This window comes from Argopecten irradians, chromosome 15 (assembly GCF_041381155.1).
Source record: "Argopecten irradians isolate NY chromosome 15, Ai_NY, whole genome shotgun sequence".
NCBI lineage: Eukaryota > Metazoa > Mollusca > Bivalvia > Pectinida > Pectinidae > Argopecten > Argopecten irradians.
In genome coordinates, this window is record NC_091148.1 from 2,662,670 (window position 1) to 2,802,108 (window position 139,439).

Consider the following 139,439-nt stretch of genomic DNA (forward strand, 5'->3'; position numbering starts at 1 on the left):
CCGACGCCGGTGGAAAATGGCCACCGATTTATCTACAAACTTTGTTTTATTATGTGACACATACACACCGCATGGATTGTGTCTTGTAACATTAAACTGTCGGAAGTAGGAAAAAATACATTATCGATATTACTCCAGGGGTTACTATCACTGACATTACATCCACCCCTGGACTATATCTTAGTAAACTGGAGGCAATAGACGACACATGTAATTGTGTCCTATGATGTACATCAAAAGCAACTGCCCCCACGTTCCCCAGGACGGGGGGGGGGGGGGGGCAAACATGTCTTTTTGCCCCCCCCCCCCCATTTTCGCCGACTGAAATTTTGTAAAAATGCTTATATGAAAGAAAAAAGGGTCCTCCTGCACATTTTTTCGTACTTCATTCTAGAAAATTTTCCGCTGCGCGGCGCATTTCCTAAAACGTTCAAGCACATAATGTCAAACCTTAATAGTAAAAATTCAATACACACGAACTAGACTAAAAATGTCCATCAAGGGATTCTATGTATATTTTTTTTAAATGTCTCTTAAAAGATCAATTTGTTTATATGTCTTAGCGAGACAATGAATTCATTTTTCTATGTCACACAACAATGTGCCGATGGTGTGAAGCCGGTATATTCAGATCGAGTAGGGTTGCATAACGTTATGACGACACAATTATCATTTCTCAATGCAGGTAGCTTTAAATCGAAAAATTACCATGTTAAGAACGCTTTATAATTATTAAAATACATCGTAAAACTCATCTCAGCCATTCTAAATCGTAATTTTTTTTCTCGGGGGAGACCCCCAGACCCCCCTAGCACCAAATTCTCGCGCCTTTGGGTGCTCGCAAATTCATCAAAATGCATCGTAAAACTCATCTAAGCCATTCTAAATCGTGTTTTTTTTTTTCGGGGGAGACCCCCGGACCCCCCAAAACACCAAAATCTCGCGCTTTCGGGCGCTCGCAAAATCATCAAAATACATTGTAAAACTCATCTCAGCCATTCTAGAATACAATAGTTTCTCGGGGGTCATCCCCAGCCCCTTAAAACACCAAAATCTCGCGCCTTTGACGCTCACACGCTAATTTGGCCAATTTGCGTATTCGTTTATTTCCTTTTAGCGACCCCACTGTCTATAAATGTGTACAAGGATTAAATTTAATGATATATGAAAAATGTACATAAAGCATATATGGTTGGGAGTTGAATTAATCTCCTTCTGAAGGTGCGACGGCGGGAGGGTGGGGGGTTGGGGTGGGGGGTGTTTACAAAATATTGAGGACCTTTGCCCCCCATTACGTTTCATCTTCCTACGCCACTGAGCAATAGCGATGTGAATCATCGTTAAAAATAAAGCTATCCAGAATTTTTTACAACATATTTATCAGAATATAAAAGAATGAAATTCTCAATTTATCGATAGCCTGATAGGACATCGAGACTTTGGAGCCTTTATGAATGCATCAACGTCTTTTTCTAATACATGAGTTAGAGTTATCTCGCTTGAATCAGTAATAAAGGTCTATACAATGTACATGTACACTTATGCATGTATGATTACATGTAGATACCGCCATAAATTAAAATTTTGATTATTCTGACAGGTTTTATTTGCTTGTTGAACATTCTTTCAATCATAAACCGTTTATCCAGTCATCTCGTATGTATACAATGATTTCTCGATATTTCATCATCACACAGGTATTCCTGTTCCGGTCTAAAAATAAAATGACATCATCAGACAGGTTTTGATTGGTCTATTCACCTAACGAGCCTGCTAAATTTAGCTTTGACGTGATGGTATATCCCACGGTGTATATAAAGCGAGTAACAGTCATTCTAAACCTCAGTTATTTGACAGAAAGCAATGTGAGCGAATTAAACCCGGGCTGATCAACCCCGAGCCGAGCGAGCCACCCACCCCATATGACAGTCGAGCCAAAACACAGAAAACATCATACCCGGATAGCAAAAATGACGCACCATCACCAAAACCGTAACCATGACAGTCGAACGCAGGGGCCCTCGACGGGGGTTTCGACAAACTCAACGCGCCGGTGTAGACACCAAAAGCGTTTTTTCTCTTGGTCGCCTCGAGAAACCAGTGGCGAGAAATGTCGTCCGCGCCAGGAAGAATGGGACATTCACTACGGTTTCTCGGCAGGTTTCAAAGACCGAGCAGAAAACCTGCCCTACAAAGACACCATGTAATTTTTATGTAGGAGAGAGTTTCACCGTCTCACTACAGGGATATTTCGACTTCGTGAAGATAATGGGAGATAACTCCATGGGAGGTTTAATTCACAATAATTTCTACCCCCACAAGAAATTAAAAGAAATGACTCTCTCCATAGCTGCTATAAGAATCGCAACCACTCCAAACGCCGGCGGGAATTCTGTCGTGTCAGAAGTTCTATCGTTTGAATTGTTTCAGAGATGTTTCAACGCCAAACTTCTAAAGGTGAGATACACTTATACAATATTAATAAATTAATTAAACAAAGATTAACTTCTTTGCTACTGTAAACAAACTCATTTTCGAAGTGACATCATTTCTTTGTCATACCTTCGCAAGCGAAATGAGTTGTTTTTAACATTTTGTAGCCTAATTGTATTTCTTGTATTGCTGTATCTTTGATCTCTTAGGATCTTTTTTTTTGGTCTCAACACAAAACCATTTTCATGCACAAATGTATGATAAAATTGAAAAGGAAAACATTAAAGACAGTTATCAGCATTAAAGGCCCACTCCTTCACCTAAACAGAAAATAAAAATTTCTTAAAAACAAAAATATTTAAAGAAATTGAGTATCGATGGCCTAAGATCAGGTTACGACAAGAAACAAATGCAACAGCGGATATTCATTTCGCTGTTTTGCCGTTTAGCCTAGTGATAATCAACTAACTTACGGTATTTAGGACGACGGCGGGAGACATAATACGACCAGCGTTAACAATTAATTTATTTTAATTAAAGTGTTTAAGAGGTGATAATAATTGTAGTATTGTTCAGTTAATACATTTTGCCACTCTATATAATTATCAATCTCGTTTTACATTTCCATTTTAGAAATCAAAAGCCTTCTCGAAAATGTAGTGGGCCTTTAATCTTACTCGTTCGTTCAATTTTCGTAGTGTTTAAATTGATCGGTCGTTAATTTAATTGTTTATTTGATCACAAGAATTCTTTTCTTGATACTCTCCTTGCTTTTTGAAGACATATGTTATTTATATTTTTTTTTAAATTTAATCATTTATCTATTTAGTTTTGTGTGTGGGTGGAATGAGGGGGGGGATGGGTCCGACAATGCCCTTCAACTCTTGGTTGCGTGTTCAACGCAAGATTAAACTAAGCAATTCAATCTTTAAGGATATTTAAATTGGTTGATTTCAGACTGAGATGGAAGTGGATTATTTCCCCATGGGCGGGTCCATTACTGATTACGTGTGCGATATATTTGGCCACAAAGTGGGCGTGTCCGTTACCAGGGCGATGAGGTACCACGGCGAGTTCACGGAGGAGGACGCTTACAGGCTCCTGACCAAGAAACTAAGGGGTATGTATTTTATTCCAGGAACTTCGGACATAAGCGTAACAAAGCACGTCGAATTTTTTTTTATTTTTATCGGGTATAAGTCAGCACTGATTTTGATTTTCGTCTGAAGCAGATATTCTAAATACAATTCAATGATAATGGAAGAGGTACTGCCGCATCCTTTCTGTTTAGTTTAAACTATATATTCAATATTTATTCATACAAATAGAGACAATATCCAGACATTTACAAACAAGAATGAATGATAATGATATGTTTCTGTTTGAATATATATATATATATATATATATATAAGAATAGTTCAGTTTACGGTTTGGTTTTAAACAATGTGTTTATTCATATATCGATATTAGTGTCTTGATAAAGGGCAGATCGCCTCTAAAATTTGACATTTGTTTTGTCCACGTGGTTTGAATTACTTCTTTGTCCCATATATCGATATACATGTATGTACATACAAAACAGGGAAATCGGGAATGAAAACAATCACAGCTAATTAAACCTTATATAAAGTTTACAGTTGTTTTCATTCCTTGTCGGCTATAAAAGTCAAATTTGTTTCGCGGGATGTTGGTACCGACCATGTGAACTGTTTCCCTGAGGCCGTAAACAAATGGAAACAGTTGAAATGGCCGATACCAACACCTCGAGTTAACTCCTCATTGAAGACGTTTATGAGTTCTTCTTGAAGTCATACAATAAAATTAAGTATGACATACATTTTCAATTTATTTTTAAAACAGGTGTCGTACAGTCCACGAAGAACTCTATGGAGAAATGGGAGAAACAGATTCTGCACGTGTGGACCACGAGCAAGGACACGGCCAACACCTTGGCACGTGTCTACCACGCATTGGAGAGTGACGTCACGTCAAACACAGTCGTCATGGTAACTGTTTCAACGAACGCCGCTAAATACATATTCAGAAACAGCTGAAATTAGTCCCCACATTGCCATCTGATCATAATACTCAACTGGCTAAATAGTGACGTCACATTTAGTCGCCATGGAAACAGCTCCACCTTCATGACGCATATTGCATCCCCAGGACCAGCTTTTTTCTAGAATCTTCACTGATTTTAGTGTACTTCTGCAGGCTGGTTTACATTTAACGTCATGTCCCATATCGGACGCCATGGAAACCTATTCAACAAATGCAAAATCAAATATTCAGCTAATATTTAATCAAAGCTAATATTTAATCAAACGTGCCATCCGATTCTATATCCTGGTTGCATAAGATCAAACAGAAATTCTAAAACAAAAAGACAAATTAAAACAACATACAAATAAAACAACAGAACAAAAGATCTTATATTACCAATGCATTTATTCTTATTTGTTTGATCAATCAACTATGTCGTTATGTGCTTTTTGAATTGCATTGGGGAAAACAAATAAAAGGCCGCCTTGGTAATGGTGATTGAATTGAACATATTTGGTTTGTAACAAACTTTAACTAACAAAATCCAAGCTGACTTTTATCTATATATCCCTTCATTTTTTATATTATTTCTTTTCTTTCTCAGTTGAACCAAAAAAGAAAAACCGAGTTGAAATTTAATACTTTCGTAAGTTGAATCGTCTCAAAAAAAAAAAAAAGAAAAAAAAACACCGAATAATTCATGATGCACAAAAAATTGTAAAGTTCGCAATGATTTGTAAACAAACTGGAGAAATATTCAGAATTTAGAGAGTTACGTCAACATTTGTATATAATCTAGTCCACTATCGAATTCAAGTATTAACTTTGTAGTTTTTTGTACCGTTTTCAACCAACAATATTGTAAATCTCAAAAAATAACTACACATCCGAACAAGGTATACTTTATGAAAACTCGATCAAATTCATGGATATTTTATCATTGCTATATACACTCGATACTCTACTTTGTTTCGCTTTGTACTTTTTTGGAAATAAAATGAATCAAAATATACTTGTTGTTGACTTTAATATGTTTAGGATTTGTGCTTATAGAAGTGATACAACATATAAAAATATTGGAATACAGTAGTATGTTTTGGTTATTCTTCACAAATTGGATAACATAGTTTGCGGTATAGAAAAGAGAATGGACATCGATGTATAGCCCACAGGCTGCAATCTGCTGGTGCCGGTTACAAAATGCCTGATTTCGCTTCCCGCGGTCTATACACCGGTGCGGGTATTACACAGGAAATCACGGTACTTGCTTATTGTACAGCAGATAAGTCAATATCTCGGCAACAAACCCGAAGTACAAATATCGTTTTTCATATGATTAGCTAATCAACGTTTGAACGGCTGAGCGTTAACATCACAACAAATAAAGGCATTCCTTTGTAATTTGTTCATTATTTTACCAATATATTTTCTGTTGTGATTATATAACATGTATTTAAGGATCATTCTCAATGACGTCATAGACAAAAAACGGAAGGACATTCTTCATAGACGGAGCGTTTATGAAAAAGAATGTTCGTCCGTTTTTGTCTATGACTTCATAAACCCAAAACATATTGAGAACAATGCTTATAATTGAATATTATTAACTAACTCAGGTACTAATTAGACAGATTCCAGTGATTTCATTTACTTTTACAATAAAACAAAATGAGTTGTGGCGCATTGATATCTTATCCGATATTTCAGTTTGGCCAATATATGCTTTTTAAATATCCCGCGAAAAAGTACTTTATGTATGACGTCATGATACTTGACGTGCAATTGTTTCAGTCTATGGAAATATAACCTGAAAGATCTAGCCAATAGAAATGAGTGTAACAACTGAAATCTAATTATTTCAAAATATCTGCCATTGAAGTTGTACTGTGAGTTTACCATACGAAATGATAAGTCATCGTCTGTACAGTCAGTGGTTCTAATACAGTACGCAAGCGACTTTTTAGTAATTTTACATCTTTTAAAACTCCTCTCCAGAAATCAATTGCAAACGTAACAATTTCAAAGTCGACAACACATAAGCTTGTTTTCCTAGCGCCTATCTCCTTTGCATCCAAACAACGTTTGATGACGCTGCCATTTCCTTCATTGTCTATAGTAAAATGGCGTTTTAAAAATTGCTTGGGTATAATCAAGATAGATTTTTCGATAAATATGACACAGAAAATATTTTAGATATTAATATAGGATGCAAAAATAGTTCTAAGTCAGTACATACAATCTTATTACTATTGAAGTCAGTACATAAAATCTTGTTACGATTGAAGTCAGTACATAAAAATCTTGTTACGAATGAACGCAAAATGACTTTAGGAATAACAATCAAAAATATTTAAAATTACTAATAATATACAGCAAAATTCTTACTTGCATACTGTATTATGACCACTGACTATAGATAAAACGTATTCAGCATTTTTTTTTTTTTTTACAAAATCTGAAAACGCTAATACTTTGCTCCTACGGAATCACGTGACAATACGTCTGATAACAGCAAGAAATTTTCATTCCCATCTTCACATATCGTTCGAGTCTTTTACAAGATGGAGGCCTATGTCCTTTGCGCCCTGGTTGTGTTAACCGTACGGTGCGATGCATTGTTTGTAGACGATGGTAAGACGATTGGTGATGGAAACGAAGAGAAAAGTTTAACAAGCGAACTGGTTGATCTTCTGAATGGAACTTATTTCCATCTGAACGAGAAGGTCTGTAACCTACAGCGGAGAGTGGACGTCATTGAAAAAGCGCCCGACTCGGGAAGTCAGTGTACTTGTAACAATACCGAAATTCTCGACTTCATGCGTTCAGTGTCCACCGAAATTGATAACTTATCAAAAGCTCTTCATTCATTTGAGAATGAAGTTCGTATTCTGAAAAATGGACAAGCCTCGTTATGGGAGATACTGGGAAAAGGAAGCGATGACGGTAAGGCCATAGGTTACAAGATTGTGTATTTCCGATGGAAATTTTTGTCTTGTGAAGACTATATTTCCTAGTATACATTGAAGATGTCCAACCGCTGACAAATGGTATATGTTCTCTATTAATAACAAGAACAGGCGAATTAGTATTTTTCTTCAGTTACAAATGTTAATTAATTTACATCATAACCACCATTGAAATGCTTGAGCTTCATATTTTAATTCAAGATAAAAATATTGAAAATAAGCAATTAATGCCAATATGGAATTAAGTACTGATTGTGCATGCACTAAAAGCAAAATAAATTATATGTACATTTTTGTGTTTGTTAGACACATATAAACACGATTATGCATCAATTATTTTTAACGGACGAGTATCGTCTATGCTCTGTCTGCAATGGGACATCTTTAACAAACATCAGCTTTTTGTTGAAATCAGAACAAATAATATCGGCTCACATCATAATATCTATCTTAATATAGGTAACGATAAAAAAACTTAAATTGTGATTTCCGAAAAAAGTTATATGCATAAATACTTTTATAAAAGTAACTACTACTGTTATCTAAATATGTAAATGAAAATTATGTATCTTATGTGGAAATTTATTCAAGGTTTAATACATTTCACCGTGAAATCTCGACCCATTCACCCCTGTAGACATTTGGGCTCTTCTAATTGCAAAGAATGGAACAGTTCACTATGAACTTTCAGGGGTGAATGAGTTAGCTATTAATACAATCATCGAAATGAAAAAAATGAAAGTTATCTGAAATGATAGGAAGATGAGTGTATATAGTTGTGATTAGCTTTCGAGGTATTCAGATAAAAAACGGATCGTCGGAAAAATAAACAAGATAACCCCGCCTGCCATATTGCGGAAGACTTGTTGTGTGACGCAGTGTAATTAAATAAAACCGACTTAACAGAAACTGAATGAATGAAAAAAAATCTACCATTATACTACACAGCAGGTATACTGAAATATGGTGACACCATTCGCAAATAATCCATCTTGACGAATCGGTGTACCGCGAAATTAAAACCCCGCGAATATGTTCTGTTAATGAAGCATCGAAATATGTGTCCCGCGAATATAAAGCATGATAAATAGTACTAAATGGTCAAAGGAAAAATATCGACCACACATATTTCATTCGTGTTAACTGAAAAGTATAATGATAACAAAGCCAACAATACATAAACATTTTCATTTGATAAGAATGAAGACATAAAAATGATGCAAAAAGACAAACGGCACTCAACAGCTGTTTCGTTCCTATATACTCAGTATGTCAAAAGTGTTGATTTGGCAAAGTTTTGGGAGTAACCGAAAACGAAAGGAAGATAAGGAAGCATCCATACACCTGAACAAAGTCACGTCTTCTCCTAGTAGATTCTGAAATTTCTTCCTTATCTCATAAAGCTTACTGTACAGTATATAACATCTTCAACTTGACACGGCAGATGTCCACATCAAAAACAAAAATACCTTTAAATTCCTTTGTTTACACTGCAAGCATTTGAAACAATATTCTAGAGTCAAATTTGCCCGGAACAAAACTAAGTTTAGTAAAAAAATAATCTTTTTTTGATTTGTATTTTTTTTTTTTTTTTTTTTTTTTTGTTAAATATGTTTCGCCCGACCTTTTGGCTTATTTTTTTTTATTTAATGAATATTTTGCGCCAATACTGCAGAACAGTAAATGATTCAATTTTGCATTTCAATTGATTTTATGTATATATATATATATATATATTTTTATGTACATGTATATTTATTTCCTTCTTTCTTTTTATGCACTCTTACCAAATCAGCTGGCGAGATTCCCAACATTTTATTTATCGTGTAGAACTGTTCTTCTGTTTGATAGCCGCCAAAAAGAGACTTCTGCGTGTTGATTGATCGAGAACTGCGCTCTAATGGTTAAAGAATGTTGTGGTATTTTCTTGATGTGGCAAATTCAAATTCAACGTGAAACACGAAACTGGTCATATTCTTCATTGAAATCCACATAACCTTTACGCTTGTAGCATATCAAATTATATAACGAGTTTGATAAATTTGATATTACTTAGTCGCAAGATTCGATTTAACACATAACTTTCATCAATAGAAATATAAGTGAAACTTTTAATTCTGTCTGTATATAAAACAGAAGAAATCCGACTCGGTCACAACGTTTCCGTCTAACGAGACAATCATGCGACTTCACAGATTATGACGTCAAATCTATATCTGACGTCATAATAGTGTTATTTCATAAATAATTGTTATCTTTTGCAGTTCACTGGTGTATGAACGGCATTTTTGACAGAAATGTTGAAATATCTGGCGAAAAATGCCGTTCAAACACCAAAGAAAAGCAACAAAAAATAACAATTATTTCTTATATTTACACTTTTTTTTCTCCATAATTGTACATTTAATGTTCAAATTATATACCTTTGTATTAATTAAATTTCGATCTTTGAGAATGAATTTTTCAAAAGTTGAAATTAAAACATAAAATTTGTGTATTTGCGAATTAGTGCCTCGATCTCATTCACCGTCAATGTATTTGTACGCGTCAAAGTGACGTTCATACAAAAATGAACGCCGAATTTGTTGTTAACGTTATATAGCCAACACGCGACGGAAATGTAAATATTACACATGTGCCTTACAATATTTATGACACGGCCGTATGACAAGGCTGGACGGGCCAGTTAAATGATAAACATATACATGTAAACGATTAACAGTTGCAGTTATTGTTCAAATGAATGTTATCGTTATGCTCAGTCAGCGGTGGAGCATCTTTAATCAGAGAATTTAGCAAAGGTTCTAACGGAAGAATATAACATGAGAAACACGCCTAGCTAAGGGATAAAAATATTTTCCTTTAAAGGATGCAATGAAACCATGACAACCGCTGCACCAGTAGCATGTGATGATGGTTGGGTGACGTCACCGACGGGGAAGTGCTACTATGTCTCCCTAACATCTGAGAAAACGACGTGGTCTACAGCCATTGTAAGTTTTATCGATTTAAACATTCATTGTGATAAAATCAATTTTTATTTGTTTTCACACTAAATCCGACTTTCTGATAGGCAGATTCTTTTCCTTTATACTACTATGAAGAAAAAATCCGAGAATGGCCCGAAAAGTCGACGTTATCATGACGTCACAATAAACGTCGACGTTGCGTGTTGATTTAGAAAAAAAAATCTATTGGAAAATCAATGGAATCGTAAGTTTAAACGTATCTTGCGTTATCAAGTAGTCTGAAAAATGAACTTTAAGCATTGATGTAACTATTTTTTTAACTTCATCGGATTATGTTAATAATTAGGTCACTTAAAAAATCTGGTGCTAAGCCATTTACAATTTTAAAGACCTCTGAAGCCATAGACTTTATTCTGATGACATGTAAAAATGTAAGTTTGTTTCTGCGTAAAATATCTATCACAGGTGAGGTAAAATCATTTTCAATAAAACGCAGAGCTCTTTCTTGTATCTTTTCCATTTTTCTTGTGTTGCTGAGGCTACAAAAATGCCATGCTAAGAGACAATAATTAAAATTTGAAGCAATAAAAGATTTGTAAATAGTCATTTTTCCAATTTTGGTAAGGTTTCCTCCTATTCTTTTCAAAATGGCTAATTGTTTGGAGGCCTTTTTGCATAGTTTGGAAATGTGTTTGTCGAACTCCAAAAATGAATCAATTTCGACACCTAATAAGGTTACAGAGTCATCGCATTCAATGTTCTGGTCTCCAAAACAAAATGGGACAAAATCTTAAATGGGTGTTTCATTTCATGGAGGATTTTATGAAACGAGAGTCATGGAAATTTTATATTGATATTAAAGTCCCATTATGTTTTTATGAATGCTCTACAAACTGAACATCGATGATCCTTATTTATCTTTACTTTATTTTGTCCAAATATGTGCAGTTTCGACAAAAATGCCTCTTAAAAATATATATAAATAGAACACTAAATGTGTATGTCTGAAAATAGACTTTGTGCCTGTACGTACCCGGATGATCACCAGGTAAATCCCAACGACACTACGGGAAATTTAGAACACGTTTAGCTTTATTCAAAGTTTTACAATGTTAATCCTTATAAAATTGGTTCTTCTTTCCAAAATCAAAACACAATACTTCAGTAGAACTATATACTCTATTCTGGCGACTTTAAACCCGCACTTGTACGCCAAAACTACAAGAGAGCGCAGTATTACTAAGTAGAGATTGCCCCTCAGTTGCCTCTTAATCGAGCGCGTGTATCCTCTTCGCTATTACCTGTGTATTACCTGTGACCATCGTATGGTCTCGTGCAAAACTGTTTGTTCGCTTATATTTACTTATTCCCAAGTAATTGACTTTCCATTGTTAACTCCCTAATTGTTTTCATATGATCAATGTCTGATAAAAGTTTTTTTTAAATGATTTAAGATTTTAAGTAGGATTTTACTTAATGTTTAAAGAGATTCATTTATAAAAACGACGAAAAAAAGATGACAATGAATTAGCATCGTCTGTCAATATCTATCAGTTGACAAACATACCTTGAGTCAAAGGTTATACAAAGTGGTTCTCATATGTGATGTTTACCTACGTGTGGACTGTGGTACCAACAGAGCGTAACTAAATCCCCCATCATTGCTACGATCCTGATCAACATTTATATTTAAAAATATCGCCCAATAAGGATATTGCTCATAGAGAAATTTGCAGATGTTCTTTGTTGTTATATAATTTGTATATTTTTACTATAGATGTGTTGAATCAGTGTTAAAATCTACCCTAAGGCCTTGTGGTCTTCTTTCTTGTGGAGTGTCCACCAATTACATATAGTATTCACATGTCAAAGTGTTTCTAAATCTTCCTTGAGGCAATGGTGTCATTGCTACGATTAAGTAGATATATTTTATCTCAAACTTGTCCGTATATTGTCAAGTCGTGTAATTGTGATCATATCTTTTTGCTATGAATCTTGATTACATCCGGGTATACCTATTGGACAATGGCCATTTTTATTATAATAACCTTGCCTGATTTATTAACATCAGTTGGATTTCCAACCTTCAAGGCGGGTCACTTCGGACATTTCTTGGATTACCAGATAGGTGAACTGTGTGTGTGAACATTATTCAAAATCTGAACTTTTATTAAGGTGGAAATCGCCTACGGACAACTATCATTTGAACTTTTATTTTAATTCTATGTAATCGTGCCACATATTTTGAATATATGGATAAAGAGAAACAATGACAAGAGAAAAACAAATTCTGCTTGAAAAATTTGGTGATTTTTTTTCGAACTGAACCTAAAAAAACACAAATTTTCTTTATTAAAAATATCAACTCTAATCATTTAAAATTTTTTTTCGATATATATTACGAAAACATAATGGGACTTTAAGCGAATTTAAAAAAATTATGTTGGTTTATTTGAAAAAATAATATGCTGAATCCATTTTTTTAAATGCGTTATTGTAAGGTAACCAAAGCATACAACAAGAAGGAAGCAATAGAGCGCAATAGTTTAAACTAAAATTAGTGATTTACCGCCACATATTGCATCATTATATCTTTCTGCCAAAAAATAGTCCCCAAAAAGAGATTCAATATTCTATCGTTTATACTTTAAATAAGTAATTAATCCTGCTGTAAATGCAATTTTAAAGAAAATGTTTATCACATTATTTTTTCCATTGTTAATCATGCATATTAATGGTAAAACACAATAAAACTAATTAACAATACATGTATGTTCATTAATAGAACAAATTATTTTTCTGTTTACAGCAACGGTGCTCTGATATGGGGGCGACGTTAGCGGAGTTCAAAACAGATGAAGAAGCTCAGTTTGTGATGAACAATCTACCGCCGACAATTCGTATGTAATTTCTATTGTTTGTATAAAACCATTTTACTAAGTGAGGTACATGTACATTATATTTTTCCTGTGCCTCGGGCACCATGGTTCAGTGAGATAATGCTATAAAAAGAACAAGAGTTCAAATATTACGTTGATGCACACAATACGAACATACCACGGTCTCTCACACACCGCATACTCGAGAAAGTCCAGTAAAAATACGAAAAATAGACCATAACCTCCAAATAATTGCGATTTTTTTTCGTTTATGCTTTTTGGGTTGGAGGATCTCTTAGTATTTCTATAGTACCATGTACAAACGCTGATTCTGAGCGCCAAAGAAAAAATGTCGCCAAAAATCGGTTATCAATGTTTGGAATAGTCAGTTTTTTCAACACCCCACAAAATAAGAAAATATAAAGAAATTACAACATTTTGACCACTTTCAAAGTACAATATCAGCCATTTTTGAAATATGAAATCGTGTTAATAGTAAGACAAACTTTAGGATAGTAAAAATAAGTTGAAATGATACAATAATATCAGTCAATCCAAGAAATACTGAAGGATGAAAACGGCTTTAAAACCTTTTGAATTTAGCCAGCATTACCAATTTTGCTCTTTTTAGATGCAAACATTTATATACATCTTTTACTGAACATTATCAGTTAATGTTTTATGTTTTAAACATTACTTTTTTCTTTGATTTTTATAATGAACCAATCAATCAGATTAATGTTTTACTGTTTTAAGCGGATAACTTTTTTCTTTGCTATTAATTGCATAACCAGATATTTATATTAGCCACAAAAAACTAGATATTAACCTGTCTTTATTCATACATTTTGTGGGCTTTGTTGGATATCACCTTTCTAAGCCATTAAAAGCATAACAGGGTGCTAATATTAATCCGCCGTACAATTAACATCCATAGTCTTAAAGGGACAATTCAGTGAGGTTAATTCTGTTACATAACCAAGAAGCAAAATATGACAAAAATGTATTGTTCTACATTCCTTATGAAACATATAACAAGAAATATTGACTAATCCCACGACATTGTTAAGTATTTTTATTGATACCATTGAAATCCGAAATCGTTGATCAATACGATAAAGCAGGTACAACATGTACGCTGTACCCATACCCAAGCCAAAGTCATGCATGTTAAATAAATGCAATACATAACCACTGAGGAGTTGGGGAAAGTATTTTTTAGACAAGAACATGCATCTGATAAAGTAAACACACTACTGTAAGAGCGATTTGATTAGTTCTACACAGAAATGTCTTTACTATACTGGCAAGGGCCAGGGTTCGGTGTACAAGACATCCGACCACTATGTAATGGCGGACAGTAAGCGAGTTTGAACATTTCACATACATTTCACTACAGTTGGGCTTTTCTGGCATATCACAGTAAAAACCAACTAAATTAATTTCTATTAGAACTGGTTTGTTTCCAAAATATAGTTGCAAATTTTAATGTACTCTTGGGACTGAATTGTCCCTTTAAATTGTTAATGCCTAAAATCTAACTACGTTAAGGGAAGAAGCTAGCTTATATGGAAATAATGGCATTGAAATATGATTCGATATTTCATTTTAACTTTCCTTATTAAAACACGTGATGTTTGCCTTACAGAGGATAATGACTACTTATATACTGGACGGGAGAGAAATGATGAAGGTGTCTGGGTGTACCTCAGTAACAAGGAGAAAGTCGACACAGCGGTGAGGACGTGGGGGGACGGGGAACCGGACAGTAGCCCTCAGGACTGTGGCTGTACGAAACTCGGGGACAACTTTCTCATGTGTGGACTGCTTTTGTACTGGATATAACCTCTAGCTTATATGCCAGACTTCGCAGAGTAAGTTTAGGTTGGTTTGAAAAGATAAATTGCGATATGCATTTGTGTGAATTCAAGTGTTTAATTATATGTTCGTATTTTAAATATGAAGATATGGCGATGTGTCGTATTCTGGAATTGCTAATTTCGATATTGCGATATAGCATTAGTATTATGGTATTGCTAAGATATTGCGATAAGAATAGTGTGTTTATAACCAACATCGTGATATTCGTGCAATCACTCTCGTATTTGGTGTGTCGAATTACGAACATGTAAAATTAAAAAAATAGATCGTTTCAGCTTTCAACACTGCTTTTATTTCGCGATAGGATGAATCTTCGTTTACAGTAATATCACCTCAGCGATTCTATGAATTTCAAAAGAAAAAGCATCTACATCGAGAATGATTCCACTTCGACATATTTTTTTAACGCACTAATCATCTGTGGTTAAACCTTAACAGTTAATCTTTAATGCGTAACATATGATGATTGATTGTATGTGATGTTCTATTTATAGCACAGACTCAGCTGTCACAGCTGCATCCACGTGACTGTGACGAAGGCTGGATACACGTCATCAGAAAAAGTGTTACTACGTCGCATCTCACTCTGAGCAAAACAGGAGACTGGCCAACGGCAGTGGTGAGGAGTAAGAAATTGGGCGGCAATGAATTTTTCGTGGAACGTAACTTAAACTGGGGCATTCTGGAACCCGACATAGATCTTATCGTCTGATTTCGGGGTCGCATTCATTGGAAGTCCCAGAGGGCGACATACTGGTGTGGTTATTATATAACTTGGATCGGTCGGTTGGATTTTTCGATTACGAAACAAGTTAAAACTTTGCTTGTCGTCAATTTAATAAAAAAAAGTGCCGGTGTAAAACTTAGTGTGGGAGGAAACCGGAGAGAGCCCTGGAGAAAACCCACGTGACATAGGGGGGGGGGGATGGGCGCCAGGTGACCCTAACCTGTTTCACGTCCTTCGCCGGGAATCGAACCCCGGCCGCTAGGTGAAAGGTCGTGGCTTAAACCACCTACAATCCTCCTCGATTATTGTGTGGTTTATTTTAGTAATTCTGTAATAATTTAGTAATTAGTGTATTTCAAAAATCACAAAGGACAAATTGATCCCAAGATTTTGTTTAATTTTTGAATCCCAACCATACAATGATGCTTATTGATACCATACGAAAATACATGACTTATCCAGATGCATAGTTTCAGAGAGGAAGTAATTTATATGAAAATCGTAGCCGAAGATTTATCCTTTTGCCCCGTGCCTAAAGGCCCTGGTAGGTCTCAGCCCTATCATTTTTACAATTTTGAATTCCCACCAGTATAATGATGCTCACATTCGCATTATGAGTGCTATATCCATGCTTAGTTGCAGTAGAGTTGTTAATATGTAATATCAAGCCAATAATTGATCCCATTTTGGTCACCCACACTCTGCCCTACGGGGGGTCAGCCCAATCTTTTGTACAATTTTGTATCCCTACACTATTAAGGATGCACTCTCATTGTCTTTTTGGTGCTGCTTTACCCTAGGTTGTGAGTCACTCGTGATTAATAAGTTTTTTTTAGGGATAACAGTCAAATTGTCACCTTGTGGACTCTGGCCCCGTATAATTAGGCCTAGGGTGATCAAGTCCCATCATTTGTACCTATTTTGTGTCCCACCTACTGGATGCTATCTTTGCTGTTGTGGCTAATCATGCGTAGTTTCAGAGAAGATGTTGTTTATATGGAAATAGCCAAATTGACCGCTGTTGGTCCCGCCCTCTAGGTGTCCTGGGTGGTCATGCCCCTTCAATTTTTACAATTATTCAGTCAGTAACCCATATGGATGCATACCTCAGTCAAATTTTTGGATGAATTATGACCAGGTGAGCCTTCAAATGAGTTTATTTTTAAAAATCAGCCAGAATCCATGAGAATTAAGTCACTATGGATATTTACTGGTTTAAAGTTTTCCATAGGATGGATTACCTGCCTCTTAGAAAACACAATCTCTACCGCTAGGCTGCGCTCATAGATCTTTAAATGTATTTTACGGAGCTAAGCATAGCGGAGTGTAGAATATAACTCTCGGCAGGCTATCCTGTATAAAAGTATCCCGCATAAAAGAAATCGAAAAATATCGTCGATTCTTTGACCAGTATTAATCTCGTTTGTCTCTTAATTTATGTTATGTAGATGAATGAATTCATAGATATTATTTCAAAATGCGATTCTAATTTACGTGCATCTGGAATCGCCAGTTCAAATTCCAGTACTGACCGATGATTAGGGGTAATTCTGTTCGTGTTAATGCAGTTTTCCATCACCGTCTTGACACTGACAGGACCCTGGCTGGTTACAGTGGTTAATATTAAAACATAATCAAAAACTTTACACTATTGATAGAATCCCGCATTTTATTGCAGTCACGGATGTATAGAAACCAAAGGTGCTAAGTTGGCAGGAGATTCAGACAGATGAAGAGGGAGAATTTATCCCGGGAAAATCTGCCGTACCGTATCTGTATGTTAGAATTTAAAGGACCACTATTTCTTTATCGAAACAAAGATTAAAAGTTTCTTGAAACACATTTGTAATAGTCATTTAAATAGATATGGATGGCATAAGATGAGGTTTACAAATCACAAAGTCATCCTAGATTCCATGCGGAATCTATGTTGAGCATGAGATTCATTTGATCATTGAAGATTGATTTGATCATTGAAGATTCATTTGATCATTGAAGATTCATTTGATCATTGAAGATTCATTTGATCATTGAAGATTCATTTGATCCATTGAAGATTCATTTGATCATAGAAGATTCATTTGATACTTTGAAAGATTTCATGTTGATCTAGAAGGATTCATTTGATCATAGAAGAGATTCAATTTGATTCACATTGAAGATTCATTGATATATAGAAGATTCAATTTGATCATAGAAGATTTCATTTGTTCATAGAAGATTCATTTGATCATAGAAGATTCATTTGATCATAGAAGATTCATTTGATCATAGAAGATTCATTTGATCATAGAAGATTCATTTGATCATTGAAGATTCATTTGATCTGAAGTGTTCATTTGATTCATTGATGATTCATTTGATCATTTGAAGATTCTTTTGATCATAGAAAAGATTCATTGATCATTGAAGATTCATTTGATATCATTGTAAGATTCATTTGTATCAATTGAAGATTCATTGATCTATAGATAGATTCATTTGATCATGAAGATTCATTTGATATCATTGAAGATTCATTTGATCATTGAAGATTCATCTTGATTCTTAGAAGATTCATTTGATCATAGAAGATTCATTTGATCATAGAAGATTCATTTGATCATAGAAGATTCATTTGATCATTGAAGATTCATTTGATCATTGAAGATTCATTTGATCATTGAAGATTCATTTGATCATTGAAGATTCATTTGATCATTGAAGATTCATTTGATCATTGAAGATTCATTTGATCATTGAAGATTCATTTGATCATAGAAGATTCATTTGATCATAGAAGATTCATTTGATCATAGAAGATTCATTTGATCATTGAAGATTCATTTGATCATTGAAGATTCATTTGATCATTGAAGATTCATTTGATCATTGAAGATTCATTTGATCATAGAAGATTCATTTGATCATAGAAGATTCATTTGATCATAGAAGATTCATTTGATATCATTGAAGATTCATTTGATCATAGAAGATTCATTTGATCATTGAAGATTCATTTGATCATTGAAGATTCATTTGATCATTGAAGATTCATTTGATCATAGAAGATTCATTTGATCATAGAAGATTCATTTGATCATTGAAGATTCATTTGATCATTGAAGATTCATTTGATCATTGAAGATTCATTTGATCATAGAAGATTCATTTGATCATTGAAGATTCATTTGATCATAGAAGATTCATTTGATCATTGAAGATTCATTTGATTATCATTGAAGATTCATTTGATAATTAGAAGATCACATTTTGATCATTGAAGATTCATGTGATCATAGAAGATTCATGTGATCATTGATGATTCAATGTGGATCATTGAAGATTCATTGATCATTTGAAGATTCATTTGATCATTGAAGATTCATTTGATCATTGAAGATTCATTTGATCATTGAAGATTCGATTTGATCATTGAAGATTCATTTGATCATTGAAGATTCATTTGATCATTGAAGATTCATTTGATCATTGAAGATTCATTTGATCATTGAAGATTCATTTGATCATAGAAGATTCATTGATTCAGATTCATTGATCATGAGAAGATTCATTTGATCTGAAGATTTTTGCCGTCTGATTTGAGGATTTCATTAGTGATAGACCTGGCGTAGTCAAATAACGCGCGGTAATTAGGACGACAGCGAGAAACATAAGACGAAGTCGCCTTATGATTAGTGTAAACTCATAATTTTTGTTACACTACAAAATTACCAATCTAGTTTTACATTTTCATTTAAAATAAAAGTCGTTTCGAAAAGATAGTGCGCCTTAAAATAAAACTTAATGAATAAAGGAAGTAACATAAATATCCGGTAAGTTTCGCGGTTACAAAAATCACTTTGAGCTACTTTTTTGTAATTCTAAAATTAAACCCTATCCATTATAAGAATTGTTATTCTCAAAATGTTGGTAACTTTTAGAAGTAAATGATATATGACAACAGGACGGCGGGAAAATTTAATGAAACATGGAAACTAGCGCTTCATGTTGAATTTGCCGCAATCCATTTGGCATTCATACTCCCATAACTGCCAACTGAATGCATTTCAACGTTTATATTTACATTTGGTTACAATTATATGATTAAATCCCAAGGGATTTCGCATCTTTAATGAATAAATCTTTGGTTGTCGTCAAGGATGGAACAGCCATTTGAACAGCCATTTCCGGTGATCGCTGGAATAACAATTGTGACGTCACAATGATAATGACGTCATGATAAGCTGCTTTAGTGTATATGCTAAACTTTTATGCTTGCAGCAAACGACGACTATATTTATACCGGAAGGAGACGAACTGACGAGGGAGTCTGGGTGTTCCACAGTAACAACGAAACCATCGATTATTCACTCAGAACATGGGAGCTAACACAGCCGGATGGCGCTCTGATGCAAACATGCGGGTGTACTAGTAAAAGAGGCCTTTTAAGGATGTATGACTGTGTATGTACCGGATTTAACAACTACTATATCTGCGAGATTGCGCGTTAGTTATTTCCGGTACTGTCCAACCGAAGTAAAATGCGTTTGGGAAGTTATCAGCAAGATAACGAACATTGTATCGCACGCATGTTGTAGAGAGGTGACAACGTGTAAAGTATCATTAAAAGCAAATCTAAAAAATATACTGCAGATGCATTTTGTCGTCTTTCTGAGACATAACTGTGTATCATATTTGGACATTGAATATGGGAAGCGCCTAAAACAAGGGTTCAAACAAGGAATTCCATGGGTACAAATAAGGAATTCCATGGGTACAAACAAGAAATTCTATGGGTACAAACAAGAAATTCCATGGGTACAAACAAGGAATTCCATGGGTACAAACAAGGGAATTCCGTGTGTACAAGCAAGGAATTCCATAGGCTCAAACAAGGAATTCCGTGGGTACAAACAAGGAATTCCATGGGTACAAATAAGGAATTCCATGGGTACAAACAAGAAATTCTATGGGTTGGGTACAAACAAGGAATTCCATGGGTACAAACAAGGAATTCCATGGGTACAAACAAGGAATTCCATGGGTACAAACAAGAAATTCCATGGGTACAAACAAGGAATTCCATGGGTACAAACAAGGAATTGGTTCAAAGTCAAACAAGGAATTCCATGGGTACAAACAAGGAATTCCATGGGTACAAACAAGGAATTCCATGGGTACAAACATGGGTACAAACAAGAAATTCCATGGGTACAAACAAGGAATTCCATGGTACAAACAAGGAAATTCCGTGTGTACAAGCAAGGAATTCCATAGGCTCAAACAAGGAATTCCGTGGGTACAAACAAGGAATTCCATGGGTACAAACAAGGGAATTCCATGGGTACAAACAAGGAATTCCGTGGGTACAAACAAGGAATTCCATGGGTACAAACAAGGAATTCCATGGGTACAAACAAGGAATTCCATATGTACAAGCAAGGGATTCCATGGGTACAAACAAGGAATTCCATGGTACAAACAAGGATTATATGGGTATAAACAATGAAAGAAGGAATTCCATGGGTTCCAACAAGGAATTCCATCGGTTCCAACAAGGATTTCCATGTGTACAAGCAAGGGATTCCATTGGTACAAGCAAGGGATTCCATGGGTACAAACAAGGAATTCCATTGGTACAAACAAGGGATTCTATGGGTATAAACAATGAATACAAGGGATTCTATAGGTTCAACAAGGAATTCCATGTGTTCCAACATGTATTTCCATGGGTACAAGCAAGGGATTCCATTGGTACAAACAAGGAATTCCTTGAATATAAAAAAGGGAATTCTATGGACACCAACAAGAAATTCTATTCTATATGTACAAACAAGAGAATTCCGTGAGTACAAACAAGTTAATAAGGAATTCCATGGATACAAACAAGGAATTCCATGGATACAAACAAGGGAATTCCATGGTTAAAAACGCGCGACTTTCGTTTCTATGGATACAACAACAAACTTCATAGAAAGGTACAAATCCCCAATACCTTTGATCGTTACTCCGTAACACAATTTATTTTCATGGTTACCAAATTTCGCGTTTTTTTTATAAATATCCATTGTTCACGATTTATTTACGCGATTTTCTTACTGTTCACGAAAAACGTGAAACTGAATCGCGCACGAAAATAAGTTGTTTATAATTTTGCTGTACACGTGTACTATATCTATAAATTTTTTATCGCAATGAATATAACATTGATATTAATTGATATTTCAATCTACAAAAATGATATACAACTGTACTGATAAAGATGTACTTATAAAAGGGAATTACTCGCGATTCGTTACATATCCGTGAATACATCAGATTCAAAATTTAACATAGTTTTTTTACGATGGTGGATCATATATAGATATCACGACAGGTCCGACTTCTGATGTACAGCGCAAAAATCATCGCATCGCAAACAATTTGAAAGTTAACTAAGCGAAGATATCCACCCGCGGTAATGTCCACGCTTACAGTAGAATACAATATCGGTGTCACATAGAAACATGTCCCATTTACAGTCTAGATCTTATCATTCATAGTATCGGTGTCACATAGATACATGTACCATTTACAGTCTAGATCTTCATCATTCATAGTATCGGTGTCACATAGAAACATGTGCCATTTTTAGTCTAGATCTGCATCATTCATACGTAGCAAGGATTATGAAGCTGAATATTTCTCTTTTCTCTCCCCATAAGTAGGCCATTGGAATCGACAAGCATGCCGAAATTCTAAAATACAGGTGTGAATTTATAGTTTAACATGTTTCATTAAGGATTACAGAAAGCAAAAGTTATTATAATTTCTGTGTAGGGGTGGGAATAAGGGTAGGCAGGTACTGACCGTAGGTCGGTAGTTCTTCTGTGGTACTCCGATTTCCTTCCGTCTCCTTAAACTGACAAATCCTTGAATGATATACTCTGCATCCTGCATATAAGGCGATAGAATCGTTTCTACTGTCCCAACTGCATGCTGCATCATACAAAGGCGACTAAAATAGGGGTATCTTCCTACCATTTCCTTTAGCACTACCCCACTAACCCTTGTGAGGCGGGCTCCGGGTTATGCCCTTTGACCAAGAAAAACCATAGTCTAAAATGTTCTGCTCCGATAGTTGTTGAAAGGCTTTACATGTATTTACATTTGTATTTACAGTTCAACGACAATTTCCAAATAAAGGTAATTTCTTATAACATTAACTGAATTTTATAGCATTTTCCATTCTCCACCAACTTGCCTATTTTAGAAAAGCTATATATAGGCCTAATCATAGGTTTAATGGGAATATCGTTGATTTAAATCCTAATCTAATCACCGTGTGAATAACTAAATGTCCACCCTCGATACTCCAGGGGTTACTATCACTGATTTTATACCCGCCCCTGCACTACGTGTACCTCAAAGTAAAACTGGATGCGGTTCAGGAGAATAAAAAATGACTGTCAGTAACTTGACGAGATCGTGATCGGTTCACGATCTGTTACGGCCTTTTTTAAACGATTACCTTTATTATAAAATTGATTATAAATCATTGGAACTATATATTTTTATAAAGCTGAACTGTTGTGTGCTAAAAATTATGTATATCCCTTGGAGTCCGATATTAGCACAGGAGTACTCTAGTGATATTAGATAAAACAATTAGAAAAAAATGCCTAGACTACAGTGAGTGTAATTTCTACCGTGAAACCAGATACCCTTGGGGAAACCTTATTAGTTATATTTTTTGTCACCTTAGTAAATAAGATTTCTTCATTTCATATACCTACTGTATAGAAACAAATAATATATCCGAAAGTCAAACGCGTTTTTCTGGACAATAAATTCCGGATTTGATTTTCGTTTTTTCTATTACTGGACTATATTCAACTTCCGGCGGAAACCGTGCTCTTTGGAGTAGGAATTTATTATAACGATTTTGTCATTTTACGAACTATATATCAGCATTTCCAGATATAGGAGACAAGAATGGACGAGCCAACGTTGCAACAATCAACATAAGGTATACTGTCATCAATTTAATGCATTCTGGTCTCATTTTGAAATCAGCCTAGTACTAAAGGGACGATTTTGTATCGAGTGGCGTGAAACCATTTAGGTCAAACTGATCACGCCCGGTTATTTTCAGGTTTCGTCACGTCTGGGGAATCTGGGTCACACTTCACTAAACTCACAACTTGTATTGATCACTTTTCGGTATTGCATTATACTTCAATGTATATGCATCGTATTTGTTGTACAGCAATGATGATATTTGCTCAACAGTTTATCAAATGACCTACACATTTCATGATCAATACTTTGTGAAGGAAATAGGATTAAACGAGTTACCTCCCTTGTACTGTTATTTTATTTGCCAAACATACAATAAATCTGAAGGACTTCTAAATATTATTGTCTGTTAGTCCTGTAGACTTCCGACTATGTACATATCTAGCTACTTGTGGCTATTTCTGCCATTTATTAGTATCGCCCAATATCAGTTGACAGTGATTTTTTTAGTTACATTTGGGGCCGAATAAAGGCCCCTAAATAAATTATGCTGCATTTTCCAAATTTTATGTAAATATTTTCCAAATTAAAAAAACTCTTAAAAATATACATATATGTCAAAAAAATACTGTGAAAAGGTACAGGCCCCTGGAAATTAGTAAGAAAATCACTGGTTGATTTTTTCATGATTTTGAAAAATGTTAAAAAAAATCATGCAGAGAAGGACTAAATTAAGTCAAAATGAGTGATAAGGCCAAGAAAAAAATGTCTGTTCAGGGTTACCCGACCGACCCTAATTTTTTTTCTACAATTTTTTTTTTAAAAAGTCAGGATTTCAATCTCAGACTTCGGTTGGTTCTTGTATTGGAGCGTATCATTATAAAGCATTGTAGTGGAACGGAATTACAAGTCTTTAATTATTTTAATAAGATTGACCCATCATCATCTGGGACCAGAATGGCTGCCAAGCTGTTAAGACATCTCAACATATTATCACAAACCCTGGTCAGTGTTTTCTATCCCACCATAATTTCTTTAAATTGCCTTTCATCTGTGGTTCGCTGTCTTTCCATTCTTCTGTTCGTTTATTATAATTCTTTTTACTGCTATTTTTCAGAAAGTACAGAAGTGGTCTTTTTCAATTTTTTCTTGTGTAGGATCTAGATCTCCTAGGACCCTCTTTGGGACAGATTGGTTACATATAACAAGATCTTTGACAGAAAGTCCTTTTTGATTTTGATTGTTTAAGTTTGTTATCACTATTAGTATTCCTGGGAAAGTGCTAAAGGGATTTGATCAAATCCCTTTAGCATGAATCATGTTTCATGTATAGGTTATATATAGTGTGATGAGGGAATTACAATTCAAACTTGTTTAATATATTCTACAAATCCTTTGGTATATATATATATATAGCCATATTAGATTTTTTTATTTAGTCTTCATCTCTCTTTTCAGAAATAATTGACGAAAACGAGGCAAAAAAAAATGAGACAAAACACATGAAGACATCCAGGTAAGGGGACATAACTCCACTGTCCAAAATGTCAGCAGACGACTTGATTCAACTTGCTGAGGCATCAGAAAGAGTTCGAGCCGAACAATTGGGAACTGATGATCAACCAATCAAAAGTGAGACTGTGGGACCTGGTGGTGACGTAGGTCAAACAAAAAGTGACCTTCAAATAGAAGGTCAAGTCAGAGATCAAGGTAACAGCACACAGACCATTTCTGTAGAAACAGAAGACTTCGGTGAACCTACTGGTAACCAAATTTTAAGTATATCAGAAGAGGATCAACAGACCCAAACAATTATATTTCAGCAGGGAGCAGAGTTGGGAAACATTTTCCAGGATGCAGGGGTCGTACATATAATCGTGCAGGAAGAGGCTGGCACAAGTGCTGGTAGTGACCAAGGGGAGACAACCACTGTTATTTCTGATAACATCGGTGAATTGTTAGACCGCATAGCTAGCTTCACTTGTGAGTCGACGAGGAAAGAGGTTATAGATACTATTAACAAGAGTGAAGAAAACACAGCAGTGGCGGGTAAAATCTCAGAAAATGAAAACAATGTTGACAAAAACATTTTACAAAATAGTGACACTGAGCAACACGTTGTGTCGATTACAGCGAAGGGTGAAGAGTACCAGATCACTGTCGTTCAGGATCATAGCGAAAAAACAACAAAGGAAACAAACCAGCAAAACAAGAAAGATGAACAATCTGATTCTGTTACTGTCAAATTAGAAAATCTAAAAGAAAGCGAGTTGTTAAAAACTGAAAATACTTTATTGGAGGCTGATGCTGCTGATGAAGACGAAGTGGAAGCTCCAGAAAACACAGAGCCATTACAAGACGAAGAATTCTCAGAAAATGAACTAGAAAATGAAGAAGAGGAGCCTGTGAAAATCAAGAAAAGAAGAAAGAGTAAAAGAAATATGAAGAAGAAACAAATAAATGAAAGTGAAGAAGAAAAAGAAGGACCAACACCATCTAAAAAAGTTCGGCTGATCAGATGTGAGGGATGTTTTGAAGTGTTTTCGGACCAGGCCGCGTTAAAGGAGCACAGGCTGAATAGTGGTGAGAGGCCTTTTACCTGTCATGAGTGTAAACTAGACTTTGTGTGGAAAAGTGACTTGGTACGTCATAATCGTGAAAAGCATGTGTACAACTGTACAGAATGTAACAAGCTGTTTCCGACTAAGACTACATTGGAAGTCCATTTGTTCCAGGTCCACAACAAGCCTACGCCCCATTGTTGTACCGACTGCAGCAAGAAATTCCCCTCGGCAGCAGAGCTGGAAAAACACATCGAAAGTCATCAGAACGATCCAAAAAGTAAGTGTGACACATGTGGAAAGATGTACGTTACCAAGTACCTTCGTCAGCACATGTTGCAACACAACGGCACAAAACCTTACATATGTGACATATGTGGAATGGGATTCACAACCAAGCGTTCAGTAACATTCCACAAGTCTATTCACTCCGGGGATAAGCCCTTTGAATGTGATATCTGCCATAAGAAATTCCGTCTGGAAGCTCTGGTACGGTCACACAAGAGAACTCATCTGAAAAGTAAGCCATTCCTATGCTCCACCTGCGGTAAAGGTTTCACTTCAAATTCAGACTTAAAGCGTCATATTCAGGTTCACACAGCCACTTGGAAATTCAAATGCTCCATTTGTGATAAAGGTTTTGCACAGAAAGGACAGTTGGATACGCATTTCAGAAAACATACAGGGGAGAAACCCTTCAAATGTGACGAATGCCCTTGTGCTTATCGAAGCTGGAAAAGTCTGAAAGATCATAAACGGACACATTTGACTGTTAAACCTTACACATGTGATGTTTGTGGTAAGGGATACATTCGCAATGCTCTTCTTCAACAACATATGCAAATTCATGCAAAAGCTGAAATTAAGTGTAAGACATGTGGTATGATAATTGAGCGTTTGGATCTATATCGGGAGCACATGAAGCAACATCGCGAAGAGAAGGAGAAGTCGTGTAACTTTGAATGTCATATCTGTCAGAAAAAGTTCTACATTCAAGTTCGTTACCAGAGGCATTTAGAACTCCATGCAGAAAGAGGAACGACTATATTCGATTGTAGTATTTGTTCAAAGAGATTCAAGTCTCAGAGTGTCCTGGATCGTCACTTGATGAAAAAACATAATTGTCTACCATCTGAAGTAGTGCCACAACAACAACAACAGCAACAACAACAGAATCTGCATCTTCAGCAGCAGCAACAGATGAATCAGTATCCAGAAAACACTCAACAACAGATTCAGAATCAGCAAACAGAGTCGCTACACCAGCAGTATCTGGGAGGTTCGGCTCAGTCTACACAGACAATACCGCAGCAGACGTTCATGGCTTCGCCTCCTCAACAACAGTCACAACTTGCAAACAACAGCCAACAACAACAGCAGCAACATTCACTGCTGCACCAACCAGTGCACCAACAGTCGCTTGTAAATCCTCCACAAAATCCAATACAGCATCAGAATATGTCCCAACATCTTCAACAAAACACCTCTCAGTTTCCTCAACAGTCGTTGCTTCCCAATATGCAGCAAAATCAACAACAGATTCCTCATCTTCCAAACCCCCAACAGCAGTCGTTACTGGCCAACCAACAAACTTCTCAGCAGTTCACAAATCTGTCGCAGCTTCCTCCTCAGCAGAATTTTCAACAACAGCAGCCGCAACAACAATTTCAACAGCAGCAGCAACAACAATTTCAACAACAACAACAGGTTCAACAACTGCAAAATCAACAACAGCAACAACAACAACAACAGCAACAACTACAGCCAGCCCAGCAGCAGACGTCGCTTCTGACCCCTCAGACATCATACTCACTGTCATCCCTACAGTCGGTGGAACACACAGCTATCCAGGTAGCTCCGCAGTCCATACAAGGTAAATCAAAAATCCTTTATTTTACGAATTCTTTTTTAATTGCAGCTAGGATAAAATAATTATAAGACATCAAATTGAATCGCAATAACTTATTAACTATACTGTATTTGCATATTACCGAGTTATCTACCCTTGCAGATCCTGTATATATTGATCGTGATGTCATGTTTTTGTGAGCTCAACATCATAATTTTCGAAAAAAATGATGTGAATTGTACTCACAAAATAATGACATCACAATGGATACCTTCCAATCAAGGGTGCTAACTCTATTTTATGCAAATACAGAATAAAGGTTAAAACAAGTCGCCTATAGATGCATGTAATCATTAATTTAACGAAAATTTCATGCCCTGTACTGTATTTAATTATTAAAGGGACAATTCAGTGAGGCTAATTCGTTACATAACCAACCACGAAACAAAATATAAAATAAATGTATTGTTCTACATTCCTTATGAAACATATGACAAGAAATAGTGACAAATTCCACAAAATTGTTATGTATTTTGATTATATACCATTGTAATTCCAAATCATTGTTCAAATGCTATACCCTTACCCGAGTCAAAGTCATCCACGTTAAACAAATGCAATACATGTACATAACCACTGAGGAGTTCGAGTTGATGAAGTTATTTTTAGACAAGAACATGCATCTAATATTGATAATGTTAACACAACCATAAGAGCTATTTGCTATTTAAGTAGTTATTATTATTGACTGATAAAGTAAATTTTTAATTGCTATTTAAGTAGTTATTATTATTGACTGATAAAGTAAATTTTTAATTGCTATTTAAGTAGTTATTATTATTGACTGATAAAGTAAATTTTTAATTGCTATTTAAGTAGTTATTATTATTGACTGATAAAGTAAATTTTTAATTGCTATTTAAGTAGTTATTATTATTGACTGATAAAGTAAATTTTAATTGCTATTTAAGTAGTTATTATTATTGACTGATAAAGTAAATTTTTAATTGCTATTTAAGTAGTTATTATTTATTGACTGATAAAGTAAATTTTTAATTGCTATTTAAGTAGTTATTATTATTGACTGATAAAGTAAATTTTTAATTGCTATTTAAGTAGTTATTATTATTGACTGATAAAGTAAATTTTTAATTGCTATTTAAGTAGTTATTATTATTGACTGATAAAGTAAATTTTTAATTGCTATTTAAGTAGTTATTATTATTGACTGATAAAGTAAATTTTTAATTGCTATTTAAGTAGTTATAATTATTGACTGATAAAGTAAATTTTAATTGCTATTTAAGTAGCTCTAGTTATTATTATTGACTGATAAAGTAAATTTTTAATTGCTATTGAAGTAGTTATTATTATTAACTGATAAAGTAAAATTTTAATTGCTATTAAAGTAGTTATCATTATTGACTGATAAAGTAAATTTTTAATTGCTATTTAAGTAGTTATCATTATTGACTGATAAAGTAAATTTTTAAGCCAATGAAAATGCTCGTTACAAGCAATATTGAATTATTTGTCCGTAATTTCTCTAATCCACCATTCATAATACAGTGTCCCTATTAACATAATTTGGCGATATTAACGAGGTCATTATAGTGTTATTTTAATCATTTGTTTCGCAAATGTGATGGCGGATGGCGGTAGGCGGGTTTTGTGGTATAACAGATGTTTTTGTGTGGAGGGAAATCTGTTTTGAATAAATTCATGGCGATAAGCGGGTTTGGCGGTAAAACGGGTGGTGATATAATGGGGTTTTACTGTGTACTGGTATTTTAAGTATAATAAAATATATATTCATCATTGTATGTTTTAGGTAACCAATTCACATGTACCCTCTGCCAAAGGACCTGTGACATTGCTGAGAAGTACGAAAGCCAGCGCACCCCTGGGAATTTTATCTGTATCAAATGTCATCTCAAGGAAGGCTCCTCATTGAACAAGATCAGGTACAAGTGTGCAATCTGTGATCGACTTTTCATTGACCTTCAGAAAGCCCAGTTACATAGCAAGGCCCATGCAAACACTCCGGAAGTATCGGTCAGCGTTACCGACTCGGCAGACCAAACATACATGGTACAGATCGTAGATAGTGAGAGAGACAAGGGAGGTAATAAGACTATTCACTACTGCGATATTTGCGGAAAGGGTTATACATGGATCAACAGCCTTCACCGACATAAAAAGCTGCACTGTCAGGAAAATCTGTCGATTAAAAACACGAGTTTTAAGAACTACAAGTGTGAAATATGTGGTAAAGGGTTTACATGGCGTTCTAATCTAAATCGTCACAAACAGACACACCGAGATAAAATTATTTATATTTTCCGTACCGATGGTGAAGATATGACACTGGAAGAGGACACAACCTTCAGCGATAAGAATTTAAACGTAACAGGTATTGAGGGCACAGACTATCTTGAAATGGATTCTACGTTCGATGAACAACTAGTGGAGGAACAAGTTGAGAACAAAGATCCCGATAAAACTTTCACTTGTGACATTTGTGGAAAGTCTTTCCTGTGGCAAAATAGTATGATCACTCATAGAAATACTCATTTTTCTTTAAACAGCCAGCCAAATATCGGAAACACCATGACGTATTCTAACGATATCCCGAATGTTGCTCCGAATAAATCTGATGCTCTGGCTGATCCGAACACGATCGGCAGTCTGATTCAGGCAAGTAATACCATTGTAATGCAGTCATCATCGGGAAATGAGCTTGTGAACCTTGGCCAGGTGATTGATCTGCCGAATACTAACACGGGAAATATGAATGCCGCTGGCACTGTGGTGCAGGTGGCACAGAGCGGCTTTTTCTGTGATGTATGTGGCATCGACTTCCAAAATCAGAAAAATCTTGAATCTCACAAACACGTCCATCTTATACCAGAGGTGGTTATAGGTTATTCTGAAACGAATCATATGGAATATCCGGCACTTCCCTCGGACAAAAAGTTTTCATGTGATATTTGTGGAAAGGGATTTAGCTGGAGTAATAGTCTAAGTCGTCATAAGCAGGTCCATAAACGACAGGCTTCCTCGCAGGCGACAGCTACAGGGACAAGTACCGCCGAACAGGATGATTGGCAGAAGCCTTACAAATGCGAGGTCTGTAAAAAAGGATTTGCAAGACGTGACAACTTGAACTATCATATGCGAATCCACCAAGCGACCAAGCCATACGAATGTCATATTTGTGGCAAGTCCTTTAATTGGGGATCGTATTATAAGCAACACATGGTCATGCACAAGGGAGATAAGCCATTCACTTGTAAATACTGCGGTAAAGCGTACGCTTGGAATCTACTGTTACAGAACCACATCAGAACTCACACGGGAGAAAAACCCTTCCAATGTGAAAAATGTAAGAAATGCTTCCGACAAAGGTCTCATCTCGCCGTCCATATGAGGAGTCACTCCGGCTTGAAAATGAGTCAATGCGAGGTCTGCAGTAAAAGGTTTTTCGATTCATCGTCACTCCGACGCCACATGAGGATCCATTCAAAGGAAAAACCTTATAAGTGTGATGTATGCAATAAAGAATTCTCCGATAGTTCCAATCTCAAAAGCCACATGCGACGGCATACGGGGGTGAAGCCGTTTGAGTGCGGAGCCTGTGGTAGACAGTTCAGTGTGAAACAAAACTTGACTAGACATTTCATTATCCACAGGAAAGAAGAGGCAGATGCTAAAATGATGGCAGAAAATGATAAGAAAAAGTCCAGACTTGAGCAGGTTCTTTCCTAAACAGGGGAGATAATATATATATATATAATCAGTAACTGGTCATTGTATGATATGTAATTCATTTTAGAGGTGCTCCACTGCCGACAGAGCATAAACAATACCCATCAGTTGAAAAAATACCTAATATTTAATCCTGTATATATTTATCTAATTAAAACAAAAATACATATAAAATCAATTGGTTTTGCTTTTGGTGCATACGCAATCAGTATCATTCCATATAGGGTATAGTGCTGTGGAATTTTTTTTTGGACGTAATTAATTATTTTTATCTTGAAGTAGAAAAAGCTCAAACTTTTCATTGATGGTAATGGTGTAAAGTAAGTAACTTTTGCAACTGAAGAAAAATACTAAATCGTCTGCTTCTGTTTTTGATACAGTAACCATTACCATTTATTGGCGGTGAAGCATCTTTAACCTGAATTATAGTAAACCATTTTATTTTCGCGAAATACAAATAAATTTTTGGGTAAATTAGAGAGTTCACACTCAAATTCCAATGTTTCATGAATAATTGTATAAATATCTATGAATGCATGATTGTAAATATTAAAGAGTCCTTGATCACAAATTTATGAATTCAGTAATTGTATATGTTGAAAATAAGGAATACACTAAATACATTGACGCATCGCCAGCTGTCAATCAAACCACACGTTTAACATTTTATATTGATATTGAATATGCAGTAATGTTTGCACCGACACTGAATGAAAATGTGTGTGTGTGTGTGCAAGCATGAGTCATGGCTTCATACTACCTGGCAATCAGTCAATTGTATACAAAATAATGTGGTTCACAGTGTATTCCAATAAACTGCATCAAGTGAGAGTAGCAATATAGTTATGTACTAGAAGTGGCTTATTGAAGGTGTGCATGCTTCATTGAATTGTTAGATTGAAAAAAATATAAACTATTGAGACTCACAACTCACAAAATAGCAAAGCTTACGGAGAGCTTTGGGAATGTGCTGATAATCACAAAATATTTTACAACCTGTTACCGGTGTCCTTTCAAATATTCATTGCCATATGAATATGCACCCGTGTCAATAATGCATTAGATGTTCATCTAAACCAACACCCACTCCCCCCATGAAATACTCATCCCTTCAATATATATGGTGTAGTTTATGAAATTAAATTATTGAATTGTTTATCATGTTCATTCAAATTTTTTTATATCAAAGGATTTTTTTTTCTAATTCTTAATTTGTCTAGTCTGAAACAAATATGCTATAAAAGTATAAAGAGACAATTTTTTGTACTGTTGTAACGATATAATTAATTTTTATTTGTTTTCATACTAAATCCAACTTTCTGATTGGCTGATACTTTTTCTCATATACTAAGAAAAAAAAATCCAAGAATGGCGCAAAAACTCGATGTTATCATCACGTCACAATAGAAACGTCGATGTTGCGTATTGATTTAGAAAAAAATAAAATAATCCATTGGAAAGTCAATGGAATCATACGTTTAATCGTGTTTTATGTTATCAAGTAGAAAAATTAATTATAAGCATTGATGAACTATTTTTTTAACTTCATTGGGTTATGAAATAAATTTTGTTTGCAAACTTTTGTGAGAATCCGCTATGCGGATTCACACAGTTTGCAAACAATATTTTTTTCATAACCCGGATTACGTTAAAAAATAGCGACATTAATGCTTAATTGGTTTGTTGAGCTACAGAATCATCCCTAAAGTTGATATGTACATTTATTTACTATCCATAATTAGGTCACAGTGACCACAAAGTGAAAGGGTTGATGTAAAATATAATTCATCATGGTTTGGTGTTTGTTTTCAAAACATACTATATACATTAATGTAAGTAAATTGTAGTGTACCATAATTACACAGGTACTGTGCAGTGCTATGCAATGAGGGTTGTAAAGAAGTCAAGTTTTTTTTGCTATAAATTGCAAAGTATGTTTACCTGGTAATTAAGTCTGAACTTCAAACTCTGTTATACAAAAATGGTTCGCAGACATAGAATCCTCGTCCAAAGGTCTGTTTTATTCAAAATTTAAAAAAGAATTTATTTTCAAAAGTTATTTAACAAAGTTATCGGAACAAAACAGAATTACTATTACAAAATTTCGTACCTCAAATATAAAGTTCCCTATTGAAACTGGACGATGGCTCGGTATCCCAAAGAAAATAGAATATGTAATTTATGTCATGTTGATATCGGAGATGAATTTCATTATCTTTTCAAATGTCAAAAAAGGGAAATTAAAGCTATTAGAGAAACATATTTTGCTCAGTACGTACTACACCAAATATCCTACTTTTTTAAAATTAGAGTGTCTATTGAATATCTGCAGTATCCAAGTTTTAAACAAATTCGCAATTTTTCTAAGAAAGATTATAAAATTACTTTAAATTAATTATTATACGATTATAACTCTATGTATTTTTATACCTTGTACATGTATATTTTGTGTCCATCTTGTCATGTATATGTCTATGTATATCATTATGTCCTCATGTAACACATTTTCATGTGTCTGAGAGAAACAAATAAAATCTCTTGAATCTCTTGTTAAAAAAGGTATGCTCTACTGTGGCATACTTATGATACATGTACAAACTTCTCCTATTTAAACCTTTATTTAAAGCAACTTCTTGCAGTTTATCATGAATAAGCAAATCATGGAGCTTATGTGATCAAGGTAGATAACTCCACATATGGGAGATAACTTTCTAAGACAAAATATTTTAACATTTTTGTTCCTACTGTCACATTATACCAACCACACTAATAAGTCACTATATGGACTAGCTATCTTTACTGTTGTTTTTGTTCGTTTTGTTAAAACAATTTGTTTACGTGTTTTGTTAATTGTGTTCTAAGTTGCCACACGAAGATTTTTATCATCAGCACTACTAGATGTACATAGTGCATTATTATATAACTTATCAAATCTCGGTCCACATCTTTGGAATTGCAATTTGATGGTAAGTTTATTTCACTATTGCCTCTCTACATTTTACAGAATAACCTCCCTTTCCCTTGTGTTCATCGTGACATCATTATTTTGTGAGTGCAACGTTACCTCACATCATTTTCTCTTAAAAGTATGATGTTACCCTCTGAAACGCATGACATCACAATCAATACCTCCTGCAAGGGCAGATAACTCTGTAATATGCAAATTACAGAATATTCAATAAAAGATTTGAGTGTAAAATGTAATTCATGATCTGTATAAAAGTCTGCCTTGTAGTTTTGAGCGCGATTGTTAATATTGTGTAATTTGTTACCACGGATAGAAGATACAAAGTTTATTCATTTATTGAGAACTTGAAAGAAATAAACTGTAATAAAAATAGATCCTATATTTGGTGTTATTTTCTCTTTGGTCTCCCATCTACATACATATGCTGGCCATGCACAGTCTTTTGACTTTACCACCATCTTAACAATTAACCACCTTGAATTTTGAACATAGAAAGGATTTATATATGGTTTAAGTCCTTATTCACAGGGACCTGGCACGAAATAAACCCAACAGTATACATATATATTATATAATTTCCACAGTGATCAAGTCAGCATATCGAACCGACTATCACTTTGTCATTGATGAGTCCTTTTTTGGGGACATGGATGTGGCGCGGTGGTAAAATGCGCAGGTATGTTTGTCTAAGTGATTAGGTGTTGTAGATCGTGAGTTCGAGGCCCGGATAGGGTACGAAAGATTTTCCATAAATTCTCATCCTTTGTTAAATTGTGTTTCTTTGATATGAATATTTATCGTAGTATTATACTATAATGGCTCAAGGAAGAAATATCAACGGTTGTTTTCCATATAACACTGGATCCTTATAGACATATGTCTGTAGGATACGAATTACTTAAAGTACTAAATATAGGGAAAAATGTAATTCTAACAGTGTGGACAAAATATTGTCGAGTTTTCGAGGCAATCTGCCCCTTTGTCAACACCCAAAAAGAACAAACAAAATTACATGTATATTAAGGACAGTCACAGACGTACACAAAAACATAAACTATATGGACAATAGCTATGTGTATTGTCTGAATGATCCCTTCGGTCAGTCGTTATAATTAGTTGCAATCGCCGACAGCTTATATAGTTTAATATAATATATATATAATTATGTACACTATATTGTTGCTTAAAAGTTTTGTGTCGGCTTCCTGTGGTTCCCTTATTGGCCCCCAAATCCCTCAATTTGTCAATAAAGTGTAAAAAAATTTGAGGATAAGCTCCATGGTTCCTAGATGAAAAGCAGCAAAATTACTCGGAGGGATTTTGGCGCCCACCGAAAATGATCTATGTCTGACAATGGAAAGAGAGATCTTCTGACCTTTCGCTTTTCAAACTATCACAATTTTAATATAGCTGCCTGTTGGCCATCTTGTAGATTGATCGGTTTTAAAAATGCTATATGCACAACCAGTCAACATGAAATTTGAAAAAAGATCGTTTCTGTACTTTCCAAGAAATAGCAGTAACAAACTTAAAATCCAAGATGGCTGCCTTTCGATCATCTTGTTGCCTGATCAGTTGCAAAATGCAAAACTAGGGCCCTAGGGGAACCTACACGTAAAATTTGAGACATATCCCTTCAGTCCTTTCTAAGAAATTGCGGTAACAAGAATTTTTAACAAATGGATGGACTACGGGCAAAAGGCAATTTGAATAGCCCACCATCTGATGATAGTGGACTAAAAATGGCTTTTCAATGCTTAATCTATGCATATTTTGGATCGTCACCTTAGCAACTACATTGTACATTTGCAATGATACACATCTACCAATTGCATTTTGGATAAGCTAGAAATTTCGACATTTTAATTAATAGCATAAATATCCAAAAACTGCCCAAACCATCAAAAGTCATGTTACCATTTTTCAGAAATTTCATCCTTGTTCCAAGTTGTGCACTTTGGCATCAATCTAATGAAAACAAAATAGCCGACAGACATCTTGTAATACAAGGGTTTAAAATCCCAAAATGACATGAATTAAGTATGATTTACTGTCTATTAGTCTCGCTTTCCAGTGATTAAAATCACATCATCAGAAACGGAAAAAGATCCCGATCATTTGTGTCTGACTGACGGGTGTTAAAATGATCTTTGAAGAAGGAAAATCCATATTTCAATCTTTTCTGTTTCCTTTCAGAAGACACATAAACATAAGACATTCATCGTTAAATAAAAAGATAAATTTATTTTTCTGATGATAGTATAAAGCAATGAATGTTCACTGTAAACTACATGTAGATATACATTTGTTGTTTCTAAACAGGGACAATTTCTCAAAACCTTTCACAAGAGTTCACACTCACTAGGAATGTACATTCACATTTGTTTCAGATCAAATTTAATGTAGGTATATTTTTCTTTAATATTTAGCAATAGCACTAGTGCAAAATTAAAGCTAGGCATATTCAAAATTATGCTTTGTTAAGTTTGTTAAAATTTGAAAGAGAAAATTATTATTTCTAGAAATGTAATATATATACATTGTATACCATTTAAATTCCAGTATTTTAATAATTTGCTGATTAAAGCTAGGCCTATAGCACTCGGAAGTAAAACAGAGATGATGTTAACAAAACAAATATAATGTCCGACAGCAGTTTTTTAACACATTTCTATAACATGATTATTCCAAACAGCAGTAAATGATTAAATGTTATTTGTCATGTTTCTTCTCATACAGAACTTAAATACCCATAACAAAATTCTATACAGAATAAATCGGTACAAGATGACATACAGTACAGAGAAATTCCTACATGTACCTGTATTTGCACTTCATATATTATCAAAGTAATTTTTTTTTAATTGTATTATCATTTATCAGAAATATGTTGCATCTGTAATGACAAGGATCAAGAATATATAGCCAGCACACTTTCAAATTAAAAGTTAGCTTTCGACTCGCACAGTGACATTTCATTTTTAATATTTTTCTACTTTCATTTTGAGGACCTGCATAAACTACAACCATAAATACATTTCTGTAAACGTATCAAGTTGACGAAGCAACTATGAGACAAAATACATTTTTCAGTTTCTTAATATAACTTGTGTTATCTGTAATTTGTTAAATAACAACTGGAGGTAATAATCAACTATGACAGGTGAAAAGCTGAATTTAAAAATTTGTCGATTTGTGACATGGTATCAAGCCTACTCTCAAGATATCTTTTATGGATTTATAAAAGCGCTCATACTTCAATACTTAAGGACTACATTGTAGTGCTTCATTTATCATCATAATAATACATACAACATTAATATACGATATTTAATAATTTGCTGATTAAAGCTAGGCCTATAGCACTCGGAAGTAAAAACAGAGATGATGTTAACAAAACAAATACAATGTCTGACAGCAGTTTTTTAACACATTTCTATAACATGATTATTCCAAACAGCAGTAAATGATTAAATGTTATTTGTCATGTTTCTTCTCATACACAACTTAAATACCATAACAAAATTCTATACAGAATAAATCGGTACAAGATGACATACAGTACAGAGAAAATTCCTACATGTACCTGTATTTGCACTTCATATAATTATCAAAGTATTTTTTTTTCCATTGTACTATCATTTATCAGAAATATGTTGCATCTGTAATGACAAGGATCAAGAATATAGCCAGCACTCTTTCAAATTAAAAGTTAGCTTTCGACTCGCACAGTGACATTTCATTTTTAATATTTTTCTACTTTCATTTTGAGGACCTGCATAAACTACAACCATAAATACATTTCTGTAAAGGTATCAAGTTGACGAAGCAACTATGAGACAAAATACATTTTTTCAGTTTCTTAATATAACTTTTGTTATCTGTAATTGTTAAATAACAACTGGAGGTAATAATCAACTATGACAGGTGAAAAGCTGAATTTAAAAATATGTCGATTTGTGACATGGTATCAAAGCCTACTCTCAAGATATCTTTTATGGATTTATAAAAGCGCTCATACTTCAATACTTAAGAGACTACATTTGTAGTGCTTCACTTATCATCATAATAATACATACAACATTAATATACTATAATAAAACTTTTACAGTCCCCTGTTGTCCAAATCTTTCACTTTATAAATACGGACAAGCCAATGCTCCGTGGTATAAGCTTCTTCTAGAACGTCAAGTTCAAAATCTTTGTTTCCAATTTCTGCATTTCGTACTCTGTCATAACCAGTTGGTTTTCCTGAAAAGAAAAAAAAGTCATTGTGATGTATTTATAAACAATATCCATACAAATTCTTAAATTATTCGCCACTGAACTGGATAGTAATTTGGTAATATAAGCCAATTGATCAGACAGTCTAAAATTGACTATATGATTTTTGATCACACTGAGTTTTAGCTTAACTAATATATATTTTGATCAGACAGTCTAAATTTTCACTATAATCTATTTTGATTACACTGAGTTTTAGCTTAACTAATATTTATTTTGATCAGACAGTCTAAATTTGACTATATTCATTTTGATCACACTGAGTTTTAGCTTAACTAATATATATTTTGATCAGACAGTCTAAATTTGACTATATTCATTTTGATCACACTGAGTTTAAGCTTAACTAATATTTATTTTGATCAGACAGTCTAAATTTGACTATATTCATTTTGATCACACCAAGTTTAAGCTTAACTAATATTTATTTTGATCAGACAGTCTAAATTTGACTATATTTATTTTTGATCACACTGAGTTTTAGCTTAACTTATATTTATTTTGATCAGACAGTCTAAATTTGAATATATTTATTTTGATCACACTGAGTTTTTAGCTTAACTAATATTTATTTTGATCAGACAGTCTAAATTTGACTATATTTATTTTGATCACACTGAGTTTTAGCTTAACTAATATTTATTTTGATCAGACAGTCTAAATTTGACTATATTTATTTTAATTACACTGAGTTTTAAGCTTAACTAATATTTATTTTGATCAGACCAGTCTAAATTTGACTATATTTATTTTGATTACACAGTTTAAGTTTAACTTAATTTTTATTTTGATCAGACAGTTTAATTTGACTATATTTTAACATTACTACTATTTTATTTTGAGTTTTACATTTATCCGTTTAAGTTACTTAAATATGTTTAAGTATTTTGATATTTGAGTTTACATGCGATCCTTACTATTTTGATTTTTGAGTTTACATGCGATCCTTAAGCTAACTATTTTGATTTTTGAGTTTCCATGCGATCCTTACTATTTTTGATTTTTGAGTTTAAATGCGATCCTTAAGCTAACTATTTTGATTTTTGAGTTTACATGCGATCCTTACTATTTTGATTTTTGAGTTTACATGCGATCCTTACTATTTTGATTTTTGAATTTACATGCCATCCTTACTATTTTTGATTTTTGAGTTTACATGCGATCCTTAAGCTAACTATTTTGATTTTTGAGTTTCCATGCGATCCTTACTATTTTGATTTTTGAGTTTACATGCCATCCTTACTATTTTGGTTTTTGAGTTTCCATGCGATCCTTACTATTTTGATTTTTGAGTTTACATGCCATCCTTACTTTTTTGATTTTTGAGTTTCCATGCGACCCTTACTATTTTGATTTTTGAGTTTACATGCGATACTTACTATTTTGATTTTTGAGTTTACATGCGATCCTTACTATTTTGATTTTTGAGTTTACATGCGATCCTTACTATTTTGATTTTTGAGTTTACATGCGATCCTTACTATTTTGATTTTTGAGTTTACATGCGATCCTTACTATTTTGATTTTTGAGTTTACATGCGATCCTTACTATTTTGATTTTTGAGTTTACATGCGATCCTTACTATTTTGATTTTTGAGTTTACATGCGATCCTTACTATTTTGATTTTTGAGTTTACATGCGATCCTTACTATTTTGATTTTTGAGTTTACATGCGATCCTTACTATTTTGATTTTTGAGTTTACATGCGATCCTTACTATTTTGATTTCTGAGTTTACATGCGATCCTTACTATTTTGATTTTTGAGTTTACATGCAATCCTTACTATTTTGATTTTTGAGTTTACATGAGATCCTTACTATTTTGATTTTTTGAGTTTACATGCGATCCTTACTATTTTGATTTTTGAGTTTCCATGCGATCCTTACTATTTTGATTTTTGAGTTTACATGCGATCCTTACTATTTTGATTTTTGAGTTTACATGGGATCCTTACTATTTTGATTTTTGAGTTTACATGCGATCCTTACTATTTTGATTTTTGAGTTTACATGCGATCCTTACTATTTTGATTTTTGAGTTTACATGCGATCCTTACTATTTTGATTTTTGAGTTTACATGCGATCCTTACTATTTTGATTTTTGAGTTTACATGCGATCCTTAAGCTTACTATTTTGATTTTTGAGTTTACGTGCGATCCTTACTATTTTGATTTTTGAGTTTACATGCGATCCTTGCTATTTTGATTTTTGAGTTTACATGCGATCCTTACTATTTTGATTTTTGAGTTTACATGCGATCCTTACTATTTTGATTTTTGAGTTTACATGCGATCCTTACTATTTTGATTTTTGAGTTTACATGCGATCCTTACTATTTTGATTTTTGAGTTTACATGCGATCCTTACTATTTTGATTTTTGAGTTTACATGCGATCCTTACTATTTTGATTTTTGAGTTTACATGCGATCCTTAAGCTTACTATTATGATTTTTGAGTTTACATGCGATCCTTACTATTTTGATTTTTGAGTTTACATGCGATCCTTACCTCCTTCTGTGTAAACAGAGCCGAACCTGTAGTAACACATTTTGTACATGAGACAGTTAAGGAGGGTGGGTGAGCCGTCCTTGTCGATACGGAATTCCCCCTGTGGTGTATAGTAGTCCGACTCCTTTATATGGGCCCCTCGGTCTGTACTACCTCCAATCCTCACCATCCACAGGAACTTGTTAATGTCTGCAGAACACAACAATATCTTGAGTCATTTGAACACAAGGGAGGTAATTTGTACAATGCCATATATATCACCCATACAGACCCCCCCCCCCCCCCCCATCTCCAATCTCTACAAGCCTCAACTTTGATTTGCCAACAATTTGAATATTTTATCAGCCAGGGTCATTTAAGGATGTGATAGCTTTTTTGATAGGTGCTGTAAGCCAGCGAAAGGCAAAAAAAAAACTTCAACCAGCAGTCATATCTGGAAACTGCCTCTCATGGGATTCGAACTAGCAACCCAGAGGTGGAGGGCTTCTGCAGTATGTCTTAGAAATATAATATATATGCTTCGTGTCTTAATAAACAAGGAAATTATTCTAACACTTAATATGGCAATTTTCATCTGTAATTTTTTTTATATAATTTTTTTTGAGAGAGAGGAATTTTGAGCATGATAAGAAGGAGTAAGATTTTACCGTCGGATGAATATCCTGTTAGTCCACCGAATATAACGAGGACGTAATTCACGTCTAATTCACGCATTATTTCATAGGCCTTATCTTCTGTGGACGACATGGCCTGAAAACGAAAAACACAAAAATAAGCTGATTCAATTATGTATCATTAATCATCAAATATATTAAATGCGGGGTTGATTTTGAGATGATATATTTATTGCAAAGATATTTTGTAATATTTTGAAATATTTGTCACAATAAAATGAACCGTTGAATATTCTTGTTGTTTACAATGAAATTTGATAACCACACTTTTATTTGAAGTATTTCAGACGTTATATTAGAAATTGTTTTGCTTCATAGATACAGAAAACCTATCTAAGGGTGTACCTGATCTATAAATAGTTACCTGGCCAACACATGAATATCTTCTTAGGACAAAATTGAATTAACTTACCTGGCCGACGCGGGATATGTGAGTATTATTCCATGTATTATTGTCCACCAGAATGGTCCTGTTAGCCATGGCCGTTATTTGGTAACCGTAATCCCACCATGACATCACCTTAGCGTCCTGTAATAAAATCAACACACAAAATATTTTATATAAGGTATACTTCAGACATACTCTATTATCTGGTAACCCTAATCCACCACGACATCACCTTAGCATCCTGTAATCACATCATCACACTTAATACCAATATCAGAAATAAACACGTTAAAACAAACATACTTCAGATATACTCTATTTAAACAAAATGTTTGTGGGTAATTTCAGTGGTTGAGATTAAAAAATATTTTTGTACGTTTAGAAATATTATATAAAAATTTTTTGCTTTTATATTTGCAGTTCCCTAGCAACTATGAAAACAATAGAATTTTTAACATAAAATGAATGAATATGTTGTGTTATACTAATATTTTTGCTATTTTACGTTATTATCAATGTATAAATGTTTCAGGGGCCTTGATGCTTCCATAGAATAATTCTCTATCAAGCAGGAATTGCCCCAGAGTTAATTTAGCAAGTGTACAAAGGTGGTATTGAAATGCTACCAGCTTCACAAAGCACACGTTGCTATCAGGAATCATAAATTTAGCTTTAACAACATTTTAAAATCAGGAATTTATGGCTATTTCATTTCATATTTTGATTTTGTTAGTTTTCAGGTTTCAATATTTTAGTGAACATTTGCATATATAGCTCTATGAAGTTTAAAACACAAGGAAATTTAATAATCAAACTGAAAGGGAACTGAATACAGGGGTTTTGAGATCCCAATACGACTTGGGTAAAGTACTATTTACTGTTGATTAGTCCCACCTTCTGGTGATAATGACATCACAAAAAACATGTCAAATGATGATGTCATAATCACCTTAAGGCAGGATTGATCGACGGTAAATAGTACTTTACCCATATCATTCTAGGATCTCAAAAATGGCGTATGGGATCACTAGCAAAAATAAAGGTGGTAATTTAAAGCTGTTTAGCCCCCCACTGAAAACCTAGCGAAGGTGATGATGTATCACACACATACCTCGGCAGTGTTGTGTCTCAGCCAGTAGTAAGCCTCTCTGAAGTCGTCGAATATGATGCGGCCGCCGTCACCAGCCCGGGCTGACAGGACAATGGATGGACTGGAGTAGGCCTCCGAGGTCACCCAGGTACAGTGGAATGTGTAGGTGATGAGGAAGGCGGTGATCATAAATACGACACCCGACGCCACCTAAAATAGAATTCAACATTACACCAGACGCTAAATAATCACTAATAACACGAACCAGCCACTAAAATGAATAAATTTAGCATATGTCCGACATTTACCTAAAATATAATTTAACATTATAACGACGTCAGACAGTGACCTAAAATAGAATTCAACATTTTAGCATAATGTCCGACATTACCTAAAATATAATTTAACATTATAACGACGTCAGACGTGACCTAAAATAGAATTCAACATTTTAGCATAATGCCCCACATTACCTCAGATAGAATTTAACATTATAACGACGCCAGACGTAACCTAAAATAGAATTCAACATTTTAGCATAATGCCCGACATTACCTAAGATAGAATTTAACATTATAACGACGCCAGACGCCACCTAAAATAGAATTCAACATAAAATTGGTACAAACATACGGACAAGGAATTCTCAAAATGAACATTATCATATATATCTACCTCTTTTTTTTATACATAAAAACCAGAAATATATTTGGGGTTCAAAATTTCAGGATCTGGTTTATACATCATTTATTATTTTCATGACCATGCATGGAAAATATTCTGCATAATTGTTGAAAATATCTATGCTTTCAATTAAACCTTATTCAATATCTACAGTGGAAATTCTAGAAAGATTATGTTCTGTTTTGATTTGACATTTTATAAATAAAGTGTACCATCTGGTATGATGACCTCTGGCCAGTTAGCCAAGGTCAAAGAGGTGACCAGTTGACCATTTACTATAGCAAGACTTTAAATTGGACATTGCCACAAACAGACAAAGTACAGAGTGTTAGCTTGCGGTTTGTGTTGTCAGGGATCAATCTATCTGATTTATTACCGTTTATGGGTAAATTTCCCCTCAAGCAATGAATTCCTCTCTGGCCTAAACTTCCCCATTTGAAGCTAAAAGATGACCGTTTTTTGTAACACAATTTCCCCTGTGACTTATTTTTCATTAATTTTTTTTAGACTATTAATTGCAAATTTCTTCATATTTATCTTACAGCTACTGCATATTTTATAATAAACTCAAATTTTTCATAATTGAGCTTAAAATCTTGCTTTACTAAATCTAAAAATAAAATTAGTTGTTTTACAGTACTTTTTCGTCAAAATGAATTAAATTTTGGACCAAAATAAGAAGATTCAAATTCCCTATATTTCGTCAAACTTTTCCCCATTTTGAAAAAGTGAAGTTTCCCCTAAAACCTAGATTGGTTCCTGGTTGTGAACATTGTTGTCGTCCAGCATTGAAGTAATAGAAAAATGTTTTCGTGCTATTTTACGCCTATATTCTCAAAAGAAAATGCCCAAATCGTAATTTCTGGAGGGAAAATCAGAGATGGACTTGGATTTGTGACAAATGGGTATATAAACCTTATTTCTAAATTAATAGTAAAGTACATCCCCTAATTTTAGAGATAATTGGTTATCTCCCAAAATGAATAGTAGGTTATCTCCCCTAACCTTATCCGTAATTGGTTACCTCCCCTGAGAGATAATTGGTTATCTCCCCTAATGCATAGTAGGTTATCTCCCCCAACCTTATCCGTTATTGATTACCTCCCCTGAGAGATAATTGGTTATCTCCCCTAATGAATAGTAGGTTATCTCCCCGACCTTATTGATAATTGGTTACCTCCCCTGACAGTAATTGGTTACCTCCCATGAGAGATAATTGGTTATCCCCCCTTACCTCATTTTTAAATGGATAGTTGCTAATCTCTCCCTTTTTAGGCTTCTTTGCTTTCTTTGTGATGTCGAGATTCTTCATGTACGAGGTGAGGGTGGCTGAGATACCGATTCCGGACAGGATACACATGACCGGGGCGAGGACCAACATCAGACGAACCATGACCCCGGCAAAGTAAATACTGGTGGCTCCGTACATGATGATAAAGATGTTGGCATCGGTCAGGTGGGAGAAGCAAAAGTAGAGACCCACTGTTGTATAATAATACATATAAATAATAATTACTGGTATAAATGTTTAATGCTTATCCAGGCAACTCATCTGCTAGTACTTGTTTTGGAAAGGTCAATTAAATAAATTAATAGATGAAGCTTCAACTTGCATAATTTGAGCGACAAGTTTAGTATGATTGTTTCTAAAGGTTGTAACGACAATAAAAATTTGATTTAGAACTGGTAACTTAATTCTCTGATAATCTGAAGATCAATCATTAGGGTTAACATCAGCTTTATTAGAATATAAACTATTCAAAACAAAATCACAAACTCATGAACTCCTGAAAATTCATAATGGACTCTTTCAGTCTTTAAAATGGAAGAGTTCAAATGTGTCTTTTAGGGGTAAATGAGTTTAATCTTGTTATCAATGAGTTTCATAATTATGCTGATTGTAGATGTATCTACTGACATCTGTTGACTCACCTGGGAACATGAAGACGAGAAGCTGAAGGTCAAAGTAAAAGGAACTCCATGTTGTCGGCTGATGTTCAGATACAGAGGCAATGATGGGGATGTTGTTCTTGGCATAAGATGGGTCGAGGAGGGAGTAGAAACGACCGGTCCAGGGCGAGATTTCTTATCACAGTCAAGGTTAAATTTGGCAGTTGTTCTGTTTTATCAACTTACTAGTATATAATGGAGACTCCTCCATGTATGTGTGGTGATTGTGTTAACTCATTTTAATGATTAACTTATCAATTAAACCTCTCTAATTCGAAGTGAAGATGTGCTCAAATAGCACAGCCTGATAATATTGTTTTCTTACACAGCATTAGAATACTCATGTCATGAAATATAAAGATGTATTTGTTTAATTTCAGATCGAACAAAAATGTCAGTCTCTGGCCTCTGCAAATACATACTTATATCCACTCAAAATTAGGTCAATTATTCTTAATTATTTGTAAAGCTTAAATCAGAACATGAGAGAACGGTTGATTTTGACTTCTTTAGCAATAAACAAATGTTCCTTAAAGAGGCAGAGCAGAGGAATCCAGGAATTTTTTTCCGTATCAGAGAAACCTTGGGAATTTCAACAAAATCAATAATCATATGATAACTACCAGATAGCTTTTGATATATTCATAAGAATCATTACTTAATATAATTTCTGTTTCCCGTGAAGGTGTTGTTTTTTTAAGGACAAACTTGAATGGATTTTTTTATGTTATGTAGATATAACACAAAAATCTGAGTGTACTCTAAATAAACCGCAAAGCGGTTTATGATGAGAGTACACTCAGATTTTTGTGTTATTAAAAATCCATTCAAGTTAATCTTTATAATTCAATTTACTAAAGATAATCTCTTCAATACTCAAAAATCATTTTGGGACTCTTTTGCCTATGAAATCATTACACCGTCATCTCAGCCAAACAGAAGCAACGTCACAAACGGTGACACCATTTTTTCCTTTATGGGCTGATAAAGTAAATTTTTAAGCCAATGAACATGCTCGTAACAAGCAAAATTGAATTATTTTTCGATAAAGGATACTGCCTGTTGCTGTAGCGATGGCGGCAGCTGTGGTTCCCAGGATTCCAACTAAAAGGATGATACTTCTGAACAAAGTGTTGAATTGTTCTGATGTCAGCTTGGATCGGATGTAGTCGACGAAGGCGTGGATCTGACACAGGCCAAACACTCCAAACGCCTGCAATATAACACGGTTACACCTTATCACTAATTACACAGAAACTATGATAGTTTTATTACAAAAACATGATTATAACAAACCTCTCGGGACCAACAAAATTGCTTCTGTTCGTTATAAGCATAGTCTGTCACATATATATATATATATCACAAACATCTTACATCAAGCTTGATGAGGGATGGGAAGTTCTACGTTATAACCAGGAAAAGTTTTACTATATTGTCTTTATTGTATTTGTAGCTTTTTTGGCATCAATTAAAACATTGTTTCATAGCAATGGTTTGTCTAATTAGAGTATTTACACATTACAATGTAATAATTTTGGAGAAAACTACATAATTGCATTCATAAAATAGTTATGCAACATTCAATACAGAGAAACTATGCATACCGTACACAGAATAAGAATAATTCACTATAAAAATGCTATTATTACTTAGAGAGAACTTACGGCCATATGTTCACTGGATTGGACCGGCTGGAATCCCACAAAGGAGATCTGCATGGACAGGATGGTACCCAGGCAGTACACCTAGAGAGTGAAAGCAAAGTAACAGGTATATGCATGAAGACACTTAAGCATACAAAAGATTTGGGAATAACTCCATTAGTGTTGACTGTGACTGAGACTAAACATCAAATTAATGTAAAATTCAATAAAGAGTGAAAGTCTTCTGTACTATTACATTATATATTTCTTTTTAATAGGGCTGTTACGAGTACCCGAGTACCCGGTTACGTGTCGGGTTGGGGATGTAACCGGGTCAAAAAATGTGTACCCGGGTACCCGTCAAAATAGGACAATTCGTCTGGATGTACGTAAACAAGTCTAGAACTTATATTAAAAGTATTACAAAATCCAACTCATTTGTTTTGTTTTCACTCACCAAGGATGACACCTTATCTTTTCACAACATTCTCACATGCAACATTGTTACAATTTTTATTTTTGATGCGAGAACAATCTACTTGACGGACATGTGCTCTCAAATAGGTCACACTATAGTCATATCCGATATCACTAGAGACTGTCCGAATGAAGACCGGAAGGTTTCCCGTTGTATTGTTGAGCATGTGCAAAAACATTTCCTCTCGGACTGGTATATGCTACAGACACGCTGGTTAGACAGACACTTTACGGCAGCTCATTATCAATAATGAATGTCCAATAGAAATGAAGTAGACAATTAACGACTGAAGCTATCTTTACTGAACTTACATATGATTTCATTGAATTTCTGTCGATCAACCGATCTTCCCGAACAGCAAACATAACGTAACCAATTTTTTTTACAAAAGCAGTAGATCTGTGTTGAGTACCCGGGTACGGGTCGGGTACTAAAATTCGGGTACCCGGGGACAAAATTTAGTACCCGTGACAGCCCTACTTTTTAAGTCTTTCATGTACTGTGTAGTTACTGATATTCACAGGAGTTTTAATTTCCCTAAATTCACAGGTCTATCCAAAATCGTTAAATTTTACATCCGCGAAATTTAACTACACAGTATATATACGTACTGTATCTCACAAAATCAACAAAAAGTTTACTTTGAGTTTAAAGACTAATAAATAATAAATCGAAACAGGAGTAATAATCTTCTGTGCTATTACATTCAATTCATTTCTCAATCCATTTCTTTTTTCTTTTTTCTTTTTCTTTTTTTTGAAATCCGAGTCTTATTATAAGGTAACGTAACACTCTGTATGACACAATATCAACAAAACGTTTCCACAAATTGCAAGTTCCATGTCAGACAGTAAATGTGAATATCAAGGAACAGATTTGGTTATAGGCTTAGTAAACTGTATCTGTCAGTCCGGAAACTTGCAATCCAGACAGTTTGGGCAAGGATTCACTGAATATGTTATTGACAAACTTTCTCTAGATTACTTACAGATGAGTAGGCGACATAGATACGATGAGAGAATCGTCCTGTCATCATCAGGGCGAGGACATGGAGTGGGATCAAGTTGATGAGGAAAACGTAACCTCCCCAGGACGACACCTGTCAAAATGTTAAATAATTATTAGTGAAAACGTAACCTCCCCAGGACGACACCTGTCAAAATGTTAAATAATTATTAGTGAAAATAAAATTTTATCAGCTATTAAATCATGTCATATCAGCCATCATATAGCACGGTTACTTTTTTCATGTCATGTACTTCTTTTAAAATAGTTTCACCACATTATTCTGTTGTTCAACTACTAAACCTGGCGAGTAAAACTTATGATTTTCAATTGTGAATCACAATGTAATAATGTCTTTCAACAGATAAATTTTAAAGGTCCACTACTTTGGCAAGCCTCGGGTTTTACAACATTTTGTGACCTCAGGTACAGGGCTTTTTCCCCAGCATGATTTGGGGCCGATTTCGACCCCATTCCCCATGATAAAACCTCTAAATTTTTCCCAATTCAACCCTAAAATTTCCCAAAATCAAAGTTTCTTGAAAACTATCCAAAAATATTGCATGAACTTAGTTGGTTAAGGCTTTAAATATTTGTGAATTGGCTTCAAAAAAGTATATAAACTACACTGGAAATAAAAAATCTTAATTGTTATGCTTTATTTTATATTTCATAATTTTCCCAAATCTTGGTTATTGCACTCCATTTCCCCCATATTCAAAGCCACAGACCCTATTCCCAACGCAGTGAGAAAAAGCCCTGGGGTAGAATATCCCTATCCTTCATATCCACATATGAAAGAGTCTTATATTATCCATCTTTATGATATTTCCAATGCATATAATTTCCAAATTTCCAGATGAAAAAGTAACAACTTATAATCTGGAAAATATGGTAGTTTTCAAAGCTGTTTCAGCTGGTATGATGACCTCTGGCCAGTTAGCCAAGGTCAAAGAGGTGACCAGTTGACCGTTCACTTTAGCAAGACTGTAAATTGGACATCGCCACAAGCAGGCAGAGTACAGAGTGTTAGCTTGCTAATACATACAAATGTGTAAAACTGAACAATTCTGTATTTGAATACTACAGAGTTACCTCCCTTGCGGGTACGTTTCCCACTGTGACGTCATTATTTTGTGAGCGATGATGTCACAATCAATACCTACACACAAGGTGGATAACTCTGTAATATGCAAAAACATAATATACTATATACCAATTAGACCACCAGTATCTAGAATATTAAAAAGAATCATTAAAATTTGGCTTGATTATTTTTGTCTCTACTACATGCCTGATTCTAAGTTTTAAACTAGGGGAGATAATCTAGTAAAGAACTCTGCTGAGAAAGTCTTATCTGCAACTTATCAGGATCTGGTGGCCAGTCTATATACCAATATGTACCATGTAAAAGTAGGCCAGAGCACACAGACATCCCCAGAACATAGAACCAGTCTTCACGGCCTTTATCCATAGAGTGTATGTCAGCAACATACAGAAGATGGCGATACCCTCGTTATCGTAGGACCCAGCCACGGAACGGGAGATGTAACCTGGGACAATGGAAATCATGGCCGCCGCTACGAGACCTGCACTGGCGTCCTGTTCAGATAAAATTGTACAAATATCACAACCAATCAATGGATAGGAAGAATAATGAGGACTTACCCAGGTGATAAAAAAGGCCTTATGGGCTGCATCACTCGCATGTCGCACTTGGTTTCTTAGTTACCAAAATATCTTTAGATATAAACATAATTAACCCTGTGTCCATAAATTCATACAGAACAAAGTTTTTGCATTTTTTTAACAGAGCAGATTTAGTCCAGTGGCTTATAATGCGATTATATTTATATTCTGATTTATGACCAAAACAAAATTATTTTATGAAATTTTCAATTATAATACAAATACATATATCTCAGTTGACCATGATGATGCAAAAAGGCAACCTTTTACTAAACACCCTTGTGGTACAAGAGGTTTGCTCTCATAAGAACACAAGTTATCTGTCCGCATATTCACCCTTGAAATCAGGAGTTATCTGTCCTTGATAGCAGGAATTCTCTTTTCAAGAAAAGTTTTTTTATTTTTCTTATTTCTCTGTTTCAAGAAAGGCTTAGACAACAATATACTTGGTCTGGCTTTTATATGCGACTAACCTTGAGCTCCTTTGTGAAGTGGTAGGTGACCAGTGTTGTGAGACTGGAGAACAGAGGGGCGAGGAAGACGCACACGTTCCTGATGTCAATCGTGATGTGGAAAAAGTTCATCACATGGTACAAGGCAGCGGAGGTCACCATCAAACCTGGCATACGAAAAAGTCACGAAATTGTCAGAGAAGTTTGAGGAGTATTTACTTAATATCAACTTTGGAATATCACCTAGTTGGTTTCTCTTATAAAGTTGATAAAAACAAAACATTAAACTCTTGGGAGATCTTACTGCAATTTATTGTTTTTAAAACAAGAAAATTAACTTTAAACAAATTTTGGGATTTGGCATAAAAATTACATGTAATGGACCATGAAAATAGTGTCCGCACAAATATTACCAACTATGATTGCTATATATGGCATTAGTTTTTCACTTTGTTTTCGAAGTTGTTAAATCATTTTATCATTAACCATATATAACTGATGTTTATGTTTTCTGTGGATCCTATATTTATAATTTATTAGTACCAGTCTATCTTACCTGGGTAGATGGTGCCACCGATGATACGGCCCAGTGGGTACCACGCCCGATCATCTTATATTTATAATTTATTAGTACCAGTCTATCTTACCTGGGTAGATAGTGCCACCAATGATACGGCCCAGTGGGTAGATGGTGCCACCGATGATACGGCCCAGTGGGTACCACGCCCGATCATCTTATATTTATAATTTATTAGTACCAGTCTATCTTACCTGGGTAGATGGTGCCACCAATGATACGGCCCAGTGGGTACCACGCCCGATCATCAAACCAGTTATGAAACTGATAAAATCCCTCCTCAGTTAGGTAGCGTGTCGTACGGTAATTAAAGTATGGATCAAACTCGTGGATCACACTCTCAAATCTCAACACGGAGAACAACCTCGTGGAAAAAGCTTTAAAAGAACAATCAAGATAAATGTCTTTAACTGTTGTTACAGTTTCAAATTCTCGAAAAATCTAGAGACAAGGAATATGTTTATATATGAAACAAGTCAATGATAGCAGATAGGGGTTTATTGTATAAGTTGTTCTTTGCTTTATCAAGATAGTTCCTTCAAAGGAAAGATCAGACAATATAAAGTCAAAGTTTTCATGTTTCCCACTGTATATACTTCCAGTCTAGTATGAAACAGGAAGGAAGTTGAATGGGAAATTACAATTAAATAACAAAATCAAAAATATTTGCAAACATATGATGTCACAAACTCCATATCAATTAGGGACAGGAAATATATAGCCATGGTTAATAAATATACTTTTCTTAAATTGGCCAATGTGAAAATGATTAAATTTAAAGTAAAAAGACCATGAAAACATATGGATTGAAACATAAGTGTTTTCAAACAAGATTTGGTTTATTTGTTTTTTTATTATTCAACTTACACAAGATTCCAGCAATAGCAAGTATGGACATCTTGAGTAGCGTGTCTTGCTTGTCCGGAGACATCTTGAGAATCCAAGACATCCCGGGAACGGGACTGTTGCTGCTGGTCTTCATTACTGCACGATGCTCACTGTTCTGTTACTGTAATGAGTAGAAACTTTGTAACTACTTTTTTCTGAATCTTTAGTTTAGCTCTTAACTCCAATTCATATTTAAGTTCAATTCATATTTAAGTTTAACCAAATTAAAAAATTGTTATGACTATTCTGAAGGCAAGGGAATATAATATATATTTTTGAATCTCATAGACTCCATCCTATTTTATCCGGATATTAGGGGTTTATAATTAGAAGGATCCCTGGACCCCCAAATTATGATTGAAACAATCAGTTCACACCAGTTGCCTAACTTGCCTTTTACATTATCTGAACTGTAATACAAAAAAAACGGTTGTACAACCGACGTATTTTTTTCAAATCATGCATGCTTTTCTAAAGTATTCATATGAGAAACTCGGAGTTAAAGTTTCTCCAGAGTTGCCACATCAGCACGTGTGCATCCATGGCAAAACCGGTTTACATAACCGACATCCAATTATTGCCAATAATTCGAGTTTATAACTGACACATTTCAATGAGTATTTCAATATCAGTTTGGCATTATAATCTCGACGATGCATTGCATTAAAATTGCAAAGAAATACTAAATCTTAACTCATTTTCTTACCCGGTGTTTTGACCAAACTCAGACTACCTGCAAACTGAAACGTGAATTTTGATTGGCTGAAAAGTTTATGGAAAATGTAAAGCTAAATTTAATATCTGTTTAAAACTGTATATCAATATATTTTAAGATTGATCTTTAGGTTTGAACACTAAAAAGACGATAAAATACAAAAAAGTCCAAGTATTTACTTTTTGGAATAATTAGTCGTGGCAGGTTCCCGTTTCCGACAGCTGATGTTATACGACGGTTGATTGGTTCAAGACCCTGGTGGAGGTAAAGGGTAAAGGTCAAGTATTGACCCCGCGCGACAGTACGATAATGAAAGTGAATTTGTGATGTCTCTTGGATAAAAAGGTACGTTTTTTCTTAGATTATAAGCAGAAAATCAAAATGTGGATTCATCTGGACAAAATCATTATTGTAATTTTTGCATATCAACTCCCTGATATTTATTTTTGGCTTAACAGCTGCCCAAAAACGGGATGCACAGGTAGTAAACAAGCCTAAAGGCTGGCGTTATGACAGCATCTGATAGGCTATCGATCCCATGTGAAGAGTTTGTGTGGTTATGTACATGTGTTTTATTTCAAAAGCAGATCAGCATTGTCATTACATGTTATTGGTAATGTATCACATATCTATCTGTATGATTGAATACAAATATTCAATTATAATGTACAATATATAATGTTTGAATTATTGTAAGTTTGAATTGGAAAATATATATTATACAATGGATAACTAGATGGATAATACAGATTCTGTTTTTCAAATGTGCATATGTGTATATGAATTAAACTGCGGTAAACGCTAACCCCAAATATAAATCCATTCCATTTAAAAACTGTATTTAATTTTAAAGTTTCCTATGGGATCATAATTCGACTTCAAATCTTGCAGAAAGAAGTCTCTGGCTCCTATGAATTATTTTGGCTTTGGAACTTGAAATCATATGTTATATGCTTAGTTACTGACATCTGGCAGCAATGATACTTGATCTTAAAAACTTTAATACTGACCAAAACATTATTCAATACTTAGAAATAACTTTAATATCTACCAGAACTTTCATTTTCTCTTATTTACCAGTAATCTGATCTACATATTCAAGTTTGTAGATTAAAAATGTCTTTAAGAGGTTATCATACTTACTTATCTCCCCTTAGTTTGAACTTATGAGCCAGGTATACATATGAACTGCAACGTATTTATAACTGAGAGATGATTGACACAAGTCACTTTAATGTTAGTGTTTGAAGGTAATATATATATAAGTGCTGGTGGACTTGTGTCAGATATGTAAATATGGACTGTTGATAAATACATGTTGTGTAATATTGACCACAGAATGTCCTGAATACTGTGAGTTTACTGTGTGCAAGTTATATGGCCTGAGAGAGGATTATATCACAGCCAGACTGAGACTTGAACTCAGGACTTTGAAACACTAGCTAGATTGATGATGTAAAAATGTTATGTACTTGGTCAATGCATATGGTGTTCGTTCAGCCCAATCTAGTCACATTACTAATATTCCTTCATCCTATCTCAAAGTCTTCACCGGTATCGATGAATGATACTATCACAGTGGGTATTTAGTTTGGTTAAAATGATGAAAATTAGATATTGGTCATTAGTAACCCAATTAAAGTATTGATAAAAGTTTCTCAGCAGAATTTCAATACTAGATTATCTCCCCTAGTTTGAATCTTGGTCTCAAATCATATATGTTTCAGGGACAGTAATATTATAGTATATATCATGCCAACTTTCAGTGATGATTTTAACATTCTTTAATAGATTTATATGTCCAGTAATAGATGTAATTACGAGAGGAGAAAATATACTAACCAGATAAGAATTCTGTACAATAACTGAACATAACACACGATGATCGATCCATTCTAGTCACGCTACATTTGTTACAAAAAATAAGATGATAAATTCTAAACACATTTATTGTGAGACAATATCATTCTTTAGAATGGTTGAACACAGATGTTGCCGATCATTAAGATACAATTATTACGTTACAGTCGTTAATCTGATGGAGCAAATTCCCGCTAATTATGTGTAATCAATGTGGTTGTGTATGTAGATGGCCTGGTATGTATGCTGTATACAGTAACTAGTGGTGGCGGCAGCTGTATATCTATAGGCATCACAAGGACTGTCGTCTAGTGTTAGTGCTCAAATTCTTTGAAATGCTAGACTTTAATGTCATTTTAGCTATTTTACCTCTTCTATATTTTAAACTAAAATACTTTTTTTCCAGTGACAAATAAACAATTTCAGACGATCATGTTATGATTCTAGCAACCATCATATCTATCTTGTCATTTCAGTAGTAAAGAAAATTGAACCCTTTACTGAAAACATACTTATTTTTAACTCTGTCAGATTTTAGCATAAATGGGGGAAAAATGTAAATTATGATAGCATGTATATAAATCAGCACCATTCAGTGGTTCAATAACAGAATACAAAAATACCCTTTTACAAAACTCAGTGCTGTACATGAATTAGCACTTCAAAGATAACACGAAATGTACTATTTACAGTATATCCTATGGGTCAAGGAAGTATGAAATATCAACTGTTGTTTTCCAGATAAAAGTGGATCCTTATAAATATAATGTCTGTAGGATACGAAATACTTGAAGTAGTAAATATAGGGCAGTAAGGTAATTCTAAAAGTGTGGACAGCATATTGTCGAATTTTCTACAAAGTATATCCTACTTTGATAGATTTGTCTATATATAATTGGAGTGTAACAAAGATCTGGCATTTTACAGAAAATCACTTAAGAATTACAAATTAGCAATTATCAACACTCTGCCAAGGGCAGATAACTCTGGGCCCTGCTTGACCTTGTAAAAGAATATTTTCTCTATTTTGTTTAATCTGGATGATTTAACTAAAAATATAGAAAGGGTTTATCTATGTCCCAATTAACCCTCATCCTGAATTTATTTTTTAAGAATCAATTACAGGTTTTAATTAAAACAATAAGAATTTCTGAATCAAAGTTAATTATTTTCTGACTTTAAAAAGTTCTCGATTTGACACGTATGGTCTTTTGTGTAAACAATGTATTGATTATATGTACCAGATTCTCTGTGCAACAGATTGTTAAGTCTATAGGCGCGTCTGTAGATCTATTGTTAAATACAAAAGGCTTTACATGTATATCAGTATACTAGGTACAGACAGATCAAGTTTCCTTGTCTATGATAGAGAATGGAATGTACTGTATTCAACCCAATAAGCGCCCATGTCTCTATAAGCGCCCCTCCCCTTTTTGAGGTCTCATTTCAAAGCCCAGATATCAGACCAAAACTATCATAACCGTATAGGTTTAATTTGAAATAATTCTCTACTTTTTCATTTTTTTAAACTCCATGGGCACTTATTGGGTCAAATACGATAGTATTGAAGTTACATATCCAGATATCACCCAACATTACGGATGCTCCACCATTAATCCCAAATGGTATTTTTTTCTCTATCAAATACAGGAGCAGGTGAATGATGTATTTGTCTCCTGTTACAAAAGTCACTTACTTTACAGCATTACCACCATTGAAAAGTTTAAACTTATCATTTTACTTCAAGATAAAAAATATTAAAAATAGTTAATTGCGTACAGAAAAAATTCTGTAGCACTCAAAATATGCTTTATAGAATGAATTACATAATAATTGCACATGCATCTTTAACTCACTCACCCACGGCCCTCATAAATGGTCTAGTCTGATGTTTGATGTTAAACGAAGAGTCTAAGTGTAAAAGGGGAATTTACAATTAGCTTTCTGTGTCTCTGATTGTAGACTAGGGGGAGATAACCTACTTGTAGAATTCTGTATCTCTGGCTCTAGACTAGGGGGAGACAATCCTATTATTAGTATTGTGTGACTCAGACTCTTGACTAAGGGGAGACAATCCTATTATTAGTATTGTGTGACTCAGACTCTTGACTAGGGGGACTCGGATAACCTACTTAAAGAATTCTGTATCTCTGGCTCTAGACTAGGGGGAGATAATCTGCTATTAGTATTCAGTGTCTCTGACTCTAGACTAGGGGGAGATAATCAGCTATTAGTATTCTGTGTCTCTGACTCTAGACTAGGGGGAGATAATCTACTATTAGAATTGTGTGACTCAGACTCTAGAATAGGGGGAGATAATCTACTATTAGTATTCTGTGTCTCTGACTCTAGACTAGGGGGAGATAATCTACTATTAGAATTGTGTGACTCAGACTCTAGAATAGGGGGAGATAATCTACTATTAGAATTCTGTAGCTCTGATTCTAGACTATGAAGAGATAATCAACTATTTGCATTCTGTAACTCTGTATCTAAACTAGGGGGAGATAATTTACTGTTAGTATTATCTGTCTCTGATTCTAAACTAGCGGAGATAATCTATTAGCATTATCTGTCTCTGATTCTAAACTAGCGGAGATAATCTATTAGCATTATCTGTCTCTGATTCTAAACTAGGGAGAGATAATCTACTATTAGCATTATCTGTCTCTGATTCTAAACTAGGGGGAGATAATTTACTGTTAGTATTATCTGTCTCTGATTCTAAACTAGCGGAGATAATCTATTAGCATTATCTGTCTCTGATTCTAAACTAGGGAGAGATAATCTACTATTAGCAGTATCTGTCTCTGATTCTAAACTAGGGGGAGATAATCTACTATTAGTATTCTGTGTCTCTGACTCTAGATTGGGGGAAGATAATTTACTATTAGAATTCTGTGGTGAAAATCTTATAAGAATGACAATTTCTAGGTAAAAGCTAGGTCATAAAACAGAAATGCATCAGAGATAGAGTGGTCCTTGTTAACACGATATCACATTTAATGGGAGTGGGTATGTATTGCATACAAAGATAATAAAAATACCAGGCAAAGATAGCTACCTTATACTGCAGGTATTTTAAAAGAATATACCTGATATTAACATTCACATCAGGTGTTAAAGTTAATAGGGAAGAGATATTTTATTAATTTATCTTGAGATGTTTTAGTTGTTAAATGTGGCAAGTGTGCTTTAAAGGACCACCTACATTCTTTATCTATAAAGCAGGTGATGTACATGTGATGTACAGGTGATGTACATGTGATGTACATGTGATGTATGTGAACTATTATCTTAATGATATACAAATATATAATATATTATGGTTGGTAATAGTGCGCTTTCATCATTTTATATTAAAAATAAACCAGTATATATACACCATATTTGTTATGATATTTCTTCAGTGCACCTCATCATGGTTCGTCCATTATCTGTCATGCGCCATCTATACACGTTTCATTTAAACTACTTTTTCTCCATAACAGAAAGGCCCAGGGTATTAATATTAGGTCTGTAGCAGGATGGATTGAAGAACTTCCAAGTTTATCCATATGAACCACCTTGACCTTCATTCAAAGTACAATAGGTCAAATGACTTACTTATACTAGTACATGGTGAGCGATACAGGCCCTCTGGGCCTCTTGTATTACTACTATATGGTCACTGATGATCCACCTAGTCCAATCCCACTACAAATAAATATCCTATATTATGTGGTTAAGAATTTGCTCCAGTTGTTTGTAATGATTTCCTAAATTGTCAACCATACAGCCTTCATCCTCCCCAACCCTACACACACAGCAACCTTAATCCCCTCCCCCTCCAACACAACCACCAGTACCTTCATTCCTAAGGTACCCACAAATCCATCAATTGCATCCTTCATGCTACTGACTTATACTAAAATATCAGGGATTTATAGATAAAAAATACAGTTTAAGCTCTAAAATTGCCATATGCTCCTGATGAACTATAGTTTTATGAGATGACAAACATTTACGGTGTCCAGAATGATGTGTCACAAAGCTACTGTTTGCCTGAAAAGGACTGTAGCCTTATCTAGCAGTAGTTAGAATGTGAGAAAAGCTGTCTAACAAATCAATATCACCCTCCTTGTGCCTGCCAATCAAATCCTGGCTCTACAACCCATCATTATTATTGATCCAACCTTTAGGGGCTCACCACAGGGAAATCTATAGAAATATTATAAATTGTAAGAAGTGCAAAAATAGTGTGCCACTGTTCAGGATCAAACCCTCATCCTTTCGGCCAACTGATCATGAGTTGATATAAGAGGAAATTCCCCTAAGCACGAAGCTAAAGGGCGACTGTTTTGCTATATTTACACTATTTACAATTAAAACTTGTGCTATATTAGTCTGAGATTTTTCTCAGGGTACTCTGCCTTCCCTTCACAAACAAAGCATATAAGCAATTGCCCTTGATTATAGTTGATTCAGATGGCTGTGGGAACTTTTGAAATTGAAAGTAATTGAGTTGACTGTTTTCACCATGCTGATGATACCTTTGCCAATTCATGGGACATTTACATCTATTTATTCCAAAATTTTGATAGCATCATTTTAATGTTTGCAAATTTGCTTTTATGGCTTTAAGATAATCTGAATACTACAAACATAATGCTACCTACATTGTACAACATATTTAATTTTAGATGTTTTGTTTCAAGAAGACTGCATGTTGTACAGTTCTTAAGCTTGTTTATACAGTAGTATATAGAGATCTTAATTTGGTTCAACTAATATTCAAAATTTAAAAATCTTTGTAATTTACACAATACACTGTGACCATTGTACTTTTACGTTTTGTTTTTGTTAAATCTTTGTAATCTGATATCTTCCCTGATTCACAGATTACATTTCAAGTTTAACCAATTAGCACATATTGATTATTGGGTCTGCAGTACAGAACCTGATCGGGATCGTGACCTTGAGCGTAACTTGAAGGTCGTGCTTGTTTTTGAGTTGATTGTTTCATAATGTCACGCTGGTCAAGGTGTAATAAACATGTGGAGGTGATGTGAGAAAAACATGTTTTTATGACCTTATTTCAAATATATGAGTTAATTTGATAATTTAAATTTTGCCCACAAAATTAATTCAGAGACTCAGTCATTTGCCTGAGCAGTAATCAGCTGAAGATGATGGACAGTTTTTGCCACTAACTGTCCTCCATTGGATCTTGAATCAATATTATTTCATAAAGACAGTCTTTAGGACACGAACAAGGTGTCTGTAAGTTGATGAGTTTTATTTCAGTACTCTGGTTTTGCTCAAACTGGTTAATCCTGAAACAACTCGTCATTTATCATTGCAAATACAGAAAAAAGAGAAGTTTCAAAAGATTTCCAGGATATATGAATTGGGGAAAGTACTTCTGTATATTTCAAAGATGTTTAGATGAATTTAAATACCTGTATGTAATTATTAAGTTGAGTTAAAAATGTGAGACAAAATTTAAGACTCCTAAAATATACCTTTAAACTTACCTTTTCATTTTGTATTTTTCTAAAGATATGAAGATATATAGATTGTCAATTTTATGAGAAAATTGCTTTTCATTACCAATATGAAACTATATTATATATACTTCATAATATAACTTGATTTATTATAATACCACAAACTGTTTCGCTTGTTGAATGCTAATTAAGGACAAGGTTTTGTCTTTTTTGTAGTCATTTGTTCACTTAAGAAGTCGTTTGATTCAAATTGAATGTATACATAATTTAAATATGTTCCGTTTCATTGAATTTATATTTTTCTATACAAAGTGAGAAGACGTCACTGAAGTGAAGCGTCCTACATCTGAAGCTTATAATGAGCCCCGGACTGCTGTAGGAATACTGATTATATAAAAATAGATTAAGCAGAAAAGCTTTATTATTTGAAAGCAGAGAAGATTTAAGTTTATTTTTATTAAGATGACTGCCAATGAAAAAATCTAAATATGAAAATTATCGGTTTACATTCTTTGCTGAATATATAAGCTTTTATTAAAGATGCTCCACCGCTGACAAATGGTATTTTTTGCACTATCAAAAACAGGAGCAGACGATTAAGTATTTTTCTTTAGTTACAAAAGTTACTTACTTTTACACCGTTACCACCATTGAAAAGTTTGAGCTTTTAATTTGACTTGTTAAAAATATGAAAAATAATTAATTGCATCCCGAAAAAATTCACCAATTATTGTTCAAATGATGAATATCATTTATGCTCTGTCGGCGGTGGAGCACCTTTAGCATTGATCATCAATTGAAAACAAATTGAAACACAAGACAATTTATTTTAACTCATTCACCCCTGAGGACACATTTGAACTCTGCTAATATCAAAGACTGGAGCAGTCCATTATGACTTTCCAGGGGTCAATTAATGAGTTCAGTTGACAAAAATGTAATGCTTTGTGTACATGTATAACATTAATAAAAAATCTTTGAACCTTTTTCGGTTATGTGTCCCCCAATATACATTTGTAGATTCTTGTTTGAATACTAATAATTTGTTATATTGATTAGATAAACATTTTATCTGAAAATAAACAACTCTGAAATAAAAGATATTTCCCCTTTTTGGGCTAACATGAAGGTTTCGTAAAAAAAACTAAAATATGCCAGTGTCAGTATAATGGAAATTCTCGGGTAATTATCATTGATAAATATTTTACCTGAAAACAATAACCAATATTTCCCCTTGTGGGGCCCCAGTTAAAGAGAGGCTGATACATTTGTGTGTGTGTAGCTGTATACTTGAGATGCTGACAAGAGTGATTCTTCCTGTATGTGCTGGACAAATTGTCACCAAGGTAAACTCAATTGTATTACAGATATTTAATTCTCTGCAAAATTCTACGATTTCCACGCTGATGATTTCTGGACATCGCATTATTTCCATGTAGCATTCGGCTAAAGGAATTTAGTCAACAATGACATTCTGAGGTTCGTAAAGCGTGAAGATTTCTTCACATATGGGAATGTTGAAACGTAATTAGATACTATTGATGAGCTGACTGCCGTCAATTTCATGACAATTCATAGTCACTATCAAAAGATTATTTAACAGATGTTTTACAGTTGTAACAACATTATCAGCTCTCTCTCATGAAATTTGAATATTTTGCAATAGATATCTATGATAGAATTCAAAACATATGGTAGCTACATGTGTTGATGATATTAGCATACAGATCTATAAACATATTGATTATTGATTATCAATTATTTGATATGTCATTATTTGATTAACAGCTCATGCTTATGCAGATGTCGTCCAGATTTTATTGATAATTGGAGAAATTTTCCTGGTGTATGGTAATTTACTGATAACTCTATTAACTGAGTAAAAGTATATTTGCTCAGCATTTTCCAATGTTGTTTACGTGTGTGTAACCATTATAGGCGGACGTTTCCCTTAATTTATGTGTCATAAATAGCAGGTAACCTGAGTGCATACAGCATTAAGGTAATATCTGCATTGTCTTGAACAATTATAAAGACATTTTCTGCAAAATGACATCATAAACATTAGACTTTCATTCTAACATCAGAAAACGACATCATAAACATTAGACTTTCATTCCATCATCATCAATTTCAGTGATTGGAAAGTATTGATATACAGTTACTGTAAAACCTCTGTGAACTACCTCTGTATAAAGACCACCTGCTTAATAAGACCACTTTTAGGATCCCAAATGCCCAATATCAACACAATTCAACCTGTGTATAAAGACCACCTGGCTAAAAAGACCTGTTTTTCTCTGTCCTTTTGCTGGTCTTCATAGGTTTGACTGTGTACAAAATATCATGTCTTGTTTTGGAATATTCAGACATATCTTAATTTACCAAAAATTGTTAAGTTGGACCACAGTGGTTTTGGAATGCATTTGTGCACAATGTTCATGTGAAACATATAACGACATTTGCTTACATGCGTAACTAATAACAAACATTTATCATTAATTACATGTAAATATATACAATACTGACTTACTAGTATATAGAGTTACACCGCTATAGTACCATTGTTAACGGCAATGGAACAATACAATGGTGTGGTGAATTATTGATAACTGACCCCTGCAATCAGATGGTTATAAGATTTCTGGAGCTGACCCTTCATTTCTAGACTAGCGATAGTTGACTAAGTGGTTAACATGTGTATATGCCTTACAATCAATAATAACTGTTATATAGGGGGTAAACCATCCCCGATACTCCAGGGCTTCCAATCACTAACGATCTCTACACCCCTGGACTATCTCATAGTAAAACTGGAGGCAACAGAACAGAACAGGTATACGTAATTTAGTCATTTGATGTACATCAAAAGAGCCGTATAACGTACACTGTGATTCACTGTGTGGCTTTGATGTTAGGCGTACGTTGCTCTCTCTAGTCTTCAAAGGAAATCTTTGCTAGCCTGTGATTGGTCAAATGTTTTCCGCTGAACTGCCTTCAATTTCACTATGAGATAGTCGAGTAAGTGATCGGAAGCCCTGGAATATCGAGGGTGGGGGTTAACATGAATTCCAGCTACCAAACGAATAATAAATCACATTCTTGGTTATAACATAATATTTACAGTTTGCACTGACATGGACTCAATAACCATGCTTTCTTGTATTATCATTATCAGTGTATAATGTTAGCACAACACGTGCGGCAATTCTATTGTTACGTGAATAGTGGCTGGCGTAGCAACGTGAGGTCATGACCCCACTTTTGGCGGGAACATATGAATGACTCGATTCCAATTAGCTGTTCAATCGAATTTGTTGACGATGACGGGAGAGAAAAAATATGGGTATTTTAATAAAACATATGTAACTGCCGCGAGAAAAAATTATATTCATTTACTTGAAAACTGTAAATATAAGGAATAGATGTTTATTTTGTTGAGGTTATGAGGGTATAATGATAATGGAGCACGTGTAAATTTTATGTAATCGGCTTCAACATCTATTCCTTAATGAATTTAACTCATAGATATGGTTCCTATAAGTTGTTTGTAATATCTGTATAACGAAGTATGTCTATAAAGAAGTAATTTTGCAGGTCAGCAGATGTTCGTTACAACAGTGTTTTACTGTCTATTATTAATTAAATATTTAATCTATCAAGTAATTTTTTATGGTACCAAACTTGCCTCTCTCCAAGTAAATCATGAGGTTAATTGATATTTTTTTCTTTGGAATCTCCAGCTTCCTAACGGACCTCTTTGAAAAAATAGGACATAGTTCATATACATCAAAACAAAAACAAATTTCAAGAAATAGTGGTGATGTCCATTATTTTAGGCTGTGCAGATGACAAGATAATATTATATATTATATACAAATAAGATATGACTTAAAGTGGATACGCATACATAGTATGACATATATTTCTTCATATATTATTGATAAGCCCTATATATTTATCACATGCACATCATATGTGTAGTTCTGTCATGATAGTCACAAGTTCCAATGTCACTTTATTCAAGTTTAATATTTGGAAATATTAGATATGCTCTGATTTTCCACTATTTTCATTGGATAATAAATGGTCATGTGATGTTCAATACATAGCATATATTGACTCAGTGTTTCCAATTTTAGAAACACTGAGTCAATATTTCTTTGTGAACTTCATTGCACACATGCTGCATTCTTCAGGGTGCCATTCTTTGACCAATGGTTTTCTTATAATCAATATGCACATGTACATTAACATGGTTTTCGACATTTGCTGAAGAAATGAGATATGAAAATTAAGGACCTTTGGTTTGGTCCATATGGTGTTATATTACCCTAGTAGAACTTAAAATAATGACCTTGGGTTTTGCCCTCAGTCATTATTTATTCTACTTGGACGATATACCATCATATGGACCTCAACCAAAGTCCATTATTGATATGTATATATAGACCTACTTCAGCCTTTTTACATGTTTTTTTGTGTGACTTCTTCCTTGTAAACAGATGGTAATATCATGGGTGACTGCACTGGGTACATTTGAACAGTAGCCTTTAAAAGACGACTAAAACTTACTTTGAGAACCCCCTGCAATCAGATGGTAATAAGATTTATGGAGCTGGACTTCTTTACTAGGGACTAGCTATTGTTGAACTAAGTGTGTTAACCATGTGGTTTTGCCTTACAATCAAAAATAACTGTTTTATAGGGGTGTACAAACAACCCCCGTTACCTAAAGGGCATCCAATCACTACCGATCTCTACACACCACGTGGACTATCTAATTGTTATAAAAATGGAAGGCAACATAAACAGAACAGGTATAACTTAAATTTAGGTCTTTTGATGTTACATCAAAAGATGCCGTATTAACGTACATACTGTGATTAACTGTGTGGATTTAGATGTTAGGCGAAACTACGTTTCTCTCTCTAGATTATTCAACAGGAAAATCTTGCTAGACTTTTATTGTCTCAAATGTTTTCCTCCGCAGAACTTCCCTTCAATTTTAACTATGAGATAGTAGATTAAGAGTTCGGAAGCCCTGTAAATATCGAGGGTGGGGGTTAAACATGAATTCCAGCTACCAAACGAATAATAAATCACATTCTTGGTTATAATATAATATTTACAGTTTGCACTGACATGGACTCAATAACCATGCTTTCTTGTATTATCATTATCAGTGTATAATGTTAGCACAACACGTGCGGCGATGCTATTGTTACATGAATAGTCGATGGCGTAGCAACGTGAGGTCATGACCCCACTTTTGGCGGGAACATATGAATGACTCGATTCCAATTAGCTGTTCAATCGAATTTGTTGACGATGACGGGAGAGAAAAAATATGGGTATTTTAATAAAAAACTATGTAACTGCCGCGAAAAAAAAAAAATAACATTCATTTACTTGAAAACTGTAAATATAAGGAATAGATGTTTATTTTGTTGAGGTTATGAGGGTATAATGATAATGGAGCACGTGTTAATTATGTAACCCGGCTTCAACATCTATTCCTTAATGAATTTAACTCATAGATATGGTTCCTATAAGTTGTTTGTAATATCTGTATAACGAAGTATGTCTATAAAAAAGTAATTTTGCAGGTCACCAGATGTTCGTTACAACAGTGTTTTACTGTCTATTATTAATTAAATATTTAATCTATCAAGTAATTTTCTATGGTACCAAACTTGCCTCTCTCCAAGTAAATCATGAGGTTAATTGATATTTTTTTCTTTTGGAATCTCCAGCTTCGTAACGGACCTCTTTGAAATAATAGGACATAGTTCATATACATCAAAACAAAAAACAAATTTCAAGAAATAGTGGTGATGTCCATTATTTTAGGCTGTGCAGATGACAAGATAATATTATATATCATATACAAATAAGATATGACTTAAAGTGGATATGCATACATAGTATGACATATATTTCTTCATATATTATTGATAAGCCCTATATATTTATCACATGCACATCATATGTGTAGTTCTGTCATGATAGTCAAAAGTTCCCATGTCACTTTATTCAAGTTTAATATTTGGAAATATTAGATATGCTCTGATTTTCCACTATTTTCATTGGATAATAAATGGTCATGTGATGTTCAATACATAGCATATATTGACTCAGTGTTTCCAATTTTAGAAACACTGAGTCAATATTTCTTTGTGAACTTCATTGCACACATGCTGCATTCTTCAGGGTGCCGTTCTTTGACCAATGGTTTTCTTATAATTAATTTGCACATGTACATTGACATTGTTTTTCGATATATGCTGAAGAAATGAGATATGAAAATTAAGGACCTTTGGTTTGGTCCATATGGTGTTATATTACCCTAGTAGAACTTAAAATAATGACCTTGGGTTTTGCCCTCAGTCATTATTTATTCTACTTGGACGATATACCATCATATGGACCTCAACCAAAGTCCATTATTGATATGTATATATAGACCTATTTCAGCCTTTTTACATGGTTTTTTTTTGGTGACTTCTTCCTTGTAAACAGATGGTAATATCATGGGTGACTGCACTGGATACATTTGAACAGTAGCCTTTAAAAGACGACTAAAACTTACTTTAAGAACCCCTCTAGGGTTTAAAGGTTATTGATTAAATGAATAGTCAAACACGTTTATTTTTGTTTGGTATCAATGAAGTGAATCGGCTCCCTATACACTCTATACATGCATTGTAGAAGACACCTTTCAGTCAAGCCAGTATAGGTATTTTGTTTACTGGTGTTCTTTCAAAAGCATTGTCATCTTAACTTCTTGAAATGTTCAAATTCAAAAATTTTGTTTAAGATATACATGTATTAATTTCTTTGGAATTTGTAATGGGTAATTGATAAATCAAACTTAAGTTTCATTTCAATCTATACAGTAACACATTTATCAATTTATGTCTTTAAAAATACAATATTTTGTAAAATAATTTGCGTCATTTTTTTTTATGTTAAGCTGATGATAAGAACTTGAAAACAGTGTAACCGTATATATGTACTGGGTTTTATATTGAGGTGTAATCCCTTGTATACATGTATTTACTATCATATGAGCTCCTTACATGTACATAGTTATTACAGTACCGACTTATGCAACAGCTAGATGGCTACAGTACATTAAGGTCAGTTCTCATAAATCAGTTGATTATAAGCATGATACATTTGTACAAATGTGGATTGTAAATACAGAGTTATCTGCCTTTGTGAGTAGGTTTGATTTTGATTTCATTTTTTTGGAAGCGTAACATTATACTTTTCAGAGAAAACAAAGTAAGTTTTGCTCACAATAAATATAAATACCAAGTAATGACTTTACAATGGCTACACTATACCTGCAAGGGAGGTAATTATTTTTTAAGCAAAGACCGAATGATAATGCAGAGTCTGAATTCTACTTTGTAAAATTTGTCATGTTTATAGAAGTCCACATATATTGCCTTGAACAAAAAGTATCCAATTTATTTCTTTGTCATATAACGCTCTAGAGTAAATGATACCAATAAATGTAACCAATTTTTTTATTTTAATTTTATTTTAATTATAGACCAGTTTCCTTTGACCAGTCTTCTAGCTGTGACTGATCATTCAGAAAAACAGCCTGACGCGAATCATATTATATTGCAGCTAGAAGATATTCTCACTTGACGCATTCTATTAAAACAAGTTATATATGATTGAGTTGGTGGGGTCAGGCAGGGGGAGGGGTTGTCCCACCCTTCATTAAAGTACATGTACATGTACAACAAAACACGTACATTTATAATGAATGGATTTATGGTCATCAGGTAGTCAATTTCTATCCCCACCAAAGTTCCTGTACGATGTTTGTAATTTGTGTATAACAAACTATGTTTATAACAAGGTGAATTTGTTGGTCTCCAGAGGTTCTTTATAACTGTACTTTTACTGTACCATTTGGCATGTACATGTCTGCAAGTGTATGTGAGTTATGAGTTGTACATGTGAGTTGGAGAATGAGAGTTTGGATGCATGGTCAGGGGTCATCTCACTGTCTTGCTGTGAGAGCGCAGAGCTGTTGGTTCTGGTGAGAGCTTAGGGCAGGTGGGTTAATGAAGGCTGCATGGTGCTGTGTTAAATTGGTTTGGGTGGAGAAGCTTAAATTGAATACTAAACTCAGGTACATTTGTATACAGGGTTGAGTGGATATGAGACAGGTGACAGGGGAACAGAAGGAAAAGAGATAGAAACTCAATTTAATTAAATCTAGGTAATCTTTAAATTTTGATTGCGAGACAGTTCATTCACATTTAGCTTTGGAGTTTGACAATGGTAACAATAACATTCATTGTAATCTATATGGCATTGTATATAGGTGTATTATACTGTAGATGAAAGCTCGGTGTGCTTTCTCTATCACTGGCCTACACTTAAATGTCCAATCAATGTTCACCCTGTTTAGCTGTGGCTGTATTTTTATTTCAGGGATATATACTGACTCAAATGATATAATCAGGTGTTCGTTATAAATGTGCTACATTAAACGCTACCTTTATCAGACTAAGTGATATATTCACTAAACTAGTTGATAAAAGATTAAGATGAAAAATTCTTTGACTGAGATTTAAGTGCTTCCAGGCTTGGACTTACATTTCGTTGCCACCGTGTATGATTTGGAAAATTTTGTCTTGTGAGAAGCAGGAACTGTAAAATGTGAATTACTGACAAATTCTGATTTTGAATGACAAGCTGAAAACCTGACTCCCAACAGTCTAATCATGAAGTTTTTCATCATTTTTTTATCATATATTTTTTTGAATGGATTAATAATTACTGATGATTCTCAATTTTGTGATGACTGAACTAGCTACTGAGGTAGCTGATTTTTTCCTGATAAGGAACAAATTGTGTATCGCCATTCATAGTAAGACGTTTACTCTACATAGAATTCTTATTACAGTAGTCTATATATAACTTAATAATAAGCATGCATAGCTGGACATCCTCGGTACTCCAGGGGTTCCATCACTTAACGATCTCTACTACCCCCTGGGCTATCTCATAGTAAACTGAAGGCAGCTCAGATGGAAAAAAAATCTGAACCAATCACATATTGCCAGCAAAAAACTTTCTTTGAAGACTACAGAGAGAGCAACACCCAACTTCAAAGCCATACAGTCAACCACAGTGTACCGTTTTACGGCTCTTTTGATGTACATCAAAGGACTAAAATTTTTTACCTTTCGATAGTCTGTCACTGATGTAAGTGATCCATCTTTACTATCGAGGATGATAGTCCGGATATTAGAGGATCAAATTTTTTCGCAATGTCATCTAAGAATATTATTCTTTGTCAAAGGATGCTTCACCGCTGACAATTGGTAATTTTTCACTATCAATACAACAGGAGCTGACGATTAAGTATTTTTCTTACAAATACAAAAGTTACTTACTTTACACCATTACACCATTGAAAAGTTTCGGCTTCTAATTTTACTTCAAGTTAAAAACATGACAAAAATAATTAATTGCATCCCGAAAAAAAATTCCGTGGCACGTATATCCTATATGGAATGAAGTACTGATTGCGCATGTACCTAAGGCAAAATACATTTATACATTATTTTTTTTTTTTTCGCATTTTCAGCTAAAAACAAGAATATTATTCTTTTGTTAATGGTTGGCAAAAAATAAAATCTCGATCCTTCTAAAATAACTTGCTATAGAGTATTTCTTATAATGTCACCCTGTTAAATCGTGTATAAATATTTAAAATAAAATCAAAATGGCCTTTTATTTCAGGTAAAAATAAATGCAACTGCCATTCTTTTTTATGGCTGTCTATATTAATACAGATCTTTAAAATATTTAATAACATTCCCCTTTTTTCAGGTGAAAGCTAAAATGCCAGTAAAACATGGAAGATAAAGACAACCCAAACGTAGTAACTTGTGACAGTTGTAATTCATTATGTCTGGTTCGTCGGACGAAAACGCTGCTTTAATGGCGTCAGCTGGAGAAGGATCGCGACAGAAGAGGAAGAAGGCGCCGGACTGGAGTCGGTTTGGACTTAGCGCCGACCAACAGGAAGCGGGCGGGGCTAAGAAGTATACACACGCTGACGTTGAGGACGGTTACCAGCAGGCTGACGACGGAAAGCAGAACGAACTTTACCGTGAAGATCAGGTAAATTTTGTTTGAGAATTAGGAAAGGCTCTGTTTGATCGATTCTTTCACCCCTGTATACATTTTTCATTTTTGAGCTCTTCTAATTAAAAAGATGGAACAGTTCATTATTGAATTTTCAGGGATGGATGAGTTCAGAAATGTAAGATAAAACCTTAAAGATATTGATATATATATATATATAAAGAATTAAATTATGTTAGAATTGTTGAAGGTAGTTGAAAAATCTGAAATATTAAAATTTGGTTGATGGTATATATATATATAAGTTTAATGTCCTTTTAACAGTCAGGGTCATTTAAGGACGTGCCAGGGCCACAAAGGGCAACATGCTTTGGCACTGTACAAGATTACACAACACAATATATACCGCTATGAGTAAGTCTCCCAAAACATACACCTCTTACTACATACACGCTACACAACGCATACATGGGAGGCCGTCCTTACATGACCCTGGCTGTTAATAGAATGTTAATTAATCAAACAAACAAATCAATCAGACTCAGAACTATAAAAACAAATAAAATAATAGGCAATGCCACATATTTAAGTTTTATCCTGATCAAAGAAATGTTATGATACACAACTTTTGTCAGATTTAGCACTATAAAAACAAATAAAACATGTTGTACTGACTTGAGTATCATGTGATGACTCAGGAGATGTATTTTTATGTAAGAGACGTGTTACATTTATCACAGGAGACAGAAAGGTATTGAATGATTGTTTAATCAATGGCCTTCTGTTACCAGTCTATATCCCTCAGAGCCTTGTGTACCATACATACTGTCTATAGTTGTCAGTACATATACAGGCTTTGGTCTTGGCCTAACACTGTATTAAATGTAATAACCACCCCATCCTTGATACTCCAGAGGTTACGTTCACTGGCTTATATCCACCCCTGAACTATCTCATAGTAAATTAAGCTGGAGGCAGTTCAGGGGAAAAAAACTGACCAATCATAGGCCTGCAGAAATCATAGAGATAGCGACGCCCACCTTCAAAGGCACGCAGTCAAGTTGTCCACAGTCTACTGTTATGCGATTCTTTTCATGTACATCAAAGGATCAAATACCTGTTCTGTTCGGTTGCTTCCAGTTTTACTATGAGATAGTCCAGCAGTGTATATAACATCAGTGATAGTAACCCCCGGAGTATGGAGGATGTAAACATTTAGGGGCCACTCATGTACAACATCTCAAAAATGGTGAAATATCAAGCACTGTACAACAATGTACATGTATATGTGGGAAATCTATGTGTAGAAGACAATGTAGTCCTATATAGGGTTTAGTGGGTCCAGATAGAGCCCAATTGATCCATCGTAGGAGTCCTCAAGGGGTTATCAATTTAAGCCAGTTTTGTGGATAAAAGATATTTTATATCTGCTATATGATTCTGGGTTGGACAAATTATGTTTCTCTCCATCCAGTCCTAATTTCAAGTTGAGGGGAAAATATTCATGTTCGTAAAGGAAATCAATACTACCGTATTCGACCCAATAAGCTCCCCTCACCATTTTTGAGGCCTTGATTTCAATTGCCCAGGCATAAATCAAGACCAAAATCTGTATAGATTTGCAATAATATCATCTTATCAGCACTTTTCTATTTTTTAAATGTCCTGGGAGCCTATTGGGTCGAATATGGTATGTGTTGATATACAGTAAAGCACAGTTCTAACAAATCGTTAGGTATATTGATACTAGTGAACTAAAGCAAATCAATCTATATACTGTAAATCATGGTAATAACGTGTCTCTGGGTCCCATCAAAGTTAGGATACTCCAGCTATCCTCCCTCCCCCTCATCCTAAAGTGACACTTGCTGTTGATAAAAAGTGAATTAAATTAACAATGCTACATAGTGTTAATTCCTTGTCATATACAGTTGATCCTTGTTAACTCAAAGTGGTTTAAAATTCAATTGGTACATCAAGTGACGAAATACTAGATTCTGATTGGGGTACAGATATGGGTACTTTTTGCCTTCGGCTCAGGGCACTATTCCATCCCCATCCCAATACGACATAATAGATAAATAGTATATACCCTTCATGATCAGCCAGGCCAATAGATAAATAGTATACCCTCTCATGATCAGCCAGGCCAGGCCAAATAGTATAACCATAATAGATAAAGAACACATGCACCTATTTGATATCCTTGGTCCTGACCAAATCTTTCTCTATTGCCTTAGGCTTCGGGTTATTATTCAGATTACTGCACATTTGGGCCATTATAGGAATCTATGTATGGTAACTACTGTAAAAGCCATTGACTGATTGACCTGATGCTGACCTGAGGTTGATGTATGTTTCCATGGTGATTGATTGTCAACGCTCTCATGTAATTATGCTGTTGACATTATCATATTTAGCAACACGTCAAAGATTAGTAATATTGATTGGTGGTTCCTGTGTCTTTCCTGTAAGATTAGGGTAATGGTACAGTGGGCGACACAGATTTGATATATTTATCAAACATTTCTTTGTCATTATAGTTTCATTGATAATACTGTCAAATATTTTACCACAAGTTCTACATATCAGAAATTGAATTCAAAGTTTTGTACATATTAAGTTATACAGTTGGATATGATAACAGGCAATGTCTACTATCAAATCCTAGCTTCCCAGAGTTCACCTCTTGGTGGCTGGCAATGTCTACTATCAAATCCTACTATTCCTACTATCAAATCCTAGCTTCCCAAAGTTCACCTCTTGGTGGCTGAGTAGGTGTCTGACATTCTACCACTATAGCCGGGCTTCACCCTCTTGGTCACAGTGGCTGAGTGGTTAAGGTGTCTGACATTCTACCACACTAGCCCTTCACCTCTGAATCATCAGTGGCTGAGTGGTTAAGGTGTCTGACATTCTACCACTAGACCTCTCCATCTCTGAATCATCAAGTGGCTGAGTGGTTAAGGTGTCTGATATTTCTATCACTAGCCCTCCACCTCTGAATCATCAAGTGGCTGAGTGGTTAAGGTGTCTGACATTCTACCACTAGCCCTCCACCTCTGAATCATCAAGTGGCTGAGTGGTTAAGGTGTCTGATATTCTACCACTAGTGTCCTCCAACTCTGGGAATCATCAAGTGGTGGTGCTGAGTGGTTATCATTTAAGGGGTTCTGACATTCTGACACCTACATTCTAACACCTGCCCTCCACCTCTGAATCATCAAGTGGCTGAGTGGTTAAGGTGTCTGACATTCTACCACTAGCCCTCCACCTCTGAATCATCAAGTGGCTGAGTGGTTAAGGTGTCTGACATTCTACCACTAGCCCTCCACCTCTGAATCATCAAGTGGCTGAGTGGTTAAGGTGTCTGACATTCTACCACTAGCCCTCCACCTCTGAATCATCAAGTGGCTGAGTGGTTAAGGTGTCTGACATTCTACCACTAGCCCTCCACCTCTGAATCATCAAGTGGCTGAGTGGTTAAGGTGTCTGACATTCTACCACTAGCCCTCCACCTCTGAATCATCAAGTGGCTGAGTGGTTAAGGTGTCTGACATTCTACCACTAGCCCTCCACCTCTGAATCATCAAGTGGCTGAGTGGTTAAGGTGTCTGACATTCTACCACTAGCCCTCCACCTCTGAATCATCAAGTGGCTGAGTGGTTAAGGTGTCTGACATTCTACATTCTACCACTAGCCCTCCACCTCTGAGTGGTTAAGGTGTCGACTACCACTAGCCCTCACCTGAATCATCAAGTGGCTGAGTGGTTAAGGTGTCTGATATTTCTATCACTAGGGATTATTAGTTAAGGTATCTGACACACAAAAGACCTCCACATCTGAGGCAAGGTGTTTAAGTAATTATTTCAAGAACGAAAACTAGGCGTCCACCTCTGGATCATAAAGGTCCCATGGTTAAGGATATATCATTTTTTATGGTCAATATATTACAATATCCACCTGAAAACAGGTCAATGGTTGTATCTACCTCTGATTCATTACAGTTAGGCCCAGCAGTGTAGATGTCTCGAAAATCTATAGCTTCCATTTCTTGTCGGAGTCGACAGAATGAATTAATCATTAGGAAATATTGATAATGGTTTTTAACAAAAATAATGTGACTATCCATAATTTAGCTTTTTGTTTCATTTCCAGAGCCTCTCGCCACAGAAGCCATGGTACAAGGCCAATTTCTTCATTTCGGAGCCGGTGTTGTTTGGGACATGGGACGGTGTTTTTACTTCCTGTATGATAAACATCCTCGGAGTGATCATCTTCCTCCGAATGGGATGGATCGTGGTAGGTGTGACCTATTCATGGCCTTGTATACATACATACGCCTCACTGTAAAGGTTACCTATAAAACACTTGTTTATCAACTAGCTTGTAAATATTGAATGAAAAGTTAGTCCAGAGGTTAGACATTTTGTAAAAATAAAACGATTTTGGTCTAACTTGGAATAATGTATAGTAGGTTAATTTCAAAGGTATCCCGGCAGTTTATTATCGCTATATATTCACAGTTTACTGATATCTGTGAATTCAAAACATTAATGAAATAATTGCTACAATTTGATATTGTTGAAATATAGACCCTGTGAACTAAATACCACTATACAGAATGAATAAGCTGTCATTTCTCTCGTAATTAGGTCATTGTTGCTATGGTACACTGCATAGAAACGTAGAATTTTGTGGAATACATCTCCATAAATATACATATTATTTGCAACTAAAAGTTAAGATAGTCTTCTGTCATTTTTTCACCTCATAGGTGAGACAGTTTCTGTGACCTTGACCTTCACCTTTGACTTTCATAATTAAGGAAAGAGCAGGCCTAAATGATATAAATAAATCCTTATTGTTATAAATGAATTTAAGTACATACATTTTCATGTGTTTTTCACCACATATTGCAGGGAAATGCAGGAATTGGACTGACCATTTTGACAATCTTCGTTGCCGTGATGATAGTTCTTATCGTGGCTTTGTCAGCCATCGGTGTTTGTGAGCGATGTAAAATGGAGTCAGGGGGCGTATATTTCCTACTGTCACATGTCCTTGGGGCCAGAATTGGAGGCAGTATCGGCGTCATTTACTGCTTCGCTCAAGTAAGTCAATCTACGGAAGTTGGAAAAATTGTGTGTAAACTACTGTAAACCATATTATTTTCAAAATGGCATTTTCACAATGACAATTCATAATTTCATGATTGAGATGTCTTAAGTTCAATTTAATTTGCATTAGAAACATTTTCACAGCGATTTATTTTCGCAATTTTCTTTTTGTCCATGAAATAAGTAAAATTAAGTTTGTTTATGTGTATGTATTGTGGGGTCCTTCAACACTTTACCGACATAATTCATTGAAATTAAAAATAATGAGATTATTGCTTGTCATATAACTGTAAGAAATGAAAGACGTCTTAAGGTGACAAAGCCATTGAATTTTCCAATTTTGATGTGCAAACATTGTTGTTCTTTTTCTGACTTGACAAGGCCATTTTTTCTTGTCATTCACAGAATTATGTTTTCTCAGAAAAATCTAAGATAACTCATTACCAATCAATCATTCTGCATGCTAACCGCTAATAATTCAAAATAATAATTCTGGTTTTAACTAAGAATTGTTTATATTTATAGTCAGTGAGTTGTTCTTTGTCGGTGATGGGATTTGGAGAATCGATCGAACAACTTGCCGATTTAGACAACCCCTGGGTAGCTAAGGGCATCGCTGTGGGGCTAGTACTTCTTCTCTTAGGTAGGTTTGCTTTAAGATAGCACCAGCAACAATTTTATTATTAATCATAAATAAAACAAACTCTTTAATCTCCATTTTAAGGCCCATAATACCTGATTTATGTATGGCATAGGCCAAGGGAGATAACTTTACCATTGTATTTATACTGATTGAGATGGAGTGTATGATGACTGCTTGAGGACTTGCAACATTACTTTCTTAGGGTTTGGATGTTGGAGATTAAGACCTTGATTGTTTAGAATGATAAAAGTTTTACATTTATTTGTTACATGCAAGTAATTCAGCATAAAGACCTATGAAAGGTAATAATTAAGAATCTATACATGAATAGAGCTTAAGTTGTACAGAACCATTAAATATACACTTATTCCAGAATTACTTTCAGTGAAATAACAAAATTCAGCAAATACATACTTTGTTTACCTCAGCATGCCTTGTTAACCAATCAAATTACTGATGATCAATCAGTTTATGTTTCCAATTAAACAATCATGAATTTTCTGTCTGATTCCTATACTTCTGCCTATCTTTATTAGGTATAAACGTGGCGGGAGTGAAGTGGGTAATCCGACTACAGCTTGTGTTACTGATGGGACTCTTCCTCTCCGCCATGGATCTCATTGTTGGCTCCTTTCTACACACAGACGCAGGTAAGTCCTCTTCTAAATCACCCCTGGAATATCATAATATATCTAGTCTTTGATTTAGAAGAGGCTAAATGTTTCTTCAGGGCTGAATGACTTAATACAGGGAAATGATTCTTCCTGTTTTCGGAGAATTTTCTTTAATTGATCGATAAATATTTATGAGCAACAAATTATGTTAGATTTGATATGAAACATCATCAAATGATTTTTTTTAAAAATGCATTGGCATAAGGAGGAAGGTTCCTCTCAACTTCTCCTTTCAATCATATCGCTGTAAATTTGATTTTTGTCTTTTTTACGACAAAATGTTCCAAAGAAAGGAATTAATCTCAAAGGTCCAATGAATACTGTGATAAATTTTATTTCCATCCAAATTTATATTGATCATAAGTTTCAAATAATTTTGAGAAAGAGATATAGCAACTTTTTATAAATTCAAAGATGCTCCACCGCCGACAGAGCATAAATGATATTCATCACTTGAACAATAATTGGTGTTTAATTGTGTATTTATATGTCTAATTAACACAACAAATAATACAAAATAATTTATTTCGCCTTTGGTGCATGCGCAATCAGTACTTCAGTCCATATAGGATATAGTGACATGGAATTTCGGGATGCAATAAATTATTTTTCATATTTCAACTTGAAGTAAAATTAAAAGCTCAAACTTTTCAATGGTGGTAATGGTGTAAAGTAAGTAACTTTTCTAACTGAAAAAAAATACTAAATCGTCTGCTCCTATTTTTGATAGTGAAAAAATACCATTTGTCAGCGGTGGAGCATCTTTAACTATAGATATAGATTTATTAAATTCTAATTGGTTTTAATGACTACCTTGATACTAATATCATCCAGGAAAACTACAAAAATGAAATATATACAGTAAGAATGAAATTTGAGTAGAAATGTACATGGAAATTTAATAATTATCAACCCAGTCTAATCCCTTGACCATTAATCCTTTTGTGTTTTTGATATATGACTACTGGGTATCTCAGTTTACATTTACCGTATTTGATCCAATAAGCGCCCATGTCCCTATAAGTGACCCTCCCCCTTTTGAGGCCTCAATTTCAATTGCCCAGGCATAAATAAGGACCAAAACTACATAAAACGGTATAAATTTGCAATAATTTTGACTTATTAGCACCTTTTCATTTTTATCAATTTTTTAAGCGCCCTGGGCGCTTATTGGGTCGAATATGATATGTATCAATACTGACCTTGATATTTATTTATCCTCTTCTCACAGAACATGGAGTTAGAGGGTATTCCGAGTTTAACTTGCGTAACAACTCTGGGCCCGATTACCAGGAGGGAGAGAACTTCTTCACTATTCTCGGACTTTTCTTCTCCACGGTAACAGGCATCCTGGCAGGCATTAACATGAGTGGTGATTTACGCGATCCATTTCATAATATACCAAATGGCACCCTGGCTTCACTCGGCGTCGCGTAAGTTCAGCTTCCCAGAAGTTTAATAAATATAATTTTTAAAGTTTCTTAAAAGCACTTCCAATGAAAAATAAAGCGTACAGGTAAGTTGACTCATTTGATGTTGGGTCTTTGAGATATTGAGGTTCAGAATTTTAAATGTATGTCATAGTTGTGATTAGTTCTTCTGGAAATATATTGTCAAAACTTGTAACGTGCAAATTTATTGTATTTTGTTCTCTTTGTTTAATTTAGGACGATTCTCTACATATCCTTCACATTGGTCCTTGGAGCTACGTGTGTGAGAACGGTCCTGATAGATGATGTGATGATAGCTAAAGAGGTGAGTTATCTCCCCTGTAACTAAATAGAGTGAGTTATCTGCCTGTACGTAAAAAGGTGAGTTATCTCCCCTGTTTCTAAATAGGTGAATTTATATCTCCTGTTACTCTCAAGGAGGTGAGTTATCTCCCTTATAACTTAAGATTTGAGTAATCTCACAGATTCTAAAGTGAGTCATCTCCCCTTTAGCTCAGGACCTGAGATATCTGTCATTTCGCTAAGGAGATGAGTTAGGAGTTATAGGTAAGTATGCAAGTTATCTCCCCTGTTGATTTAATCTGTCAGATAACAAACAAACTTGATAGACAACCCAAAAGATCATTTGGATGACAGTATGAGGTCTGTAATGTTTGAACTAGACATTGGTGGAGTTACATTTCCCTGAACATTACAAGTCAAATCAATATTCAATGTGTCTTTTTTTTTCTTATTTTGAAAAAAAAAATGTTTAGAATACCATATGTATTTATAAATACCATATTGTTTTTGTTATTTAATATTCTGTTTTGAAGATTTTATTCTCACAATATTTTCTTTGTAGGTTGCGTTTGTGGGTTATCTGTGGTTGGTCGGTCTATACATCTCCTCGGTGTCGTCGTGTATGGGCAGCCTCTACGGTCCTCCCAGAATCCTCCAGTCTATCGCCAATGAAAATGTCATTCCAATAATACGGGTTCTCGGCCAGGGTGTTAGTATTTATTTGCTGTTTTTGATGATGATAGCAGCTTTAATTTACAGTCTCATATGTGTCTGACTAAATCATTCTTGGTATGATAAAATATAATGCAGTATGCATTAATGACGTCATGTAATGGTAAATGTTAGATTCTTGCATTTCTCTCCCCTAATGGAGATCTTATTCTTAAAGGACTGTTTCATTTCCAAAAATTTGCACATCATAATAACATTTAATTTTGTTCTAATAACAACTGGCCCTAAATCAAAAACTATTAACCAGCTGATAAACGCTGAATATCCAATTGTCATGGTCTTCCTTACGTTTGTTTGTTACTTTTTGTGTTTCAGAGAGGGCCAAACAAAGTTCCGATATATTCTCTAATCCTAGTGACACTCGTAGTTCTCCTGTTTATTTGTGTCGGCGACGTCAATACATTAGCTCCAATAGTAACCACAGCATTTATGATGACGTACGCCGCTATTAACTACTCGTATTTCGCTTTAGCAATGACGTACGAAAAGAGACAAGAACGTGAACGAAACCTTAACGTCACGCCAACAAACTCTAAAAAAGTTCAGAATGTGGTGTCCAGAGGCGAGATCTCTAATGGGACGATTACCTCCAGTTACGGTTCAACAGGGACCCATTTAGAAGGCCAGCGCCCTAAAGATTCATTTGAAAAATTCGCGAGTGATTTAGATAAATTATTCCCGGAGAGAATGACTCAGAGAGGGCAGCACCATCTGTTGCGGCAGGGCAGCGTGGGAAGTGGCAGTACAGCAACAACGCCAGAAGCGGACTTTGATGCCACTAAAAAATCCAAGTCACATGACACGTTTTCTGAACAAAGTGATACGTCGTCTCTCTTGCCAGAAAAATCAGCAACTGGAGCAGAAAATGCTGCAGGTAGGTCTTGTTGTTGTGGTTATAATTATTTAAATAAATATTTTAAAACCCTCTTTATACCCCCGACCGTATCAAATACTGGTATAGGATTGTCCGTTTGTCTGTCCACCTGTCTGTCTGTCTGTCTGTCTGTAGACACATCCTTGTTTGCAGAACTCGTCCTAAACTACTCACAGAACTCTGACATAAAAGGGTTATGTTAACTAAAAAATTAATATGTTCCTTTTAAATTAACAGCTTTACAAGAAAAAGGGGTCTGTTGAAATTCTAATCTTGTCTTGCTAGGTGAAAGGCGAATGGACCAACACTATATGCGATCACGCCACCCAATTTGATCATCCAATATTTCTCTAAATGCCTTCTTTATGTATCAAATTGTAATCATGTTGAAGTGATTGAACTTGAAATTCTTATTTTTCTTGTTTTCAGAACCTCCAAAGAAACCACGCAGTACAGAAATCACAAAAATGCCACGTTCGTGGTACTCATTTTTTTGTAATCGCTGGCTTGCACTTTTTGGGGTATGTACCTAAAAATATTTGCATTTTGTTGGATTTATGAATAATACATTCATATAAGTGCATCTTCTATTCAAGATTATTTTAGCACAGATTATGGAAGGATCTAAATCTTGTTTTTCAATAAATTATATGATGTGTAACATCATTAACAGATGCTGTTTGACTTTTTTATCCTTTCTTCAGTAAAGTCAAAAACACAATTTAATGGGCATTAGTTAAAATTACAATGTGAAAGGTTAGACATGAGGGTCAAAGGTCAATCAAATGGGAACTGTTTCAAATGTATAGTCTGAATTACAAACCAAAGGCGAACATGGCAGAACAAAACATATGGCTGTACTGTAAACCAACTTTCTTTCATGTGCGATTTCATTTCGCGAATTTCGCGATCCAAATAAATTCGCAAAAGTTTATCACTGCAAACTTTCATCTAAATTATTGATACTAATAGGAATGTCCAGTTAATTTTTAAAATCTGCAAATGTTAACCTTCGCGACTTGTTTTGAAAGGGAAATTGCGAAATTAAATAGTGCTAAAGAAAGTTATGTAAGGACCAAACATACGCAAAAGGTATACTATCAGCCTTATGGAAATATAACCTTAAATGGAAACAGTTGCAAAGGTCACAGTCTGAGACAAAAGTTACTATTGAAATCAAACAAACCAAATAAAGGTATAACACTTGTCAGCCTTAAAAGGTCAAAGGTCCAATTAACTTTTAATATAAAAAAAAATATGATATTATGCAAATAATGCATTTAATGCAGATCGGGGACACAACTTTCTCGTAACTCTAAATAATTAATGTATAATTGTATTAAAACCTTCATTTTTGTTCTTTTTTTTCAGACTTTTGTGTGTTTTTTCATCATGTTTTCCATACAATGGGGCTATGGACTCGCTGAGTTAACTGCAGCACTAATAGTGTATGTGTATATAGGCCAGGCAAGCCCAGGATATTTCCCTGGTAAGTGGACAAGCTCCAGTTATAAAAGTTTCATCAAAGTAACATTAAAGTTTTTGTGTACAAGCATGTAATGACCATTTAGGGGAAACCTGCAAATATCATATAGTCAAAAATTATTTGATGGAAAAATATTCACGATTTTAGAAAATGAAATTCTAATTAAATTCCCAGAATTATTGTGTTAATTTTAGTGAATATTCATGTAATTAATCTCATTTCTTATGGATGAAATTTTTGCGACTTTTCCCAAGAAATCGCAAAAATATCATCCCCATGAAAATTTTCAGTTATGTTTACAGTATTTTGTAATTATATATATAGAATTTGATGCAGAAAAGACATGTACCAAATGCTTAATATTAATATAGAACTGCTTAGTGAAAATAACATAAGTGAGATCACTACAACTACTGATTTTAATTTACAAATTTTATCATATTTACAGGTATTGCTGATTTTAACTTTTATGAATGGGTGAAGGAGGGTGTTCAACGCTGTTGTAGGTAAGATATGTGTGATGTACCCTACACCCCTAAAAGTGTGTATGGACTGTTCTAGTCTCTGATTTAGGAGAGTTCAAATGTATTTTGCAAGGGGTGAGATAGCTTTTGCTAGTTACAAGCTAACAAATTTGACAATATATTTATAATGTAAAATCTATTTTCTTTTTAACAAATTGTTTTACTTGTACAAATCACTTTCAATGGTTTGGACATAAGCTTGCAAGAGGTCTGAAAGTGAGTGGAAACTGGAGTCCTTAGAGAAAACCCACATGATCGAGCAAGTGACCCCTGACCTTTTTATGTCTTTGGGGGATAGAACCCTGGCCGGCTAGGTGAAAGGCAAGTGGCTTAACCACTACGCCACCTGACTAACTTTTTTCCTTTCTGTAACTCGTTTTAAATATCAATTCTGTTATTTGTAAATTTATTTCAGAAGAGGAAAACCAGTTCAGGAAGAAATTGTAGTTGCACCATCTACCCCTGCAGTTCACACAATGGCTGCCCAGCTCACAGAAGATAATGAAGACTTTGCCAACAGGGGTCGCTACCATCAATCAGAAGTTGTAAGGGGAGAGAACTTTGATGACTACGATTCAGATTGAAAATAATAGGTGACATTAGGTGTTCTAATTATAATTAAAAATAATATTAAATTATAAATCTGAATATATATTTATCTACAGTGACATGATCAATGTTAAATATTAGTTAATCCTGTGATGTTGTTTTGTGATAATTTATTGTTTATTATTAGCAGAAACGTAAATTGAAGAGATTGCACTCTGCCATATTTACAATCGACAGTGCTTAGATCTATATGCTCCTAATCAACTGAATATAGCAGGATAATATTGATATGTAATGCAAATTCAACACTTTTCAGATGGTGTATGCACAGTTTTTTCAGGAAAAAACAACATTTAATTTTTTTTGTTATATTCATAAAAGAAAACATGTATACCATGATTTTTTGGCTTGCAAAGTCGCATTAAAAAATTATACCATGTGTGGTATTCAGAAAAACAACTGGTCAATTCAAACCATAGTATAATCTTTAAACTTTGTATTAATGCAAAAATAGTTAATATTGAAACTGATTTACTTAAATATTAATTATTTTTGCATTAATACAAAGTTTAAAGATTATAATTAATATTGAAACTGATTTACTTAAAAGGGCCGCAGTGGCCTAGTGGTTAAGATGTCCCGACATATTACCACAAGCCCTCCACCTCTGGGAAGCGGGTTCGAATCCCATGTGGGGCAGTTGCCAGGTACTGACCGTTGGCCGGTGGTTTTTCTCCGGGTACTCCGGCTTTCCTCCACCAACAAACCTGGCACGTCCTTACATGACCCTGGCTGTTAATAGGACGTAAAAATAAACAAACCAAACCAAATATTTACTTAAAAAATCAGATGTCCCTCAGACATTGAATGAGTTTCCAATCTCTATGTATCTATGTTTCTGTTATTATAAGGTATAATTGTTATTGTATGACAGTTCATACATTCGAACCCCATTATCTCAAAGTGGACAGGATCTGGTCCACAAGGGCAGATAACTCTGTACAATACATATTGGATGCTGAGCAATACACATTGGATGCTGAGCTCTGTACAACACATTGGATGCTGAGCTCTGTGCAAAACACAGTTGTTTCTAAGCACAGTATGCTAATTATAACAAATTATACATAGTTGAAGTTAACAGATTATCACAAACTTAAAGTAAATGAAAGTTCTTAAACTGTCCTCGATGTTATGTTCTGTAAAGTTGGAGAATAAATTTGTGTGGTATCTACAACAGGTGATGCTTTATTGCTATTTGTGTGCTTCAACTCAGCTGCTCAAATTGTGCTGAATTGGATAGCACATTATCATATTGGAGGGAACTCTCAACCTGATAGCTTACTTTGATCAATTATTTCATGAAAACGTGACATGTGTATGTTTCAATTTTTGAAGGAGAAAAGCTTATTTGACCGATATATATTTGCAACACTGAACACAAGAGTTTCTTTGCCACAAATTACCAATGAACAATTTTGTGAAAAAAGGGATGTTAGAATATCTGATGTATAATGTACATTATTCATATCTGTTACTTTAGATAACTACATTATGTTGTAATAGCAATAGCAATTTAGAAAAAGAAGTAACATATTTGATTTGATTAGTTATATTAATTAAATATGTTAAGGGAGAGAAAAGTGATAGATTATTTTTTTCGTTATCGTGAAATTGTTGTTCTTGTCCAAGAACGGTATGTTCCCTAGTCACAAAACAGCATTTATCGTGATCAAGTTTTACTTTAGGTACATTGTATATGTATATCGAACAAAACACATAATGTAGATAACAATTTCAAATTATTTTATTCGATATTTTAGGATATGCATAAAAATTTAATCTGTTACTGATCAGGACACTTTGAAATAAAACGGCGGACCTGTTTTAAATGATTTAAAGGTACAATTCAGTCAAAGAGTAAAAATACTTAGCATTATCCATAAATTTGTCAATATTTCTTGTTCTTTGTTTCTTAAGGAATGTAGAACAATACATTTATGTCATATTTTGCTTCATGGTTATGTAACAGAATTTGCCTCACTGATTTGTCCCTTTAAACTCATTTTTTTTTTGGGGGGGGGGGGGCATGGTTGGAGCATGGAGATTGTGTTATCAATGTATAAATATATACATCAAGAAAACATATTTTTATTGCGTTTTAGGTTATACAAGTTACAGTCCCAGATACACTCAAAGTGATGATTGTCTCCCTTTAAATGAATATTTTAAGACGACCAAGAAGTCTAAATATCCACATACAAAAGTAGAATGCATTTACAGCTCTTAAACTTGACTTTTCAAGACTGTTTCATCCTGAGTATAGTGAATACGGTTTGATAATTTTTCACGGGGGAGTTAATTGACAATTTACTTAATTTTATTTTATTTAAAATATATATTAATCATCTTACATAATATTTTATTTTATTTAAAATATATATTAATCATCTGACATAATGATACCATATGTATCTACAAATATGTTGTTAATTGTTACTTAATTTTTACATTGTCTTGACTCATTCACCCCTGAAACCCAATTGAACTCTTCCAAATCAAAGATGGAAACAGTCCATTATAAATGTTCAGGGGTGAATAGGTTAATTAACGTTGTTGTTTTGAACGATTGTTATATTATGTTTATAAATGTTTATTTACATTTTGTTTTCCGAATCACACAAAAACTTAATATATGATTATCTAATTTTTTCTGCTTAAGACTGATACTGTTGTCATATTATGTTATGTTTTTCAGTGATTTTTTTTAGATTTTTTTTAACAAGTATGGTTTTGGGAATCTCAAATTTGATTTTGTTTATTTTTTGTTTTTGTATAAAATATTTTATTAAAAATATTTAAAATCTTTTTGACCTGTTTTGTTAGAAATTCTTTTTCGAACAAAGCATTTAAGTAAACCAAAGTTGACTACCATGGACATGTATGGTATGGTATGCTGTTATAAGATGCATGATATTTTATATTTTTCAGTTGCATTTGCGACAATTTTTGTTTTATTTTGAAATACATTAACTTTCATAATATCGTGTACTGTGTCTGATTTATTTCATCTGAAATTGTCCATGGCATTTCAAAGATAACAAAAATATGTGTTAAATTGTGTATTTAAGTTCCATGAAAAGACAGTATGCATGTTTAATAGTTGAAGTTCATTGGTCCAATATTTCTCAAATCTGCTACATTCCTTTAGAATTGGGACATTCCTTCATCTTTAATTTATAATTCACTTTTAACCTATTTATTTTGAAGAAAGTGTGTTATTAAATGTAGGTAAGCAAAATAACTTAAATTAAGAGAGATCATGATGAATTTGATGAAAATGAATACTACAGTGTACATACCAAGCTATTTTGTTAGTTCATGAATTTATAATTTTCATTTTAAACCAGAAAATTAAATTAGAAGAATAGAAACGTTGTGAGCTACTATCTAATATAGTTAGCAATTCACTCGCGCTCATGTTTCCTGGATTAAATTTGTGACTGTGTTGATTTCTGATTATTTGATTCATCAGGCCAAATGCCTTTTAATAATGCAAAACTAACTAGCGATATACAAATATAACTTCCATACAAAAAAAAGAACAAATGGTAATTGTTAAATGATTTGTTAGTTTGAAATGAGATATTTATAAGATTATTTGTGTTCTGGTAACCTCTGGTTTTATAACCAAAGGTTTAACATTAAGTTTAATTCCAGTGATCTTTCTGGTTGTGTATTTAACATGACATGATTGTACGAATGTTACAAATGTGTTTAATTTTTGTGAAGATGTGGTTATGTTTTGTGCATTATAAACAAAAATTAATTCCAGTTTCCCTCTTAAAGGGGATGCAGCAAAATAAGCCCATGATCAAAGAAATCCGAGCAATAGGTAGCAAGACTTTTGTAAAATACATAAAATGAGAGTAATATTGAAATCATGATAATTGAAATGTAATCAATTGATTTAAAAAATGATTGATTAACAAAGATTATGAGGATGTGTATTTGCTGTAGAACTTAACAAAAGGAATCATTGCAACTTAAATTCTCTTTATATTCTGATATTTTAAAGTTACTTACTTTGAATAGTAAAAGTAGAATTTAACATGGTGTGTTATTTTAATAACTCAAAGTGAGTTAATAAGTAATTTGTAGTGAAATATTGCGAAAGAAAATTGATTTTTAAAAACTGCCAACAGGAAGCGGTGTCAAAACTTACACAAATAGATAAAAAAATTACAATTAAGGTGAACATGGGTCTTTTACTTATGCCAAATGAAATGAAATCCTGATTATATGTTAATAAATGTTGTACAAAATTGAGAGGTTTTGTTTATTTTGATACATTTTGGTCTTTTATTCCTGCAATTGGAATATGCTCGTTCTGAGTCTTTAGCATCTTGCTTCAGTAAGATAGCATAATGCAAAGGTAAGAGTTCCACTATTGCATAGTTATAACACGAATATACTGCAGTCTCCCAAAACACACATGCACTTCACATACGCAACACACCGCATACATGAGAGGCCGTCCTTTAATCACCCTAGGTGTTATAAGACGTTTAAGTGAATAGTCGGACATGCGCAAAGGACAGCTAAAGTCGGTACAACGGTGGGAGTATATCCAGTATAATTTCTCATCAAAGTCACTTTGCATGAATTACAATCTGTCACTAAACTTTGGATCCGTTTTTGTATCACATGCGAAGAAATTAATTCATATCATAGGAATCTTTAAACGTTCTCCCGGCTGACTATGTCCGTGTTGACATTTCCAAGTGGCTTCACTTTCAAAGAGTTGAGAGCATTTGCTTTTAGAAGGCTGCTAAATTAACATAGACTTGTCCTTAATTGCACTGGCCAAAACTGGACAAGAAAACTAGAACATTGGTGTTGTTTTGATATGCAATGACTTTTGGAAGGCCAATGAACACATTTAGACCGATGGTTTTCTTTGCCCGACTATTCACTTTAATCTAATTAACCAGAAAACCTGTTGTGGCCTGTGGTGGCGTTGTGTTGGTGTTTCGACAGTTGTTATCACACGTCCTTCCACCTCTTGGTTACGAGTTCGACACCAACGTAAATCTTCCTCGTCATCCTAAACCTGTCATGTCCTCGGCTGGCACAGGAACGCGAGGATAATGATGTGAAACAAAATTAATCCAAACCCAACATTGTGACATGGATGACAATCCCAGTCCTCCAAATAAGATAAGATTTACGACACAGAGATGCATTTATTGGTCATTCATCAGGAGAGTTTATCTAAAGTCTTATTTGGGAGGTAGATAGATAACCAGGAATGGATCAATGGCATCTTCATTTCTCATTAAACAGCTGAGGTCATGGCTTTACTATCAACGAAATAATTCAACATTTCACAGAAAGATGGAGACAGCATAAGAATATTAAAAACAAACACTACGAAAATGCGAGCCAGGGAATTACAAGAAAGTAAGGTAGACGTCAGATGTTTGTAAATTATTTGCGGTTTTACTACGGATCCTTGGAATTTGAAACTACTGATCCTTAGCACTGAACAAATGGTACGGAATAATTTCTTCTCAAATCAACAGTTTGGGTTAAGGTCAGGCAGATCTTCATCATTTCATCTGTTGAATGTTCAGAATGAATGGACTGAAAGTTCGAGCAAGCGTATTCAAAGTCTTGATAGAATGTCGCAAATGTAGAAAACGTTAAGCGCTTATTTCAAAGGAAACGTATTTCAAAACTGACTGCAGTGAGTTTTCATTAGGAGTTCTTCAAGGATCTATTTTGAGACCGACTATGCTGTATCATATGCAGTACGCAGTACATACACAATGAAATCTTTCGGGACCAACAATATTGTATCATAAAAAATGACAAATGCAATCTTAAAATCGAATATATCATACATACTGTCAAACTTGTCTTAGCGACCACCTCTGTATAAATCTCAGTTTCCAAATGGTTAATTTCAACTCAGCTTGCCCTGTGTATAAAGACCATTTTTCTTTGTCCTATGGGTGGTACATATAGAAGAATTTTACAAGCGTACTGTACAATGAAAAACTGATATGGACCTTTTCTATGCAGACTTGAATCAACTGTAATCTTGGAGTATTATTCTGTATTTGCAGGTAGGTATTGGTTGTGACGTCATGTGTTTGCGAGCGTAACGTCATATTTATAGGAGACAACGACGTGAATTGCGCCCACAAAATAATGACGTCACAATGGATACAATTGTACCTGCCCGCAAATTAGCTAACATTGTAATATACAAAGACGGAATATTTATTAGTCTCGCATTCCCTAGACTCGCCGCTGAACGAAAGACTCTCGTTCAATGACGAGAGTCTGGGAATGAGAGACTAAATATTTATATCATATTCGGATCGCGAGACAATATGGCAAAACAAATACTTTTTAAAAGCGAATAATTACAGAAACTAGAACGGGAACATTCAAATCAAAATGGCAAATCATAAAAATATGAATATAACTTTTTACGTCATCAATGAAACAAACACACTTCCAGTTACTGTACAAGGTAAATATAGTATATAATCTATGTAAGTATAAGTCTATTAACATTACTGATCGAAGCAGAACATCGAAGAACAACCAACCAAATATCTTGTCATGTGGGCCTATATTACATGTATGCTTAAAAGTATAGTATAATACGTTTTATTTTGAATTCATAAAATATGCTATTCGGCCAGTGTCAGACTTACAGCTTCTCGTGAATGTACATGTATACGGTGGTCAGTTGTCATTTATTTACAAACATGTTGGTCATATCATAATCCATGATTAGCCTTTTGTAACACGGAATGGATACATTGTGTGGGCTGTTGGGGTTGTAGATATCAGGTATTATATATCATGGCCAAATACTGATGTGTAAACTCCCTGCTCTCGTTGTGATATGTACTAACCGTTAGAAATAGAGCTGACCAGTGATATAATCAGAGGGATAGCGAGACAGCTTGACCACAGGGGACCAACTCAATGAAAATGGATATTGTCATACATTTTTGTGTTTGGTGGATGGACTGATGAGTATATATGACAGTGATGTGATTTTTTTTGTTTAAATACGAGATTTGAAAAATTATTAAAAAATCGGGATATTTACTATAAAACAGAGTAAATATCCCGATTTTTTAATAATTTTTCAAATCTCGTATTTTTTGGAAAAAAAATCACATCACTGTCATATATACTCATCAGTCCATCCACCAAATACAAAAAAATGTATGACAATATCCATTTTCATTGAGTTGGCCCCCTGTGAGCTTGGTAGAGAGAGGGAGCTATACTGGAGCACACATCTTGTGTGTGGTCCCATTTTGGGCCCAATCAACCATGACTTTATGCATCATATGCAGTACAACAGAATAAAATGTTGACTAAAACATTGGAGTCAATCATCTTTCAACGACAACTCCCCATGCACAAGAAGCAATACGGACCGTACAAACGAAAACTACCTGATGAGCCATGAGCTATGGCCAACAATACAATCAACTATACAACAACTTAACAAAACAGCTTCAATATTCATTTTATTATAAAAGTCTACCAACACATGTCTGTATAATGATAATGAGGATGGGCGGAGATATAATCGAGGTGTTCTATTTTAAAATCTGAACTTCCCCTACTGAACATGTCAGCAACATCTCAGTGTTCTTCCAGGCTCAATTGCACAGAGGGAGCTCGAGAAAAATGTTCAAATATTTTTCCGTAACATCACTTCTTCTGAATCAACCTCTTAAAGAAATCTATGATTGCTCAATCATGTTATGAAATTAAAATGGCAATTAAATAGAAGCTTTTTATATAGTTTTTACTTTCCGAGGCCGAAATATAACAACATGTTAAGATTGGTCTTTCCTGAACATTCAAACCGAATCTCAACTCGTGGAAAATGGAGGAAGTTTAAAATGTTTTTTTCATAATGGCGGCAGTAATTGCACGAAAAATGTCAACACTTGGTTACATTTTTTCCCACTATCATTCCACGCGAGTGTCAGCTCACAAAATTAAATAGAAATGGCATAAATGTTTTCAAGGATGATTGGAGGAGGAGATGCATAATTGATATATCGCTACAATCAGTATTCGCTCATTTTAAAGATATGAGATATATCCACTATGAATATTTGTTTCGTTCACTAGCACAAAAAACATGTGTTATTCATACAGCGAATGGCAGTAGGCCTGCAGGCTTCTTATCACAATATCTGCCTCATCTTGTGTAAACTCAACTCAACCATTAAAACCTATTTCCGGCAAGATATCTATGTAAAATTATCATACGCTTTAGACTGTTACATCATGTACACCGTGTGACCTCAATGACAGGACTGAGCTATCTTTAGTTTACTTTGCCAAGCATGAAGGCCGATGGACCGAAAGATAACAATATAAGGTAATGAAAGCAACGTTCGGTAATGGCTACAATCACTGTAATAATATTTATATTTTCATGTATATTTAAAGAATTGAAAGTGTCTGGCAGTCTATATTTTGTCGATTTTCGTAAATTCGCAGACAAAGGACTTGGACATGAAATTTTGGGCATTTTATAATATATACTTTATTTCCTTTCACAGATGATGTTACATCAACATTTCTGTCCTAATGGAAAATTCGGAAAACTATAACTTAATATAAGTGAGCAATAATTTAATAGGTATCGTTTTGAAAAAAAATCCAAAACCAGTGTAAAATAATTTCTGTTGCGGGTAACTCCCTTTCACATTTCATCTCATTTAGTCTTTGGGATAGAAAAAGAAAATAGTTCCTCAAAACAGTTATATAAGATAATTATCAAAATTTATTTATATATATTAAATCACTGTAAGTTTATTATGCATCTTATGCAATTATGTGATTGGTTATGAGATATTTACATTTTAGCATGTTGTGACTTTTACATATGGATTAAAAAAAAAAAGGTAATGAAAGATTCTTTCTTTCCAGAAAGTACGCGTTTTTGTTTTATAAACCATATACATGTATGGCACTTTCATATTGAAACATAAATTTTGGAAAAAAATAAATAATATAAAATGCAATGGAAAAGGTATAACACATTACGAAATATACATTTGATATGATATTTTTATCTCAGAAACTCTAGCAATTACACTTAACTATATAATTACTTACACAATTTTTATTTTACATATATATGAAAATAAAAAAACGATAAATGTATTTAACAGGAAAAGCAAACCCTACCAACTGAATAAGTAAAGTGTGTTGAATCTCGATAACAAGCCGGATTCAGAAATAGGCTGGTCTTGAAAGTAAGCCACACTTGAAAGTAAGCCCTTAGAAATGAATAAGATGTGAAGTGTGTTGCTATAAACCAATTTATGTCAGCGCGCCATTTAATAAGAAATTCGCAGGCAAATTAATCGCAGCGAAACTGTCTTCACATTAGTGCCACGGATTTTTTTCGGGATGCAATTAATCATTTTTTAAATATTTTTTATCTTGAAGTAAAATTAGAAACTCAAACTTGTCAATGGTGGTAATGGTGTAAAGTAAATAGCTTTTGTAACTGAAGAAAATACTAAATCGTCTGCTTATGTTTTTGATAGCAAAAATACTATTTGTCAGCGGTCATTAACTTAAATTTTCCCATAGAAAAGCATTACAGAGGTTAAACAATGATTAAGTGAAGGAGCTTTCCTTCAAATCTGTAATGTTTTTATGGAAAAGTTTAAATTCCTTAGTTTAAGGAACGTTCGTGAAACTGGGCACTGAACTGTTACAGTTGCTGTAGAACATAAGAGTCTAAATGGTAAAACAAAATCGTCATGAAAAAGTTATAAAGGTATGAAAACGCGAAATAAAGTCGCTACGAAAAGAGGTTTGATGAAGATTATCTAAATTCAGCAACTTTCGCGTGATTTCTCTCATATCTACATGTGTAATACTGGCTGGTCTCGGGCAATATACTCATGTCGTCTAAGGCTGTATTGCATAGCTACCCATGCAATAAACCCGCGTGACGTCACAGCGTCAATATAACTATTTTTTAGGTGCCATTTTAAACATTTTTTTTTTCAGAAACTAGGGTGGGTTAACTTGAAAAGATACAAACAATGGAATTTGCGTTGAAAATATGATGCAATTTTCATGTATGAAGAATTGAATTGCAGTTGCGTTTTTTTCGAATTTGTTTCAAAATGGCGGAGAGAAATAGTAGTAAAATTGCAATAAAATGTTGAGGTATGAGAGAAAAATACTCTTTCATATGTAGATATGAAGGATAGGAATATTCTACCCTCGGGATCACAAAATGTAAAACCCTCGGCAAGCCTCGGGTTTTACAACATTTTATGACCCTCGGGCAGAATATCCCTATTCTTCATATCCACATATGAAAGAGTCTTATATTCTTATCCACATTCTGATGCCTCACAGTATTGCTGACTACAGACGTACAGCGCATCCGAAGGGTGCATATAATGTGATTAGAATGCCGTGTGAAAATAGCGGTAATAAACCTAAACTAGCAGAATCTAAGATGGCTGCCTATCGGTCATCTTGTTGACGGATCGCAAAATGCAAAAATGCCTATACAAGGGTGGTTGTTGTTAACATAACAATGGTCGATACTATTGGATTGCCGTTACTGATGTTTGCGTTTGCAAAAATAGACAAATAGTTGCTAATGGCGGTTTTTTTCACATCTATTTTTATTTGACAAAAAAAAAAAAAAAATACTTTACAAATGGCCAATGGTGAATCCGGTCACTAAGATTTTGTTAAGCACTTCAGGGAAATTAATCAAATTGAATACTGTATATCTCTGACAGCTAAATTTATTTTATAATTACTGTCAACATTCGTATTTTAGTGACTATTTTCGTACAAATTGGTTTTTCTGTATGTCATAGCAATAATTGCCAATGCACAAAATAAGTACAGGTACGTTTAATTACAAAGTTAGTTTCAAACACAAAAATTGAATTATGTCAAAACCGAAACCTCATTGTTATGCATGTGTAATATTTCTGCAGGGCTGCATAGAGGATACACTAGACTAGAACAAATGTGCGTACCCGGCGTATAGACACGACCGAGTTGTCTGTGTAGAAGTCTTAAGAGTTACAGTACGGCAGCTAGTACCAGACCAGGAATAACTACTCATGACCTACATTTCTAGTCTTCATTGATACCATTCTCCCACACCTGGGGCAAGCAACTCTTCTAGCAGGTTGTCAGGTGAGGATCAGTGCAGTCTGGTGTGTACCAATTAACCTTCACTAGGGGATACACATGAATGACACACGAGTTGGAGATATTATAATGTCGTGAGTAGTGTGTTTTATAGCATGTCATGGGGTAAGTACCATTTTTAGTGAGTACGTATTTTCGAGACCCAATTTTTTTGCGATTTGATCTTAAAATGAAAAAAATCAATTTGTAGCGATTTTAAATTTTCGCGATAATGATTTAAGGATCGATATCATTGAACCATTTTTCAATATTTCGCGGATCAAAATTTCCGATCATAGCAATGTGCTGCGAAATTGCGAAAATATCATCCTCGCGAAAAATAACCGGCTTTATGGTAATTTACTACTTTCTGAACTCATTTGGAATTTATTTATTAATAAGGACTCCGAGAGATAATCTCTTCAAGAAATATCTAAGCATCCTTAAAATAGAAGTATTTAAGAGCGATATAAACGAAAATGTAATGTTATTTGCCTTTAAAATTTAAGTAAGTGATTACGTACTTAGAATCACCTTATATTTATCAAGTGCATCTACTCTTTCCTCTTACTCAATGTGTGTACGTTAAAAGTTAAACGTAAGTGTTCTAAGACAAATACCCTAAAATCTTGATAATAGCCTGATTCAGAAATAGGCTGGTCTTAAAAGTAAGCCTTTCTTACAGGCAAATGTATCTTGAAAATATGCCGGTTTTGAGAATAGGCCACACTTGAAAGTAAGCCCTGGATTCCTTCCACGGAAATTATTTAAAATATCTAAAACCTTATTTTATTATATTCACACATACATGTATATATATATAAATAAATATTTGTACTAATTATCATAAATAATCTATGTACTTTTCAATATATTTCTTTGGTTTAGTTTGAATATTCAATTCATATACCGATGAAATGTAAACTTATCATACTTAACAGGATAAATTACTTCGAAAATAAGACGGGCTTGAAGATAGGCCGGTACTGAAAATAGGCCGGTACTGAAAATAGGCCAGTCCTGAAAATAGGCCGGTTCTGAAAATAAGCTTGGGATTTCCTACCAAAAAGAATATAAGCCGTGGCTTATTACCGAGATTTTAGGGTATGAGACTTAAGCAATGCAGTAGTGATCAATGACGAGTCTTATAAAAAAAGATATGATGACCTAATATCACTGACGAGCTATTAAAAGACGAAACAGCTACATTGCACATGGTAACCCCAGCATCATTAACGAGTCATATCAAGATAATATCAGCTTTATGGTGTCCCTGACATCACTGACGAGTCATGAAAAAAGATAAAATCACTGAATGGATCGAGTTCTTAACATCACTGACGGTTTCCAGAAAGACAAAATCAGCTGTGATGTGCCCCTAACATCATTGACGATGTCTAGAAAGACAAAACATCTGTATGGTGTCCCCAAAATCATGGACGAGACATGAACAGATAAAATCAACTGAATGGATCAAGTTCTTTACGTCACTTCAAAAATCAGCTGTGTGGTGTCCGTAATATCACGGACGAGACGGCATGACAAAACAGTTGTATTTGCATTTTTTTACATCATTGACGAGTTCTAAAAAGAAGAAACAGCTGTATGGTGTTTCTAACATCACGGACGAACGGAATGACGAAACATTTGTATTTGTATGGTGCCCCTAACTTCATTGATGAGTTCTAGAATTTAAACGAAACAGCTGTATGTTAGTCCTATTATAAAAAGCGCTCAATACATAGTGTTTGTCTGATCATGCATTCAATGTCGAAACAATCAATATTCGCACATATTTTGTACCTTGTATTGTTAATTACCAGGTCAGATTGGTACGCGTGTGTATATTATACTAGTCCATGTGTGTATATACAAACACACGGTTCCACACAGTACATATATCAATAATAACTACAAACGTGTAAGTACTCCCAGTACACAGAAGACAGGTATTCATTCTACAGTAGAGTGTACGTGGGTAAAGATCAAGAAGGATAGCTTACTTAATACTACCGGAATAGTTGACAATGACTGAAATCACGGGGTAGGTAATTTGACGAAGATAATATGTCCTTGATGTTACAGCAGATTATTTTATGGTCATTTACATTTCTCATGTAACTTGTTCTTTCACATTTTCACTTAGGATTTCGGCATTTGTTTGTCATAATACTTCTTCCACATGTCCACCTAGGAATTGTTTTGGATTCGTTAACCATAGCACTAGTTAGGTGACAGTGAATGGACCGCAGGGTATATAATTTGACGAAGATATGTTGTCCTTTATGTTACAACAGATAACTTAATGGTTATTCGTATTTCTTATGTTACTTGTTCTTTCACAATTTCATTTAAGATTTGCATTTGTTTATCCTAACACTTTGGAGATAGATGACAATGAATGGAACCGCTGAGTAGGTAATATGAAGAAGATGTTCTGTCCTTGATATTTTATGGTTTATCACATTTCTTATGTAGGGTTGTCTTCAGTCATTCCGCATAGCATTTGTTTTGCATTTGTTTACCATAATACGTTGGGGACAGGTGACAATAAATAGAATAACAGGAAGTTAAATTTGACTAAGTTAATATAGTCTGTCGTTTATGCTAGCACAAACCATTTTTTTCAGTTCTCTTGTGTTGCTTTTTAATCAAAGCGTTTCGCATCAGTAGAGAATTAAAGAACGCTAAAATGCCTTCGTACACCTTTTAATGAGCTTGTATATGTGCTGTGCCCCTTTTATAGTTTTTTTGTGTTCAAACTAAACTTTTCATTGTAGATGGTTAGTGAGTATTTTATCAAGCGTAATAAATCTACCATGGACTATGCATTTGGATGCACTCATAAAACATTTTCGTCACGACAATTGACTACTGTGTAAACATTCGCAAAAGGAACAAACATTAACAGGACTAAAGTTTTACATTTATGCAATGGAATAATAAATGAATAAATATTTCGTCATCTTGTATATAAAACATATATGGACATGATAATAAGCTGTCACATTGTGTTGTCAGCATCATGCATATATACAACTATATTACCATAACTCCATCTTATCAATGAAAAGGTACTTATACAATAATGACCTGTAGTTTTGATTTTTAATTCTACAAAGCCGTAATTAATTCACCTATTTGCTTTAATTCAGGTCTACAAATAATAAATGCTGAATATTCTAACGACATTAAGAGTAAGATATTATTAAAACATATACTATATTACATTAGCAACCTTCATCGAAGGTGAATAGAAAAGAAAAATGTTTATCTTCAATTAAGAGAAATATATCATTACAATATATGCAACATATAATATACGTAAAATAGTATATATACAATAAAATATTACATTTCACATCGAAGTAGCTTACATCAAAGGTGTATAGAATACATCACTTTGTAACAGGTTATTACAAAGTATACAAAATATATGTAAGACTGTATATACACAAATTATTACATTCACATAGAACACATTTGCTTCCCTGCATTTAAATTCTATATATATATCATAGCCAGAAGGTCTGTTTAAATAATGCATCTTTTGTATTGTTTTAATGCAATTGAGATTTTATACTGTTTATTGTGTAACATTGCATTTGTAACATTTAAGAAATAAACGTGTTGTACATTTCACATTGCAAATAAATTGCTCTAAAACAAAACATAAATTAATACATTTACTCTAACTACATATATACGTGTATAAGTTCATCAGGTGCGTGGCGTATTGTTTTGCTTCCACTGGAATATGAAAGCGAGTTGATGAACTACTCAAAATAACATTCTCACATGGAAAAAAAAAAAGCCTACGAAGACTTGATCTCTTTTGAGTTTATTCTGTTCTACAATAAATAAAAATTTAATTCCTGTCAACTCATGTTTCTGTTTGGGTTCTCCAGTTCAAGGGCAGAACGAAAGAAAAAATGCCCTCGAGTATTCGACCTTATAAGTGGAGATTAATGACAGCGGAAGATTCGTGACCTAAATGGACGCTATTCCGGACAATCATAACAAAGCTGGTCACCTGATCTGACCGCTGGTCAGTAAATGGTCAGTTTGATATTTAATTGATCGTCTTAGTAGATCATTTCTAGTAACGCTTCGTTTGTTTTCAATGTCTAATTCACAGACCGAAGGTGTGTCAATAAGAAAGTCAATGATTGGTCAATAATGAAGGTGTGTAAATAAGACACTCGCTGATTGGTGAAAATGTAGGTGTGTGTATACATTCATTGCTAATATTGACACAGTCCTAAGGTAAAGCTTTCACAATACACATGTAGTTAGATAGGTCTCAAGCTCTTCGGTCATTTTGAATAGAGTATATTTGAAATGGTTTTCATAGATAGATAATAATCATTAAGGAATGGTGAAACATAGTTGTGTCAAATTACTATTGCGATAGTATCTTTGACAAATACTAAGGCAAGATAATTTCATTATAAAACTAACTAGAAATTGTTATGGGTGACCAATACAATCAACCAAATGTTTCTGCATCCAAATCATTGTATTCGGTATCCTTCAAAATCCCTATAAACCGGAAGAAGAAGAAGAAAGACGAAGAAGAAGAAGAAGAAATCCAATAAGCCCCCTCCCCAAGCTTATTGAATATTGCTTATTCTAAAAATAATGAGGGTACTTGAACAGAAAAAACAAATATACGTACGAATACACCAATGCTACCTAGATCGTTACATATCCTCGATCTAGTTAAAACCATAAAAACATAAGTGATGACTCATTATTCACAAACGGAAACAAAATCATTAAAATCAATATGCTAAACAAAGCGTGCATATCAGCTGGTCTGTATAACGATAATAAATTAATTATTAAAACCGGCATAATTTGACAAAGGATTATACAAAACAATAAAGCCTTGGACGAAACAAAGAGGTGGTTAGTTGTTTATGCTTAATATTCTATTAATAGGCCATTTAAGGGTAATATCCCTTTTATGCTATGTCATGGGAATTACGCTTGCTTTTTATGTTTTTTTAGCCTGCGGTATGTTCGTGTAATGTGTTCTTGTGATATAGGAAACTTTTGCCAAATTGATAGCGCTATCTCACTGAAGCATTCCATCAAAGACATCTAATGACACAGCCCACCAGGTCACATATCTTACTGACAATAAGCAAGCCTTTATACCGAATAATATATAGACACAGAAAATAATAATTATTTAAACACAGACATATTGAATTGAACCAGACGTTCCTAAAAATCAAGCATTTTCCTTTTCATTTTGTATACCATCAATACCAATAATACCAAATCCTGATCAAACATACCTGCTATATTACCAGGCCTTAAATGCTAACCAGTAACCTTTCATTAAACCCTAACCATCGTACTCATTTGTTCATATTAATTCCATCAGTAATGGATCAATGTTATGAAGTTATTACACTTGTCGTCGAGGTTCTTTTATATACCGTATTCATCTCTGATCCATTTTGGAACACATTTCCTTTTGTTAGTCATACTTCCATACAATGTCTAATAATACATTTATACAATCGATCTTATGACCGCCAATTTTGGTATTAACTTCCAGGTGTTAAGTTGATATATCAAAATTGCAAACTGAAACATATAGGATTTAAAAAAACTTAATGTAGATTTCTTAAATAACGCATCTTCGTTTTAGCTCTTATTAATACATGTATATTTTAAATCACTAGTTAGTGAAATCATATGTATTTTATCACAATTTCTTGCAGTGAACAAATGCAGATATTGCCTGGTATTCGACACTTTTCTGTTTTGAAGTAACAATGGATGCAATATCTTAAGAACCACTCCCGAGATGTTCTATCATCTTTTAATATGTTTCAGTGGGGCTGAGAGTTATGAGGAAGTTAAAAAGACAGCAGCCGACATCTTGACCAGAGTTAAATGTCGACCCGTGGTTGGGATAGTATGTGGATCCGGACTCGGGGAACTCGCCGACATGGTACAGGACGCCGAGACCATCAGTTATGAAGATATACCTGGATTCCCAGTCAGTACAGGTAAAATATATCAAACAACGATATATAGCCTTACGTTTTGACTGAGCCAATCACAGATTACTAGAATCTTACATGGGTCTGTGAAGTGGACAGGGATATCTCAATCCTTGTGAAAGATTTTGGCCGGTCAACCCGAGACTTGCCGAGGGTTGACGGCCAAAATCTTTCACGAAATTTGAGATATCCCTGTCCACTTCACAGACCCATGTTTGATTCTTGTTCTCCCATACTTAGTATGTTAAAATCAAAAATGATAAAACTTGGTTTCCAGCTTTTTCTTCGCGCCATTATCGCAGGAACGTCATTATGCGTAAAATTGATGGCGTCATCTACAATGCGCCGCAGTTACGCCGCATGTATTGATGACGTCACGTTATTGTATAGTGCGTGTGAGATGTCTTACACCCCCCTGTGTAAGATAGAGATATCTTTTCCCTAGCAACCACGGGATATCCCTGTGAAGTATGGGAGAAAACGTTATGTAATATGTCAATTGTTTTGATTGTCGAAACAAAGTCTAAAATTCCACGATACTTGATCTAGAGCCGGAAACTTAAAATAAATCATATGTACCTATGTTTAGCAATCTAATCGCAGCGAATTTTGAACAATTTACCACAATGATTATTTCGGGCATTCATAACTCTATAAACGAAAATTAGGGAATATGCTGCGTATTTTCAGTCAAAGATCAATTTATCATGTTATATTTGGAGGTAATTTATTATCTGATCGACACTTCAGCTTCATGATCTTATGTACTAAACATACAATTACTGATGAAAACATAGGCAACAATTACAATCTTCAGGATTGACATTTTGTTATTTTAGTTTAAAGGATAGGAATAAATTGGCAACGACTTTGTAAACTGGACACGGCTTTGTACATAAACCTGATTTGAAATTCGCCGAGGACATCAAGCAACACACCATGGTTATGTTTGGAAAACTGAACAAAATATTTATGTTTGGAAAACTGAACAAAATATTTATGGACAAAAAAAACCTACGGTGGATATATTACTAAAAGACACATGATTATAAAAGCAACACAGATATAATTAAATATGTAATAGGTGGATAGTGTGTAATACTATTACTGAATCAATTAATACATAAATCACTTACCTGTAAATCATTTTAAAAAAAGACTTTGTTGAACATAAGAGACTGAAAAAGATATTCCAAAACAAACAAACTGGCAAACAAAAATATATAAAATCAATAAAATAATATGAATAGAAAACCAATAACATCAATATTTGATATTCCAAAGTGGAAAAAAACCCAAACAAACTAAAAATAAGAAACTTCGTCAATGCAATTCATGAATGCTTCCATATCAAATACGGAGATAACGTGGATATAATACCAAGGTTGACCAGCGGTCAGTGTCACTGGACCCAGCTCTCGGACAGTATGACCTGAAGGCAAACTCTAAATGACAAATGCTTGGCCAAGTTACACAACTCATCCTGTCCTTTCTCATAAAAGAACAATTAGCTATAAAGGAAACGCGGAGTTCATATTGCGTCCATAAAAGTACTTTAACTCGACACTTGTGTCTTAGTCCTCCTAGTTCATCTGTAAACCAGGGTATTTTCGAATGCTCGAACTACAAATTTTTGCGTAATTTCGCAAAAATCTCAAATGCGAATTTGAATGTTTCGCAAATAATTGCATCAAACGTATACATGTAGATTAATGTACAGATGACTGTGTAAACCTTTGATCGCGGATTTATGTATTCGCAAATATTTTAGGCATATACACAAAAGGTGGTTTTAATATAGTAAAATACAAGTGTATGTCTATAAATACCAGCAAATAAAAAAGAAAATGGTCTATATAACCAAGTGGTCTTTATAGCTATTAACGCTAGTTGTTTCTGTACAGAAGTGATCGTTAGTGCAGGGTTTTCTGTATCTAAAAGAGATAAAACAGTATGTAAATAACATTGATGTTACCCACATCACTATCGCAAAAATTCTTCGTCTCTTCATTTATGGCTAAATGACACCCGCAAAAATAAAGTTGGGCCAATTAAAACCGACTAACAAAGTACAATAGAGTTATGTATTTTACTCTCGATTTAATCAGAACAGAAATATAGGAGACCAATCAAATTATTTTCAGCTGTATATTTTACTTGAATCAAAATCTATGATAATAATTTACCCCCAAAATATATCATCAAAATGTTATCAAACTGAACGTAAATTGGTCACAGTTCTAGCTACATAGACACTGTGGATATACATTGTAGATAATAAATCAAATTCTAATTATGTGTTATTTCGTAAGTTTTGACGTTGATATCTGATCTATCTTTTGACTTTAAGCCAATATTTAAAAAAAAATCTTAATTAATGGCAATCTTCCCATCATGATTTCGCAATAAATCTTCGGTACATATCCGGAATAAATTGTATTATGTAATATTGTAGTATACCGCTACGCGTCAATGAAAAATCAATACTAAATACAGTTTGAAGATATTTAAAGATTTCTTGATTGAATAAAATTATCTATCGAAAACACTGCTTTAAACCTTAAATGTAAAAAAAAATCAAATCTTTTATTCCCAGCATAAAGAGTACACCAAACCTTTCCAAACCCAAAGATAACCGGTTTTTCAAATTAGCCAATTACATCTAATGTACATGTACTTACAATCATACATATACGTGTCGTCATAAATAGAGTTTAAAACACAATTATAAGATTGAATTTACAATTACTGGACAGAGGATATAAAAATGTAAAGGCAAAACGATAACAAATTAACTCAGGGACACAACGTAAATTTAAACCATACAAATATGTATAGCCGATCTAGCTAATGAATATGTTTTATTCTTAAAGATAGTATCGTTTATCCCTGCTGAATCGCTCAACTTAACATGCTTCTTTACCGTTGATACTGGAATACGTTATGATGTTGGGGGTATCTACCTTGTGATATCGGAAAAGTGAATGATTTTATCACTTTAGTTGAAAAAAAAATATTAATTTTAAGCGATAATCTCACAGCTATATCGTCATTTGAATTTAAAATTACGGAAAAGCACGAAGTGAATAAAGCATGTGAATGCATTGTTATTGTTCTCATAGACTGACACTAATGTATTACCCCTAGTTCCAATTGAAACATGTTCTGCATAAGTGACAAACAAACACAGGAAAAAACGTCTGTATACTTAATGTTTTCATATATGAATATGTCATGATGGTTCTATGGATGTCAATTTAGGATCTTATCATTTCTCTTTTTCTAACTGACTTTCATCTTCCTAACGTCTCTTGACACCACCTCGCGTTTGACCTTCAGTTGAGTGTTCGCCCCTGTGAGGAAAGCTCGGTGTACTGTCCTCTGGCCGAGACACATCATAGTCTATTAAAATGGCAGTTTCTGCTCCTGCTTGGCGCTCAACATAAATGAGTGGGACGACTGGGTTGTTCGTTGTCAGTATAACATGACAGGGTAGGATTTTTTGGTACAATGCCTTTGGCGATATGCTTCCATTTTAAATGGGCAAGAGTGCGACTTTTACAAAGTCACATCACGTACTTCACACACGCAGCACATTGCATACAGAAAGACGTTACTTTAATCAACCATCCAACAATCTTTTTCGAGGTTTATTTGATTCGTATTAGATATTATCAATCTCTTGTCCTTTACAGTGGCTGGCCATGCCGGGAAGTTAGTATTCGGAAAGCTTGGTGGCAAACCTGTGGTACTTATGAAGGGGCGTGTTCATTTTTATGAAGGGATTTCAATACACAAGGTAAAGTTATTCCCATTTAATTAAAAACCGTTTCAGACAACATCTCCTTCAAGATTTCTTTACTTTAAAGAACTTCTTCTCTTACAATTCATCCTAGGATATCATTACAAAAGTTATAGAAAATCCCAAGTGAAAAAAAATTCCGTATAATGTTAATGGACTTTGACCCTTTAACGTTGTTTGAGTGGGTAGGGTATGCCACCCACTCAGTCAACTTCTAAAGATTTCCATTTCTCGGTCTTAGCCTCTGCAGACTCTGAAATCATCTATATTCTGTAAATTATTACAATTTATTAGCAGTTTGGTTTTATTACTAACCTAAATTTTGTTCATAAATTTTCCTTATGAAAATAGAGTACTTTGCATTGACGCTCTATAACTGATGAGATATAGGTTGAACATCATTATACAGCTGTAATCCTTCGTATCGCATCTTTTCTGTTTCTATTTCACAGACTGCCTTGCCTATACGGGTCATGAAACTGCTTGGCGTTAAGATTTTATTTGTAACGAACGCTGCTGGGGGTCTGAACCAATCTTATGAGATAGGAGACTTGATGATCCTTAAGGACCACATCAATTTGCCAGGATTTGCTGGAATGACCCCACTCCGAGGTCAGAACGATGAGAGGTATGACCCAGGAGTCCGTTTCACTAAGCCGCCTAAGTCAGGGACTAAACTTAGTCGGGACTAACTTCGGGACTAGACTAACTTTCCGACTAAAATACGTTACACTAAAGGGCGTAAGTTAGGTCCGGTCTAAAGTTAGTCCGAAATCCTAGGCCTGGCTAGAGGCAGGCCTAAGTAAAACACTAAGTCTCAACTATCCCCGTAAATACACAAAATTGTCAATTAATCATGCTTTAAATCATATTAAAGATGTATTACTTCAAAAGGAGCACTGTTTTGATGACTGAACATGATTCACTCACATGAAAACAACACCAATAAGCAAACATCGTTCTTCTGGCAGACGTGTACGCCATTTAGGTAATATTAATAGTAAATCAGGAAACCGGGAAAAATTGGAAAAAAAATGTTTCAAATCCAAATTAACATAATAAAAAGTGCGCGAGGGCGTCTGTTATCTGCATAATATCATTACTTTACAAATACTTGATTCACTGTAATGCATTAGTTTATATAGCTAAATGAAAAATGAAATGTCAGCATAAGCAATTTATTTACGGAATTAGCTGACAAATCGTATATTTCTCAACAAAAAAATATAAATAAATAAAAATAAAAATTAAAAAAAAAAAATTGATTGTATGGTGACTAGACTGGTTTATCATCTGTGACCGCAAGGTACATTGTAGCTCCATCGGTTTATGATTTTTAATATTACTTGTACATAAACTACATCCTTGATCTTATCGCTATACATGTATCTTCACCTTTTGTTACAAATCTTTATAGTACTTAAATACCACAAGTCCCTGTGTTAAACAGGTAGGAAAAATAGTCGATACCTTACAGTAGATCACAGGGATTTGAGAATTAGAAAAGTTTATATCAATGTGGACCCATCAGAGTGTCCATAGACCATTTTAGACGTACGTGTTAAGGATCTAGATTAAAATCTGTAAAATCGGTAGCTTAATAAGCATATTTCATTGCAAGAATATAAAACTAATCGTTTCAAAACTGTCCCTGACGACCATTCCGCTATTTAAGGCACATACAATGTACATACACGTAATTGTAAAGAAATTAGACTGGCCACCAGTCTCTAGAATATTCAAAAAAACACTAAAATTTGGCTTGATTATATTTGTCTCTACTACGTGCCTGATCCTAAGTTTTAAACTAAGGGGAGATAATCTAGTAAAGAACTCTACTGAGAAAGTCTTATCAGCAACTTAGGGTCTGGTGGCCAGTCTATAAAGAAATATACAATAAATATATTTGCATGTATATATAATATCAATTACGCGGATAGTTTTATCTCTCTATTGTCTAATTGATCCTCCGAAATAAGCATACACTATGTTTACATACAATATAGTTTTAAACAGGGGATCTTGGACTTGTTTGATATTATTATTTCATCTTCAGCTATCGATATCGATATATATGTATACAATGTATAACTTATACATGTATAATGTGTGCTCCAATGTTATAATAAATATCATTAATAAACGTTACTTTTTTGTTTCGGAAATAGAATAAACCTTTAATACCATCGAAAATATTTTTATTTCCTTTTTTATCTTCATAATGTGCGCGCGGCTGAACTGAAAGTAAGCAGTGCGCATGCTTACATCCTTGGTTACATCAGGACTAACTTTAGTCCAAATCTTAGGCCGTCGCCGACTTACGACCGGTCGTAGGCTGCTTGATGAAACGGAACTTAGTACTGACTAACTTTTGGACTAAAGCGCTTAGTCGGGCTTAAGTAAGGCCAAAAGTTAGTCCGTTTAGTGAAACGCAGACCAGGAGTCTATGATCGTGTACTGTGGCGTCGCGATGTCACAGGACCGCCTCGGAATGGCAAAGTCCGATTATATGTTTCAGTTACATTTTTGGCTTATTTATCTCGACAATGGGACTAATTCACGAATCACGTGATACCGTATAACGTTTGTGCGGGTCTATTGTTTCTATTGGTGATGGAATGACGTCAAAGATTATCATGCACGCTAAAGTCATTTCAGTGGGAAGATTACAAAGATTTACGTTCCATCACCACTGGAGATACTAAGCCCCGCACAAACGTTATCGGGTATTACGTGTTACGTGAATTAGTCCGATAAAACCAATATTGGCACAGTTTTTTCTTACACTACACAGGCAAATGTAACTAAGGTCTGAAAAATCTAAATCCAAAGGAAATTAAGATGGAAAATGGTATGAACATATCTAATTATGTACCTTGATCTCTACTTCATATTTAACCAATTACATCTGGATTTCTTTTAGATTTGGACCCCGTTTTCCAGCCACCTCGAAAGCGTACGCCAAGCGTCTACGCGACCATGCCAAGAGTACAGCCAAGACGCTTGGATTTGAAGGCTTCAACATCCACGAAGGAGTATATTGTATGTTGTCTGGACCATCGTATGAAACTGTGGCAGAATGTAGATTTCTAAACATGGTTGGATCAGATGCAGTAGGTAAGTATGTCTCGAAATTATTGTTTTCATCGAAAATAATGCACTGCACGTAGGGCGTTAGAATTGTGCCTGTTGCCCCCATTGCTTGACATAAAAGGCGACTAAATTTGGGATCTGTCTTTCATCTTCTGAGCTAAATAACTTTCAACGCCTCATTTGATACTACCTCACTTTTGGCCTTTAGTTGAACGCTCGTCCCTGTGAGGAAGGCTATGGGTTCTGTCCCCCGGTCGAGACACACCAAAGTCTCTTAAAAATGTCACTTCAGCTCTTGCTTAGCACTCTGTATAATGAGATTGGAACGACTGGTTTGTCTGTTAGCAATATAATGTGAACGAGTGGGGTGCGTTTCTTCCGTGCCTTTGGCAGTATATCCCCTTAAATGACCTGTCAAACTTAACTTGTTTATTGAAAATAGAAAATGAATGCATTAATTTACCTGTAGGTATGAGTACTTGTCCCGAGGTGATTGTGGCCGTACACTGTGGTATGGAGGTGTTCGGGTTGTCGCTCATCACTAACAAGGCCGTCATGGAGTACGATACAGAACAGGTCGCCAATCACAAGGAAGTGTTAGAGGCCGGGCTCAAGAGGAGTAAAGACGTGCAGAAACTTGTGGCGGCCATGTTGGAAACGCTAGAAATATGATCTTTTCTTAGATAGAACAAGACAATAATATTTGGGAATCTGTGATTTTATAATCTAAAGCGCTATCTGTTACGATATGATTGTTCTCAACTTCAGGATTCTGTAGTAGGTTCAAACTGTACCATACAAAGACTGAGAAATGTCGTAAAGTGCAATCAGTCGTAGTTATCCACGATTGTTCACGCTTCACTACACTTTGTTAAGTGTAGCAAGCAAAGTGCAATCAACTGTGACAATCCATACATATTCCACTTCAATGACTTCCATACTGTTTGACGCTATATAGTGAACTTGAGCCATTTTAGCGAAACTCAGTCTACGAAGGCAATCCATGGGTGTTTCACGCTACACTAAACTTTAGATGTGGTGAAGTGCAATCAACCGTCAGTAATAGTCTAATAAAGTGCACTCAACCGTGGTTGTTCATAAACGTAGCTAGTATAGAACTATATCCATTACCAAATATCCCTATAGTTGTATTTCTAGTGATATCAATGTAGTTTTATAAATGTAATATTGATATGAACTAAACGAAATTGTAAAAAATTAAAAGTAATTTCATGTGTAATCACAATTTTAAAGTTTATTCTTAGAATCTCAATATGAACTGAAATACGCCCACTCATGTATTTTTTCCTTAAACTCATTGTTCATAAGTATAAATTACCATATAATCGGTTATTTTAGTGGGTTGAAATGTTAAAAACATTTGCCCCTCGAAAATATCGTCTATACAGTTATAAGTTATATGTATGAAGACCTCCCTATCGATTTTATACATTGTATTAATGATATACATATTGTTATTGTAATTCAGGTTTTGTACATATTGGGTTTTTTTTCAGAAAATTAATTCATAACTGAAAAAAAGCGTTGTTTTTGTCTTTTGTTCTTCAAAATTGTTTCAAATAAGTGCGTCATTGTTCGTCTAATGTTTCTTTTAACATTTAAATTAAATCAGGATTAAGTTAATACATCCAAATGATTTTTTAAGTTTCCGCCCATCAATAAAATGCTATAAAAAACGTAACACCCCTAAAATACACATCAAAGTGTATGTTTTATAGAAGTAAATCTATGGGCGAAACTGACCACCTTGTAACACACCAAAATGACACAAACAAGTTCGTTCTACCACAGGCGGTTTGATCTATAGAAATACACTGTGTTATCCGGCCGGCCGAGTTATAGACCTTGATACAGTATTACATATATATAGAGAGATCTATATATCTATAGAGCCAAACGCCTGTGGTTGAACACAACATTATACAAATATTTCATGGGTTACTGTGCTCTAGTTCATAATATTTAACCCGAGGTGATGGTAATCAACAAATGTTATATTGCCTTCGGCCTCGTGCAATATAACATTTGTTGATTACCACAACCTCGGGTTAAATATTATGAACTAGAGCACAGTAACCCATGAAATATTTGTATGATATAATATTTCTTCATATAAAGATTGGTGTAAACAAATTATGAAATAAAAATATTTATTTTGCACAAAATGCATTAGTTTTTTTATAAATACTTTATTATTTGTAATGTACCAAATTTTACGACGATGTTTGAAATTTGCAAATTAGTTGGTCATTGATTCATCGGATCTGTTCAGGAAAAAAGAGGAAGAAGGCAAAATTTGAAGCTCAAGTTACATCATTTTTGCGTTTGTTTTCTCACACGTTTTAGTTCACCAATGGTAAGCTACACGTGTTACAATAAATAACTTTCTTTTGCTTCCCGAAAAGAAACGTTTGGTCGAAGGAGTGAAGTAAGAGTTACCTCCCTTGGGCTGTTTTCTTGTTCGGACAACTAACTGTAGCACCTGCATCACTTAAAAAGATAAAACAGCAACTTAACGATGTTATTTGACCTGGAAAAAAAGGAAGAAGAAATAAAACTGTGATAAATCATGTTGTAATGATAGTAATTCCCTTGGGGAAGTGGCTTTCACACTTTTCACTATGTGACAGGAGATCCGGGTTCGATTCCCGGTGGGAATTTCAGCACAATTGGTTTGTTTCAGCTTTTCGGTCAGATTTTCATTTCTCGGAATCTTCGTAACAACAGTGACACTTTTTAAACTCTTTACATACTGAATTATTCAAGGATGACACTCTGGATCTATCTTGTATATTGTTGTATTTTCATTTACTGAATTTATTGTATTTTTATTTTAAATCGTCGTCTCTCATATTGGTAATTTTAAAGCATTATAGTGTACAAATATCTAAAAAATAAAAATTTCTATCGAATTTCAACATCAAAGGTTTGTAAAACATAGTTAACCCCAGTAGTGCTGATTTATTATTAATTACTATTACTAATATTATTATCTAATTAACCGAGGATGGATTTATTTTATTCTCAGTAAATGTTATGTAAGTTGTACCTGTATTTTGCTACTTAAATGTATTATGTTGTATTATTTGTAGGCTTCTTCGCTTTTGGGAAGCTAATATTTGTAATCCGAACATCTTTGTTTTCTGAATCCCAAACTCACCTGTGTATCTTTGATTTAAATACTTTTCCTTGGATTTGGCAGCCAAAATGTAACATGACGCCATGAAATAAATGTGAGATTATTGAATAAATGGTTTTAAAGTACTTTCTTAGATAGTGCCACTTTGTCTAGCCACGAGTCAAGCTAAAATCGCATCCATTGCTTGTTATACTGATTTTAGACATTCCAAGGTTTTCCTTTCCAGGATGAGATGATATTTTTACCACATTAGAAAGTCAGAGAGCAACCTAAAGTTGCAATCACATTTAATGAACATATCATGACCCTCAGAGGCTAAGAAAATTAAAGGCTCACTACCTTTCCGAAACAGCTTTTATTTTTTTATAATGAGGGTGTAAACGACATTGATAATTCTGTAGCCACAAAACTTATAACCTAACCGTTTGTACTACATTCATCATCGCCTTCTGAACAGTTTAATAAAACGTTATTTGTGCCATACTTGGACGAAACGTTTTACAATATATTGGTTTTTTTCTTCAGTAATTTATATGAAAATCCTAATATTTGACGAATTAAGCCGTGCTCGATTTGTCAAGCTTTTGGCATTGGTAGTGCTATTTAACATTTTAAGTTATTCTATCTGAGAGGAACGCCCTTTGTACTCCAAAAAATGTTTAAAAAACCAAAGACCTCTTTTATAAGATATTTCAAGAACTTGTTAAGATTTAAAATATATTTCTTTTAGCAGAATATCTACAAAATAAACATTGCAGAACGCCTTTGTCGATTGCGTGCCCCGGAAGAGATCAGCTTTTCCCAGAGGAGAATCGAGCAGCCTCATTTTTCAGCAATGATTTTAATGCACTTGATGCTACGTCTTTCAAATGAAAACCTGGTGGTATAAATGGCAAACAAAAATTCGCAAGTGACACGTTTGATTAATGTGAACTTAAAATAGCTTGGTGATGCTATCAAAATAGTCTGCAACCCAAATTCTAAAATAAATTAAATCGTTTGACCTTAATTCGTTTTTAATTAAGCAAGCAGAGGTCATTCGAGATATTCAGGGTCATGCATCTGCACGCGTCGTTCCACGTCATTTCCGCTTAAATTTCGTCGTTTTCTCATACAGTTAGATACTACGGTACCAGGGAAATTGAACAGCTCAATTTGCGCAGCATAAATAGCATTTCTAAGAGTTTTTTTTTAATTTGGTAACAAACACCACTAACCCTACTTCCTTTATCTATCACGTACTTCTTCTAGGTTGGTAGTTTATCTCTGGGAGCTTTGGCTTTTCGCCGTCCCTTAAACAATGCGCGTCCTTATGTCACCTAGGCTTAATCATAAAGCAGCCAATATCAAAATAATGAAAATGAGCATTTTAACACAAGCAAGATTTTGAATTTTTAGCAGGATAGTCGCCATCTTAGTTTTTATTCATCTATGATTTGATGATTTAAAAATAACATTATGGAAGAGAGGGTATTATATCTTCATGTTCCAAAATAGCTCCCGTATGCATGGATGATATGAGCTACACCGAATCATCTGTCTCTTGAAATGAGCTCCTTTCCTTTTTTGTCGTTTATTGATACGCTTATTTTACAGACAGAACGGAATCCTTAATAAATGTGGTAGAAATGCAGCCATCCTGGTCGCAATGGGTTTTCATGTTTGTTTTGCATGCATCGCCAACATTTTGGACTTATTCCATTATTAAATTAAAAAATTACACCCAGCTAACCTTGTCTTAGGTTGTAATTCGCTATTTTAGCCATTTTAATCATCCTATCACTCTCTTCGCTTCGACTCGTTTTCCAATTCAACTGGACGGTGATTTCAAGATTCGTGATGATCGATCACTACCAGGATAGCTGCAATATTGTAGCTCAAAAGACTTTTAGACAGAAAATGGTGTTGTCTTTAGAGCTACAATTGGTGCCTATTACTGCTAATGGAGCAAAGTAATGATTATGCAAACCATTATAAAACGCTTGTTTGCATTTTATCGTACTTGTTTGATATCGCTGACCTACAAGGCAATAAAACTGAACCACATAAAATATAAAATTCTCATTGAGGCATTATTTTTTACATAATACATATGAAGGTCTTTCTGAAGGGAATTTATACGGCAAGTCCACAAATTGTGAATTTGACGTCTTGTGAGCGGTACGGTAGATATTAAGAATGGTAGTTATGTTCGTTTTGGACAAAAATAATATGTAAATGCATGTATACGCCTAAAATAATTGGAAACCTACAAAAAAGTATAGAAAACTGTGCCCGAGTGATTTTCAGAGGCAGTGCTCCACTACGACACATAGGGACCAATCCGTACCCGGCCGAAAGGTATAGTAGGCCGGGTACGTATATTCGTTCTACATTTCTACCATATCTATCAAGAAGTCCGTCTCTAAAATGAGCGTATCAACAAACGACAACAAAAGGAAAAGGAACAGCTCATTTTAAGAGACAGATGATTCGGTCTAGATATGAGCCTTCTACAATTTTCTTTACACATGGCACTGATAAACAGATGTGCTCCCTAAGAATATTACATCACATCACTTCAGGGTCAGGGAGGAGCTTGTTTTTCTCCGCCTACTGATTAAACCTTTATCAGTAAATATGACGAATCTGACTCCTTTTGATGTTTGTTAACGATAGATGTATCTAGTTAAGGAAGAACAGACGAAATGTAGACTGATACATCTATGTGTATAATGTGTTTTGATAAGGCGAATGGAATAGATAGAGACCATAACTTTCCTCTTAGGATACTCGACCGGCTGATTCTACATCGATAACAAGTTTATGTACAACTTGCTTTATAATAATGAAAGTTTGCGATAATATGAATCATGCACGGTATGGGAAGGGCAAAGCTCTACTGGTTTATTTTAATTTCTTGTTCATGTAGAAGACATAATTTAGAAATAAAAGAACGTACTTTAAACTGTGGAAGTATATGATATAATGATTGTCCAGCATAAAGTCAAAGAAATGAACGCAAAGATTCGGATTTCTCCTGTGTCCATGCAAGTCATGGAGTGCCGCGTATGCAATCGTATGATTTCGCGCCATTTGTTGACGTGATGTGACGTCATGATTCCTTGTGCTCATCTTCTCTTGGTGGATATTTTTACTGCATTCCATATCTTTTAATTTTCAAAGAGGGCATTTATGTTTGTATTACACTATGGAATCGACTATACAAAAACATATTTTATCAATAGTAGATAGAGTTTCGAAAAGAAAATAGGAAATAAATGTTTGGTATTTGGACTGAGCACGTCTGTCTCTGAAACACATGCTGCGGTTATATTTCAACACTAACTGGAAAGAACTTGAAATATGTTAAAAGCATCGACATGAGAACAGATATGTGGAAATACAGCATTTTCCATTCTTAAAATGCATTTCCTTTGTTGCATCTTGGCATATGCATGGTTAAAAATGGTTTCAAAATTTAAGAAAAAAAAGATGGGCGCACGGAAACTACTATGTCCCCATACGTCTGTAAGTTTCCCTATCTCTAATATGTTCAATATAAAAGTGATACGGCTTTCAAACAGGAAATTCGTACTTTTTAGTCTCTGAAATGTGCCAAGAACTTTCATTCTAGAAAACGTAGGAACATTTAATTTTCTAGAGCTTACTTAGCATTCTTTAAATACAGGCAGATCTAGTGTAAGTATTTATGGGACTATACCTGTAGAACGCTTGTTCTTGTACATTGGCAAAACTAACCAATTATGAACCTTGTTGAAATTAAAGTATTGTATCGTACCACCCAGGTAGAATTGAATGATGATCGATATCACTATTTCATATTCTACTTTTTAACGACCTTTTTTCAGGTGAAACTCGAGAAATTGATAAAACACGAGGCCGGAGGGTTGATAAATGTATAATGTCACCAGACAGTGACAGTTTTTGGGTTTTTATATATACTTTATTTTAATGTATGGAGTTTATTTAAGAAATGGTAAGTTACATCATTTCATGAATGTTAATTACAAGAAAAACGATGGCCTAAGGACACCACCCTGATGAACCCGTCCGGGCAAGCGAAGTATTAGTCCGGTGGTTACGTCACGTGATATTAGCTCAGTGAGGAAAAAGACATAGAACACAGAAATATCTACATCAACATGCTTATATGGAAAATCAGAAACAACAAACATTTCTTTACACAATAACCGAAAACTCTACTTCTCAATGTCTTTAAACAAAAGAGAGTACACTCGATATGCGATACTGCCGAAATATATTATTATTACAACTGCTTTCGGGAGTCACGATCCCATTTTAATATTTCGAAGGTACTTCTCTCTTGCTTCAATTCGTTAATTTAATATCCAGACACAAAATCTGGGAGAATGCGTTCTCATTCTAAGGGCATCAAAGGCCGTTTTGGCCCAATAATTGGACTTTTTTATTTCCGCACCAAGGTAGCCCGTGTGTAATGGCACTTAAATGTAAAGTTTTGTGTTTAATTTCCGAAGATTGCCGGAAATTTCCCCGTGATGTTGCGACTTAGCTCTAGTATCAGGAATGCCATGATGCAGACTAATTAGTCAAACTAATTGTTTACATATATACTCCTGTCTCCGTTTCTGAAACCACAGATTAATTAACTGTAGTTAGATATCTCCTGGGAGAGATTTAAGTGTTGGGAGACAGGATTTATTTCCTTTATTTAATCTCGGTAATACCTAGATTGAGAAATAAATCTGATTTAAGTTAAATCCACATCTCCCTTGATACCCATCAGGGATTTATATTTTACATATCGTATCATTACAGTCACTTAAGGTCGACGTCGGAAGACTTAGAAGATGTCGTTCAATAAGTTTAGAATAACAGTTATGGTAAGCAGTAAAGGTTATTTTTCCTGTTTTGAGAATTTCATGACTCACACTCTGTTGTCGTTATGCTTTCAGAAATATAGAATATTGTTCACATTTTTATATACAAAAAAAATAAATAAGTAAATAAATGAATAAATAAATAGAAAATTAAAAAAAGAAAAAAAAAAAAAACACACACACAAAAAAAAAACAAATGTACACCGCGTAGTTCGAACGACATACATTTATTTCTAATATCTTCCTTCTCTGTGGAGTATTTTTCCCAAAGCTTAAAGAATTATCTTTCAATACCAAAACATCGATTACTCTCTTTTTAATCTTTCAGATTGATTTTTTTCCTCAGTAAATTAGAGGAATACCAGGGTTGGGACCCTGAGTCATCCCTCTTGCAATATGCAGCCTCTCACAGGAGGTCTCTTTCACTACTTTCACTCGATCGCTTTCATTTCGTCATTTCAATTTGCTGCATTCATTCTTTACACGCATTCATACACACAAAAATAGAGTTATGTAAATTTCAATTATTAATAAATGATAAACTTCTCTTTACGGTTACTCACTGAACTTAAATGAGACACAGACAAAAAAAACTTACTAAAAGTCAGTTAGATGGTAGTTTGTTTAAATGAACATCGAATTTACAGCCAGAATCATCTAAAAACGGCCTCCAATGTATGTAGAATGATGCGTGTGTGAAGTGCGTGCGTGTTTTGGGAGACTGCGGTATATTCGTCTATTGCCGTTTTTATAGTCTATCTCACTGAAGCATACCGCTATCTTCAAACTGCACAAGTAAAGTAAGTTATATCGTTAGACTATGCTGCACCTATATAACATGTGTTTGCCATGGCAAATTGATAGTCTAGGATGCTTGGGAAAACTCCACGATAAAAAAGCTGATTTATTTCTGAAGATCTGTAGTACGACAGACCGTGCTCCAGTTCAGACACCTGATCTTGTTTTAAAGGAGAGTTGTATTATGTAAGAGTACAAGTAATACAAATGCCTGGACGAGATAAAAAAACACATTTACATTTAGCCTTCATTTAATTAACTAAGTAAAATTGGAGCAACGACCACTCAGGAGAGATATCAAGCCGCATTATTCCCCTAGTCTTCACTTACGTGAAGAACCGAGAGGTGTTTTAACATTGAGAAAGTACGAAAATGAAAAAGTCATTGTTGATGACGTTTTATTCTTTCTTTCTTTTAAGAGTTTCATAGACGATTGATCGGATTATTATTGAAACGCATTCTAAATAATGAAAACTGTTTGAAATGTAATTGTCAGATTAAATCAAATGTTTTTCCAATCTAATCTTAATCGGTCCATCAATGTTTAATCAAAATAAATATATCAAAATATTATTTCAACATTCTATCAAGCCAAGACCTAGCAAAATATTAGTGAAATTAGAATTTTTTTTTCATTTTAGTCAGTTACTTGCATACAACATCTTAAAACCCTTTTATATTTTTAAAATTCGTTTTTGTAAAAAAAACCTGACTGATTTCACCCACTGATGTAGGTTTTTACGTATATTAGTTGATGAAAAATACTATTGATAATCATAAAAGACGGTAGACATCCCACAAATATCGAGGAATTCCGAGCTACGCTCTACATGTCGAAGTGAAACAAGTTGTTTGAGACACCATTAGTTCACATTTTCTGGTTTGAACTATGCCGCAACAAAAAAAATTGACGCTTAGATATGACTAAATTTGCCTTATCTGTTTTAGTCAAAGACCATGGTAACAAACTTCCAGGTATAAAAATCAAATCGATATTAGTTGATGATTCATTTTTATGTAATACACTATTAATCCTCCATTATCAACCATAACTAATTTCGTCTGTTTAAAAACCGAAAGCAGAAGTACAATCTGATTCGCAAATACTCTTCACTTTTCTCCAAGTAAGTCTTGACATCGATAGACTAGACTGCAATCTTGTTCCACCCTGAATTGTCTAGAAACAGAAGGAATCCTAAAGACAAATTCACCGAACCGATTGACACCGAATTCAAACTCGTCGAAACAGTGCATGGAGTCCTGATAATATTCTTTATGATGAATTTAACCTGAACAGATTGTTTCAAACGCATTTTCTAATATCAAATTGTGCGTTTAGGGAAAAAAGGCGTTGCTGATATTTATATAACTTATGACCAATCATTTTACTCATGCACGACAATGAACTATATCAAAACGATGATATTTTTGGCATGAACGCCATATTAAATGGGTCAGTATAGCATTTCAGATGGACTCTATATCCGGTACGGCGGTACCGACAAAGGAAACCTGGAGTGATCAATGGTGACCGACTAATGGGCCTTGTCCAACGGTATGATCACATCCTGTTGTTACTGCTATTGCCTGTGTTATATCAACGAGGTTTCTAAAGAAAATGCGGTTATTTTGTTCAAATTATTTTAATAGTCGAGGTTATTCAAGAACATATCAGGTAAAGGAGTCAAAGAAAGTAGGAGTGCGCGGAAGAAAACACACCAACCAACAGAACATGCAATTCCAGGAGTGCAGGGCTTGTGGTTGTCCAAGGCCCATTAGACGGCAGTGTACATGATGATGCTATGACACTTAACCACAAATTTGTTACCTTTGTCTTGACACCATTGTTAGCGGTTTGCTTATTGTGGCACGTTTTGATTATTTACGTTCAAAATGTGTGGTTGCGCAGGGTCATAAAAACTAGGATATAATTTGAACGATACATTGCACCAATGGCTGTTGAGATGAGATTTAAAACAGTCAAGGGTAGGTAACTCTACTACATTATTAGGTAGCGAATTCCAATTGTCTAACAACCCTTCTGGCAAAAGTGCCTTGAGTAAGTCTGGTCCTGCTCCGTTTCTGATGTAACTCCTTGCTATTACCTCTAGTTATTTACTGTAGTAAAGAAGATTTTGGAAATCTTTGTCTAGTTTGCATTTCAGAATATTTTATTATCAGATGTTAAAGACAATGAAAATTTGTCAATCGTTCCTTACAAATTCCTGTTTCTTTAATAAGGGCTAATAATAGTACCTGCTGTCCTCTTATCGGGTCATAAGCAATATCTTATGAATAAAGGTTCGAGATTTCAAGATTTTGTTTATAAATATAAAATGAGTGAGGTTATACCGTAATGAATTAGTTCAACGAACGGGAAGACACGTGAGGTTTGTTTTTAGTCATGAATTTTTTTTCTCATGCAAATCCGTTTTGAATGACAAATAACAATAGAACTACTGACAGTTCAAGGTCATAATATCAAATTAAATGGAGATACCACTGTCTTTGTAACAGCGATATCTCGGTCAATGTTTTGAATTACTGCACATGTAATTAGAATGTATTGCTTTCGTTACCAACATAGCAAAAGAAATTCGTTCTGGTCTGGATAATGGGCTCATTTGCTCCATGAAATGCAATAAATTGCAAGGTTCTGAACACAATTTCAAGTACAAGATGCGACGTTCAATATGGTTACTTTTGTATGCTTTAGAAAACACAGTGTCGTCAACAACACGTGGAGCGTGGCGTTTATATCAAATTACTCAAAACAGGCAAATCGACTATTACGTTGTACTCTCTTCTATAAAAAGGAGATTACATCAATATTCTGCAATAAAATACTATTAAGATAGGCATGTGTTCCTCGTTTCAGGAATGTAAATGACTGTTGCATTGTGGTAAATCATTCGGGATGACGTCATACCGGAAACACCCAATCATCTTTATGTTTATTTTTTCTCCGTGCTTCATTGATAACCATTTTCCATATACATTTCAATTTACCAAAGGTACATGTATCTAATGTTGTTACGGCGGTTTGAAATTCAAGGTTAAAGCTCTCATGCGTATCACTAGCAGATATGTAACATGTGAGGGGTTCCGTTAATCATTTGTGCCTACAGTCTGAAGTAATTAAAGGGAAATTTATTAGGGAGATTTAATGGCATTTTCGTAACTTGTCCAGCTGTTGAAGGAAAACAGTAATGAAAACAAATGGGCACGCTTACTACAGCAGGCGAAATGGCAAACTGGTTTTTTTGCTCCAAGTAATGAACATATCAGAAAGTTTCAAAGGTTAAATTTTCTTTTTCTTTTCTTTTTTTCTTCGATGATATTGCTTGGCATTTTATCAACAGTTGCTATTTTGTAAACAAATAAATTAATAAACAAATAACCTCCCTAATCACATTTAGTGACAAACTTCACAAACCCACAAACTTATTTAATATCAGAAATAGACTTTCTATAGGATTTTGTTATCTTGAACACAATTATAATGCTTAAACATATTAATTCGTGTATTGCATTACTGATAATATGCAAACCAGTCTTTCCACTTCCTTCCACTATGAGAAAGAGACTCGGCACGAACATACTGCAGTCTCCCAAAACACACATGCACTCATCCTGTTAAATACGCCGTATACAGAAAAGTTAGCCTTTTCGTGACCTTAGATGTGAAATGGACGCTAAACCAACCAACTAAAAAGATTGGTATTACGTTCCTTAGAGCGATGAACATGTCTCCGGTGTTTCCAATGGCGGTGCCATTATATCCTTAATTATCTGAATGTGTTCGGTGCTTCGCCGGAAGTCATCTTACTAGGCGGCTAAACTAATCTATCCAGCCAATGAAAATATGGTCTATATTTCATAGTTGAGTCCCTCAATAATTAACAACCGTATCCCATTTCTTGTTTGCCTCGACTCTATACATTGCCTGTGTCCAGATTTGCCTTAAAGAATAAGCTTACGTAATATATACGAAGCCATGCCTTTTTGGCTAGGCCTCGGCCATAGTATCTTTCTAATGTAATAAAAAGTCTGGTATTACCAAAATGTGAATTGAAAAAAGCGTAAACATGTCAGCTACTACCCCAGATATAAATAGGCAGGAGACCTCTAACGTTTAACGGCGTAACGAAAAATCAATGATGCGAGACGATGATCAGATGATGTTGTCTCTCATGCGGAATTGCACATGCTGTTTCAGAATAGTAGTGTATAACTTGTAGCAATTAAACATAAACAAGAAGGTGTTGTAAAATAAATTTAAACCAATGGTCGATATAAGCGGACTCTGAATGAGTCTAACCAGCTAAGGAAGTCCCATTATGTTCAGTAGAAAATTACTATATACTGTGAGCTTGGATATTTTCGAGAGTTCCTATTTTCGCGATTTGCATGCGTAAAACTTTCACGTTGTTATATCGCGATAGATAAAATGTCATACTCTTGACAAAAACAGTTTATACGCATTTACAGTAACCATTGGGTTTTTTTCGCGGATCAAACAATATATGTATCTTTAAATAAATAAAAAATCAAATTGGATATTTGGCGATTTTGACAATTAAGCAAGAAGGAAAATTAACTTTTACAGCATTTTGAGACCAGGCTTAAAGAGAATTAAAGATTAATTCATCAATAATTGTATAGGAAATTATTATTATATTTTTTTTTTTTTTTTTTTTTTGCGACAAGATCGCAAAAATAATATCTCTGCGAAAATAATATCCCTGCATAAATATACCGGTTAGTCGTACGTGATTACGCAATTGACTTTTATTTTATCTCACCTTCTTGTAGGATCTTCACTATATTTATCTTGCGTTAAGTGCGAAGAAATCACGTGTTTTTATTATACATTTAAACAAAGGAAGTAAACAAACATTTTGTGACGAATGCTAGTTGTGAAAGCGATAATGGGTTAAGTCATGTGACCTCGTAAGTGGTCATATAATGCTATTAAACTAACACTAAGGATATTGTCGCTTTGAATGATGTCATTGAAGACGAAAACACTTCAGAAGAATGACTTTTAAGAATACCACTTATGAAGAACGCAGGAAATTACGTTCTCTGTCTCCATCCTTGAAAACAAAGAACATGGTTTTATTTTCTTCCTATACCAAGCGTGAAATAACATAAACAAGCAATAAATATCATATCAACACATGTGATGGTTATCAAATTAAGTAGCCGTTGATTAGTCGAGGTGTTGTTTGTTTAGATGTCAGTAATAAAATCTTTCTTTAGCCTGTTGTTGAAGATAAAGGAGGGCGTTTTATGACTAACAATATAAGCTAGCGTTTTATGACACACTAACGTGTATTGCGCACAAACGTTTCAAATTGCTTTCATTTTGCTACCTTTGGGATGTAATTAAAATATTTCCCCTCTCCTGTAATCCCTGCAGTTCATGTTTATCAACATTTTGTTGTAGTTTTTGATAAATACATTGTATAGACTCATGTTAATATATTAACCAAACTGACCCCTGTACATATCTATTGTATCATACTTCATATGCATTGTCAATATCCTATTGTGTTCCTCTGATCGGTATCCCAGGTTGGCTGCAGTAGATTTACAAACGCTAACTCTGTCGACACACCTGGTTCTATAAGCCTTGTTATATCAACAATTTCTGTAAAAAAACCGGCATTTCGGCATGTATCGTCGTGTACTTTTATTCTTTTTAAAGTTCACATTAGAATATTATTTTGGAAAAATGGTTCATGAGTTTCATGTAAAGGAAAAAAAAAAAAAAAAAAAAAAAGAAACATGTCTGTTTCCGACCGACCCTAATTTTTGTTCACCCACGACCCTAATTTTTTTCCCACTTTTCTACGACAAAATATTAAAAAGTCGGGATTTCGATCTCAGACTCTGGCTCCGGATCTCATTTTAAATTGAAAAAAGAAAGAAAAAATCCTCCCAACCGATCGACCCTATTTCTTGCCAATGTAGCCCTAAACAAACATTTTTTTTTGCCTAATGTCCTTTTCCATTCATATTCTCGCATTTAGCATTAGGTTTGCCTTTATTTAATTTGAAAAGTAAAAAAATAAAGGCTGCAGGATGCGATATTTACAGATGGTCATTCTTTATATTGTGTTAATGTACAATATCTTGAACATCTTTGAGCATCTCGAGAAGTTGTACTTTTAGTTATTCTAAAGGTGACATTGGAATACTATTTTGGAAATGTGTTTCATGTATATGTCCCTTTTCTATTCACACTCGCGCATTTAGCATTAAGTATGCCTTTATTTAATTTGAAAAGTAAAAAGGCTGGTGGATGCAATATTTACAGATGGTATTTTTTATATTTTGTTAGTGTAAAATATCTTGAACATCTTTGAGCATCTCAAGAAGTTGTTATAAGCTTTTTAGTGGTGTGTGTCTGTATGGCATGGAAAGCTATCAAGCGTAACCAATGTCGTGACCCCTCTGTTTTATTACGGTACAGACATCCACGGCCCATTTAACGTGCATGGGAAACGACGATATCGGTGAAGCCTTCATCTAACATTCACATTTAAAAAAATCAAAACAACAATTTTTGCATTTTGATTATTTTAAATGCTTTAGTACAATTAGAATATGGCTTTAGTAATGAGTTATGATATAAATTACATTTATGATACCTTATGCGTCGCATTGTTACTCGATAAAGTATTCCAAACCATTTTTTGCAACACAAATGTAATTGGCACCCGAATCTCGGATAAAAAGCAATGATTTATAAACATAAAAACGCGATTAGAGATATAATTAATAAGCTTCATTCATAAAAATTAAAAAAGAGAAATCAACAAACATTATAACTTGTCATTGGACAATTTGACTGGCTTTCACCAACGAGGGTTTTCGGTCAAGGTCATGCATATTAACAACCGTGGTAGGCCTTTATTTCAACATTCCACAGGTCCAATTTCAGGTCTCTATGCCTTTCAAAAGATTTTAGAATTCTTGGCCTCTATGGCCTTGAATATAGGTCAAGGACAATCATATTAACAAACTTGATAGCCTCCTACGGGCCAAACATTAGGTCTCTAGACCTTGTAGAATTTGTAGATTTTAGGATTTTTGGCCCATGTGACCTTGATTGAAGGTCAACGTCATTCATGTTACCAAACTTGGTACCATTTATGTCAACATGCGACAGACCTAATATTATGTCTCTGGGCCTTTTAGAACTTGAGAAGAAGATGTTCTAATGATTTTTTCAAAAAATTGCACTTTTGAACTTTGACTTTTATTTTCAACCGAAAGGTGACGTTTAACAGAAAAAATTCTACATTTTTTTTCTAAAATTTAAAACAGGAGAAGTGAGGTCATAGCGACCATATTGGATTTCTGACCAACAAAAAATGCTGCTGTCACACCTACAACTCATGCCATACAATATGGTGACATATTCATTGGTATATCTCTTACTGTTTTGGAGATACTTTGTATACAACTTTCTGTGCAGTAGAATAATAAAATCTGATAAATGAATATCATCATTAAAACATATTTTCTAATGAAATATTGTCATCAGAAAATATTTACAAATTTTGACACAAAGGGTTTTGGCAACACATATCTTCTTATTCCTTGGAAATTGAAAGGCAATGAAAATATTTTATGAGTTATGAATACAAAAGAAACTGTTGAGGCAAATCGCAAGGGCAAGGAATAATGGGAATAACACTTTGAATATTATGATTAAGTTTGGGTTTTTATTCATACTCTTCCTAATAATAAAACAAAACTAAACTCCTTGGGTACAATTAAGCTTTTCTTAGCAAAATTTCACAACCAACTCTCTACTTCCTAAATCAAAACGAGTAAATAACCCTATTTGTAAGTTTTTGCCATTCTGATACAGAAACATTTGTGTATTTATTTTGGGAGAGTCATGAAGTACAAAATTTTCTCGAAGTACAAAATTTTCTCGGATCTAGATGAGTTGTTTGTCACATAATTTATCCCTTTAATTCAATTTAGCTTGTTACGAGTATTATCATTGGCTTAGAATTAGCCTATATAGGAACAAATGGTGTCACCGTCTGTAACGTCGCTTCTAATTGGCTTAAATGATTGCATTATGATTTCATAGTAAAACAAAAGTCCAAACATTAATTTTGAATATTAAAGAGATTATCTTTAGTAAATTGAATTATAAGGATTACTTTGAATAGATTTTTTATGTTATGGAGATATAACACAAAAATCTGAGTGTACTCTCATTATAAACCGTTTCACGGTTTATTTAGAGTACACTCAGATTTTTGTGTTATATCTCCGTATCATAAAAAATCTATTCACGTTAATACTTGTATAACCAAACTTTGCTATTTGGTAAAATAGATCATAAGAACAGTCCAGCTTTTTAAGTTGGCAATTAAATTATTTTACTTGTGAAGCAGTATATTTATAGGTGTAGGTGTTTACATAAATCATTGAATATTCAAACTTTTCTGTACTCTATTTTAAATTACTATTAAGTACAAAAAAAATTACCGACAGCTGCTGTTTGATAAGACACATATTGTCTTCACTGTGGTTTACATCGCAAAAGTCAATCTAGTAAATGTGACGTCAGATGAGGAACATATTGTACGTGGATCGTATTGACGGATAAAACAGACGTTACTGTCATCATACATGAACTGTATACCAACTCTCTTTCGCGGCTAATACATTTCGCGATTTCCATTTCAAAACAAAATTTGTCTGGAAAATCATATTAATATATATTATAAAGATGCTAGGTCGCGGAGATAAACCTTCGCGAAAGAAAGTTGGTTTACAGTAAATATGTTATATATCGGTACCAGGGTAATGATGTACATTTTATATGACTGTGATTTGGAAGTCTCTTCTTAAAGAATAAATAACAACCAGAGTTTTCTTTCTTTATAAAGTTTTAAATTACATGACATTTAATACACGGGGTTACACATACTTATATGGTTACATATATCGACTTTATCACATATATATTTAACTCAAAATATGAACGAAAAATGTAATGATTTATCGATCGGAAATCAGCTGTTGAAGAGAAAAAAATAAATAACGAAGAAAATAAAACAAGAAAGTCACGAAATGAACTAAGAATAAGATACATAATAGGCTGTGGATTTGTTTGTTGTCTGAGTTAAACACCCGGATGTTTCACCATCATTCTGGACTTCATCATAGGCACGGCATTCCGGCCAGAGTAGAATTCCCACCAATACATCGACTGATAATCATTATCTCCAGTATCCTGTACATACGGCCCGTTCAGGTTACTCTCACTACAGGCTCCGTACCACCAAGCGCCGTGATGATATACAACACAATTACGTCTCCAAACGTCATTCTCCTTGTCGTATGTAGAGAATTGGTGACCGTCGTTGTGCTCCATAGCATCAACTGTCAATATATAGGTCGGTTAAACATGACTGATTACACCGATCACCAAAATTATATTGTACTATGTTCTACTAGTCGATCCGACATAGAACCTAATTGTAGTCGGAAAAAACAACATATCTGATATAAGCCCGACATTCTGTACGGTACATATAATTTCTTACCTCATTCGTTCATGGGTGTTTATTTAAGCATTAAACTATATCTTCCTATGGCATCTATGGTCTATATAGATGCCAGAGATTTGCAGACAATCATCTCATAATGCGCTAGCTCTGGCATCTATATTGACCAAAGACGCCATAGGAAGCTAGTTTCATGCTTATATTTACATTATCAACTCATTTTAGGATCTCTGTATTCACATTGTTTAAGCTAGACCAGGAAAACTGTTTACCAACGACAATTTAATCCACAAGATGGAACAGCCATTTTGACGGTGATTAGTTGACGTCACCACGTCAACATTAGTGACGTCATAATGGTCATGTTTTGGGTATCACTTATACCGTCATATACTTCACTTGCCTTGGTTAGTTCATTTAGTAGAAGTGACAAGTAAATGTAAATATATAATTACATTTATTTGTCACTTCAACCAAGGCAAAGTGTAGTATATGGCTGTTTTTATGCTTAGGGTTTCAACGCTTTCTTGGTATATACATATGCAAGACCACACACTTGTGTTTTTCTAACGAATCAGATAGCACGAGTTTATTGCGCGGACGAATATATTCATGAGTGCGCGGAGCGCAAAAGTGAATATATACGTTCGCGCAATAAATGAGTGCTTTCTGATTCGTTAGATAAACACAAGTGTGTGGTCTTGCTTTTATCACATACCTTCCCTATTTGATGTAGATCGTTTTATTGACTTTGAGATGATTAACACAAATCTAAATGTTCAGTTCGCTTCGTCTTTCAAAAACCGGTCTGAACCAGTTTCGGTACAAGCCACTGCCTTGCTTGTCTGAGAGAGGAGAGAAAATGTTACAAAGAGTAGATTTTGCAAATTATCTCGTTTTTCGAATTAAGTCAGTGAAATTATAACTCAACAAGTAAGATGCAGGTTTTGATTTTTATATATGACAATAATTTCTCGTTAAGATTTACAACAATTACTTGTAAAATAGGATAACAAACACAATAACATAGTAAATTCTCCCAACTCGCGATACCATGGTCTGATCGTGACGTCACCGATATCGGTCACACACTCAAAATTTCCCACGGCTTAACTTCAGTCAGAATCGGAGTCCGGTAGCTGAGCTATACGTTTGTACTTACGAGGAGGTGAAGTGTTATGAGATGTATTTTTTGACTGGGACGATATTTGGAAGAGATATTGAAAGTTCCACCACTGATATTTGCACCAGAAAACATTCCCGTGGCAAGATTTTGTAGGCTTACGTCTTTCTCACTACACGTGGTGACATCTGGTAAACTTTTCCTGTGTGGTGTTTCCGTCGTGATCATAGGCCTCCGTGATACTGTGGAAGTTACACTGGAAGCTACACTGGAGGATACGGCAGACTTTTTCACATTTTGAAGAATTTCGCACTTTTCACGCTGTTGGTTAAATGAGGCGACGGCATAGTTATTTACGCTATTTACGTTTTTGTGACCAGATAACTGCATAATTGTCGTAGGAGCAACACCTGAATGAAGGAGTTTGTACACAGTGTTTTTCTCAAGGATTGGTTTGTTTTATTACCAGTTAAACCAACATTACTTGCCATTGTTTTCATCATTACACCGAGTTTGTTTCTTCCGACGGGTTGATTTTTGAACCACTTCTGACCACTGTTGTTTTGATTAACAGCAACGTAAAATGGAGATTCGGGTGTATTCATCGCTTGAGGTCGATGCTTTGCATACAGTTTGTAGGCCTCGATCGGACATCGCGACTTATTTTCAGGATTTCCAAAATGTTTCGGATTAAACGATCTCATGTGAGTACTGTTTCCCCCTCTTGTTTTTGTTGTTCTTTCGTTAAATTCCAGGTATTCTGATCCATTTTCATCCTGCTTCAATTCTATTCATCACATCCCCTGAACCCCAAAAATTTAGTGTTATTGAACCAGACGGTGTTTAGCAAAGCATGTAGGTTGTCATGACCCAGCTGACCACATTCCCACAACATTTCCTCCTCGTTGTCTGGGACAGGCTGATCTTTATTGGGAGGATTCCCAAGTCCTTTCTGTTTTAACTCTGTACGCAGAGACTGACGTACCTGACGCCTCGTGGCAAATAAATCTGAGGTTAAAATATTGAAACTATAACCATGTTTTCTCCTATAGCAGTCAATACCCCTGTGAAAGCTGGTAAAAGTATCAGGCTCATAATTAGAACCATCATTCTTCTGAAGGGACAGCAAAAACCCACCAATGTATGTATCTAGTTCAAATGGCAGAATCTGAAGAACATCCCTTGGGTCGGACCTAGGAGGAGCTTGAATCCAGTCTTTGAATCTTTTAATGCATCCCTCAGTTTTTTTAACAGTGTTTTCATTTCTTTTACTCAGGATGTTATTTCTCAGATCTGAGACACCGGAAGTGTAAATATGGGATGGAATAAGGTCATCGGCGTCGTCTAAATCAGATGAAACATGGCCATGGATATCGGGGGTGGGGTCAGGAGGAAGGGGAGCACAAGACGCAATGGTTGAGGATGATGAACTAATTTCATTTCCAGACTTCGATATTTCGTTACCTTCAACTTGAGGAATGCTTGATTCATCATCTGTCTCTGGATCCATCAGTAAATCATGTAAAATGTCGAAATCCCCAACAAATGCCATTATAAACAAAGCCAACACCGGCTCTGATAACAAGGTGTAAGCAGACGACAACTTGTTATTTGCTGCCAAGTCCACAAATTATTTTTTATTCATTTATATTTTAAATAAAGAACAAAAATAAAATTTACAATTTATTAACTATAGTAGCAAACTTTTTTTCCCAAAAAAATAAACCAATGCAAGGGAATTCTCCTGAAAAGTAGTTCCGGCTAGAAGGTAAATACAACATTCCGTATTGTACATGTGCAATACAAAACATTGCATATTTCATTGTCTGAAATTGCGTTCGAACGAAATACTATTGCGTGCGAACGAAATACTATTGCGTTCGAACGAAATATTATTGCGTGCGAACGAAATATTATTGCGTGGGAACGAAATATTATTGCGTTCGAACGAAATATTATTGCGTGCGAACGAAATATTATTACGTTCGAACGAAATATTATTGCGTGCGAACGAAATATTATTGCGTGCGAACGAAATAATTATTTCGTGGGAACGAAATAATTATTTCGTGGGAACGAAATAATTATTGCTTGCGTGGGAACGAAATATCAGCGGTTTACCTTTGGCTATTTCAAATGTGGCAGTCTGCAATTTCATATCAATATTCTTTGTAATTGGTCATTTAAAGTGGTTTTGTGTAAACCTTCTTAATAAGGTATATTTTATAAAGTATATTTTGCTTCGAAACCATTAATTTAAAGTTTATTGCATGTATTATTTTGGATTTGTATTCTATTTCAGTATTTGCCTTCAATGATTTGCATTAAAATTGTAGAGAAAGTCATGTAAATTCATTGTTTTACTTTTTAAAAATAGTTGACTAAGTATTGATACAAAACAACTTTCGTTGTAACACAATTGCACACATTCAAATGGAAATATTGAAGCATAATGTATTAAAGTCATATACACAGTAATATAAAAGCACATATACTGCTTTTATTTACGGCAGCGTGTTAGGACCAAATATATAGTTTTATTTATCATGTCCATACAGATTATTATCTTGTACGTTTAACTTAGTATCTTTTTAGTATCTTTTGTTACAGTATCGTGTACATTTGTACGTACGTATGCACAAACACTTATCTTGTACGTCTGTACGTACATCGTTGTACCTGCAAATTATCATCTTGTACGTACAACTTCATATCTTACAAATTATAACAATATCTTGTACGTACAAATCTATATACTAAGTTGTTCATATGTACAAGATACTATATATATATATATGCTGTACGTACAAGATAGATACAATTATAGACATGTATAGTGTCCCCTGTACGCCATCATAGGTACGTGTATTTCATTAGATATATAAAGTATAATACAATAAACAAGACTTTAAATAGTTAAAAATAAGGAAAACATCTTTTTAGATAAGGTGCCGTTTCATAAGTTGTAGGCCATATCTTAATCATATTACTACGGTAGCATGATTACTGTCATATCATCCATGTATGATAATGAGTTCAATAGTTATTTCGTTCGCACGCAATAATTATTTCGTTCGCACGCAATAATTATTTCGTTCGCACGCAATAATTATTTCGTTCGAACGCAATAATATTTCGTTCGAACGCAATAATATTTCGTTCGCACGCAATAGTATTTCGTTTCCCACGCAATAATATTTCGTTCCCACGCAATAGTATTTCGTTCGAACGCAATAATATTTCGTTCGAACGCAATAGTATTTCGTTCCCACGCAATAATATTTCGTACGAACGCAATAGTATTTCGTTCCCACGCAATAGTATTTCGTTCGAACGCAATAATATTTCGTTCGAACGCAATAGTATTTCGTTCCCACGCAATAATATTTCGTTCGAACGCAATAATTTTATTTACTTCATGTCCGCTCCCAGCCACCGTAAGTATGAAAGCATCCCGGAAGTAGTTATTTGGCGTAACCCGCGGAATTATTTCAGAAAAACATCTCTTAAAGTCATTCCATCCAATCCAGTATGAAAGCATCCTGGGAGTAGTTATTTGGCTCAACCCGCGGAAGTATTTCAGGAAATGCCGGAAATAATGTCTAGTTGCTGTGTGTTATTTCATTTAATTTAAACATGCTAAGGTTGGTGCAATTATTTTGAACCGACTCAAAAATAATTCTATGAATTATTTAAAACATATTCATTCCGGAGCGAAGGTGTAACAAACCGTCATTTTGTTTAATGATGACAACATCTGTTGATTTGATCGTATTATTATGTCATAAATATATATATTGAAGACGTAGAAGTTTTATTTTCATACTTTACCTATTTTCTCTTAAAAACGGTGACTATTTTAGATGTAGATATCAGAATTTGTTGTTACGCGCACCATTGGATATGATAGAACACCCAATGTATGTTACATACCAATGCATGTCAAAAATATGACAACAAATGCTTATTTGGTCTCAAAACCAATGGTTCTATTTGTGATGATATAACGTCAGTGAAAGTAACCCCTGTAGTATCGAGGGCACATGTGTTATTTTATCTTTGATGATATAACATCAGTGATAGGAACCCCTGCAGTATCGAGCGGTACATGTGCTATTTTCGCTTAGAACCAATGGTGATATTTATGATGACGTACCTGATTGGGACCACACTCCACTACATTGTTACAGTCCCGGGGATGGGACATGTGCCAGCACTCATAACACATTTTATTGTCTAAAAACAAAGCAATTCACGAATTCAACATTTCATATACTGTTCCATAGATCGGTGTTAATTTGTTTTCGTGGAGCTTTCCACGAAAAAAAAAACAAAAAAAACAAAGCTATACATTAATTCAATAGTACTGTTCCATAGAGAGTTTCGATGATTATTTGTTTTCGTGGAACTTTCCACAAAAATATATAGCAACCATAAAAATACTGAAATCTTCTACCCAATGACAAGGATTTTCCGGTAATTTGCAAATATAATAAAGTGTTATTTAAGCTATTTAACACCCTTCACTGTATTCTTAGTTTCTCTTTATTGTGATTGGAATACATTGTATGTAAACAATATAACTCTTCATTGTCTTTAATTTTAAATCTCAAAATATCTGTTTGTGTACCTATGCCCATCCTCGGTACTCCAGTGGTTACTATCACTGTCGTACTTTCAACTCTGGACTATGACATTAGCAAAACTGTAAAGCCTTTCTACTGAACAAAACTGTCCAATCACAGGCCTATAGCAGTAACCCTTTGAAACTTACATATAGAGTTGCCAAACATCAAAGCCATACATTGTACAATTAGGCGATTATCGTCAAAGAACCGAACTAATTGTATGATCTGTTGTTGCACAAAAAGTCCTTAGCTTTGTTGTCAACTCACACTGTGTTCAAAAGTTAATAAAGCATTTCGACTGTTTTCGTTAAACCCAGGAAACAGTTCATTTTGTTGGCCCCAACATCGCGAAAAAAGAATTTTGACTGTAGACTAATATGGAATGGAAGAGCTATATACTATTACATAGTCCAGAGATGTATTTATCGACAATGATAGTAACCCCTGGAACATCGAGGTTGCTTTTGCCTTGAATAGAGTATAAATACATGTGATATAACTGATCTTACCAGAATACACTGCGCTGCTCAGACACACCAGGACCAGCACTGTAAACAACAACCAAGTCTTAGTATGAATAAAGGGTAGGACAAAGTAGTAATTCCTACACAGTAGACATATGTTGTCGAAGACGAATTTTCCATTATTATTTTATTTGTTTCCTTTCTCTTCTCGTATTGCTAATTCTATAGCATGTGACAGTATTTTTGTATTTTGTGTGTTTTGGTAATGGGTGATCTGCCTTGAAAATTCTACAAAACTGTTGTCCACACCATTGGAATTACGTCTTTACCACAAATTTACTGCTGTACTTAAAGATGCCACACCGCAGACGAATGGGAGTTTTTCTCTATCAAAAACAGTAGCAGACGAATTAGTATTTTTACAGGTACAAAAGTTACTTATTTTACACCATTGAAATATTTGAGTTTCTTATTTTACTCAAATAGAAATAATAAAAATAATTGCGCCCAGAAAAAAACTCATGGCACTATGTCCGATATTGAATGACGTTCTGATTACGCATCCACCAAAAGTCAAATAAATTAAGTAAATTAAACATACAGTTACGTGAGTAAACATCGATTATAGTTCAAACGATGAGCATCGTTTATGCTTTCTCTGTTGGTGGTGGAGCATCTTTGAAGTAATTGGTATCCTGCATTCCGTCGTTTGTAAAGATTAAATGTTTCTGAAATATCATACGTCTTTGACTCATTTTAGCCTAGGGTAATATACCTTCATTGTAAGTACAAAATATATGACAAGAACCTTGGAATCCCATTGTTTCTATCCAATCTCAGGTTAGGAGATTAAAAAAATTCTTGTTCAAAACATTTTTCATTGAAAAAGTATGAAAACAATTTGTGAAAGTGTCCTCACAATTGATTGATTTAGGATCCGATTATCGGTCCATTTAAGGTCCTGGTATAGGTGGAAGAAACAGGAAATTTATTACGCACATCGAACTATTTCAAGGATCTATGTTTTTGCACATGTGTCGCACGAGCTTACATGCTCACAGAAAGGAATTTCGGTATTTCAAATCCAGCAGCTTTCGCGTAAGAAAGGTTTGTCTTTATTTCTGAATGTTCTAAGACCTTGTACAGTTTGTTGCGAAGTTTTCTTTACCTCGAATTTCTGTAAGACCTAGTACAGCTATGTTAAACCTGTCCCGGTTTATCTGATGTTAATTTTCCATGTTTGACACCTGTGTCGGAAGTAGAGATAATGGTCGCTTTCCCACAGAGATAGCCTTAACGTTACTGTTAACTAACAGTACATTGTGTACTAAAACAATTCAACAATAGATATTACAAACAAAGATTTGATGAAAATTTCTACAGTGAAATTTAAGGTATAATAAAATCACTAAAAGTGTCAGTTGTTTAACAGTTTCGCCGTGTCTTCACCTATCTCTATTTTCTTTTCACCCCATCTTTCTTCCTCTCGTCCTCTCCTCTCTGTTTTTCTCCATATTAGAAGCGTCAGTTAAATACGTGGTATTCAAGACCTAGCCAGTTCTCTATTTAATGCTATATATATACACATGTACTAAGAAAACAGATTAAAATAAGTATTTTATACTTGTAAATAAATACAAAGGTATTATATATTCTTTGTTTTTAATTTGTAGTATTGTGACATACTCTAATAAATACAAACGACACAAATTTTTAAGATGCACCAACGCCGACAGAGCATAAGGATTTTTTTTATTATTTGCACAGTAATTGATGTTCACTCGCATATATGTGTCTAATAAACACAAAAATACATACGATAATTTATTTTGCTTGCGTTGTCTGCGATTCAGTACCTCATTTTATATAGGATATAATGGCACGGGCTTTTTCGGGATGCAATTAATTATTATGAATACTTTTATATTGAACTAACATGAGAAACTTAAACTTCTTAATGATGGTTATAGCGCAAAGTATGTAACCTTTGTTGCTGAGGTAAAAAGTAAATTCATCTGCTCCTGTTTTTAATTGATAAAAGTATCGTTCGCCGGCGGTGTAGAATCTTTAAAGTCATTAATTATGCAAATACTGTACAGCAGATAATTTTCGTGAATTGAAAAATTGGCGATTTCAATTGAATAAAACTAGGACAATCAACATTGCCTCAACCTCCTATATAATTTACACTATCTGATTATTTAGTTGTGTGGGAGTTTGTTATTGCGATCATTTCCACAGAAATTCACATGTTCACACATATATAATAAGGAGACCGTCCTTAAAAAACATAAGTTTTTTAAAGGACGTTGAGCCTAAAAAAAAAAAAAATCAGCGCAAAAAAATAACGGCAAAGCAGTCATTTTTCATTGAAATGTTCAGCTTTTCACACTCCTACCCATAAAGTAACTTAATAACACAAATAATCTAAATAGTGAATATGATCTTTTAAATAACAAAGTTGTATTATTAGAATAAAGAAAAAATAGCATTTAGTGAATTGATCAGTTTTAAAAAATGAATATTGTATGTATAGTAGAACATGCACGTCGAAGATTAAGTTGAATCATATTCAAGACGAAACACACCGTTCTATTAAATTGTCGACCAACAAAATAAAAAAAGATTATACATACCTGAATACATGATCTGACTATGCGTTAATTGCGCCATATTGACTGGACGCGTTCGATTTGAAATGTGACCTATTTATAACGACGTCACAAATGTTTGGCCTTGACCTTATAGATAACAAACACTAGACCATACAAATATATTATCTTCGGAAGTGTCCAGAACGCCTAGATTTACGATCTTTGGCAGTATATTAATTCAACTGATTTTGTAAGAGGGATACGTTTTCCTTACATCTTTGGAAAAGAATAAATATGCAGTGTTTGTGTCCTTTTAGAATGAACCAGACATTTAAAGGTGATAAAAACAGATTTTGAATATGCTATTTTTATGTTGATATTTGTTTATTGTGGTGCACTTTATGATTTCCAACAAAAAATACAGGTTGTATTTGACGTAATTTCCATTAAATGTGCTCGAAACGAAGTCCACAACGACCCTTGTCTAGAACGATCGCATCGCTTATCGCCCCTGATATCACCAGGTGGCCGTAGATTCGTGACGTCATCTGAGACAAACAGCTGTGACAAGAGCCGGGAAATTCATATGGGGCAGTGTTGCGGTATTGGCGATTATAGATATTTAAAACAGTCGCGCTACGTGTAATTGCTATATTGATAAGTGGACATGTATCCGTATATATAATATACAATCTATAACATACCCTGATGTAATAAAAACGATCGTTTACTCATTCTAATCGTCATATTCTGGGGTATAAAATTGCTATATTCTTTAGGTCAAAAGTCATTTGACATCGTGTAGGCTACGGGTGTGTCAACTCTGGTTCGAGGAGGTTACGCTTGACTTTTGTCTGTAAATTAAAACTCTAAACATAGACTTAAAGTTTATATCAACAATAAGAAATATAAGTTTGCAAGAAAATGGACCAAAACATCAATGACACTACATGCTACATGTACATACATATAATGCATATAAAGTAGACCCCGCCACCTTTCATACCCTTTCTAAAATCCTATCATACCGCGATGTACTACACACCTCTATTTCCTATTTGGATCTTAATCCTTCAGAACACCGCACAGAAAGGGTTAGGCTTATTTATTTTTTAAAGTTCTGTAATAAGTTTTACGGATTTATTCGACAAAATTTCGGGGCTTTCCGTGGGAATAAGTCATAGTCGGCAGAAGGGGGGGGGGGGGGGGGGGGGGGGGGGGAGGGGGGGTGCAACAGCCCCCCCGTTCCCCAGGACGGGGGGGGCAAACATGTCTTATTTTCGCCGACTGAAATTTTTTCTAAATATGCTTATTTGAAAGGAAAAAGGGTCCTCTTGCACATTTTTCATACTTAATTCTAGAAAATTTTCCGCTGCGCGACGCATTTCCTAAAACGTTCAAGCATATAATGTCAAACCTTAAATAGTGAAAATTCAATACACACGAATATTAGACTAAACATGTCCATTAAGGGATTCTATGTACTATTTAAAAAATGTCTCTTAAAAGATAAATTTGTTTATGTCTTAGCGAGACAATTAATTCATTTAGTAGGCTTGCATTTAATGTTATGACGACACAATTATCATTTCTAAATGCAGGTAGCTTTAAATCGAAAAATTACCATGTTGAGAACGCTTTATAATCATTAAAATACATCGTAAAACTCATCTCAGCCATTCTAAATCGTATTTTTTTTCTCGGGGTAGACCCCCGGACCCCCTAACACCTAATTCTCGCGCCTTTGGGCGCTTGCAAATTCATCAAAATGCATCGTAAAACTTATCTTAGCCATTCTAAATGGAAATTTTTTCCCGGGGGAAACCCCCGGACCCACCAAACACCAAAATCTCGCGCTTTCGGGCGCTCGCAAATTTATCAAAACTCATTTAAGCTGTTCTAAATCATAATATTTTTCCCGGGGGAGGCCCCGGACCCCCCAAACACCAAAATCTCGCGCTTTCAGGCGCTCGCAAAATCATCAAAATACACTGTAAAACTCATCTCCGTAATTCTAAATTACAATATTTTTCCCGGGGGTCACCCTCAGACCCCTAAAACCCCCAAATCTCGCGCCTTCGGCGCTCACACGCTAATTTGGCCAATTTGCGTATTCTTTAATTTCCTTTTAGTGACCCCACTGTCTATAGATTTGTACAAGGATTAAATTTAATGATATATGAAAAATGTACATAAAGCATACATGGGTTGGAGTTGAATTAATCTCCTCCTGTAGGTTCGGCGGGGGGGGGGGGGGTTTACAAAATGGGGGTTTACAAAATATTGAGGACCTTTGCCCCCCCATTACGTTTCATCTTCCTACGCCACTGATAGTAACACTACACGCACGACCGATAAAAAAGACGGGACAAAACACAGGTACTAGATACAATGACCAAATATGCATGACATGTACTCGTGAACAAGATATGCATGTTTAATATAACACAGGGACATGAAACAACATATTTCTTATAAAACACAAATCATTCACAATACCGCTTCATTATATATTATCTCAGCGGGCGCAGTTTTGGAAATAACAAACCTGTCGACCTTTAGTAAATTTTAAAAGTATACGAACAGTCTACAGTGATTTGAGACTTAGTTAGTTTATATCAATATGGACACACTAGATAGCCTATTGAACACTATGAGACGATTTAGGGGTCTAGTTAAAAAAATCTATAAAATTCGTATTCTACATATACGCAAATGTACTATGTAGAATATAACAGGAAATTGATAAGTTCGGAAATTGGCCAAATTGGCGAACATTGTGGTGTTTTGAGGGTTCGGGGGAGACCCCCGGGAAAACATATTACGATTTAGGATGGCTGAGATATGAGTTTCACGATGTATTTTAATGATTTTGCGAGCAGCGAAGGCGCGATATTTTGGTGTTTGGGGGTCCGAAGGTCTCCCCCGAGAGGAAAAAATATTACTTTTTACAATGGCTGTGATGTGTTTTACGATGTATTTTGATAATTTTAAAGCGTCTTAAACATTGTAATTTTTCGATTTTAAATTACCTGCATTTAAATAATGATAATATTGTTAATGTCGTCATATCATTATGCAACCCTGCTCGATCTGAACATACCGGCTTCACGCCATCGGCACATTGTTGTTTAACTCAAAGTACAAAGAAATTTAATAATGAATTAATTGTCTTGCTAAGATTTTTTTAACTACATGCAGTAGAATCCCTGAAGTGAAGTATGGAAACTGTTTCGGAGGACCTTTTTTTCTTTTAAATGCGCAGAACATTTCAGTCGACGAAAATGGGGGGCAAAAAGACACAACAGATAAATAATCTGCGTGTATCTTTTTATGTCTCCGTATGCTTGATTGTCCGTTTTCACTACGATCTTATTTTGCACATAAAATTACCAGTATATATATCAAAACTCCCCTGTTAATTTTATATGTAAACTATAAATTACATACATGCACAGTTGTATTACTCCAGGGTGGACTGAATAGGAAAGTAATACTTATTCATTCGTGAAAAATGACCTTATATTTAACCCCTCCCATGATACTCGACATGATATATGTACTCGACATTAATGACATCATCATTTACATAAAGTGACGTCATTTTATAGGTTATGACGTCAATAATGTGTCATTATGTAGGGGATAAATCACGCTACCCAATCAGTCGAAATATAACATATTTTTCTCATTGTGTATTTCCGTAAGTACTAAGACCTGTGGCTAAAATACAGATGCATGTTGACAGTTCCGCGATCGGCACACCGGCTTCCGGTAGTTGATTGTCTCAGATGACGTCACAACTCATCGGAACTCAAGGGAGGTAAGTCATAGAAAAAAAATCTGTCTTCGAAAAGATGTGAAGATTGCTTTCATTAATTTTACTATTTAGAGACAAAATAAAAGCAAACGGTATATCAAATAGGTAAATGTTTAGCGTATTATCTCATTTTCCAGGTTTTTCACCTTTAATAGGACATACAAATGTTTCTAGCGTATTATCCTTCCTCTTTTTCCATGACACAAATTTCTGTATTTCTCTTCATGTCCTTTTTTATCACCTTTAAATAGGACATACAAATGTTTCTAGCGTATTATCTCATTTTCCATGTCTCTTCTGTTTTTATCACCTTTAATAGGATATACAAATGTTTCTAGCGTATTATCTCATTTTCCATGTCTCTTCTGTTTTATCACTTTAAATAGGACATACAAATGTTTCTAGCGTAT

The 139,439-nt window shown here is 34.4% G+C and overlaps 7 protein-coding genes, 1 long non-coding RNA gene and 1 pseudogene across 13 annotated transcripts; 5 read left to right on the forward strand and 4 right to left on the reverse strand.

Moving 5' to 3' along the window:
- Nucleotides 1-1,857: 1,857 nt before the first annotated feature.
- Nucleotides 1,858-4,728, forward strand: LOC138308503 (AAC-rich mRNA clone AAC4 protein-like). The gene is made up of 3 exons (XM_069249510.1): nucleotides 1,858-2,457; nucleotides 3,391-3,553; nucleotides 4,297-4,728. The coding sequence occupies exons 1-3, from the start codon at nucleotides 1,999-2,001 to the stop codon at nucleotides 4,488-4,490; spliced, it is 816 nt and encodes a 271-aa protein (XP_069105611.1). The 5' UTR covers nucleotides 1,858-1,998; the 3' UTR covers nucleotides 4,491-4,728.
- Nucleotides 4,729-6,862: 2,134 nt separating this feature from the next.
- Nucleotides 6,863-15,155, forward strand: LOC138308505 (uncharacterized). The gene is made up of 4 exons (XM_069249511.1): nucleotides 6,863-7,422; nucleotides 10,314-10,438; nucleotides 13,224-13,314; nucleotides 14,942-15,155. The coding sequence occupies exons 1-4, from the start codon at nucleotides 7,041-7,043 to the stop codon at nucleotides 15,136-15,138; spliced, it is 795 nt and encodes a 264-aa protein (XP_069105612.1). The 5' UTR covers nucleotides 6,863-7,040; the 3' UTR covers nucleotides 15,139-15,155.
- An 8,597-nt stretch (nucleotides 15,156-23,752) lies between these two features.
- Nucleotides 23,753-32,904, forward strand: LOC138308864 (zinc finger protein 721-like). The gene is made up of 3 exons (XM_069249894.1): nucleotides 23,753-23,891; nucleotides 25,340-28,315; nucleotides 30,123-32,904. Exons 2-3 carry the CDS (start codon nucleotides 25,426-25,428, stop codon nucleotides 32,057-32,059), a joined length of 4,827 nt encoding a protein of 1,608 aa, XP_069105995.1. The 5' UTR covers nucleotides 23,753-23,891; nucleotides 25,340-25,425; the 3' UTR covers nucleotides 32,060-32,904.
- Nucleotides 32,905-38,621: 5,717 nt separating this feature from the next.
- LOC138309431 (dolichyl-diphosphooligosaccharide--protein glycosyltransferase subunit STT3A) lies at nucleotides 38,622-54,182 on the reverse strand. Of its 3 annotated transcripts, XM_069250625.1 has the most exons (15): nucleotides 54,053-54,182; nucleotides 53,326-53,467; nucleotides 52,653-52,835; nucleotides 51,903-52,048; nucleotides 51,145-51,342; nucleotides 49,724-49,834; nucleotides 48,279-48,359; nucleotides 47,668-47,824; nucleotides 46,594-46,746; nucleotides 45,896-46,143; nucleotides 43,999-44,187; nucleotides 42,912-43,028; nucleotides 42,473-42,575; nucleotides 41,826-42,014; nucleotides 38,622-39,278 (listed from the first exon to the last, which is right to left on the reverse strand). In XM_069250625.1, the coding sequence occupies exons 2-15, from the start codon at nucleotides 53,438-53,440 to the stop codon at nucleotides 39,133-39,135; spliced, it is 2,136 nt and encodes a 711-aa protein (XP_069106726.1). In that variant the 5' UTR covers nucleotides 53,441-53,467; nucleotides 54,053-54,182; the 3' UTR covers nucleotides 38,622-39,132. The 3 variants fall into 3 exon arrangements, with proteins under 3 accessions (XP_069106726.1, XP_069106728.1, XP_069106727.1); XM_069250627.1 differs by lacking the exons at nucleotides 52,653-52,835; nucleotides 53,326-53,467; nucleotides 54,053-54,182 and adding exons at nucleotides 52,529-52,548; nucleotides 52,582-52,604; XM_069250626.1 differs by lacking the exons at nucleotides 52,653-52,835; nucleotides 53,326-53,467; nucleotides 54,053-54,182 and adding an exon at nucleotides 52,438-52,502.
- A 143-nt stretch (nucleotides 54,183-54,325) lies between these two features.
- On the forward strand, nucleotides 54,326-84,204 carry LOC138309430 (solute carrier family 12 member 8-like). Of its 4 annotated transcripts, none has more exons than XM_069250620.1 (14): nucleotides 54,326-54,406; nucleotides 71,281-71,574; nucleotides 75,697-75,840; nucleotides 76,461-76,652; nucleotides 77,184-77,301; nucleotides 77,838-77,951; nucleotides 79,207-79,408; nucleotides 79,643-79,730; nucleotides 80,271-80,417; nucleotides 80,756-81,314; nucleotides 81,744-81,835; nucleotides 82,686-82,803; nucleotides 83,249-83,306; nucleotides 83,740-84,204. In XM_069250620.1, the coding sequence occupies exons 2-14, from the start codon at nucleotides 71,359-71,361 to the stop codon at nucleotides 83,906-83,908; spliced, it is 2,217 nt and encodes a 738-aa protein (XP_069106721.1). In that variant the 5' UTR covers nucleotides 54,326-54,406; nucleotides 71,281-71,358; the 3' UTR covers nucleotides 83,909-84,204. The 4 variants fall into 4 exon arrangements, with proteins under 4 accessions (XP_069106721.1, XP_069106724.1, XP_069106722.1 ...); XM_069250623.1 differs by lacking the exon at nucleotides 54,326-54,406 and adding an exon at nucleotides 62,680-62,756; XM_069250621.1 differs by lacking the exon at nucleotides 54,326-54,406 and adding an exon at nucleotides 62,756-62,889.
- Nucleotides 84,205-96,999: 12,795 nt separating this feature from the next.
- On the forward strand, nucleotides 97,000-111,304 carry LOC138308850 (purine nucleoside phosphorylase-like). Its single transcript, XM_069249879.1, has 6 exons — nucleotides 97,000-97,158; nucleotides 100,968-101,143; nucleotides 104,833-104,936; nucleotides 105,392-105,567; nucleotides 107,863-108,056; nucleotides 108,502-111,304. The coding sequence occupies exons 1-6, from the start codon at nucleotides 97,142-97,144 to the stop codon at nucleotides 108,702-108,704; spliced, it is 870 nt and encodes a 289-aa protein (XP_069105980.1). The 5' UTR covers nucleotides 97,000-97,141; the 3' UTR covers nucleotides 108,705-111,304.
- Nucleotides 111,305-127,341: 16,037 nt separating this feature from the next.
- LOC138308946 (uncharacterized) lies at nucleotides 127,342-129,345 on the reverse strand (annotated as a pseudogene).
- Nucleotides 128,311-129,075, reverse strand: LOC138309614 (uncharacterized protein KIAA1958-like). Its single transcript, XM_069250837.1, has one exon. The coding sequence runs from the start codon at nucleotides 129,073-129,075 to the stop codon at nucleotides 128,311-128,313; it is 765 nt and encodes a 254-aa protein (XP_069106938.1).
- Nucleotides 129,346-131,587: 2,242 nt separating the features above from the next.
- Nucleotides 131,588-136,371, reverse strand: LOC138309253 (uncharacterized). Its single transcript, XR_011206228.1, has 3 exons — nucleotides 135,252-136,371; nucleotides 132,661-132,699; nucleotides 131,588-131,759 (listed from the first exon to the last, which is right to left on the reverse strand). It is a non-coding gene; the product is annotated as an uncharacterized lncRNA (long non-coding RNA).
- Between the last annotated feature and the right edge of the window lie 3,068 nt (nucleotides 136,372-139,439).

What these genes read in the sequence shown, in the direction of transcription:
- LOC138309431 (XM_069250625.1), bottom strand. Translation starts at nt 53,440, where the DNA reads ATGAAGACCAGCAGCAACAGTCCCGTTCCCGGGATGTCTTGGATTCTC. An exon ending in TGGTGGCACCATCTACCCAG is followed by an intron (nt 52,049 to 52,652) that starts GTAAGATAGACT and finishes TTCGTATGCCAG; the next exon opens with GTTTGATGGTGACCTCCGCT. An exon ending in ACATATCCCGCGTCGGCCAG is followed by an intron (nt 42,576 to 42,911) that starts GTAAGTTAATTC and finishes TTTCGTTTTCAG; the next exon opens with GCCATGTCGTCCACAGAAGA.
- LOC138309430 (XM_069250620.1), top strand. Translation starts at nt 71,359, where the DNA reads ATGTCTGGTTCGTCGGACGAAAACGCTGCTTTAATGGCGTCAGCTGGA. An exon ending in GCTAGTACTTCTTCTCTTAG is followed by an intron (nt 77,302 to 77,837) that starts GTAGGTTTGCTT and finishes TATCTTTATTAG; the next exon opens with GTATAAACGTGGCGGGAGTG. An exon ending in GCTGGCTTGCACTTTTTGGG is followed by an intron (nt 81,836 to 82,685) that starts GTATGTACCTAA and finishes CTTTTTTTTCAG; the next exon opens with ACTTTTGTGTGTTTTTTCAT.
- LOC138308864 (XM_069249894.1), top strand. Translation starts at nt 25,426, where the DNA reads ATGTCAGCAGACGACTTGATTCAACTTGCTGAGGCATCAGAAAGAGTT. An exon ending in AGCTCCGCAGTCCATACAAG is followed by an intron (nt 28,316 to 30,122) that starts GTAAATCAAAAA and finishes TGTATGTTTTAG; the next exon opens with GTAACCAATTCACATGTACC.
- LOC138308503 (XM_069249510.1), top strand. Translation starts at nt 1,999, where the DNA reads ATGACAGTCGAACGCAGGGGCCCTCGACGGGGGTTTCGACAAACTCAA. An exon ending in TCAACGCCAAACTTCTAAAG is followed by an intron (nt 2,458 to 3,390) that starts GTGAGATACACT and finishes GGTTGATTTCAG; the next exon opens with ACTGAGATGGAAGTGGATTA. An exon ending in CCTGACCAAGAAACTAAGGG is followed by an intron (nt 3,554 to 4,296) that starts GTATGTATTTTA and finishes TTTTTAAAACAG; the next exon opens with GTGTCGTACAGTCCACGAAG.
- LOC138308850 (XM_069249879.1), top strand. An exon ending in AAGGGATTTCAATACACAAG is followed by an intron (nt 104,937 to 105,391) that starts GTAAAGTTATTC and finishes TCTATTTCACAG; the next exon opens with ACTGCCTTGCCTATACGGGT. An exon ending in GGTTGGATCAGATGCAGTAG is followed by an intron (nt 108,057 to 108,501) that starts GTAAGTATGTCT and finishes ATTTACCTGTAG; the next exon opens with GTATGAGTACTTGTCCCGAG.
- LOC138309614 (XM_069250837.1), bottom strand. Translation starts at nt 129,075, where the DNA reads ATGGCATTTGTTGGGGATTTCGACATTTTACATGATTTACTGATGGAT.
- LOC138308505 (XM_069249511.1), top strand. Translation starts at nt 7,041, where the DNA reads ATGGAGGCCTATGTCCTTTGCGCCCTGGTTGTGTTAACCGTACGGTGC. An exon ending in GGGAAAAGGAAGCGATGACG is followed by an intron (nt 7,423 to 10,313) that starts GTAAGGCCATAG and finishes TTTCCTTTAAAG; the next exon opens with GATGCAATGAAACCATGACA. An exon ending in CGACGTGGTCTACAGCCATT is followed by an intron (nt 10,439 to 13,223) that starts GTAAGTTTTATC and finishes TTCTGTTTACAG; the next exon opens with CAACGGTGCTCTGATATGGG.